At 41.3% G+C, this 130533-nt stretch overlaps 3 protein-coding genes, 1 long non-coding RNA gene and 1 pseudogene across 15 annotated transcripts; 2 read left to right on the top strand and 3 right to left on the bottom strand.

Moving 5' to 3' along the window:
• The first annotated feature begins 11254 nt into the window (after positions 1–11254).
• Positions 11255–12257, top strand: LOC124514277 (beta-1,3-galactosyltransferase 6-like; annotated as a pseudogene).
• An 18859-nt stretch (positions 12258–31116) lies between these two features.
• Positions 31117–56392, bottom strand: DRAM2 (DNA damage regulated autophagy modulator 2). Of its 3 annotated transcripts, none has more exons than XM_047085648.1 (10): positions 56288–56392; positions 55096–55223; positions 53885–53952; positions 49697–49838; positions 45582–45649; positions 43955–44094; positions 36686–36863; positions 36102–36184; positions 34308–34400; positions 31117–33774 (listed from the first exon to the last, which is right to left on the bottom strand). In XM_047085648.1, the coding sequence occupies exons 4-10, from the start codon at positions 49825–49827 to the stop codon at positions 33667–33669; spliced, it is 801 nt and encodes a 266-aa protein (XP_046941604.1). In that variant the 5' UTR covers positions 49828–49838; positions 53885–53952; positions 55096–55223; positions 56288–56392; the 3' UTR covers positions 31117–33666. The 3 variants fall into 3 exon arrangements, with proteins under 3 accessions (XP_046941604.1, XP_046941605.1, XP_046941607.1); XM_047085649.1 differs by having other exon boundaries at positions 36815–36863; XM_047085651.1 differs by lacking the exon at positions 49697–49838.
• Positions 56393–56480: 88 nt separating this feature from the next.
• On the top strand, positions 56481–93961 carry CEPT1 (choline/ethanolamine phosphotransferase 1). Of its 2 annotated transcripts, none has more exons than XM_047085647.1 (9): positions 56481–56564; positions 62877–63286; positions 68735–68882; positions 70909–71050; positions 77314–77398; positions 90803–90934; positions 91646–91804; positions 92358–92483; positions 93077–93961. In XM_047085647.1, exons 2-9 carry the CDS (start codon positions 62948–62950, stop codon positions 93194–93196), a joined length of 1251 nt encoding a protein of 416 aa, XP_046941603.1. In that variant the 5' UTR covers positions 56481–56564; positions 62877–62947; the 3' UTR covers positions 93197–93961. The 2 variants fall into 2 exon arrangements, with proteins under 2 accessions (XP_046941603.1, XP_046941602.1); XM_047085646.1 differs by lacking the exon at positions 77314–77398 and adding an exon at positions 84199–84283 and having other exon boundaries at positions 56483–56564.
• Positions 93962–96365: 2404 nt separating this feature from the next.
• DENND2D (DENN domain containing 2D) lies at positions 96366–115846 on the bottom strand. 9 transcript variants are annotated; one of them, XM_047082714.1, is made up of 12 exons: positions 115615–115846; positions 110817–110992; positions 109870–109982; positions 109093–109162; positions 108294–108371; positions 107110–107250; positions 105920–106068; positions 101610–101787; positions 98315–98356; positions 97841–97925; positions 97296–97535; positions 96366–96872 (listed from the first exon to the last, which is right to left on the bottom strand). In XM_047082714.1, exons 1-12 carry the CDS (start codon positions 115670–115672, stop codon positions 96796–96798), a joined length of 1407 nt encoding a protein of 468 aa, XP_046938670.1. In that variant the 5' UTR covers positions 115673–115846; the 3' UTR covers positions 96366–96795. The 9 variants fall into 9 exon arrangements, 8 of the variants coding, with proteins under 8 accessions (XP_046938670.1, XP_046938669.1, XP_046938666.1 ...); XM_047082713.1 differs by having other exon boundaries at positions 97296–97538; positions 115615–115845; XM_047082710.1 differs by lacking the exon at positions 115615–115846 and adding an exon at positions 111595–112414.
• Positions 115847–118326: 2480 nt separating this feature from the next.
• LOC124515648 (uncharacterized) lies at positions 118327–124796 on the bottom strand. Its single transcript, XR_006962855.1, has 3 exons — positions 124728–124796; positions 124239–124300; positions 118327–118499 (listed from the first exon to the last, which is right to left on the bottom strand). It is a non-coding gene; the product is annotated as an uncharacterized LOC124515648 (long non-coding RNA).
• Between the last annotated feature and the right edge of the window lie 5737 nt (positions 124797–130533).

Below are 130533 nucleotides of genomic sequence, written 5' to 3'. Positions count from 1 at the left end.
ACCCATAACAAGCAAAGAAATTGAATTAGTAATCAAAAATCTCCCAAAAAACCAGAGTCTTTGGCCAGATGGCTTTCCAGGGGAATTCTATCAAACATTTAAGGAAGAGTTAACATCTTTCTCTTGAAGCTGTTCCAAAAAGTAGAAATGGAAGGAAAACTTCCAAACTCTTTTTATGAAGCCAACATTACGTTGATTCCAAAACCAAAGACCCCATGAAAAAGGAGAACTATAGATCAATTTCCCTGATGAACATGGATGCAAGAATCCTCAACAATATATTAGCCAACCAGATCCAATAATACATTAAAAAAATTATTCACCATGACCAAGCGGGATTTATACTTGGGATGCAGGCCTGGCTCAATATCCACAAAACAATCAATATGATACATCACATCAATAAAAGAAAGGACAAGAACCACATGATCCTCCCAATAGATGCAAAGAAAGCATTGACAAAATACAGCATCCTCTCTTGACAAAATCCCTCAAGAAAGTAGGGATAGAAAGATCATACCTGAGATCACAAAAGCCATACATGAAAAGACCTAATGCTAATATCCTCCATGGGGAAAAAGTGAGAGCTTTCTCCGTAAGGTCAGGAACAAGACAGGGATGCCCAGTCTTGCCAGTGTTATTCAACATAGTACTGGAAGTCTTAGCCTCTGCAATCAGACAACACAAAGAAATAAAAGCCATCCAAATTGGCCAGTAGGAGGTCAAACTTTCACTCTTTGCAGATGACATAATAATCTACATGGAAAACCCAAAAGATCCCACCAAAAATTGCTAGAACTAATCCATGAATTAAGTAAAGTTGCAGGATATAAAATCAATGCACAGAAATCAGTTGCATTCTTATACATCCAACAATGAAGACCAGAAAGAGAAATCAAGGAATCAATCCCACTTACAATTGCACCAAAAACAATAAAATATCTAGGAATAAATCTAACTGAAGAGGTGAAAAATCTATAAACTGAAAACTATAGAAGGTTTATGAAAGAAATTGAAGAAGACAGACAAACAAAATGGAAAAATATTCCATGCTCCTGGATAGGAAGAACAAATATTGTTAAAATGTCAATACTACCAAAAGCAATCTACATATTCAATGAAATAGCTATCAAAATAACACCATCATTCTTCACAGAGCCACAACAAACAATTCTAAAATTTGTATGAAACCAGAAAAGACACAAAATAGCCACAGCAATTTTGAAAAAGAAAAACAAAGCTGGAAGCATCACCATCCTGGACTTCAAGCTGTATTACAAAGCTCTCATCTATCAAGATAGTATAGTACTGGCACAAAAACAGACACTCAGATCAATGGAACAGAATAGAGAACCCAGAAATCGACCCACAAATGTATGGCCAACTAATCTTTGACAAAGCAGGAAAGACTATCCAATGGAATAAAGACAGTATCTTCAGCAAGTGGTGCTGGGAAAACTGGACAGCGACATGCAGAAAAATGAACCTGAACCACTTTCTTACACCATACACAAAAATAAACTCAAAATGGATGAAAGACCTAAATGTAAGACAGGAAGCCATCAAAATGCTCGAGGAGAAAGCAGGCAAAAATCTCTTTGACCTTGGCCACAGCAACTTCTTACTCAACACGTGTCTGGAGGCAAGGGAAACAAAAATAAAAATGAACTAGTGGGACCTCATCGAAATAAAAAGCTTCTGCACAGTGAAGGAAACAATCAGCAAAACTGTAAGGCAACTGATGGAATGGGAGAAGATATTTGCAAATGACATTATCAGATAAAGGCTTAGTATCCAAAATCTATAAAGAACTTATCAAACTCAACACCCCAAAACAAATAATCCAGTGAAGAAATGGCCATGAATAGACACTTCTCCAAAGAAGTTTCTCCAAAGAAGACATCCAGATGGCCAACTGACACATGAAAAAATGCTCAACATCACTCATCAGGGAAATACAAATCAAAACCACAATGAGATACCACCTCACATCTGTCAGAATGGCTAAAGTTAACAACTTAGTCAACAACAGATGTTGGTGAGGATGTGGAGAAAGAGGATCTCTTTTGCACCGCTGGTGGGAATGAAAACTAATGCAGCCACTCTGGAAAACAGTATGGAGGTTTCTCAAAAACTTAAAAAGAGAACTACCCTACAACCCAGCAATTGCACTACTAGGTATTTATCCAAGGGATATAGGTATGCTGTTTCAAAGGGGCACATGCACTCCAATGTTTATAGCAGCACTATTGACAATAGCCAAAGTATTGAAGGAGTCCAAATGTCCATCTATGGATGAATGGATTAAGAAGATGTGGTGTGGATATATATATATACACACACACAATGGAGTATTACTTGGCAATCAACAAGAATGAAATCTTGCCATTTGCAACTACGTGGATGAAACTAGAGAGTATTATGCTAAGCAAAATTAGTCAGAGAAAGACAAATATGATATGACTTCACTCATATGAGGACTTAAAGATAAAAAACAGATGAACATAAGGGAAGGGAAGTAAAAATAATATAAAAACAGGGAGGGGGACAAAACATAAGAGACTCTTAAATATGGAGAGTAGAGGGTTACTGGAAGGGTTGTGGGAGGGGGGGATGGACTAAATGGGTCAGGGGAATTAAGAAATCTACTCCTGAGGGGCGCCTGGGTGGCTCAGTCGGTTGAACGTCCAACTTCGGCCCAGGTCATGATCTCGCGGTTCATCAGTTCGAGCCCCGCGTCAGGCTCTGTACTGACAGCTTGGAGCCTGAAGCCTGCTTTGGATTCTGTGTCTCCCTCTCTCTCTGCCCCCTCCCCAGCTCATGCTCACACTATGTCTCTGTCAAAAATAAATAAACTTAAAAAAAAAAAAAAGAAATCTACTCCTGAAATCATTGTTGCACTATATGCTAATGTGGATGTAAATTAAAAAATAAATTATTTTTTAAAAAAGAAATAAAAAGCATCCAAATTAGAATAGAAGAAGTAAAATTGTCATTATTTGTAGGTGATATGGTCTTATATGTAGAAAATAGTAAAGACTTAACCCAAAACCTGTAGAACCAATCAAGCTCAGGAAAGTTGCAGGATATAAAATCAACATAGAGAAATCAGTTGTGTTTGTATACTCTAACAATGAAATATATGAAAAAAGGAATAAAACTATCCTATTCACGGTAGCATGAAAAACAGTAAAATACTTAATAATTTAACCAAGGAAGTAGACATTCAGCACAATGAAAACTACAAGACTTTGATGAAATAAGTTCAAGAAGACACAATAAATGGAAAGATATCCCATGTTCATGGTCAGGAGAATTAATATTGTTAAAATATCATGCCACTAAGTATATTTATAAATTCAATGTAATCCCTATCAAAATCATAAAGGCAATTTTCACAGAAAGAGAAAAAAATAATTCTAAAATTTGTGTGAAACCAGAGAAGACCCCAAATATTCAAAACAATTCTGGGGGGAAAAAACAAAGCTGGAGACATCACACTTTATGATTTCACACTATAATACAAAGCTCTAGTAATTAAAATAGTATAGTACTGACATAAGAATAGACACTTAGACCAATGGAAGAGAGCCCAGAAATAAACCCTTGCAGATACGGTCAACTAATATTTGACAATGGTCCAAGAACACTCAATGGGGAAATGAAAGCCTCTTCAACAAATGGTGATGCAAAAAGTGGATCATCACATGCAAAAAAATGAAATCAGACTGCGATCTTACAGCATTCATTAAAAATAACTCAACATAAATTAAAACATAAACATAAGACCTGACATTGCAAATCTTCTACAAGAAAACACAGAGTAGAATTCACTTGGCATTGGTCTTAGCAATGATTTTTTTTTGTATATGACATCAGAAACATAATCAAGAAAAGCAAAAATAAACAAGTGAAGCTACATGAAACAAAAAAAATTCTGCACAGCATAAGAAAAAATCAGCAAAATGAAAAGTCAACCTACAGAAAAGGAGAAAAAATATTTTCAAGCCATATATTGCATATGGGATAATATCTAAAATATCCAAAAGCTCACGCAAGCCAATAACAAAAGAAAATCAAATTAAAAATGGGCAAAGTAGGGGCGCCTGGGTGGCTCAGTTGCCTAAGTGTCCGGCTTTGGCTCAGGTCCTGATCTCACAGTCCGTGAGTTCGAGCCCCACATCAGTCTCTGTGCTGACAGCTCAGAGCCTAGAGCCTGCTTCAGATTCTGTGTCTCCCTCTCTCTCTCTGCCCCTCCCGCACTTGCACTGTCTCTCTCTGAAAAATAAAAAAATGTAAAAAAAATTTTTAAATGGGCAAAGTAACTCAATAGGTATTTTTCCAAAGAAGACATACAAATAGATAACAAGTACATGAAAAGTGTTCACCATTACTAATCATCAGGAAAATCTAAGTCAAAACCACAATAAAATATTACCTCACACCTGTTAGAATACTATCATCTAGAAGATAAAAAATAACAACTGTTGGTGAAAATGTATGGGAAAGGAACCCTACCTAGTGCACTATTGGTGAGAATGTAAGTTTGTACAGATACTATGGAAACCAGTATGGAAGTTCAAAATACAAAAAATAGAGTGATCATATGATCCAGCAATCCCACTTCTGGGTATACATCCAAAGGAAATGAAATCAGGATTTCAAAAAGATACCTGCAATTCCATATTCATTGCAGCATTATTTACTACAGCATTTTTACATATGGAAACACCCTAAGTGTCCCTCAGTGGGTAAATGGATGAAGAAGATGTGGATGTGGATGTGTGGATGTGGATGTGTACACATACAATGGAATACTATTCAGCCAGGAGAAAGAAGGAAATCCTGCCATTTGCAACAACATGGATGGACTTTGAGGGCATTACGCTAAGCGAGGTAAGTTAGAGAGATAAAGAGAAACACAGCATTATATCACTTGTATATGGAATCTTAAAAAGCTAAACTTGTACAGAGCATAGAATTGAGGTTAGCAGGGATTGAGGAGCAGGAGAACTGGGATGTTTAAGGGTACAAACTTGAAACTAGTAGATAAACACATTCTGGAGATCTAATGTATAGTAGAGCGGATTATAATCAACAATATTGTATTATAAACTTCAAAAGCGCTAAGAGACTAGACCTTAATTGTTTTTACAATAAAGAAATAATAGTTACGTGATATGATGGAAGTATTAGCTAATGCTAAGGTGTTAAGCATATTGCCATATACAACTGTATCTAATCAATGCATTGTACACTTTAACTTCATATCATGTTATATTCAACTATATTTAAATAAATAAATAAATTTAAGAAGTTCTCTGCACATTTTTATCACATTATTTGCTATTCTGTTATTGAGCTGTAGCAGTGTTTGCCTTTTAGAGAATTTATAGTTAATATTTATTATAATTATTGATACATTTGACTTAAATCCATGAAATAGAGATACAGTCACATTTATCTCACTTGCACTATTACTTTTTCAATCCTCTTGCTTTGTTTTGGCTTAATTTTTATTATTCCATTTTTCCTTTTATTATCCCTTACACATTCTCATACTAATGTCTTAGGGGTTCCCTACAGATTCCAGCATGTACCCCTTACTAAAATCAAAATCTGGGGGTGCCTGGGTGGCTCAGTCACTTAAGCATCCGACTTTGGCTCAGGTCATGATCGCACAGTTCGTGAGTTCGAGCCCTGCGTTGGACTCTGTGCTGACAGCTCAGAGCCTGGAGCCTGCTTCGGGTTCTGTGTCTCCCTCTCTCTCTGCTCCTCCCCTACTCATGCTCTGTCTCTCTCTCTCTCAAAAATCAATAAACACTAAAAAAAATTTTAAACCAAAATCTGTACATTTCCTGAGCAATTAAGGGAAATTCAAAAATTTTTATTCCATTTATTTTGATTTGTGTATTTTTTCATATATTTTGCTTCTGCATATATTTTAGGCCTAGGCAGGTGTGATTGATAATGATGATGATGATTTTGTACAATCAACAGTAATTTAGACTTACTCATTTATATATCCATTCTGTTCCTGTTTATTCTTTAATTTCTAATACTGCCTCTGGAATCTTAACTTTGCACAAACAACCCCCTTTAATATTTTCTTTAGTGAAGACCAAATGGTGAAATTTCTTGGCCTTATAGGTCCAAAAATGTTGCTATTTTTACTTAATCTTCATAGATTGACTTGATAGACAGGTTTAAGTTGGCAATTATTTTCTTTTAGTTCTTTGAATACATTATTCCATTGCATTCTGATTTCCATCATCTCTGTTAGCAAGTCACTTGTAAATGTTATGTTCCCCCCCCTTTTTAATGTTTATTTATTTTGAGAGAGAGAGAGAAAGGAAGAGACACGTGTGCATGCGAGTCAGGGAGGGGCAGAGAGAGAGGGAGAAAGAGAATTCCCAGCAGGCTCCACATTCAGCACAGAGCCCTATATGGTGCTCGATTTCACAAACTGAAAGATCATGACCTGAGCTGAAATAGAGTCAGACACTTAACCGACTGAGTCACCCAGGTGTCCCATGTTCCCCCTTTAAACACAATGTTTCTTCTCTTTGGATGTTTTGAAGACTTTCTCCTTGTCATTAATTTTTACTAGCTTTGCTGTAATATACTTACATATGTTTTAATTTACCTTCATAAATTTATGTTTATAAAACTTTTTTTTTTTAATTTGCAGGTTGATCTTTATTCAATCTTCTAACATCCTTCAGCCAGCATCTCTTTAAGTACTGTTCAGCCCCATTCTCTCTCCACTCTGTTCTTCACTCCAATCAGTCTTTTTCACTATGTAGACCACGTATCTCTTATGGTCCTTCTTCTGACATCCATCTTTTTGCTTCTCTATGGCATCACTGTACTATTTTCTTTTGACAAATTTTTTACTCTCTTTTCCTTTACATCTTATCTATTAAGTGAATATTATTTTCAGCTATTATGTGTTTTAGCCTAACAAATCCATCTGTATGGTTTTAAAGTTCATGTCTGTGAACTCCATTATTTGGCTTTCTTGGTTATCTAAAATAAGTTCTTGGTATTTTGTCATCCCCCCTCACCTGCGCATATACTCATCTGGTTGTCAGATATATTAATGTGGTATTTCACTTTTTTTTAATGTTTTTGAGAGACAGAGAGTACAAGTGGGGGATGGGGACAGAGAGAGAGGGAGACCCAGAATCTGAAGCAGGCTCCAGGCTCTGAGCTGTCAGCACAAAGCCCATCACAGGGCTCGAACTCATGAGCCGTGAGATCATGACCTGAGCTGGAGTCGGACACTTAACTGACTGAGCACCCAGGCGCCCCGTACTGTGATATTTAATGTGAAAAACTGTAGATATAATTAGAGACTCTGGGTGATGGGACCTTTCTCCAGATCGGATTTGCTCATGCTTCTGTTAGGAAGATAGGCTAAAGGAGCTGGAGATCCCACAGTAGGCGGACTCATCTAAGGAATATATGATCTGAAGCTTGGCTTCAAACTGTACAATGGAAATTCTACATGTACCTCAGCCTCACGCCTTTCAGAGTCCCGACTGAAAGTGGGTTATTGCCCAAGGTCTCACCTCTTTCCTAGGGCCAATTACTGCAGTATTTGTCAGTGTACTACTATTGACTCCACAGAAAGTGATGCTTGGTTTTGTACCACGTCAGCACCTCCTTTCAGAATTGGCAATTCCTATAATTTGAGCAAAAAGCAGCATCGATGACAGGCTCGCTTCTTTGAGCATTCCTTCTTTTTAAAGTTTGGCTTCCAAATTTGCCAGTACCTATGCAAATCTTCGATGCCTTTTAACAGATTTATGATTTTTAGTATAAACCTTATTGAAATATAGTTCACGTAAATGTGTTCATTATAAGTGTAGAGTTACATGAGTTTCGAAAACTATGTACAGCAATGTAAACACTACCAGAATTAGGAAGTAAAGGTATTCCATCATTCCTCAAAATTCTTTTTGCAGTCAATCCCCTAACACCCAAGTCCCAAATGGATTTGTCTTCTATAATTACAAATTACAATTTGCTTTTTCCCTTTTCTGAAATTTCATGAGTGGAACTGTATTAACATACGTTCTCTTTTGTGTCTAAACACGTTTAGAACTTCATCTATATATTTACATATATCAGAAATTTGTTTCCTTTTACTGATTAGCATTCCATTGTGCAGATATATCACAATGTGTTCATTCATTTACCTGTTGACAGACATTCACATTATTACCAGTTTATAATTATTATTAATACAGCTGCTATGAAATACCAATATAAGTCTTTTGTGGACCAAAGTTTTCATTTACTGTGGGTAAATATCCAGTGGACTCATATCATAATTGTAAATTTGAGTTTATAAAAAACCATCAAAAATATTTGAGTGGTTATAAATTTTACATTAACCAGAAACATGTGAAAATTCTAAGTGCTCCATATTTAGCAATATTTATAATTATCAGCTATATAATTTTAGTAATTCTGGTTGGTGTGCAGTATAATTATATTGATATTTCAATATGCACTTCTCTAATGACAAATAATGTTCATTATAATTTGATATGCTCATTGACCATTTCTTGATCTCATGTTACAAAGTATTTGTTTAAATCTGTTCCCCTTCTTTATGGATCTTTATATTACTGGATTAAAAGAGTACGTTATATATTTTGGATATAAACCCTTTGCAAGATATATATTTAAAATGTTTTTCCCCACTCTCTAGTTTTCATTTTCATTTTCTTAGGGTGTGCATAGGGCTCCCCAGAGACACCTATGTGTGTGTGGGGTGGGAGGTGTTAAAGAGTTTTTAAAAAATTGTCTCACATGATTGTGTGGGCTGGCAAGTTGGAAATCTATATAGGGGAGGCCAGCAAATAGGAAATTAAGGTAGAATTTGATGTTGCAGTATTGAGTCCAAAATCTCCATTGCAGAGCAAAAGACTGAAAATTCACTCAGAATTGTTATGTTTTTGAAGTAGAATTCATTCTTCTTGAGAAACTTCAGTTTTTGTTCATAAGACCTTCAACTGATTGGATGTGGCTAACCCACATTATGGAGGATAATCTGCTTTACTGAGAGCCAACTGATTACAAAAGTTAATTACATCTAGGGGCGCCTGGGTGGCTCAGTCAGTTGAGCGTCCAACTTTGGCTCAGGTCATGATCTCATGGTTCATGAATTTGAGCCCTGCATCACTCTCTGCCCCTCCCCCGCTCTCTCTCTCTCTCTCTCTCTCTCTCTCTCAAAAATAAACAAAAACATTAAAAAAAATTTTTTTAAGTTAATCACATCTAAAACAGTACCTTCACAGCAACATCTGGATTAGTGTTTGACCAAACAACTGGGTACCATAGCTTAGCCAAGCTGGACACAGGAAATCAATCATCAGAGTGTCTGAAGCAGAAAATTTTAATTATGATAACTCTAACTTATCCATTGTAATAACTCAAGCCTTTTATGTTACATATATATAAAACTATGTCTACCCCCAATACTGCTAAAATTACTCATATTTTTATAAATTTTATAGTTTTAGCATTCTTAAATGGATGTCTATATAAAGTAAATATTTTGTGTGAAGTATTAGATTAAGTGCCAGTTTGTTTCTATTTTGTTATTCAGTTGTTTCAGCACTATTTGATTTAAAAAAACTCTTCTTTTTCATTGAATTTTTTAGAACCCATGTTAAAAATACATAGACCAGATGCATTATTTTCATAGGTTTTTGTAAGTAAGACTCATTTTCTCACCTCCTGTTTCCAAAACTAGATTCCTGAGAAAGAGATTTATTTTAAATAATTGGCTCACCTGGCAAGAATCTGTGTATTTTCAGCCCACTTTTTCAAACTCTAAACTTGTTCCTCAAAAGTGTCTTGGAGAACACTTTAGGAACAGTCAAGTAAGGACTTCTGAATATCCACTCTGAGAGGGGTGTGGTGGGGCGGGGGTGGGGGGGGGTGGGGGGAGAGAACAGTGGCAAAATGGTCAACGTCAACTTTTTCTAAACTTTGGAAATTACCCAAGGCTTCAAGAAGCTGGAGAGCATTTCTTCAAGAACAACAAGTGAATCTCAGTAAGAACTGTGAGCTCTGAGGATGCTCTTTCCTAGTCACCTCCACAGATCAGTGGAGTCTTAAAAATTAGAGGCCTAAGAGCAAGAGCAACTAAAGAGCAAGAGCAACTAAAGGGGGAGAGGGAGGGGGAGGGGGGAAGGTAGAAAAAGAAAGAAAGGAAAGGAAAGGAAAGGGAAAGAAACCCCAGTGTAGTTGGTACTGAAGGGACAATTGTTTGGGAAGTTTCCAAAAAAGCCCACTACCAGAGAACTGTCACTGTTTGACCTGTCTGGAAGCTTCCTGGAAATGCCCATTCACCAGCTTTGAACTGACTTAGAGTTCACACAGTGAGGAAACATCTGGCCGTTAGTCAAAAATAAATAACAGCGATTGTGTCAAATTGCAGCTGCCTCAGGCAGAAAAACTAGGAAGGGCTAGAAAGATGGCCAAGAAAATTATATCGGAAAATCCAGGGAATCGATGTGCACAAATGGTTACACGTAGAGGTCTAGAGGGCAGAATACACATGCAAGCAGGCATGGAAGCTCAGGAAGACAATGTAAAAGACCCTAATCTCTCACAAGCAGGAAATGAAAGCTAAGAAAGAACTATAAACCACCAGAGCACCGAGGGCATGCTGCAACATGTACACAGACCCTCTTTTCAAATGGGGACGATTCATTGCTTTAAGGCATTGTTTTGAAGTTTTGTTTTTTTAATTTTTTTTAATGTTTATTTTTATTTTTGAGAGAGAGCAAGAGCACAAGCAGGGCAGCGAGAGAGGGAGACACAGAATCCGAAGCAGGCTCCAGGCTCTGAGCTGTCAGCACAAAGCTCGATGCCGGGCTCCAACTCACAAACCACAAGATCATGACCTGAGCCAAAGTCAGACGCTTAACCAACTGAGCCACCCAGGTGCCCCGGCACTGCTTTGAAGTTTCTGCCAATCACTAGTTGACTATGAAGTTGACCAAAAATATGTCGGCTCCACACTAGACAGAATAGGGAATGCATTGTATTGATCCAGATAAGTAATCAAACAGCAAACTAACAAGCTTTTGGAAGGGGGGGGGGGGAGGAGAGGGGAGGGCTGATTTCTAGAGTCCCTACATTATATTATGTAAAATAACTAGTTTTTGCCCTGGCCCTCAGCCTCCACTGCCAGGGATTCTGCCTGTGCCGCCGGGTCAGGGCCTCTGGCATGTCCCGGGGGAATGTCCTGAAGCTACTATACCACACCTGGTGGCACTGGACAGTGTTGGGCCTGGGTGGCCTGGTGCTCTGCAGTGCCGGACTTCTCTACCTGGCCTACTGTGCGGCTCTTGGCCCTAGCCTGCCAGAGGCCGCAGCCCTCCTCCCGCTGGGCCAGCACGGGCCACCACCTTCCTGGCGGTACCGTTGGCCCGTGCGCCGTGGGCGGCCACACGGCACTGTGTGGTGCACCACACTAAGGAGGCGGCCGCACGGCCCAGCAGCCAGGGTGACATGCGGGCACATTCTGCCAGTGGGCACAGGCAGCCTGGGCGCCAAGGAGCGGCTAGCCCTGGCACGCGAGCAGGCACAGCACGGTGACCTGCTGCTCCCCGCGCTGCACCACGTGTGCGAGAACCTCACGGCCAAGGTACCGGCCACGCTGGTCTGGCTGGAGGGCACGTGGCCTTTGCGTTCATGCTAAAGGCGGATGCCGATGCGTTTGCGGGGCTGGGCGAGCTGCTGGCAGAGCTGCGCACACGTGACCCCAGGCATGGTCACCGTCTCAACTGGGGCTTCCTTTTAGGCCATGGCAGCGCCAAGCCTCGGGGCCACTGGCACAAAGCCATCTGACAGCTCTGTGACTACTACCTGCCGTGCACGCCGAGCAGTGGCTCTGCGCTCTCAGCGGACCTGGTGCACTACCTGTGCCGCAGCTTGAGCACTTGCACACGTGGCACAGCGAGGAGGTGTCCTTGGGCGCCTGGCCGGCATCAATGGGTGTCCGGCACGAGTACGACCCCTGCTTCCACACCGAGTCTAAGTCCAGCGGCTGTAGCGACCTGTACTCAGTGACACGCAAGCTGAGCCTGGAGGACATGCTGAAGAAGCGCAAGGCCCTGATGGGAGAGGACCACCTGTGCAAGCAGGACATGCAGCTGCGCCTTTCCTACGTCTTCGACTGGCGGGCGCCTCCCCCACAATACTGTCAGAGGAAGGAGGGCCTCCCCTGAGCTGCAGCCTAGCTGACCTGCCACAGTCACAACAGCACTGTTGGGAGCCAGGACAGATGCTTTGGGAGGTGGCCGGCACAGCCAGTCATTCAGGGGCCGGTGGGGCAGATGATGAGTGGCCTCCCACTGGCCTCGCATGGACAAAGCTGGCAGGTTCTGGCTAGTGGTTCAAAACGAGTCCAGCCCCCAGGAGACCTGGTTTATTCAGCGCCAAATGGGGTTTTCAGGCAGAAGCCAAGCAGCAGTGGGCAGCTCCTGGATCCCAACTCTGGTAGGCACCCTGGGCTGTACACCCCAGTGGCCACCATGGGGCCTCACTCAAAGAGCATCTTGTTCGGGGTCTGGGAGACCCATGGTACTTGCCAGGACAACACATGATGTCCAGGTACAAATGCTTGTCACTGGATTTCAGGCAGTGTTGGCCTAGACTGGGAAGATGTCCGGTTTGGGGTGTGATGGCAGACAGCAGGGGCTTGCAGCCCCACCTCAGCCTGTCCGCTTGCTGTTCTCTCCCAAGGTAGGGGCAAGCAGCCAGAGGCTGGAGCTGACAGGCGCTTGCAGACCCTGACCCCAAAGAAAGAATCTGGACTTGTTCAGGGGTGGGGACTGTGTCATTTCCTACATCCTGTGTTGACCATCCACCTAGGAAATCCCTGCACCAAGAGCTGTGGCTGCAGGGAAATGACCCTTGGACCCTTACATGTTGCAACTTAGCTCTGTGTTGCACTCCAATGGCGTTTATCAAAATTGCTATAGATTTCCTGCGTTAGGTTACCTTCTTTAATATGTCATGTTGGTATCTTTTGTCATGTGTAAGTTTAAAATTTAACTTTGTGTTATGTTACTTAGCTTCAATGGTATTTTGCTCTGTATTGCTCTAGAATGAATTTGTGACAAATGTAATTCAGGGCTAGCCTGTGACTTATTTATAAATAACGTAAATTTGTGTAGATGAGGGTTTAAGTTGGGAATGTGTGGGTCTCAGTATTTTTAAAATTATTTAAGGGCAAATTTTTCTTCAGAACGTGGAATTTGTGGATTAATCCATTTTTACAACTTGCATTGTAGAGCCATCGCTGCATGCGTATTTAAATGTGCAAGAATTCTAAAACTGTCAAAAAATGAAATAACTAGTTTTTAACAAAAATTATGAATCATGCAAAGAAGTAAGAAAGTACAGTCCACACAAAACAAAACAGTCACTAGATACTGTCCCCAAGGAGCTCAAATGTTGGAATTACATGATAAAAACTTTAAAATAACTGTTATAAATATGCTTAGCAAATGAAAAAACATGTTTAAAAATTTTTTTTAAAGCATGAGAATAACATCTCACCGTATAAAAAACTTTCAATGAAGAAACCAAATAAAACTTCTGGACAGAAAGTTCAATAACTGAAATTAAAAAGCCACTAAATAAGGTCAACAAATAATTGGAACTGGCAGGGAAAAATAGCAGTAAGCTTGAAGATCGGTCAATTGAGATGATCTAATCTGAGGGATGAAAGAGAAGAGGGAGGAGGGAAGAGAAGAGGGGAGAAGAGGGGAGAAGAAGGGAGGAGAAGAAGAAAAAGGGAGAAGAAGAAGAAGGGAGAAAAAGAAGGGAGAAGGGAGAAAAAGAAGGGAGAAGGGAGAAGACGGGAGAAGGGAGAAGAAGAAGAAGGGAGAAGAAGGGAGAAGGGAGGAGAAGGGAGGGGGAGGATGGAGGGGGACGACAGAGGGGGAGGAGGAAGAAGGAGGAGGAGGAGGGAGGACAAGGAGAAGGGAGAAGGGAGGAGAAGAGACGAAGAAAGAAGAAAGAAGAAGAAGAAGAAAGAAACCCAAAATGTCAGAGTCCACTGAAACACCATCAAGTGCACCAGATGTACAGTAAAGGAGTCCCAGAAGGAAAGGAGACAGGGGCACATTTCAAAACTATTTCAAGACCAATTAGTTCCCAAATTTAAAGAAAAATAGTAATCTACTTATCCAAGAAGCAATGAATTTCAATTACAATAAACAAAAAGAGATTCACACATAGTCACATCAAAGTCAAACTGTCAAAAGCCAGACTTATATATACATTGAAAGCAGTAAAAAAAAAATAATCCAATTAAAAATGTGAATAAGAAATGAAAAGACATTTCTCCAAAGAAGACATCCAGATGGCAAACAGACACATGAAAACATCACTCATCATCATGGAAATGCTAATCAAAACTAAAGTGAGACCTCACACCTGTCAGAATGGCTAAAATCAACAACACAAGAAACATGTGTTGATGAGGCTGTGGAGAAAAAGGAATCCCTTTACACTGTTGGTGTGAATGCAAACTTGCGTACCACTGTGGAAAACAGGTTGGAGTTTCCTCAAAAAGTTAAAAATAGCACTATCCTATGATCCAGTAATCACCTTACTGGGTATTTACCCCCAAAATACAAAAACCTTAATTCAAAGGGATACATGTGCTCTTGTGTATATAGCAGCATTATTCACAATAGCTCAATTACGGAAACAGTCCAAGTGTCCATCTACAGATGAATGAATAAAGAAGATGTAGTTTATATATATACACAATGGAATATCATTCAGCCATAAAAAACAACGAAATCTTGCCATTTCCAACAACGTGGAGGGACCTAAAGAGTATAATGCTAAGCAAAAGAAGTCAGTCAGAGACAGACAAATACTATATGATTTCACTCATATATGGGACTTAAGAAACAAACAAAAAGGAGCAAAGGGGGAAAGAGAGAGAGAGGCAAATCAAGAAACAGACTCCCAGCTATAGAGAACAAACTGATGGTTACCAGAGGGATGGGTAAAATAGGTGATGCGGATTAAGGAGTGCACTTGTCATCATGAGAATACTGTGTGATGCATGGAATTGTTGAATGACTGTATTGTATACCTGAAACTAATATAACACTGTATGTTAATTATACTGGAATTAAAATTAAATTAAATGAATGTAGTAGAAAAAAATTACTCCTAAGGGATCCACATTTAGATTAACCACTGACTTCTCAGCAGACATCATGAAGACCCATGAGCAATGGAATGACTTATTCAAAATCAAAGAAAAGACCATCAACCAATAATTCTAAGTCCATAAAAACTATCTTTCAAAAATGAAGGTGAAATTAAGATCATCCCAGAACAAAACAAACAAACAAAAAAAAACTGACAATCTGTCTCTAACAGGTCAGACATGTATGCAGTTGAATCTTCTATTCATAACTGCATAGAAGAGTAATTACAAAATTGTGTTGAAGGGCTTAAAATTGACGACCTTATAAAGACATAATATATATGAAAATGGTACCACAAATGCATGGGGAGATAACATAGCCATACTGGAGCAATGTGTTTGTATACAATTGAAATTAAGTTGGTACTAATGTGAACTAAAATGATTTAAGTTAAAATGTACTTATAATCCCAGAGTGATCACTAAGGAAGTAAGTAAAAAGTGACACAAAAATATATAGGAGTTAAACAGTAGAATAAACAATATCTATTCTTAAAATTTTTTTATGTTTATTTATTTTGAGGGAGAGAGAGACAGAGCACGAGTGGGGAGGGGCAGAGAGAGGGAGACACAGAATCTGAAGCAGGCTCCAGGCTCTGAGCTATCAGCACAGAGCCTGACATGGGGCTTGAACTCACGAACTGCGAGATCATGACCTGAGCCGAAGTCAGACACTTAACCGATTGAGCCACCCAGGTGCCCAACAATACCTATTTAATACAGAAGAAGCCAGTAACACAGAAATGGAGAAAAAAAATAAAGACACAGAAATGTAGAAAACAAAGAGTCACAAAATGGTAAATGGTGCAGTAAGAAGCTCCAAGAATCCATCCCTCCAGCAAAACCAATACTGAAATGATAAAAACTGTCAAAAATCACTATTTTGGAAACTTACTCTAGTTGAAAATTTGAAGTGATCAGTGGAGTCCCTGAAGAAGAAAGAGGGTGGTAAATTTAAATGCTTGGCATTTAAATATTGGTAAATTTAAATGCTTGGCATAGTAGTTATCAGCCCTAAGCCCCAGCCATGCAGAAGCTAGAAATTGAGATTCTGTTCCATATCCTGCTGTGGCTTGTTAGTTCCAGATGAGCTTTGTCCTCCAAAATCTAGGTTTACATTTTGATCTGATTGGTTTGGTTATTCATTTAAGAAACAGCACAGAGAGTGACCATTTTAAACTCAGACAGAAGTGATTTCTACTGTCTGAAGAAAGAATTTAAAGGGACAAAACACTTGTATTTTCCTTTTGGGTCCAAGTATTTAAGGAGAACTCTGTCAGGGCACTGGCTAAACATGTAGATAGTAGAACAGAGACATCATGGTCACACATGACAAGGAATACAACATTTGCAAAAATAGTTTGGAAAAGCCTTTTTTTTTTTTTTTTTTTAAGAGAGAGAGCATGCTCACCCAATGCAGGGCTGGATCCCACAACCCTAGGATCATGACCCAAGCCAAAATCAAGAGTTGGACATTCAACCGAGCCACCCAGGTGCCCTGGAAAACTCACCTTTTAAAGAAACAGTAATTTTGCAGGAAGGTAAGATGGCAGAGGAGCAGGGTGACCCTAAGCTCATCTCTTCACTTCAACAGCTAGATTAATATTGAATCATTCTGAACACCCAAGAAATCAACTGGAAATCTTAGAGAACAAAGGTGCATTTCTACAAACCAGAAAAACTACTTGTAGAAGGTAGGACCTGGGTAGAGTTCATGGGAGAAAAGGGCTGCAGTCAAACCCCAGGGGAGGGAGCCCTGACTGTGTTGGGAATAAGGAGAGAGAAGGAGGAGAGAGAAAGCACAGAAAAAAAAAAAAAAAAGAAAATATGCACAGAGGACTGTACAAGAAAACTACTCCCCAAAACCTTTGACAAGGAAAAATACAACACCGCCAGTCTTCTATAAACAACAGAGTGCAGATTCCAAAGTTTTGGATGTCTATGAAATTGTGGTTCATGCGTGGGGAGCTGAGCAGTATTCTGGTGGGAGAGCAGTGTTGAGCCCCAGTAGCAGAAAGCCTGAGGGTCCCCAGGGTCACACGGTGAGAAGTGATTCTCCTGTTTGGAGTGCATTTTGGAGAATGATATAGCCTCTCCACAGACAAAGGACCCTGTGGGCATCATCAAGCTATCCCGCTCACCATAATAGGAACAAAGATGGTGACTGAGAGCAGCAATCCCTGGCACCAGCTATGTGTTGCGATTTACCATAAACTCTGATACAATGCACGGTTGGGTGACGGTCTTCTACGGTCTTCTATGACAAGATGGCACTAGCCACAATGCAGTATTACCCTCCCCCCAGAAGACCAGTATGGGTCTTCTACAAGGGTCTCTGTACAAGTGTCTCTGTAGCGTGGGGTTTTGAAACACAGCCACACCTGAGTTAAAAAACAGGAGTGCTGTGGCATTTGGCAGGCTGACAGCTCAGAGACAAGATGAAGGTGGAGATCTGATGGAAACCAGGGACACAGGTGGGGTCACTGTTTGAGTGTCTCTGATGGCTCACTGAACAGGGATGGCTGCATTTCCTGCTCCCAAGAGAGAACAGGGTAAAGAATGTCTTCCCCTTATCCACCAGCTTGAACTACCTCAGTGAGCTAAACAGCGCCACCAAGCAGACAGAAGCCACTACACCAAGCACTACCTTCCTGCTCCCTGCAGGCACATCTCCACTACAGCAATTGCACCTGAGAATCAGAGTAGCAGGTTCCTCCCCCAGAAGACCAGCACAAACCCCTCATCCATAGTGATTTAGTCTGCTGATCATAAACTGCTGCAAGCTTCACCTCTAGGGGAAAAAGGATCTTGCTTCCTTTATTTGTTTTTTGTATTTGTTTCACTATTTTGTTTTGCTGATAGAGAAAGCAATTTTTAAGTTTTTAAAATTTTTTTACATATTTGTTACTTTTATATATGTATTTAAAAATTGTAATGTAATCCATTCCTTTTCTTTCTTTCTACCTTTTTTCTATCAAGCTTCTCATAACAAGCAGACTAAAACACACGTAGGATCTAGCGTCCTTTGTGTACTTTATTTTTAATTTTTAATTTAATTCAATTTTTAGGTTTTATTTTGTTTTATTTTGCTTTTGTTTCCCTCTGTCTCCAAAATGACAAGATGGAGGAATTCATCTAAAATATATTCACCTAAAAGGAACAGTAAGTAAGAGGTTTGAACTAGAATTTAAAACAATTATAAGATTATTAGTTGGGCCTGAAAAAAGCACAGAAGACACTAGAGAATCCCTTACTGCAAAGATAAAAGAACTAAAATCTAGTCCAGCTGAAATTAAAAATACTATAACTAAGATGAAATCACAAATGGAGGCCGTAAAATCAAGGACAGCAGAGGCAAAGCAGCATATCAGTGATACAGAAGATAAAATCATGGAAAATAGCACAGATGAAATGAAGAGAGAAAGAAAGGTCATGGACCATGAAGGCAGCCTTAAGGAACTCAGTGACTTATTAAAATGCAATAACATTAACATTTGTATCATAGGATGCCAGAAGATGAAGAGAGAGAAAGAAAGAGGGCAGAAGGTTTATTTGGCCAAATTAAAAAAAAAAAAATTAATGTTTATTTTTTTGAGACAGACAGAGACAGAGCACGAGTGGGGGAGGAGCAGAGAGAGAAATAGAGAGAGTGAGATAAAGAATCTGAAACAGACTCCAAGCTCTGAGCTGTCAACACAGGGCCTGACGCAGGGCTCAAACTCATGAATTGTGAGATCATGACCTGAGCCAAAGTTGGACACTTAACTGACTGAGCCAACCAGGTACCCTTGACCAAATTATACCTGAAAACTTCCCTAATCTTGAAAGAAAACAGACATCAAAATCCAAGAAGCACAGAGAATTCCCATTACATTCAACAAAGGCTGATCATTGCCAAGGCATATCATAGTCAAATTCACAAAATATACAGGCAAGGAAAGAACCCTGAAAGCAGCAAAAGGGTAAAAAAAGTCCTTAACCTACAAGGGAAGACAAATCAGTTTTGCAACAGATCTGTCCACAGAAACACAGCAGGCCAGAAACAAGTTGCAGGAAATACTCAACGTGCTGAATGGGAAAAATATGTGGCCAAGAATTCTTTATCCAGCATGGGTGCCATTCAATATAGAAAGAGAGATAAAGAATTTCCCAGACAAAAGCTAAAAGGTTCATGACCACCTAAACCAGCCCTGCACAAAATTTTAAGGAGGACTCTGAGTGGAGAAAAAAAAGACCAAAGCAACAAACACTAGAAAGGACCAGAGAACATCACCAGAAACACCAACTCTACAGGTAAAACAATGGCACTAAATTTGTATCTTTCCATAGTGACTCCGAATGTAAATGGACTAAATGATCCAATCAAAAGACACAGGGCATCAGAACGGATAAAAAACAAAAAACAAACAAAACAAGATCCATCTACATATTGCCTACAAGACAGTCATTTTAGACCCAAAGACCCCTGAATATTGAAAGTGAGGGGATAGAAAACCATCTATGATGCTAACGGATGTCAAAAAAACCAAAGTAGCCATACTTACAAGAAACAAATTAGATTTTAAAACAAAGATTGTAAAGAGATAAAAAAAAGGGGGGGCATTATATCATAATTAAGGGGTCTATCCATCAAGAAGCATTAATATTTGTAAATACTTTTGTCCCCAACGTGGAACCCCAAATATAGAAATCAATTAATAACAAATGTAAATAAACTATTGAAAATAATACAATGTTAGTAGGGGACTTTAACACCACCCTTACAACAATGGACAGATCATGTAAGCAAAAAATCAGTAAGGAAACAAGGGCTTTGAATGACACACTGGACCAGATGGACTTAACAGATAAGCAACCGAATACACACTCTTCTCGAATGCACACGGGACATTATCTAGAATAGACCACATACTGGGTCACATGTAAGTCCTCAGCAAGTATAAAAAGATTGAGAGAATATTATGCATATTTTTAGATCACAATGCTATGAAACCTGAAGTCAACTGCAAGAAAAAATTTAGAAAGTCCTCAAGTACATAAAGGTTAAAGAAATTCCTACTAAAGAAAGAATGGGTTGGCCAGAAATTAAAGAAATAAAAAATATATATATGGAAGCAAAAGGAAATGAAAACATGATAATCTAAAAACTTTGGGATATAGCAAAGGCAGTCGTAAGGGGAAATACATGGCAATTCAGGCCTATCTCAAGAAGCAAGAAAGGTCCCAAATACAAAACCTAACCTTACACCTAAAGGAGCTAAAAAAGAAACAGCAAAGAAGCCTACAGCCAGAAGAAGAAGGAAAATAATAAAGATAAGAGCAGAAATAAATGATATAGAAACAAACCAAAAACAAACAGTAGAACAGATCAATGGAAGTAAGAGCTGACTATTTGAAAGAATTAACAAATTCACAAACCCTTAGCCAGACTCCAAAAAGAAAAGAGAAAGGACCCAAATAGATAAAATCATCAGTGAAAGAGGAGAGATCACAACCAACACCAGAAAAATATAGACAATTATAATACTCTGAAAAATTATATGCCAACAAACTGGGCAATCTGGAAGAAATGGACAAATATCTAGAAACATACAAACAACCAAAACTGAAACAGGAAGAAATAGAAAATTTGATCAGACCTGTAACCAGCAAAGAAATTGAATCAGTAATCAAAAATCGCTCAACAAACAAAAGTCCAAGGCAGATGCCTTCCCAGGGGGAATTCTACCAGACATTTAAAATAGAGTTAATACCTACTCTTCTCAAACTCTTCCAAAAAAAAATAATAATAAAATTTAAAAAAATATATACATCTATATAGAAGGAAATCTTCCAAACTCATTATATCGAGCTAGCATTACCTTGGTTCCAAAACCAAAGACCCCACTAAAAAGGCAAATTACAGGCCAATATCTATGATGAGCATGGATGCAAAAATTGTCAACAAGATACTAGAAAATTGAATCCAACAATACATTAAAAGAATTATTTATCACTATAAAGTGGGATTTATTCCTGGGCTGCAGGGGTAGCTCAGTATTTGCAAATCAATCAAAGTGATTGATTAAGAAAAGGATAAGAACATGATCATCTCAATAGATGCAGAAAAGACATTTGACAAAGTGCAACATCCACGCATTATTAAAACCCTCAACAAAGCAGGGTAAGGGGAACATACCTCACCATCATAGGGCCATATATGAAAAATCCACAGCTAATATCATCCTAAATGGGGAAAAACTGAGAGCTTTCCTTCTAGACTAAGGAACAAGACAGGGGTCCACTCTCACCACTGTTATTTAACATAGTACTGGAAGTACTAGCCTCAACAGTCATACAACAAAAAGAAATAAAAGGCACCCAAATTGGCAAGGAAGAAGTAAAACTTGCACTATTTGCAGATGAGATGAGACTCTATGCAGAAAAGCCAAAAGATTCCAGAAGAAAACTGCTAGAACTGATATACAAATTCAATAAAGTCACAGGATATAAAATCAACATACAGAAATGTGTTGCATTTCTATACAACAATAATGAGGCAGCAGAAAGAGAAATTAAGAATTGATCCCACTTACGGCTGCACCAAAAAACATAAGATACCTAGAAATAAACCTAACCGCACAGGTAAAAAAATTTGGAGTCTGAAAACACTTATGAAAGAAACTGAAAAGGATACAAAGAAATGTGAAAACATCCCATGCTCATGGATTGGCAGAAAAATATTGTTAAAATGTCTCAATTACCCAAATTTAATGCAATTCCTATCAAAGTACCACCATCATTCTTTGCCGAGCTAGAACAAACAACTCTAAATTCGTATGGAACCACAAGAGACCCCAAATAGCCAAAGCCATCTTGAAAAAAAAGAAAACTGGAGGTATCACAATTCCAGACATAAAGTTATATTACAAAGCTGTAGTCATCAAGACAGCATGGTACTGGCATAAAAACAGACACCTAGACCAAAAGATGAATAGAAACCAGAATTGAACCCACAACTATATGGGACAATTAATCTCTGGCAAAGTAGGAAAGAATATGCAATGGGAAAATGTCTTTTCAACAAGTGGTGTTGGAAAAACTGGACAGCAACAGGCAAAACAATGAAATGGGGCCACTTTCTTACAGCATACACAAAAATAAACTCAAAATGGAGAAACACCTAAATGTAAGCCAGGAAACCATCAGAATTCTAGAGGAGAACACAGGTAGCAACCACCTTGACCTCAGCCACAGCAACTTCTTACTAGACATGTCTCCAGAGGCAAGGGAAACAAAATCAAACATGAACTATTGCAACTTCATCAAGATAAAAAAACTTCCTTACAGCACAGGAAACTATCAGCAAAACTAAAAGGCAGCCTATAGAATGGGAGATGATATTTGCAAAGGACATATCTGATAAAGGGCTAGTATCTAATATCTATAAAGAACTTGGCAAATTCAACACCCAAAGAGTAAATAATCCAGGAAAGAAATGGACAGGGGAGGAGCCAAGATAGTGGAACAGCATGGGATGTTTTTGGCATCTCGTGTCCATGAAATGCAGCCAGATAAACACTATACCATCCTGCGCACCTAGAAAACTGATTTGAGGAGTAACACAACAATCTGCACAACCTGAATCACAGAACCCAGCAGGTATGCAGCACAAAAAGGTGAACTGGGGGAGAGAAGCCATGGAGGGCAGGGAGTGTTTCTGCTTGCAGGGAGAGGATGCAGTCGGGGGGAGAGTATGGGAAAAGCACCCACACACACAAAAGAGGTGGAGAGAAAGTGGAAAAGTGGAAGCAGCCACAAGGAATGAACTAAAAAGGGAGAAAGGAGAAAGGAGAGGGTTTAAATTCCATTAAGACTCTATAAACAGGGGGAGTGCAGTCTGAACTCCACAGCTAGATACCTGGTGGTACTCTGGTGGGAAAGGCAAATCTCCAGGAGCAGAGTGAGGTCCAGGGGGTCCTCCTGACACAGAGAGAGGTGGTTCCCCTTCTGGGAGGACATCTGGTACAGGCTGTGTGGCCACGCCACAGGCAAAGGTCGTAATGGAGTCTGGAGAGCAATCACATTTGCTGGTGCTGGAACAAGGTCGTTAAGGGTGAAGCCTGGTGCCAGATGTGTGTTGTGTTTTCCATAATCCCTGAAATGCTGCTGCTACACGATTGCATGAACTTTTTCCGGGGTGGGCTGGACCCAGCTGCAGTCTCTGGACATCCGCAACAGCATGGTCCCATGAACATCCCTGGGGAGGCTGGCACCTGGCCATTGCTGGGTGAGACCATCCCATAGAGGGTCATAACAGGTCAAATCCGCAGTCCCTCAGAAGCGAGGGGTCGGGAAACACATTTGCATCTGAGATAAAACTCAGGAGGGAGGTGCCACCTGACAACCTGACAGCTTGGTCATAGTGTAAAAGAAGAGAGTGGATGGAAGCCAAAGACAAAGGACAGGTGTGCTATTGCTGATTGGGGAAACAGAGTTTGGATACTAGAGACTGGGTAGCTGGGTGATGCCATTTTCATCCCCCCCACGCATGTGCATACACACCTACAAGCACTACAACAATCCAACCCAGTAAGCTAAGCAGCACCATCTAGTGGAGAATGGAGCTGTTACACTAAGCCCCGCCCAACAGGGACAACCTGGCTCTTCAGGAACACCCCTCTGACTGCTTAGTTTAAGGACTTTTATAAAGTGCTTCATAGTTTGACTTCTAGAGGAAACATGTAATTTCACTTTTCACTGGTCCAGCTATTCAATTTGTTTTCTTTTTCTTTTCTTTTGCTTGAATACAGAAAAAGAAAAATTTATTTTTATTAAAAATATTTTTCTTTAATTTTATTCTACTATATTTTCCACTTGTTTGAAAATATTTCAAATTCTATTTTACCTCCATAATTTCATTTTGTTCTATTTCTTTGTATTTATTTTTTAAATTTGCAAACATTTTCCATTTTTTTCCTTTGTCTCTATTTTTTTCCTTTCTTCTCTAATCCATCAAGCTCTTTTCAACAACCAGACCAAAAGACATATGACCTAGCATCATTTATTTGATTTTTGTTTCTGTGTCTGTGTTGTTTTTAATTTTTTTAATTTTAAATTTTTTCCCTTATTAATTCCCTTTCTTCCTTCAAAATGATGAAATGAAGGAATTCATGCCAAAGAAAGAGCAGAAAGAAACAAGAGCCAAGGACTTATCAACACAGATACAAGCAAGATGTCTGAACCAGAATTTAGACTCATGATAATAAGAATAATAGCTGGGGTCAAAAATAGATTAGAATCTCTTTCTGAGGATATAAAAGAAGAAAACGCTAGTCAGGGAAGAAATAAAAAAATGCTATAACTGAGCTGCAATCATGAATGGAGGCCACGGAGGCAAAGATGGATGCGGCAGAGCAGTAAATCAGCAATATGGAGGACAAGCTTGTGCTCTAGGAGAATAATGAAGCAGAAAAAAAGAGGGAGACTAAGGCAAAAGAGCATGATTTAAGAATTAGAAAAATCAGCGACTCATTAAAAAGTAACATCAAAATCATATGGGTCCCAAAAAGATGAAGAGAGAGAAAAAGGGGTAGAAGGGTTATGTGAGTACATCATAGCAGAAAACTTTCCTAACCTGGGGAAAGACACAGACCTCAAAATCCAGAAAACACAGAGGACTCCCATTAGATTCAACAAAACTGACCATCAACAAGGCATATCATACTCAAATTCACAAAACAGTCAGGCAAGGAGAGAATCATGAAAGTAGCAAGGGAAAAAAAGTCCTTAACCTACAAGGGAACACAGATCAGGTTTGCAGAAACCTATCCACAGAAACTTGGCAGGCCAGAAAGGAGTGGCAGGATATATTCAGTGTGCTGAATCAGAAAAAATACGCAGTGAAGAATTCTTTCTCCAGCAAGGCTGTCATTCAAAATAGAAGGAGAGAGAAAAAGTTTCCCAGACAGACAAAACTTAAAGGAGTTTGTGACCACTAAACCAGCCCTGCAAGAAATTTTAAGGGGGACTCTCTGAAGGGAGAAAAGACAAAACAAAACAAAAAAGACCAAAAGCACAAAGACTAGAAAGGACTAGGGAACACTACCAGAAACTCCAACTCTACAGGCAACACAATGGAAAAAAGTTCATATCTTTCAGTATTCACGCTAAATGTCAATGGACTAAATGCTCCAATAAATAGACATAAGGTAACAGAACGGATAAGAAAACAAGATCCATCTATATGCTGTTTACAAGAGACCCACTTTAGACCTAAAGACACCTTCAGATTGAAAGTAAGGGGATGGAGAACCATCTATCATGCTAATGGTCAACAAAAGAAAGCTGGAGTAGCCATACTTATATCAGACAATCTAGACTTTAAAATAACGACTGTAACAAGAAATGAAGAAGGGCATTATATCATACTTAAGCGGTCTATCCACCAAGAAGACCTAACAATTGTAAACACTTACGCTCCAAATGTGGCAGCACCCAAATATATAAATCAATTAATCACAAACATAAAGAAACTCATTGATAATAATACCACAGTTGTAGGGACTTCAACACCCCACTTAGAGCAAAGGACAGGCCACCTAAACAGAAAATCAACAAGGAAACAATAGCTTTGAATGACACACTGGACCAGATGGACTTAACAGATATATTCAGAAAATTGCATCCTAAAGCAGTTGCATCCTAAAGCAGAAAAAATACACCTTCTTCTCTAGTGCACATGGAACATTCTCCAGAATAGATCACCTACTGGGACACAAATCAGCCCTAAACAAGTACAAAAAGACTGAGATCATACCGTGCATATTTTCAGACCACAACGCTATGAAACTCAAAATCAACCACAAGAAAAAATGTGGAAAGATAACAAATACTTTGAGACTAAACACCATCCTACTAAAGAATTAATGGGATAACCAAGAAGTTAAAGAGGAAATTCGAAAGCACCTGGAAACCAATGAAAACGATAAAACCACAGCCCCAAACCTCTGGGACTCAGCAGAGAGGGAAGTATATAGCAATCCAGGTCTTCCTAAAGAAGGAAGAAAGGTCTCAGATACACAACCTAACCTTACACCTTAAGGAGCTGGAAAAAAACAGCAAATAAACCAAAAACCAGCAAAAGACAGGAAATAATAAAGATTAGAGCAGAAATCAATGCTATCAAAACCAACCAACCAACCAAACAAAAACAGTAGAACAGATCAATGAAACCAGAAGCTGCTTCCCTGAAAGAATTAACAAAATCGATAAACCCTTGCCAGTTTGATCAAAAAGAAAAAGGAAAGGACCGAAATAAACAAAATCAAGAATTAAAGAGGTGAGAGCACAACCAACACAGCAGATACAAATAATAATAAGAGAATATTATGAGCATTACACACCAATAAAATGGGCAATCTGGAAGAAATGGACAAACTCCTAGAAACATAGCAACTACCAAACCTGAAACAGGAAGAAATAGAAATAATGAACAGACCCATAACAAGTAAAGAAATCAAATTAGTAATCAAAAATCTCCCAAAAAACCAGAGTCTTTGGCCAGATGGCTTTCCAGGGGAATTCTATCAAACATTTAAGGAAGAGTTAATACCTATTCTCTTGAAGTTGTTCCAAAAAATAGAAACGGAAGGAAAACTTCCAAACTCTTTCTATGAAGCCAGCATTACCTTGATTCCAAAACCAGACAAAGACCCCATGAAAAAGGAGAACTATAGACCAATTTCCCTGATGAACATGGATGCAAGAATCCTCAACAAGATATTAGCCAACCAAATCCAACAATACTTTAAAAAAATTATTCACCACGACCAAGTGGGATTTATACCTGGGATGCAGGGCTGGTTCAATACCCAGAAAACAATCAATGTGATACATCACATCAATAAAAGAAAGGATAAGAACCACATGATCCTCCCATTACATGCAGAGAAAGCATTTGACAAAATACAGCATCCTTTCTTGATAAAAAGCCCTTAAGAAAGTAGGGACAGAAAGATCATAAAAGCCATACATGAAAGACCCAACACTAAAATCATGTTCAATGGGGAAAAACTGAGAGCTTTCTACCTAAGGTCAGGAACAAGATAGGGATGTCCACTCTCACAACTGGTATTCAACATAGTATTGGAAGTCTTATCCTCAGCAATCAGACAACACAAAGAAATAAAATACATCAAATCAGCCAGGAGGAGTTCAAACTTTCACTCTTCACAGATGACATGATACTTTATATGGAAAACCCAAAAGATTCTACCAAAAAACTGCTACAACTGATCCATGAATTCAGCAAAGTTGTAGGATATAAAATCAATGCACAGAAATCGGTTGCATTCCTATACATCAATAATGACACAATAGAAAGAGAAATCAAGGAATCGATCCCATTTACAATTGCACCAAAAACCATAAAATACCTAGGAATAAATCTAACCAAAGAGGTGAAAAATCTATACACTGAAAACTACAGAAAGTTTATGAAAAAAAACTGAAGACACACAAAAAAGGAAAAATATTCCATGCTCCTGGATAGGAAGAACAAATATTATTAAAATGTCAGTACTACTCAAAGCAATCTACATATTCAATGCAATCCCTATCAAAATAACACCATCATTCTTCACAGAACTAGAACAAACAATCCTAAAATCTGTATGGAACCAGAAAAGAATAGCCAAAAGCAATCTTGAAAAACAAAACCAAAGCCGGAGGTATCACAATCCCAGACTTCAAGCTGTATTACAAAGCTGGAATCCTCAGGACAGTATGATACTGGCACAAAAACAGACACTCAGATCAATGGAACAGAATAGAGAACCCAGAAATGGACCCACAAGTATATGGCCAACTAATCTTTGACAAAGCAGGAAAGACTATCCAATGGAATAAAGACAGTGTCTTCAGCAAGTCATGCTGGGAAAACTGGACAGAGACATGCAGAAAAATGAACCTGAACCACTTTCTTACACCATACACAAAAATAAACTCAAAATGGATGAAAGACCTAAGAGACAGGAAACCACCAAAATCCTTGAGGAGAAAACAGGCAACAACCTCTTTGACTTAGGCCGTAGCAACTTCTTAATTGACACGTCTCCAGAGGCAAGGGAAATAGAAGCAACAACAAACTATTGGGACCTCATCATGATAAAAAGCTTCTGCATAGCAAAGGAAACAATCAACAAAACTAAAAGGCAACCGACAAAATGAGAGAAAATAGTCACAAATGATATATTGGATAAAGTGGTTAACATCCAAAATCTATAAAGAACTTACCAAACTTAACACCCCAATAACAAATAATCCAGGGAAGAAATTGGCAGAAGACATGAATAGACACTTTTCCAAAGACATTCAGATGGCAAACAGACACATGAAAAGACCCTTCCTCATCAGGAAAATACAAATCAAAACCACAATGAGATACCACTTCACACCTTTCAGAATGGCTCAAATTATCAACTCAGGAAACAACAGATGTTGGTGAGGATGCAGAGAAAGGGGAATCCTTTTGCACTGCTGGTGGGAATGCAAACTGGTACAGCCACTTTGGAAAACACTATGGAGGTTCCTCAAACAATTAAAAATAGAACTACTCTCTGACCTAGCAATGGCACCACTAGGAATTTATCCAAAGGATAAAAAAACAAAATTCTGATTCAAAGGGGCACACGCACCCCAATGTTTACAGCAATGCTATCAACAACAGCCAAATTATGGAAAGAGCCCAGATGTCCATCGGTTGATGAATGGATAAGGAGATGTGGTATATATACAGATACAATGGAATACTACTTGACAATGGAAAAGAATGAAATCTTGCCATTTGCAACAATGTGGATGGAACTAGAGGGTATTATGCTAAATAAGTCGGTCAGAGAAACACAGATATCATATGACTTCACTCATATGTGGAATTTGAGAAACTCTACAGATGAACAGGTAAAAGGAAAGAAAAATAATATAAAAACAGAGAGGAAGGCAAACCACAAGAGACTCTTAAATACAGAGAATAAACATAGTTGCTGGAGGGGGGTGGGTGGAGGGATGGGTTAAATGGGTGATGAACATTAAGAAGTCACTTTTTGGGATGAGCACTGGGTGTCATATGTAAGTCACTGGATTCTATTCCTGAAGCCAAGACTACACTGTATGTTAACTAACTTGAATTTAAATAAAAAATAAAAATCAACAACAAAAAAAGTAAAAGGCATATGTCCATTTCATCTTAGTTGTTGAATTTATTGGTATAAAGTTGTCCATTACATGCTCTTATTATCTTTAATGTCAGCATGTTCTGTATTGATGTCTCACTTTTCCTTCTTGATATTACTAATCTGTTTTCTCTTTTACTTGATCAGTTTTTTTTGTTTCCTAAGCTATTATAACAAATAACCATAAACGGAGTGGCTTGAAAATAATAGAAATGTACTCTGTCACATTTCCCTTTGAAAATCGAGGAGCCTTTTAAAGGCTGTAGGAGAGGATTGCTCCTCACCTCTTACTAGTTTCTGGTGGCTAGCAATCTTTGGCGTGAGGATGCATTAGTCCAATCCCTGCCTTATCTTCACTTGGCCTTCTGTTTCTGTGTCTCTTTATGGTCTTCTTATAAGGACACTAAATCATTGGATTGAATATGATATAGTATGATGTCATAACTAAGTATATCTACAATAACCCTACTTCCAAATAAGGTCACATTCTAAAGTTCTGGATGGACATGGCTTTTGAGAGAATACTATTCAGCTCGGCATATTAATCCTGCTAGGTGTTTATCAATTTTAATCATTTCCAAAGTCTCACTTTTTTGATTTTGTGTTAATTTCCATCAATTGTGGATATGTTCTCTGTCAATATCTCTTCAAACATTTCTTCCGTGCCATTCTCTTTTTCTTCACCTTGTGAAACTCCATTACAAGATGCAAGGCCATTTGATTTTGCCTTCAAAACTCAAATACTCTGTCCTTTTTATTTTCACTCCCTTTTCTCTTTGATTTTCAGTTTTTTATTTTCAATTGTCCTGTCTTCCAAGTTTATCAAATCATTTCCTATGTAGTCATATCATATTCAACTCTAGAATTTTCTTTTTGTTTCCCATAGTTTACATGTATTTGCTGAAATTCCCCATCTTTTCATGCATGTTTTCCACCCTTTTTACTACCTCCTTCAGCAATTTATCATAATCTACTTCTGATAACTACAATATCTGGGCAATCTCTGAGTTCACTTCTATTGACTTCTCTCTGAATCAAATCAAATGTCTCTGCTCCTTGAAGGTCTTATAATTTCTTGCTGCATGCTGGATATTTTCTATAAAAGAACAGTAGGTATGAAAATAAATAATAATTACCTCCACAAAAGGGTGTGCCTATTCCTTGTCAGGCTCTTAGACTGGGAAGCTGCATCAATCTAATCTGTGGTTGATGTGGAGATGAGCTGTGCTGATTTAGTTTAGTTTTACCACTTGCTTCAAATATTTTAAATGAAGATTTCCTTTCAGCAGGAATTGGGATCTGAGAATTGGTGAGAACTTAGTAGAACCTTTGTGTTTTTCAGCTAAATCGCCAGCTTTCCAAACATGTGGAGTTTCTCTTTGCACTACATTCCAAAGGCATAAGTTAGAATTTGAGGTTTTCTCTTTGTATTCTACTCAGGCTTCCTGAGAAGGTGAACTCTCTCTCAGATTACCATGCCTTTTGGAGGATACAGTTGCTTACACTCACAATGCCTCAGAAAGATTTTTCCTGTTTTAGTTCTGTTTTATGTTTTTATCTTCCTAGTAAGTGAGTACATTCTTTCTAAAACTAGCAATCTGGCTGATTGAAAAGAAGCAAGACATAAATCACGCATTTATAAAGATAAGCCAATGTTTACTGAACTTCATTTCACAGTGAGTCTATACAGGACAAGGCAGAAGAGATAAGAGAAGTTCTTTCTCTTTCATAAATCCACTGAGCACTTACAACATATGACACTATTCCAGCAAAATATAATCTCAGTAACTGGGATGGATAAAAATGGAGCTCCTAAATTACAGAAGATCTTGTTTGATTTTCTAAAATCTAAAATTAGAAGTGGACTAGTTCAGGTTCCTTTTACCATGTGATTCTGCCATTTCCTAAAATCTTATCATCAATAATATCCATTGAATGGAAAGAGGAAAAAAAAGGGGACAGGCATTCCCCCTTTTCAGAATCTTAATATGAAAACAACAAATACATCCATTTCACTTACATTTCAGTGGCTAATATTCAGTCTCATGCAATTCTTAATTGAAAGGGAGGCTGGGAAATGCAGTTTTGCTGTGTATCCAGAACAAAAAAGAAATACATTCAGTTCATAGAATCTGTTAATTTTGTCAGCTTAAAAACCTTCTATCCTTAAAGCTAAATATTCAATACAGGAACGTTGATTGAATTGAAGAGGAATGCCTTATCTGTTTATACAAGCTTCTGTACTGACATTGGAGGCAAGTCATATTTTAAGGGAGGGTGTGGTTCTCTTCCATTACTTCAGTGTAAGTGAGGGATAAACACACATTCAAAAATCTATTTATAATCCCTTTTTGAATTAACATTTTCACCCTCTGTTATGTTTAAGAGTAAAAGTTACATAATGGGATTAAAATACTATTGAAGTAACTTTTTGTTTTATAAGAATTTAATGTTAGTGCATATTTCTAAACCTAATATTCTAGTACAGACCTGTAAGTCCAAGTTCTTCCTGTGTCATCCTCCCCACATGTAATTTATAAACTTTGATTCTATCAATCCCCCTCTCACCATATGTGGTCCTTCACAACTTGAATTTCAGCTTCCTTGATGTACAGGAGTCAGGACCCACCAGTGTTTCTCAGGTGTGGTTGCACTATGATTTTCAGAGGCATGAAAGAAATTTTTCATGGTTTGTATCCAAATATTTTTCTAGTGATGTCAAATTTCAATGCATCGATATTTATTGAAGTATCTCCCATGGTCACTACTGTGTGACCTATGTAAATAGTATTTTATTCCACTTTCTGTCTTATTAGCCCAGAAGTCTTCAGCAGTATTATTTACACAGTCTTATATCTAGAAACTTATTCCTAATTGAGATTTCTAATTCCACCAGATAACCATTTTCTTTTAAAGTGCTCCCTCTTATACGTTAAACTTGTCACCATCTTTTATTTTGGCCATGGGATCATTTATTCTAAAATGATAAACCCTGTTAATCTTCTTCAAAGATTCTTTTGAGAACCAGTCACTGGGAACCTTCTGGATGATCATTTTCTTCTTTTGAATTTTCTCTGGGATCTGTAAACCATTCTTTATCTGCACAGATATGGATCCAAGTAGAAGCTATACAATCACTTGCATGACAGAGAGAGAGAGAGAAAGTTGTTTTTGTGGATACAAGTATCACAACTATTTTGTACCTAGTTTTCTCCCCCTCTCTCCCCTTTGGATTGATTTTGTCCTTCCTACAAAGATCACACCTTGTTTAAAAGGGTTAGTATTTGCTCATTCAAGACTACTTTTACAAATAATTATAATTTCTATATAAATGAAAATCTAAGAAGCTCTTGACAGCAGTTTGTGGTAACTTCTATTAACCATATCTGCTATTACTCACAACCTTTCAGCCTCATGTGTGAACACTAGCTCTTGTTTTGTGTAGATCACAACTGAAGTAAACTTACCTATAGCTACTTCTCTCATGCATGAAGTGATTAAAATCCCATTTCAGAGACTAAGCTTCATGAACCTCTTGCAAGGATGTGTGACAGACTAGTTGGCACAGTATTTGGCCTTATGGCAGGAATTAAATCAACACCTACAGAATCACTTGTGCAAAGCCTAAGCAATGAAAGTGCTTACATGAATTTGGGTCTGCTCCCCTTAATAAGTGGATTCCAGAAGAAAAAAATTTTATAGACTGTAAGAAATGTAGTGATATGGTAAAACTATTACTTCAAAACCCAATTCTAAAGGAGCTGCTGAGCAATGCTGAGTATCCGGGGTCCTGGAAAATGTCTCTTATAAAAGTGCTCCAAACAAAACACGCTTTATGATGATTTAAAAAATATGAAAGGCTGGATTTTGTAGACTGCTTGGTACACTTCTGGTTGTTTCTCATAAGTAGGAAAAAAATCTACAATATTGTAGTCCTTTGGTTTTATTTTCTGGGATTAAAAACAAGTATAGGCATAAATGTTTTCCCATGCTCTTCTTGATGATATCCTTTAAAATAACTTATCAAACGGCTTTATTTATGTCTCTTGTTTATCAGTGTTCATCAAAGTCACTGTCAGCCTTAATTAACTGGTTGAAAATTTCAGAGCAGAGTAAGTAACTTTCATGAACATTTTCCCCAATCCCTGAGAATCATAATCATCACAGAAATGTTTTATCCCTTCATCATAAATCTCTGGAAAGTAGCCGTGTTCGTTCATTGTTAACAGGGCAAGGAGCAGTGTCATAGAGGGTTAATCCATGTAAATTGGCTTCCACTTGTAAAGAAATTTTCTGTAACAGAAAAGAAAATTATATATAGACGTTTGTTCCTTAAAGACATCTTCAAAGTCTTCAACATCACATCTTCAATATGCTCTGAAGAACATTTATGGGATTGGGGATGTAAATCAATTCTAATGAGTAACAAGAGTGAGACAGATGCTATACTGACAACGGTATCAACTGTAGTACCAACAGAGTTGGGAAAACCAAGCTTCTCTACTCAGAAGTTCTTCATTTTTCTTTGGTTTCTAAAAGGAATCAGTAGGCGGAGGAATCAGGAAACGTAGGCGGAGTTGATGAAAATTCTGTGAAAAAGTTTCTGCAAATTTACTTGTTCTACAGCCCTATTTTCAAGGTTGAATACCTTACTAACAATACACTACTTCTCCAAACACAGAAACAATTTCCCTGAGTCGCTCCTCTTCTGGCATTGCTGCTTATGAAGTTAATTTTCAAAAAGGCTGGAGACTTGCCTATAGAAACTTCTCTTATTCCACCTGCAGGAAGTTTGACTGCATAAATCTAACGCTGTGTTTTCTTACCTGAAAATCACGGATGTAAGTCAAGAAAAAACCAAAGAAGGAGAATGACAAAGACCATTCTGCTGCAGTGGTGATCATGTGAAGCACATAACCCTTGAGTGACAATGGAAAAAAAAGAACAGTTCTGTGAAATTTCATTCAAATAATCTATAATTTCTCTCAAATAAAAAACCCATAAAATTTATAATCCAATCTGCCTTATGAAAATTAAAGGGCATCAGGTAAATACTAAGGACATTTTAATACACTATAGACTTTTGTTAAAAATGTGTCCATTTGAGTTTAACTATAACAAACATGCTATATTAATTAAAGATGTTAATAAAAGGGGAAGGTATAGAATACATTGACAACACAGAACCCTCTGTACTATTTTCACAATTCTTCTGTAAATATAAACTATCTAAATTCGGATTTGTTTAAAAACTTAATTCCATTTATCTTTTATAAATAATTCCATATCTGAACTTTCTGTGGAAAAAAACCCAATCCTTAATTTATTGAACCTAGCTCGAGAATTAAAGGCAGACATTAGAAAGTTCCTCCTAAATGATTTACCTACTGTAAATTTCATCCAGAGCAAATAAAATTTCCATCTGAGAACTAAGACAGGAGAACTTCTACTCTATGATCAGGAAGTTACTGCCTTTCCCACAACCATAAGATTCATTAAATGTCACTAAAAATGTTTAGGTAAAAAATGCTCATGGTAAACGTGGTGTCATTTTTAGAACATTAAATAATATATGGATTATAGCTAAGAGCATCCAGGGGCTCCTAGGTGGCTCAACTGGTTGAGGATCCAACTCTTGAGTTTGGCTTAAGTCATGATCCTAGGGTCATGAGATCAAGCCCTAGGTCAGGGTCTGCACTGAGCATTGAGACTGCTTGAGATTCTCTTTCTCCCTCCTTCTGTCCCTCTCCTCTGCTCATATATCTCTCTCTAAAATAAAAAAATATATACAATAAAAAAAATAACTGAGAATGGGGCACCTGGGTGGCTCAATCAGTTAAGCATCCAGCTTTAGCTCAGGTCATGATCTCACGGTCCGTGAGTTCGAGCCCCACGTTGAGCTCTGCGCTGGCAGCTCAGAGCCTGGAGCCTAGTTGGATTCTGTGTCTCCCTCTCTCTCTGCTCCTCTCCCACTTATGCTCTGTCTCTCTCTCTCTCTCAAAAGTAAATAAACATTAAAAAATATTTTTAAAAAATAACTGAAAGAATCTAATAAATTACTCCATTCTTTCATTCTTATAAACATGTCCTATCCAGGGCTAATTCTTTAAAAATAACTTAAAATGAAATGCCACTGAGAGGTTTGTGAAAACAGATAAACCTATTTTATCATCTATTTAGTATATGTCCCTCCACTTTTTTTCTCAGGATCAAAGATGCTATCTCCATTCAGATATCCAGTATACTGGAACCCAAATGTAGAGTCCAAAATAATAAACTTCCAGATAATAATTCAGAAAACACGAATTCTAATAATAAAAGATCTCAGTTGGGTATGTTGTACACTACATCCATATTTAGGAGAGACAATTTCTGAGAAAACTCTTTGCCATGATGATTCTCTTCATGTCTTGAAAATGTTCACTGGTCAGACGTGAGAGAATAACACAGGTAATTCTACACAAACTCAATCATACATAGTAAATAATCCTAATTTAACAGAATTGACTATTCTACTGAAAAAGTTTCATTTTTGGTGATGACACAAAAGAATACATCAAAACCAACCAAAATAGTCATCTTTAATATAAAACTAAGTTTTGTAGATTCCAAGCTCTTACTTTGTCCTCGGGGTTCCAATGGAGTTTCTGGTCTACATCTTTGCCATAATTGCCACTGTGCAACAATGATGAGGAAGTCAGCACTATAAAAAAAAGTAAGTCAAGGAGAATCTCGGACAAGACCTGTGCATTTAAATTAGATTCAAAATAAAAATAACTTTAAAGGTCCCAAAGGATTACTCATACATTTGTTTCCAAGGTCCAAACCCATTTTCTTAAAGACTAGATGTCACACAGCAGTAGTGAAAATTAAAATGTGCCTGGAGGATTACTATGAAATGGTCTGCAGAGTCAACTCCCCTTTGCTCAGTAAATCAGTACTATCCTCCATAATTGTTCTCAAGGACATAAACTCATCCTTCAGATGTCTGAAGTGAGTATGATCAGGCTAAACATCAGCTTTGTTCCTAGTTCAATTACTGAGGTCCTATGTAAAATTTGAATTTCACATTTCAAGTCTTTTAATTTACTAACCCAAGAATCTCACCCACAAAAGACCTGCTTACAATATGCCAACAGTGTTCACTTAAATATTGTTATTCAATTCCCTTCCAAGTGGAGCCACATTTTACAGCAAAGGATACTGCTAAATGCACTTACTCCACACCAGATAACCAGCAATAGTCTAATCCAGAAGACTTGTTTGCCATGAATTTTGGGCTGCATTTGGTAGGAAAGGATGGTCTGAACCAACATATATAACGAGCCCATACCAAAGGTGAGCACAGCTCCACATATGTGTACAGGAAAAAAGTCTGTTTTCTAAGAGGTAGAAAGAAGAAATAAGTAAATAAGGTAAACTCAAAACACATTACCAACACAATATTTAAAAGCACAAGCCAGCAATTTCAATAGAACATTCACTGAGTGCAAAAATACTGCGAATTCTACAAAATTACTTCTTGAAGTAATTCTCTCTTAGACTACTCAGCATAAGCCAGAGGACTACAGTAAACCAAATTATTCATATGCCACTACTGAAAATATGACAGTAGTTGTTCATTTACTCATTGAATACCATGTTTCTGTGAGTGCCTCTTGTGTGTCAAACACTGTTCTAAGTACTCAGATATATCAGTGAACAAAACAGGCAAGCACCTGGCCCTCAGAGTTTATATTCAAGTGAAGAAGCAAAAACAATAAATAATAAACTTTAGAAGCAAGTAAAATTCATAGTATGTTAGATGGTGATAAGGATTATAGAAAAAGAGTAATGCACAACAAAGGGAGATTAGCAGGTTGGAAAGCTGGAGGGAGGGAGTTTCAACTTAAACCCAATTTAAATCCAAAAGCAATTTAAAGTCTCAAAAAATTTAAACACCCCATCTTGGCTCTAGTTGATTGGTTTTGATAAAGTATACAAGGGATTATCATAAATTATAATTTTTCCCCCTTTACCTCACTCTTACCGGTATCCATTTACATTTTACTTTTTACTACATATACCCTCTGCTTAAAAGTGACAAGAGTGGCTCTCCAAAAATCCTACAAACATCTTCAGTTGAGCCCCTCTAATTCTCGAAGCTGGCACTGTCTGTATTTCATGTGGTTGGGAAGGCACTGCACAGCATCTGGCACGGAGGGCATCACGGGGTAGCGAGAGGGGAGAGGTAGGGCTTGGGCCCCTCCTTTCAGTCAACTGTGCTAATTCACAAATACAGAAGCCAACTTTCTTAGTTGAAGCTACAGGAAGTTTCCAGTATAAAGAAGTAAAAGATAACGTTTTTGGCAATGCCATTGGTTTTCTTTTGGAGAGAAAAGGCTACTTTGATCCAGTTTGCGGTGTTACAACTGGCAATGAGTTATGAGTACTGAGAAGGGAAAAAAATGCATTGTCATTTCCACTTTGGGTAACAGAAAAAAAACCCTTCAGCACCTGTAAAACAATACAAAAAAATAATAAAAAATAAAACAAAATAGTACTACCTTATCTTCATATGGGAATTTATCTGTACGTATGGATAAAGGCTGGAAAAATATAGACAAAAATGAAATTAACTATTTTAGGGCTATGAGAAGGAATATGGGTGAACTTTTCCCCTTAAAAATATTCTCATATCGTGATGACGCTAGAGATAGAACCTGATTGATGACCATCTGGGACGAGTACACAGTCCCATCAATAAAACCCTGTGACTTAAAAAGTAAAAATAAAAAATGGAGAACATTTATTACTATATTTTTATAGTTATAATAAAGGCATATAAAACTGATTTTAACTGGCAGTGCTTCAGCTTGTACATTAAATTTTGTCATATTTTTGAGACCAGAGAAACAGCAAAAGATCTTGAAATAGGTCAGACAGCATTCTTCCTATGGAATGTTAGAGCCTCTGGGACTGGTTCTACACAAATGTGAGTTTTACTTGGCTTGGATTAGGCAACTTTTCACAGAAAACTTCTATAATAATAAAGCTATGTGTAGCTTAGAATTCATAGGTAAATATTTTGCATACGACTTTTGAAAATGAAACAAACCATCCTTTGAGGTGTAGATAGTTCTATATTTGTTCACAGGGAAGAAGAGTAAAGGAAGAGAACAGAAGAGAATTCTACTCATATTTATTATAACCATTGGTCTTTGGGCATATTTTATGTAATGCTTTTGCACAAATGCATTGAAACTTGATTGAAAGTTACAGAAACTCACTTACACTTATGGAAAAGAGGGTATTTATACCTTTTATACTCATTTTACTAGAAAGGGCAATGACAGACCTATTTCTTGCATAAGCTAGATTAAAGTGTTCTGTACCTGGAAAAAAAAGGTATGTACAGAGACAGAAGTTAACTTATAGAACACTGATAGTAATGCAAATAATCCACATCTGCATAAATGCAAACTGTGTCCTTTTGAATGCTATTAATTATTACCCTGTGAATAATGGCCAGTTTTGCATCATAAATTTATTTTACATTCCTTATCTGCCAATAAATGTGTGGTACTTTGACTTCTCTTTTGAGCTGATTTGTAATTCCTAGTATTTCTCTCATGAATTAATAAGTTAAATAAAGTCTTTGACACATTTATCCTCTTTAAAAATATATCCTTTATCAAAGACAAAAACTTATCTTTTGACAAAGACAAGAAAAATTACAGAGATTATGTGTGGTCAGGAGCCAATGTCTGATAAAGAACTTATAAATTACATATTGATTGTATCTGTAAACTTTACCTAAAAGCAGTTAATGAAACTTAGGAACTAATATCCTGCTTACTTATCCTTATCCTCTCTCCCAGGTGTCCTTTAGGATAAATTTTACAGGAAGAGAGAATGCCATGTGACAACAGAGGCATATATTATAGAGTTATGCCATGAGCCACGCATACCAAGGGTTACTGGTTTCCACCAGAAACTAAGAAAGAGGCATGGAATAGCCTGTGTCCAAAAGGGGACCATCCCTACTAACATCTTGGTTTCAGACTTCTGGCTTCCTAAACTTTGAGAGAATAAATTTCTGTTATCTTAAGCCACTTGATGTATGGTATTTTGTTATGGCAGCCTTATGAAATTAACATAGATTTCTGCTTACTTGACCCTTCCAAGTTTCCTTGAGGGTAAATTTCCTAGGAGGGGAAAAATTCCTCTAAGTAGGCATTGAGGACATATGTGTTTGTTTTGCTGAATATTATCATACACAGTTGTTTTAAAAGGAATTGAATTTGTATCTTTTTAGTCAGAGTTTTCAAATCTCATTAATCTCTTTAAATATGGACGGCCACCCACACTCAGATATCAACTCACGCCAGTCAGAGTGGCCAAAATGAACAAATCAGGAGACTATAGATGCTGGAGAGGATGTGGAAAAACGGGAACCCTCTTGCACTGCTGGTGGGAATGCAAACTGGTACAGCCACTCTGGAAAACAGTGTGGAGGTTCCTCAAAAAATTAAAAATAGACCTACCCTATGACCCAGCAGTAGCACTGCTAGGAATTTACCCAAGGGATACAGGAGTACTGATGCATAGGGGCACTTGTACCCCAATGTTTATAGCAGCACTCTCAACAACAGCCAAATTATGGAAGGAGCCTAAATGTCCATCAACTGATGAATGGATAAAGAAATTGTGGTTTATATACACAATGGAGTACTACGTGGCAATGAGAAAGAATGAAATATGGCCCTTTGTAGCAACGTGGATGGAACTGGAGAGTGTGATGCTAAGTGAAATAAGCCATACAGAGAAAGACAGATACCATATGTTTTCACTCTTATGTGGATCCTGAGAAACTTAACAGAAACCCATGGGGGAGGGGAAGAAAAAAAGAAAAAAAAGAGGTTAGAGTGGGAGAGAGCCAAAGCATAAGAGACTCTTAAAAACTGAGAACAAACTGAGGGTTGATGGGGGGTTGGAGGGAGGGGAGGGTAGGTGATGGGTATTGAAGAGGGCATCTTTTGGGATGAGCACTGGGTGTTGTATGGAAACCAATTTGATAATAAATTTTATATATATATAGATAGATAGATAGATAGTATGTGGACGGCCACAAAAGGGGCGCCTGGGTGGCTCAGTTGGTTGGTCGTCTGACTTTGACTCAGGTCATGATCTCACGGTTTGTGGGTTCAAGCCCCACATCAGGCTCTGTGCTGACAGCTCAGAGCCTGGAGCCTCCTTCAGATTCTGTGTCTCCCTCTCTCTCTGTCCCTCCCGCTTGCACTCTGTCTCTCTCTCAAAAATAAATAAACATTAAAATAAAATAATAAAAATATATAGACGGCCACAATAATCACAAGAGAATTTTTAGCCATCCTGCTTAGTCCCTTAGCCTCTTCACGAAGTTACTAAACAATGAGAACATGTTGGTGGTAAGCACTATGTTAGGTGCTAAATATGCAATATACACAACGGTGAACAAACCCATGGTGCTCACAATTAATGGAGAACTAGATCAACTAAAAATTTTTAAAAACCATAGATATAAAATTAGACTATAAGAAGTACTGTGAGAAATTTGTTTCCAGAGCTTAGAGAACACAAAGAATACAAATAAAGAAAACTCAAACTACACAGAAGCAAGTCTATTCACAGATTTCCCTGAGGAACTACAGCGTGCACTGAGATCTTTAAGACACCTCGATCTGTTTAGGCTTGGGGTTGTGAAATGTCCAACAAAGGAAACATGAAATGGAGTGGAATAACTTATCTTATTTAAAGAACAAAAAAAGTCCAGTGTTATGTACAAGGGAAGACATCAAGAAGGCGGAATGATGCAGGGGCGCCTGGGTGGCTCAGTCGGTTGAGCGTCCGACTTCAGCTCAGGTCATGATCTCGCGGTTTGTGAATTCGAGCCCCGTGTCAGGTTCTGTGCTGACAGCTCAGAGCCTGGAACCTATTTCAGATTCTGTGTCTCCCTCTCTCTCTGCCCCTCCCCTGCTCATGCTCTGTCTCTCTCTGTCTCAAAACTAAATAAAACATTAAAAAATTAAAAAAAAAAAAAAAGAAGAAGGGGAATGATGCAGAACGAGGTTAAAGAGGTAGACAGCACCCAGATCATGTAAGACCTTTGACTTAATTAAGCAGCTTGGCAGGCAGTTTGCCAAACTCCTTTTTCTCTCTTGATTCTATGTCTTTGCATGAAACTTTGGAGCTGTACAGCTCTAAGCAGGGGTACAGAGAAACAGAGTAGGATGTATATATAACTCCAAAAGATTATACCGGAGCAATATTAAATGAAAGGCTTGCAAGAGTGAGTGCAGAGGAAGTATTCAGGCAACTATGGCAGTAGTCCAGATGAGAGAGAATGAAATCTGAACTGGCTGAGAAGGAGATGGTAGGGAGAGAAGTGGAGATGAAAATGGACAGAAGCAGATGCTTTCAAGACATGTTTGAGAGGTAAGACCAATAAGTCCCTACTTTAAAACACAGCGCTAGAGTCTCTTCCAAGTCCAGCTCTAGAACTGTAAACATCTGGTTTGTGGACCTTTTTTTCCTGTATCAATCAGCTAGAGTTTGTTTTTGCAAGAGAGAAGTGGGAAGAGGGGGCAATGCACTCGCCACTTAAAATAAGCAGTAACAGTTTATGTGAGAAAGGAAGGAAGGATATCTGGGTACTATTACAGAGTCTGCTTATAAACAGGGCCCAGCAATGAAGCCATCAAGGAAGGATGTAGAAGAAATTCAATAGGTCCAAAGCTGCATGAAAAGAGATGTGACCAAGAAAGAAAAAGGAATTTGATTCAAAATTATAAGGCTCAGGTGATGAAGTGAATTAGAATGAAAGCTGAAAACAACAAAAAAGTATATCAACTGTTTTTGTAGGTGAATGAGATAAAGGTAGAAAGGCCGTGTGTATGAGTGCAATCAGGAACTGTCAGTGGAATTTACTGGATTGCATAAACAAATTTTAGTTACTAATAGAAGTAACATATTAAGTGTGGAAGTCAGGTTGGGATTCATTTTCCCACATGGGGGTGACAAATATTGTTAAATTGATCAAGGGACAACCAGAGCAAAGAATCACTATCCATACACTAAAAATTTCCAAAACATATTTTTAAACACTGAGCTTTAGAAACTGATGGATGGGGGGCATGTTGCTGAACGGTTTGGGCGGTTAAACATCCAACTTCGGCTCAGGTCATGATCTTGCAGTTCGTGGGTTCAAGCCCTGCAGTGGGCTCTGTGCTGACAGTTCAGAGCCCAGAGCCTACTTTGGAATCTGTGTCTCCCTCTCTCTCTGCCCCTCCCTTGTTTGCACTCTGTCTCTCTTTCTTAAAAATAAATAAACATTTTAAAAAATAAAAATAAATAAAAAAATAAAGAAAGAAACTGATCAAGGAAGGCAGGACCCTATTTGTGGCAAAGACAACTAGGTAGCTGTCCACCAAAAATTGTATGCCCCTTCCATGGTTTAGAGTTGCCCCAGGAACTGATGCTCAGCAAGACTTCATTTCCTAGCACCCCTGTGTCTAGCAAATAAATGTTACTAGAATGATGTGACTCATTCTAGTTAAGGTTAAAGTTGTAAAGAAGCAGGTGTGGTTTTTGCATGTTCTCTTTGTTTCAGCCAGCTGGTTGCAGAAGACATTAAGGACTTAGGGAACAGCAGAGCTCAAAGAAGGATAGTGTCAAGGCCTTAAATCATTGTGGGAGGAAAGCCATCCATCAACCAAAAATAACTACACTAGATGCATGAATATGCCTCTATAAGTATATTTGTATGATGAGTGTGTATAAATAGGGCATCAAACGTCTAAACTGAAACTTTATAAAGACTGTAGAGAGATTAATCAAAAGACACAATGTGCCCAGGATGTGGCTGAAAGAATGTCAATAGAAAGGAATGTGAAGAGTTGGCAAATGTTTATGAAGGTTGACTGCCACTTTGAGAATTCCCTGAGAAAAAGCTGGAAGAGCTCCATATCCTCCCTTTACTTACTCATAGAAGGTGCTGAACACCTAGAAAGAGAGGTGATCAATGGGAACATCTTAACAAGAATATAAATACAAAATAGGTGTCAGGCATATTTTTTTTTAAGTTTAAGTCTATAATTTGGTCACTTATAATTTATATCAATTCTCTCTGGTCTTGGAGTAATCACCAACTAAATAGTAATAAAAAGTCTAATAAATAAAGAGTCCTGTGGACCCTTAAAGGGATAATTTATAAATAAAGAGTTCTGTGAATCCTTAAAAGGTCAGAATAATTTATAGGTGTTCAGCAGTTTACTGAGAATGAATTTTTCTAATTGTATATGTAGTGATCTCTAAGAAGGCCAAATAATTAATGGTTTCTTTGTCAAGGCAAAGAAACAATAACAGTGTGTAACTGAATGTTTCAGGTTTCCTTTTTAACATGTATTAATTTAGGTACTTCAGGAAAATACCTATGTTGGGCTAAAGCACAAACCTGGAAGTTTGCCACGATAGAAAGTCCAAAACAACTCAGTAATCCAAGTACAAGGCCAGCCTTGTTTATTCTGATGATACGATTCTCTTCAGGATTCAGAGCATGAACTTGCTTATAACGAACATAAATTGTAGCAATGCCTGGGAAGAGATAATCCGAATGACAACAAAGTAATAAATAACCAGGGAATAAAGTTGCCAACAGTTAACAAAGGTCATATATCATAGATTTGCCTTTTACATTTTATTTGAGAGAAGAGAAAAAACAAAAAGCAGAAACAGCTGTCGATTTCAAAGAACTTTTAAGGTTGCATTATGGAACTAGTAATATCTCTGTGTGACTCAAAGGCACTGGCCTCCTGTGGGCCTCACATTTACAAATATTTAGGATAAAACTTGAGAGAAGTTTGATGTTTTCTGAAAATGTCTAATGATAAGTATTATATAAAACACAAACTATTCTAGGGGTTCCTGGGTGGCTTGGTCGGTTATGCATCTGACTTCAGCCCAGGTCATGATCTCACGGTCCGTGAGTTCAAGCCCCGTGTCGGGCTCTGTGCTGACAGCTCAGAGCCTGGAGCCTGTTTCAGATTCTGTCTCTCCCTCTCTCTCTGACCCTCCCCTGTTCATGCTCTGTCTCTCTCTGTCTCAAAAATAAATAAATGTTAAAAAAAAAATTAAAAAAAAACAAAACACAAACTATTCTATATGATTAGCATTAAAGTCTAAAGTAATTAGTGCTAAAATATGGATAAAATGAGTCTAGGCAAACAAAACAAAACACTAAAAGATGATTTGCCTCACTCTCATCAAATTATTACAATTTGGCTCAATGAGATATAGCAGTCAATTACACAGGGGGAAAAATCACACAACAACCCATTTTACTATCCTTGTTAGTCAAGAAAGAGTCAAATCAAATCAAATTTTCCATGGCAAAAATATTATCAAAGATCTCAGAAGTATAGAAAAGGAAACAGAGATATGCTTTTGTAGACAAGTTTTTGAAAACTTTAGTCATAAGAAGAATTTCTATGCACTGAATCATTTCCTTGACTTCAATTTTTGAAGCAAGTAATAAATATCATATGGAAGAATGCAAATATTTAAAACAGTCAAAACTGAGAGAAAAAATATTTTAGTAAATCATTAATGAAGTTTGGTTCAAAAAAATAAACAGGAATGTAAAATCCAGTAGAACTCCATTCTTTTGGCATTAGAACATCATTCAAAAATCAAAACGTGGTTCCACTGCTGCTCTCAAACTTCTAAGCTGTTTATCCCAAATGAATTTAGTTGGTGTTAGTTGTGAGCAGTGTGTTTACAGCTTTCTGTCCTCTACTGGTTCCTTAAGAAATCCACTTAAGGCCTCAAGAAATATTTGGTTGTACTTTACAACTTCTATTTGAATGAGAAGTTAAATAGCCTCATAGATATGTCTATGATTTCTGTAATTTAGCATTTTTAGAAACTGCTTTTCTTTTAAAAGAAACATATCTGCGATCAATAATTTAGTGATAACAGTCCCTCCAGTAAACAGAAAGTAAAACAACGAACAGAGTAGTGTTTAAAGAAGGAAATTAATTTAGCTGTTAATTTCAATTTTTAAAATAATTCCCATCACTTACATAAAACTGCGGCGATATTTAACATTGCCCCAAACAAGCATTTTTCTGGAGGCAGTGTACCGGTGTCACTGAAAGAAAAAAAAGAAGGTATTTGGATTTCTCACACTAGGTATACACGTGCATTTTTTCTAAAGAATAAAAAATAGCAGGGATTACTTCAAACCCTTTGTCTTTTTATACATTTGTAAGTTCAGCTCTTATATAATTTTATGAGAACATGACAGTTTGAGCTCACAATATCCTACCTGGTTCACTTTTTCTCATATCGCTTTAGCTTATTTCTTTTTCACATAACAGAAATCAACAGAAAATGATTCGAAAAACACACAAACAAAAGCACATGCTGGGTATGTTAGGGCTGTGTTCCTGACTTCCATCCTGGGCAGGTGTGTTCATCTGTCTCACCGGAATATTCGTTCCCTAAACACCGCAGGTTCTTTCACAACTCTGTCTTTTGGCATCTGTTGTTGATGCTGCCTATAATTCAATTAATACTTAATCATTTCCTGTTAATTACAAAAACATTTATCAAGCACCTCCTAAGTACCAGACAGTATTTTAGGGACAGGAATACAGTGGTTAGTAAAAGAGACAAAGCCCTTGCCCTCCTGGAGCTTCCACGCGAGACCAGTTTTGAGTCCCCTCCCCTCCATAGCTTAGCCAACTCCTCTAGCAGAGTGCACACTCACAAAGCATTCTGTCCAGACTTCTATCGAAATCACTTAGTACAATGTATTGCAATGCATCGGTTTACATGCCTGTGTTTCAGGGCAGTGTGGAATACACAGATCCAGGTCAACAGTCCACCCACCATTTACTGCAACACCTTGGGTATGCTCTTTTCAGTCCTTCTGACTGCTCCTTATCTGCAAAATGGGGCTATTAATTCCCTCCCAGCCTCGTCAGACCAACAAGAGGAAATGAAACTGTGGTCATACATGTGAAGATCTAGCAGAGTAGCAGACACAGGGGAGATGCGTGTTAAATGTTACTTCCTTTCCCTTCCTTCAAACTACAGTAAAGATGAAAAAGACAAAGACTTTTTCAAAGTCTGTTTTGAAAATAAGAAGGATCTCAACTAACACAATGTAATGGGATTAAAAACGAAATGGAAACTCATGCCTGGTAAGGAATCAATAAGGTTTGGCGAGTTAAATTGGGTTAAGTTCAGGAAAAGTAAAGTATCAAATATCAATTCTAAGTATCGTTCCTTCTGACTCTAAAATGTATCTTCAGAAACAAAAGATTTTGTTACTCTGATCACCTTCAGGAGGTGGAGATTGTGGTTTTGTTTGTTTCTTCTACCTTTCAAAATTTCAAAAATAATGTATATATATTCTTATAATCAGAAAAAAAAAATCCATAATAATCCATAATAGTTGTATTTCAAGTGATGCCACAGTTTTGAACTATCCCATAAGTAAACAAAAGCATGCATTTCCAAGACGACTGGCTAAGTGTGCTCCTTCCTTGGCTCTGCATCAGAATGACATAAACTGGCCGACAAGTGAAAAGAGCCAAGTCCATCACCTCATCAGCATGATGCCCCAACCCGGTGGTCATCAAATTATTTTGATCATACACTATCAAAAAAAAAAAAATCTGGGGCGCCTGGGTGGCGCAGTCGGTTAAGCGTCCGACTTCAGCCAGGTCACGATCTCGCGGTCCGTGAGTTCGAGCCCCGCGTCAGGCTCTGGGCTGATGGCTCAGAGCCTGGAGCCTGTTTCCCATTCTGTGTCTCCCTCTCTCTCTGCCCCTCCCCCGTTCATGCTCTGTCTCTCTCTGTCCCAAAAATAAATAAATGTTAAAAAAAAAAAAAATCTGATCATGTAACTTCAAAATGTATGTATTATATAAATTTAAACATTGAGATTTAAACAAAATACACACAGAAGTTCTAATAATTTCTCCTCGTGCCCCAGTACTAGTCTTGTGCATTCTACCTGAGCGTCCACTACTTGAACCGCTAAGAGAACATGTGCAGTGGAACCGCTGAAGCACATGTGCAGTGGAATTGTCTTTGGAGTGAAATTTACACTTGGTTATGTCTTTTGGGACTATTAACAACTAAACCTTTCAGATAGGGTGTGTGAGCTGAAAGGAAGTTTGCAGAGCATCTAGTCTAACTCAATCATTTCTCAGATGAAGGAAACAAGCCTGAGAAGTAAAATTAAGTACTACTGAGTTTAGATATATTAGAATGTTGGAGAAAGATCCCAGGGTAATATTACTAAGGTCATTAGCAGGAAAATAAAAAGGCAGAACGACAGGGATGGAAAAGGAAGTGTCTAGGGTACTATCTATCAGAAAGTCACATGCAGTACCATCACAGAACTGAAACTCTGAAGAACCCAATGGCCTCTTAAATGATTAAAAGCTCTTTAAAGTGAAAGCAGACAAGTTCTCGAAGGGGAAGTAAAAATGCTGACGGATGCTCAGGAATCACAGATATATGCTCGCTAAAGAGTTACTAAAGAATGAATGGGCTCCTTAAGCTACATATTTTGCTAGCAGAGTGGTGAACGGTGGTGATTCTTCATCAGAATATTCCTAGACTTGGAACCTTAAATTCTAAAGTATCTTTGATTTTTGTACATCTTCCCAAAGTGTACCCAATTTGTTGATATCCTTTATTTGACAGCATGCTACTGTGAGAACAGATGTAGATGGTAACATTCTGATCTCTTCTTGATATTTTTAAAAGGTAAATTTAGGCTTTTGGTTTATCATCCTTTAAAAGTTCACTATTTTCGGGGCGCCTGGGTGGCGCAGTCGGTTAAGCGTCCGACTTCAGCCAGGTCACGATCTCGCGATCCGTGAGTTCGAGCCCCGCGTCAGGCTCTGGGGTGATGGCTCGGAGCCTGGAGCCTGTTTCCGATGCTGTGTCTCCCTCTCTCTCTGCCCCTCCCCCGTTCATGCTCTGTCTCTCTCTGTCCCAAAAATAAATAAACGTTGAAAAAAAAAAATTAAAAAAAAAAAAAAAGTTCACTATTTTCTATGTTGGAAAGATTACTTTTCAGGAGATAAACAAACAAGTGAAACAACTACAGCAACAAAACAAACAATGGAAGGAAATCAATGAAACCATTATATTACCTCTGGACAGGCAGGAACTGGAGAGGGCTGAAACAGACTTTCATTTTTTACTTTTATAATCAGTCTAGTATTGTTTAAAATTTGTTAGAATAAGTATATATTGCCTTTATAATTGGGAAAAAAAGAGAGTTACTGACATAGCACATGCAACTGAGTACCCATACTAACGTCGTTATTAGTTTTGAAATTTCAAAAATACTACTGATAAATTTTGATACTTAATATGTTAGAAAGATCTAGACGACATGTCATAAAGATTATGAGCAGAGCCTGTAGAATCAAATTATCCAGTCAAACTGAACCTTGGTTCCATCACTTACTGAATCATGTGCCCTTGAACAAATAACTTAACCTCGGACCTCATTTCCTCTTCTCTCAAATGGGGGTAACAATTCTTACTTCAAAGGGTAATTATAACTATTCAATTATTTAAGACCTGAAGAATGCTTGAAACATTACCTTGTACACAGTGGGTCAAGAAATAATTGCCATTACCATTACATTTTAATACTATTACTGTTGTTTGCAGCATTTTTGAATTTTAAGGGGAGAATAATTTCACATCTCTCTTCTGAGACAACCTCAAGTACTTATTTGGAAAACAAGACACTTGAACGTCGTAATTCACTAACTAGTTCACTAAGTGAATCTAATTCCATCTCCACATTTTTCTATCACATGGAAAGAACCAAACATAACTTCCTTTTTATATCCCTTTGGTTGTTGTAATGTCAAACATGAAATCTGAATTTTAAATGTTAGCATTAAATGTGGCTTTGGCTACTATAGACATTTTATCAATATTTGTTCTTCCAATCCATGAGCATAAAATGTTTTTCCATTTCTTTGTGTCCTATTCAATTTCTTTCATCAGTGTTCTATGAAGCAGAGTACAGATCTTTGACTTCTGTGGTCAGGTTTATTCCTAAGTATCTTATGGTTTTTGGTGCAATTGCAAATGGCTTCAATGTTAAAATGTGAATGAAACAGTCTCCTATAAAAGGATATATTTCACTGACCTGATATAAGGCAAAGCAGGGTCAACATGGTGGAGTGTTATAGCAATAATGTACGAAAATATGAAAGCAGCAGCTGTCCAAATTACTAGGGCAGAAGGAAGGAAACTGAGACCTTGCTGAAACCACCACATCTCAAACACGTCTTCCGAAGTAGAAAAAAAAAACAAAAACAAATTAGAAAAGATTATTCACAAGTATTTCATCTCTTCTACTTTAGCTATCCACTCCCACAATCTTGTACTTATCACCATGAGCTGTCCCACTTCTGAAATCATCCCCCATACCATCTCCTAACACCTGTTTGCTTTCAATTTCTCGGTAAATGGAACCGAGTTTCACCCACTTGCCATATTCAGAAACATCCTTTCTCCCCCATCTTTCCACACATAATCAAGTACTAAGTAATGTTTATTCAATCTCTCCAATATCCTTCAAATCTACCCTTTCTCTCCATCTTCCCTGCCACTACTCTACCCAAAATACCATCATTTCTTGACCAGATTATTGTTATAATCTCCTAAATCGTCCTTCTCTAGTGTGGACCGTGATCAGTCTAGACTCTACCTTATAACCAGAGTGATCCTTCTAATTCTGAAATACCAATCTGACCACCTAATTCTCCTACAAGAATCTTTCGGTGCCTCCCTGTGCCCTTATAAATTGTCTTTCCTCCTTAACACGATCTACAAGGTCTTTGTATTGTCTGATCTCTACTTACCTTTCCATAATTCATCTCTGACTACTTATTTGTTCCCAGTTCCTTGTTCTAGTTATCATCATCTTCATCATCATTACAAAAGTAAACACAGTGTCTACTCTGTGTCACCAAGTTACTAAGCATCTTAATTACATGATCTCATTTACTTCTCAGAACAGAATTACAGAGACAAAGAAAACTGTGCAAGGTCACAGAGCTGGAACTCAGTAGAGACAGAATTCAAACACAGGCCTTCCATTCTAACACCAATCACTATGCTCTACTGCTATAGCGAACTTCTTTCAGATGTTCAAATGGGTCATGCTCTCTTGCACACTCATAGACCTTCACGTACACTGTTCTGTCTGGATGGCAGGCCGCAGTGCTATCATCCCCCCAGCCCTACGACCACCTGTTAACTCCTATACATATTCAAGTCCCAGATCTTCCAGCTTCAGCTGAGTGGCCCTAGTTTGTTTCCAATAGTACCCTTTACTTCTCCAACCAGGGCATTTATCTCACTTAACTGTTCCTAGTTTGCTTGGTTTTATCTTCACTAAACCTTAGATTCTGAGACAGAAGAAACCAACTGTTTTGTTCACCATTACATGCATAAGGGCAGGGGAAGAAAAAGAGCACCTAAATACACACCTAACACACATCACCACTTTCTTTCTTCAACTCCAGACGGAGAATGTTAAGTAATCATAATGAATTTTAAGACATTAATGTATCCGAATGCATTTACTTTTCAAAAATAAATACAGAAATACTTTCAAATTCTAAGAAATTACTCCTCTGTATGTGAAAATAATTTCATGTTTGGAGGGGTATCTTCTCATAGTTTGAGGGACAGAAATTGAGTATTTCCCATGAACAATGTAAGAACAACTCCTATCTACACAACCCTCCAGTACACTCAGCGTCCGCATCTCAGACTGAGGTTCCAAACAATGAAATCTCAGCCATTTTTCACTTGTCATTTACTCTGATCATCTGACTTGTTGCTAAATATGTACATTTAAATCTTGCTAAATAAGTTTCTTTTCCTTTATCCCCAAAGTCACCATTATAGACATGGTTTGAGTAATTTCCTGCCTGAATTATCATAATCTCCTTCTTTCTGTTCTTTTTTTCCCTTCTGAGTCTTTAACATTCTATCAAATGCTTTTCATCAATTTAAACATGACAATTCCTTGCCACATTCCTATAGTGCTTTCCCCAGCATAAGTTTCTGGGATAATGATTCTCAATTTCTAGAAAGTTTGAACTGCTTCTAAAGTCTTTAATTTTTCTCCTTTCTTCTCTTTGAACATTATTTTAATTTGTTTTGGGTAATTCTAATGCAACATCCTTAGAGGAATCTAATTTCATATTTGTTGGTTCCACTACCCCTTGTACCTGTTTTATAGTTTTTGACCATGAACTTGTATTTGGATGATTTTAATTGGGAGAATTCTAAAAGGCTTAGGTTAAGGGTAAATCATTCCAGAAGCGCCTGGGTGGCTCAGCTCAGTCGGCTGAGTGTCCGACTTCAGCTCAGCTCATGATCTTGCCATTCCCAAGTTCAAGCCCTGTGTCAGGCTCTGTGCTGACAGCTCAGGGCCTAGAGCCTGTTTCAGATTCTGTGTTTCCCTCTCTGTGTCTGACCCTCCTCCGCTCATGCTGTGTGTGTCTCTTTCTCTCTCAAAAATAAACAAACATTAAAAAAAGAAAAGAAAAAAAGGGTGAATCATTCCAGGGAGGGTCTATAACTATTTTTGCCAGACACTCTGGCACATTACCAACCTAGGCCAACTTTAATTTCTTGACTTCCAGGTTTTTCAGACCATGTAGATATGTAAATTGAGCCCTGAATCTGAGTGATGGCAGACCCTGTAGCTTCAGGTTCTCAAGGGGGAGCTTTACTCCCTCACCTGGACCTGGGTGAAAATTTCTTTGTGATCTTCCTTTGCCAGAAAGGAGATACATTTCCTAGCCCACCTTTCATTAAGTGTGGATTTTTGAGGATCCTGGCTGAATGAGGAGGAAGGTGATTCTCCAAGGCCGTGAGTTGTACAGTTGCAAGTAGAAATCTTTACATTTTATTTTTTATGAGAAAGGTCATCCCCTGAAACACATTTACACAAACTACCCTGTGAATGGTGCCTCTTGGATTTGTATACCTGAGAAGTTAAAGGGGTATGAATTATACCTCTCTACCTTGGGGGGAGTGTGGGGGGGGTGGAGAGAAGAGGAGCCTATGAGCTGACTCTAATTGTGCTTCATTTCTGCTATCAGCCAAATGCCCTCTCCCCGCAAAAGACACATTGCTAGTTTACTACTCTGGTTTCTGCTCTCTTTGACTTTTAGCCCTGGGCATTTTCCTTTCTGTTCTACACACCTGCTATGCATTTAAAGGCTAATATAATTTATCCAACATTTAGGTGTTTTAGCAAAAGTAATTTTCACAACATCATGTCCATCTCATTTCTAGAAGCATAACCTCCTCTCTCCCTTTAATCATTTTTGAACGCCCACATCCTTCCTATTCTTTACAATGGAGCTCAAATACCATCTTCCACACACAACCTTCCCTTATCTCTTTGCATCTGGAAATAAGCACTCCTTCTTCAGAGAACACTAGATTTGCACATCTCTCATGGCTATTATCTTCTGCAGTAGGACAGATAAGGAGAGTGTCTTTAAGTGGATAAAATCCTTGATAAGAGACTCTACTACCTAAGCATAGCAGAGGGCCTTGCCCATAGTAATCACTCACTATTTTCTTTTTTTAAGTTTATTTATTTATTTGAAAGAGACAGGCAGAGAATCCCAAGCAGACTCTGAGCTGTCAGCGCAGAGCCCAATCTAGGGCTCGATCTCACAGACCATGAGATCATGACCTGAGCCAAAATCAAGAGTTTCATGACTGAGCCACCCAGGCACCCCTCACTCAATATTTTCTGAATGAACAAACAGCCAAATCCAAATTATCTTAAACCCCAAAAAGATTCACGACTTTTCTCCTTCAGCAAACAGTATTATCATTTTTCTAGGTTATCCAGATTCTAAAACCTCAGAGTAACCCTATGTTCCAATACAGAATCCTCCAGCCAAATGTGGCTATTTAAATTAAAATTACAAATGACTAAAATAAAACTTAAAATTCAGTCTTTCAGTCACACTAGCCACATTTCAAGTGCTCAAAAGCCACATGTGTCTAGTGGCTACCATGGAAGATGGTGAACACATAGAACATTTTCCATTATCAATAGCAGAGTTCTATTGTACCATGCTACATAGCTATCACAGGGATTGCACTGACCTAGCACAAGAAACTAACACATTACTGGTACATAATAAGGGCTAGCTTTTACAATTAACTGTTTAAAATAATGTCCACTTCACAGAGCTTTAGTCAAGAACTAAATGAATTAATATAAGTGAAATACTGTCATAGATGGTCCATAAATGGTTGTTCCTCTTGTAGAATGCAAAAGATGAATTACCTGTTTTACAAGTTCATAAGATACGTCTTCAAATCTGCACAAACCTGCACCTTTGTAAATCTTGAAATCTACATACAAAGAGAGTAAAGGGGTATTTCAAACTGCATTCTTTTAAACATGTACAATTTCAAGTCAAGGCATCAATATTTGTTCATGGGTAGAACACTATGTTATAGAATTATTAATAACTTATTTTTCTTTAAAGAGTTGATAATTGTGTGTTTAATTTTTTAATTTTAAATCTAGTATAGTTAACATACGGTGTTATATTAGTTTCAGGCATACGATACAGTGATTCAACCATTCTATACATTACTCAGTGCTCAAGATAAGTGTACTAGTGTGTTTTATAATGATGTTGTACCATCAGAAATTAAGTAATATTTTAAATCCAGGATGTCACTTTTCCTATCCTTTCTCCCATTAGACAACTTTCACTGACCTCAAAAAAGATAAAATGAAAGGAAAAACACTGAGTTTCCTCCTACAAAAGGAAAGACAAAAATGAGGAAAGAACAATAGTTTATTATTAAGCAAAATAAAACATTAGTCTGTGTGATGCAATGGAAAGAACACACACAGTTGTGAGAGGAGGAAAAAAAAATCACTAATCTGTGTGATGCAATGGAAAGAACACAGTTGTGAAATCAGTTGTGACATTTAGCCAAGTGCAAATCCTAGCTTTATCAAGTCCCAGCTGTGTGATTTAGGAAAGTTACTAAGCTTCTCTGAGTTACAGTATTCTGATTTGGAAAGCAGCTATATCAAAGGGTTGTTCCTTAGAGTAGAACAGAGTAAGCACACAATTTAACAATGAGAGTTGATTTATCAATTCTGTACAACTAGCCACAGGGATGGGGAACAACACTCAATTCTTTGCATGTGTGAATCATCTTGGAGTTGTATCTCCTTAGGCTTTGAGGGTTCTCATTGTTTAAACTGACAGTTTAGATGAGAAGCAGGGCTTGAAATGATTTACCAATTTGCTAATGACAACTGAAAACTTTAAGTGCACTGACTTGGTAAGGAAGACTACTTTTGCTCATGTATTTTTACAGTGGAAAGCTGGAAGTATGGCTGGCTAAGTGCCAAGCAAATAAAGTTAAAATTTCAATGGTTAATGATTTAAGGAAACCTTTGAAAATAAGCAGGAATAATCTTCATAGAGTAGTAAGAATGATTAACAAAATGTTGTTGCGTCTCTCACCTACCTTCTCTACTTTCTTTGAAGATCCACGAATCAGAACTGCAGTTACAATTCTTAAATTTCACAAATGTTTGAATGCCACTGGTAATAAGATGAATTCCTTATTCATCTGCTGAGTCCTCTAAGTGGTGACTGATAAGAAACAACAAGAAAGTAAATTCTAGATATTCCAACTGAAGAGAGAAAGCCTAAAAAAGAGAGAAAGCTTAAAAAAAAAAAATTCTATGGAACCATCAGGCCCAAAGCAAAACAGAAAACGGTTATTTGTCTAAACTCTAACTTGGCCTTCTAGCAAATGTGATATTCTTATAATTGCTAAATCCTATAGAGTCTAAAAGATTAAGTAACTTTGTTATACGTTGGGTCAAATGTTATAGGGAGAGAAATGGGGAAGAATCTGATGATGCCACAAGAATTACAGAAGGGCATTTGGGTACTGATTTATAAATTAAAATTTGGGAGAACTGGAAAAATTTCCCTGGTGTGTTTCCTGTTTTTCAAATGTATCCTAATGCAAAGAAAGCAGTGTGAGGATACAAAGGACCAGCCATTTACCTTTCCGTATTGGGCTCACACACCCTTCACTCCGCCCCGCGACAGAACTGCGCGTGGTGGACAAGCTTCGGGTAAACACAAGGTCAACACAGATCTCAATTTCAAACCTTCCCCCAAGCACCCTACCAAGAACTCTGAGCCTGGGAGTGAAAACTGCAGTTTTTGTGGGACTGGGGCGAAGGTTCTCAGTAGCCGCTTAAAACAAAACCAAGGCACTATTTACACCTTTGCCTCCTTCAGAGGTGCAAAGCCCTCGGACTAGCACCTGGGGCCAGGAAAAATGCGGGAGGCGGAGCCTGACCCGGCTCGCGGATAGGGGGCAAGGGAGAGGGAAGTGGGAGGGGGACCGCCCAAGGATGGGGGCGCAAAGGTGAAGCGCGGAGACCTAAACCCAGTGCACACACCCGCCCCGGTCCCCCGGAGCCCGCCCGCGCCCCGACCACCACCAGGTCCCTCTCCCGCGCTTCGCACAGCGTAGGGCCAGCTGGCACGCGACTCGTGCGCGGGCCACCTTGGTGGGGGGGAGGGGGGTGGCGGGCGGGCTCCGGGCGGCTTCCACTTCTCCGACCCGCCCTATCCCATCCTTTGACACACCCTCCGACAGCGGTCTGGGGCCGGCCCTCATCCCCTTTTCGGCTTACCTTGCTTGCATGGGCCGGCTAGTGCTGGCCGCCGCGTCGGGAGCGGTCCCGCCGGACGAAGACAGGGCGGGCCTCCGGGGCGCGCTCCCGAGCAGCCAGGCCAAGCCTGGGGCGCGCTTACCGCCCCGAGGAGCGCGCCCGCGCCGCCGCTCGTTCCGACCCTGTCTCTCTTTACGGCAATCGCGAAAGTGTCGCGAACGGGCCGCCGCGGATCAGAGTCACTCAGTCGCCTGGAGTAGGAGGTCTTATTTCTAGCCGTGTGCTTTCGGGGGTCGGGGTAAGGCTGCCGGGCTCGGCCTGGGGAAGGTGGCCGGGTGTGACGGACGTGTTGGGGGCACGACTCTCGAGCGGGGTGGAGAGACAGCTGCATGCTCTGGGGTGGGGCGTTGGAATATTGGTGTGTAGGGACCCGAGCGAGGCGAACGCAGTGCTTCCTCGCGCCGGCTGCCCTCGCGCGCGGGGTTGTGGGGAAGGCGAGGGGCGCCTGCTCCTCTGGCCGCAGGTGGAGAGATTGAGGTGGCCAAGTGCCAGCGCGGGAGCCCGGGGGCTGCTGAGGGGGAGTCGGGATGCGGAGAACCTCGGCGGGCCGGGGCTGGGCGGGCCGAGGGGTGGAGGCGCTGCCCGAGTGGAACCGACCTTGCCTAGTCAGGTCCACACCCTCCTGCCCAGGTGCTGCCAAGTCCACCAGCGTGTTGCATCCGGTGCCGGGGTGGCCTTCTTTTTGGAATGCGGGCTGAGCCACGCTTCTTCATCAGCAACTTTTCTAGAAATTTCAGCGTATATTGACAAGCTCCGAGATCGCCAGCTAGGGTTTATTTCAGCAGCGTTCTTGGAAGGAGGAAGGACGGGAGGGTTGGTAGTGTTTGCCGGTGTTCCCAGGATCACTGGGATGAATGGGATTACAGTTAGCCGCGTTTAACCTGTTTTCTCCAATTCGGTGCTTGGCGTTTCTGTGTCGTTTTGCTATTTTGCATCCTTGGTATCGGCTATGTAATTTTTCTTGAAGTCTCTTAGTTCATTAATGAATCCATATTATGATAGTCAAATTTAGTGTCTTGTATGTAGCCAGAGAGTAAAGATTCCGTTTCGACTCTCGAGCTAGTAGGAATGTGTTCAATGCTTGTGTTTAATTGACTCACAACACAAGTTAGACTGTCGTAAGGACATTTAACATTACTACTTTAGAACCATTGGCGTTCACATAAAGTTCCACCTATCCAAGTTCTAAAAGCATTTATTTTGCCGCTTATTCTGTGCTGGGAAAAACCAGTCAAAGCCCCTTGTACAACTTGTCCCTACGATGCTTCCAATTGAGAAATAAGTTCGATGAATCTGCCTTTTGTATTAACCTGTTCCGACAGAGGCACCTTTATTTCTTGTCCAGTTGATAGATTATTACTGAATATTTACCACTGTGGTTTCATAAATTTATTCTCTTTCCCACACCCAGTCTCTCCTGAAATTTACATTATCAACATTTATTCGTTTGAGATGTGTAGCTCTAAACTTTGTTATAACCCAAATTACATTTTATTGCATAGTCTGTTTTCTAGGAGGCAGTAGACAGACCTGTTCTTTAAGCTGGCTAAAAGTGCTTGGTGATGTTCTTTTGAGGGTCATGCTGTGCTTTTTTGATGGAATATGAAAATAATCTATAAAATGCCACGCTTTTGCTTTGCTTTTTTTTCTGGAGGAAGTCATTTCCTTTTTTTAAGGAATGCAAGATTTCGCTTCAGCAAAACAGTAGATCTAAATTGTGTTACACAGTACTGTTTTTGCTTCCAAGTCTGCTGAAAAGGCTTTTGTTTTTGCTAACTTGTTCTATGTTATCACTTGTTAAATAATGCTGAATGTAATCCTGTGATCCTATTAGTTTTCCTTTTATTTTTTTTTAACCTTTTATGATTTGCTCTGCCGCCCAAATAGTGTTGGCCATTACAGTTTTCCTTTAGTAGTGCCATAAAGGTCGGAAAGAGCTGTGTTGTCACCAATTTCTGTGAAAAGACTATAAACATACTGCTGAATCAGTGCACCTCAAAACTTGGCACCCTGAGATGTGGGGGGTGGGAAATCTGGAATTTCACACTTCAGGTTGGATATTGTGTAAGCTTACCTTATGCTCTGCAGAGCAGTTGGAGATTCCTTTTTTAGTGGGATGCTTGTCAGATGTTCCCCAAAGCTGAACCCAGGAATAATGTAGGCAGCATGCCATTATCCTCAGCTGCTATAAGCACAGATGTTCTATGCCGTAGATGTATGTCCACAAAATGTGTGTAATTTTAGTAAAGGTATTCGTTAAACATCTCTGACTATATTTTTGTACCTTCATTGGGCTTTTCATATAAATATTCATGTCTGCACAGAGAAAATCTTTTGTTAGACCATATGTGCCCCCTCCTCTGGACTCCCACAACAGTTTGTTCAGAGCACATTGTAACCTAGCTGTTTATAAGACACACACACACACACACACACACGCACACACACGCACACACGCCCTGAGCTTCTTGGGGGAATGGATGGCACACTTCAGTTTTTCTGTTTCCTCAGGGTCAAGAATAACTAGGTGCTCATTAAATACTACATAAATCATTTTTGTTCCTTGTTCCATAAATAAGTCCTAATTACCCACTTAGTATTAGGTATGGTATGAGATTCTTGGAAAAGAATGTTGCGACAGGTGTGGTCTCTGCATTCGTGGAGCTTATAGACCAGTGTGGGGAAAAGACCAAAAACAGTACAACAAACAAAAAAATTCAAAATGTGGTAAGTGCTATGAAAGGAATATTGCACTGGGGCCAGGAAGGGGAATTTGCTGATTACAAGTAGAAAGGTTACAATAGCTGTAGGCCTGTGATCAATATTTATAGTAAACTAGATTCCAGATAATGGGAAGTTTTTCAGTTTAAAATATTCACTTTAAAAAAAATTTTTAAATATTCACTTTTACTATTATGATTTATGAAACATATCCTCAGTTAATAAACTGTGCTACAAAATTACAAATTTATAAGCTCATTGATGGCCTTTCAAAACATCAGAATAAATTCTCAGTTCCTTACCTATAAACCTTCCTCAGTTCCTTCCTACAAACCTCTGCATTGTCTGGCTTTTCAGACTTTATTGTATGTCACTCTTCCATCTGATTTACTGCTGTCACAGTGATCCCAAAGATACCTGAACAAGACTTGACTCAGGGCTTATTCCCTTGGACAGTTCTTTCTCCTGCTTTTGGAATGGCTACCTCCTTTTCTTCCTCTGAATTTGATACAAATGCTACCTCTTCATAGATTTCAATTACCTTATCTAAAATGTGCACCCCTAACTATTTTCTGGCTGCACACTCTTTTCCTCATAGCCCTCATCATAGTATGTAATGCTGTTTGCTCATTTACCTGTTTTTAGTTATTTTCCATTTGGACATGGGAACCGGGACTCCCGTTGTCTGTCCTGTTTACTGCACCAATATAGGCTGAATGCATTTGGAACTTGGAGTTCATTTTCTCATAAAAACTTATGACTGGTGGTTGGTAGGCTAGCCAGCAGTGATTTTAACTCCTTACATTAATTGTTTTAGTTCCTTTAGTGTGGCATAGGCCTGACTCTATGTAAAAATTTCAAGTGGCTAGAATAATTTAGTAGTATTTGTTTCTCCTTTCCATATTCCCATCCCACATCCTATTTCCCTTTCTCTCCATATAAAGTTCGATCTTCCTATTACAGTCACCTACCTGTTGCACTCCCTTGAGATATGCTTGCTTTTCATGAGCTGAAATGCAAAAGCTCCTGTTTTTTTCTTGAGATGGTTTGAATTGCAGTAGTGTCTAGGTCCCAGATGTTATGGGATGAAGGGAGAGTAGAGATGGGCTTGTGTCAGCTACGACAACCTCTGTGTCTATCTGAATGTAGTGAAAGTAGGTGTCTGTATGTCAGGGGCTACATGTATCGGAATTTATATTTGCAATCTTGTTGCCAATAGCTTCACAGAGAGACAATGTTGCCAAATCACAGTGTTTAAAAACTCTTCTTGTATGAATTATGCAAAGGCTAGATCTGTGTAAAAATCTAGAAAGGTTTGTCAAAATGTAGATTTTTTTAAAGAGAGAAATAAAAGGTAAAAAAAAAAAAATGTAGGGCACAGAGGGAAAACACTCAGAAGGGAGGTATCAGTGTATCATATAATCCTGCCAAATGCTCAAACTTAAAACCATTAGGATCAGTTACTTGTAGTTGTTTAGTGCCTTCAGCATGTCACCTGTTTTTTGTTTGTTTGGTTTTGGTTTGTGTGTGTGTGTTTTTTTACAATAGGAAAATGGAACACCACAATAATAAAATGTAAATTGAGTTGACTAGACTTTTTCTTCCCATTTTAAGTTGAATTCTATAAGAACTGATTTATTATAGCTTCCAAATGTGAAGATGAATCATTTGACCACAGAAAATATGACTACTATAAGGCTAAGTATTTGGTGGCCTGTCACTTTCTCTAAAATGATTACAAACCAGTTGTTTGGCATTAATCAATTGCTTTGTGACACAGTTGGGTGTATGGAAGAATTCTTTGAAATAATAAGATATTATCTTTGGTTTGCCTTAGTTTAAAAAATTATTTCAGTATTTTTACTTCAGGGCACTTTAGTTAGCACTGGCAATTCTTTTTAAGATTTTTGAAAATTTATTTAAAGTAGTTGATGATTACAGTAACTTTTCTGAACCAGTTATTGAGATACACGATTGAGATTTTGGATGTCACTATAGATCATTAGTGACATTGAAACTTTAGAATTCGATATGTATGGGAATAGGAGGAAGAAGTCTTGCACATGTTTAATACCGGGTCCATTGCTGAGATGTCCCAGTCCCTGTATCACATTCTTTATTCCCATAGTGCAACATTTCTGGGAATTTCATATTGCATTTTGGATAGCTTTCTACCAGAAGATTGAAGTATACCTCTCTTGGTTCATTGCCACTACCCTTTTAGTTCTATTGAAATCGTTCCTTTCTTTTTCCCCCCTTAATCCTCTTATGGCTTCCTTCTCTTCTGCTTTGTAACCATGAATTTCCTGCAAAGTTCCTTACTCTTTTCCTTTTTTCTTCACACTTAATCCATTCGAGAAATTTTCTACTTTCTAAAAGAACTAGACTTTAACTTTTAAGTTGATGACTTGAAATTTTCATCTCTTGCTCAAACTCCAGGTATTTGATCTTGTCTGAAACATGTCTGCTTAAAAGTTACTTCTGTGTATTTCTTACCTCCATCCCTAAATCCCCTTCCATCACCCTTCAAGCCACAATAACTGGTTTACTTTCCTCACTTCCCTTTTTGACAGCAGTACCACTAGTCTGTGACTGTTGATTCATGTTTTCTGTTCCTCCAGCCTTCATATCTAATTCCTAAGTGCCCTCCCAGGATTCTTCCTTTTAAATAGAAGTTACATACAGACTCGACTTTCACACTTCCATTTTTACTACCCTCGTCAAATGTTTGAGGTCACCATACTAACTTTTGAGTGTTCTCACTTTCTGTGTTCTGATAAATATACATATATATATATATATATATATATATGCATATATGTATGTATATACACATGCATACACATATACACACATATATACATGACTCCCCTTTAGTCTTGAATATATTCTTGTCATTTTCTTATGTTGCTTAGTGATTTACAATAATTATGTTATCTTTAATCTTTTCTAAGTCAAGTGCAAGTATTTTTGGGATTAAACTTAAGGTCCTTTATGAACAGTCATCACTTAATACACTTATACTTTTTTTCTTACTACCTCAGTTCATCAGGTCACTCTGCTAATACATGTATTCTGTCCTCTTAAAGTTAGGTTTGTTACTGTTCTTCACCCCTGCCTAAAATACTCTCAATATCCCATTCCACTAATAAATTTTTTTATCTTTCAGTTTAGCTTAGACAGAAGCCCTGTGTTTGTGTGAACCCCACTTACCAGCTCTATGAGCTTGGACAAGTTAATTAGCCCTTGTGCCTTAGTTTCATTTTCTGTAAAAATGGGGATAATTAATAATCCTGACCTAGAGTTATTGTGAGGATTAAATGAGTTAATATGTGAAACGTGCTTGAAGCATTAGTACACAGTAAGTGCTCAATGTTAGCTATTAGCATTAAATAAATAATCTGATTTAAAACCCATTTTATTCAAGTCATTCCTCTGATATTAATACTAATTTGCTAGCTATCTTTGGGTATGCCTTTGGACCTCAGTGTCCATACATGTGAAATGACTAGATCATATCTAAGGTTTATTCCATTATATTACTGAAATCAGAGTGAGATAGAAAAAAAAAAAGTGAGAGCTTTGAATTCAGTCAGACAAACTATAATGTTTCGGGAGCTATATTACTATTAATTCCCTTAATATTTTTCACCTGAGAGTGAAGTTATATGACTTCTTTTGGCTCACACATTTAGTAAGAATTAGAACTAAAAACAGGTCCCTGGTGTTCTGATCCCTGTTTGATATGCATTAGTCTGTTACCAGTTTAAACTTTACTGACATTGACATAAATAGTGGCTGATAGATACATCTTTTTCTCTTTTTTCAGGTAAAGACCAGCCACAAAAAGCTGTGAAACAAAAGAAATTATTCTCTTCAAATAAAAGACAGCCAAGATCCATGAGTGGGCATCGGTCAACAAGGAAACGATGTGGAGATTCTCACCCGGAGTCCCCTATGGGCTTCGGGCATATGAGTACTCCAGGGTGTGTATTAAATAAATTGTTTCAGTTACCTACGCCACCATTGTCAAGACATCAACTAAAGCGGCTAGAGGAACACAGATATCAGAGTGCTGGACGGTCCCTGCTTGAGCCCTTGATGCAGGGCTATTGGGAATGGCTAGTTGGAAGAGTTCCCTCCTGGATTGCCCCAAATCTCATCACCATCATCGGATTGTCAATAAACATCTGTACAACTGTTTTATTAGTCTTCTACTGTCCCACAGCCACAGAGCAGGTAAGGTGAATTTCTTAACAGATTTGAGCATTTGTTATATACCCAAAACAATGTAATTGGGATTTTAGGTCATTTTTGCTAAAGATAAGATGATTTGACAATTATTTATCAACTGTTCTAAAAGATTGTATCACACATACTATTAATAAAGCTTATAACTACAGTCTATTTTGTATACTCCGCTTATGAAAACCAGAAGCAAAGGGTGGAGTCTGATTCTGGTAGGTATATTAATGTCATCAGAGATTAACATGTAAGGTAATCCTTTTAAAATCAGTAAATCTCAATACAAAAAAGTTTTTTTAATGGCTGGATTTTTTTTCTTTTTAATTTTTTAATTGCTGAGTGAAATCCTAGCAAAGTTGAAAATGATCAGAGAAAAAAGGCTCTGGTAGTGAGATGGCACAGCTGTAAATCAGTCTTATCAAAAGTGGTTTCCTCTCGGGGCGCCCGGGGGGCTCAGTCTGTTAAGCGTCCGACTTCAGCTCGGGTCATGATCTCATGGTTCATGAGTTTGAGCCCTGCATCGGGCTCTATGCTGACAGCTCAAAGCCTGGAACCTGCTTTGGATTCTGTGTCTGTCTGTCTCTCTCTCTCTCTCTCTCTCTCTCTCTCTCTCTCTCTCTGCCCCTCCTCCACTCACAACTCTGTTTTTCTTTTTTATTTTATTTTATTTTTAAAAAATTTTTTTTTCAACGTTTTTTATTTATTTTTGGGACAGAGAGAGACAGAGCATGAACGGGGGAGGGGCAGAGAGAGAGGGAGACACAGCATCGGAAACAGGCTCCAGGCTCCGAGCCATCACCCCAGAGCCTGACGCGGGGCTCGAACTCCCGGACCTCGAGATCGTGACCTGGCTGAAGTCGGACGCTTAACCGACTGCGCCACCCAGGCGCCCCGACAACTGTTTTTCTCTCTCTTTCTCTCTCTCTCAAAAATAAATAAACATTAAAAAAAATTAAAAAGTGGTTTCGTCTCCATTCCAGTGAGAATTGTTTGAATATCCCTTTTCTCTTCCTGTAAATACATGTGACCGATAGACCTCAGATATATCTCTATTATTCTAACAAGGCGAAAGAAGTTCTGTTCTGTTCTGTACCCTGCAATGGCTGCCTTGAAGAAGAGAAGCAGTTATTGCTGACAAGGACTCTCTGCTTGGGCCCTTCAGTACATGTCTCTCTACTGCTGGTCCCGCTTTTTACCCTCTGTACCCGTTACTTAAAACCAAAACTGAAACTAGAGCTCTTCATCAGAATAGGTAAATTGATGTTTATCTCTTTGGTTTTGAAACTTCCTTGATAAAAAGGGAACTAAAGTAGTTAAGTAGATGGCACAACATTTGTTGTGCCCCTCCGAATGATCAGTCACACCAAGAAGATACAAGGTGATTCTCAACGAAAGGTGTCAAACGTGACTCTGAACCATATGAAATCATAGTGGTCACAAGGATTCCTTCTCTTCTTTTAAGCTTGAAGTAATCATTTTTAAGTAGTCTTTTCAGATTATTCATTCTTTGTGATAAAATTATCACCATCCAACCCCTTATCCCTTTCTGTTTTTATCAATTCATTTGTTTCTCTCTCTCTCTCTTTTTTTTAATATTTACCTATTTTTCAGAGAGAGAGACAGAGTGTGAGCAGGGGAGGGGCAGAGAGAGAGGGAGAACCAGAATCCAAAGCAAGCTCCAAGCTCTGAGCTGTCAGCACAGAGCCCAACACAGGGCTCAAACTCATGAACTGTGAGATCATGACCTGAGCCGAAGTTAGATGCTTAACCGACTGAGCCACCCAGGCGCTCCTACATACCTCTCTTAAAGTAAATGGCTACTGAATGTCACAGTTACTTACAAAACACATTTTTTTCCTTCTTCCAGTTCATTTCTTAATCACCCTTGAATACTTTTAATTCCTCTTCTCCTGTACAAATACAGTTCCAAACAGATTGTATGAATATATTTCTGATTTTCTATCATTTCCTTAACTATCTTGCTTCATATCAATCAGGAAACTTAAAAACCAGTATGATTGTTTAAATGTGTCCTGGGATTCTTTATCACATGTCCTTTGAACTATTTTACCTGTGACTTATTCGAGGACCTGATAGCCACTTCCAGAGGAACTTGGTTCAGGTCTCACACATCCTTAGAGTTACAGCAGAACAACAGGGGTGTGTGTTAATTCTAATGGAAGCCCTCCAACAACCCTAAGCTAGTTCCACAATAGGGGTCAGGGACTGAGAGCAAGTTTAAAGGTAGAGCTCAGCTACTAATATTTATTGAACACCCCAGAGTGTACCAGGTACCATGTTCCCTATAATACTTTTCCTCAGCCTCTGTGCTTAAGTGATTTGGAATTATTGGAATAATCTTAGAATTAGTTTAAATCTTTGAGGAAACTTCCAGAATGAGAACTAGTTGAATCAAATAGAACTTTTCAGAATGGCTACTAGGAGGAATGAAGGTAGAACATGACTGAGCTGCTGTTTGTTTGGTGCTCTGCAAGGGAAGGTAGTGTCCCACAAAGGCTAGGCATGGATACATTTATAGCTGCACAGTAGAAATCCTTGTTAAGCTTTAGATCACAGTGCATTAAAATAGGTCATGGCTGTCTTCCACGATATGCTCTTATTATCTCTGTGATCTTCAGTAAATTACATAAATTCTCTAAGTCACAGTTTATTCTTTGAAATTTTATTTTGTGGTACTGAAAGAAGTAAGATTATCCATTTATAGTACATAACATATAATGTTCCATAAGTAATTATTATTTCATTGGTCAAAAAGATTAAGTATGTAATATGTTCTTCCCCACAATTTCCCTCCCATTCCTGATTTCTTCTAATAAAATACTTATATATGAAAGCATGGATATTTTTTTCTTTATCACTGTTTTGGAGTCAGAGAGTTCCATAAACTTATTACCCAGGAACATTCTCATTCATTATGATTCTAATTCCTTTGGGCCTTATTCCAGTGGGTGAGCATTAAATTTCATGTCTCCAGATATTGTGAACTTTCCATATATTTATGTTACTGATTTCTTTTAATACATTAGAGTTTCAGATACTAGTCTTTCTAATAGAAAAGAATGTCACTATTGTAATGGTTTCAGCAGAGTTTGCCTTTTTTGATTTTTTTTTTTTTCAACGTTTATTTATTTTTGGGACAGAGAGAGACAGAGCATGAACGGGGGAGGGGCAGAGAGAGAGGGAGACACAGAATCGGAAACAGGCTCCAGGCTCCGAGCCATCAGCCCAGAGCCCGACGCGGGGCTCGAACTCACGGACCTCGAGATCGTGACCTGGCTGAAGTCGGACGCTTAACCGACTGCGCCACCCAGGCGCCCCAAGTTTGCCTTTTTTGTTAGAAAAAAAAACTTTCCAGTAGATGGGAAAGGAAAATCAGTCCTTATTTTTCAAATTACTAAGGTAGAACTATAGGCTTAACCCTTTAAAAAAAAGAAAAGAAAAAAGCTCATCTATTTATTTAGAGAGCTTGCAAATGCGTGCACACAAGAAGCAGAGAGAGAGAAAGAGAGAGAATCCCAAGCAGGCTCCAAGCTGTCAGTGTGGAGTCCGACACCGCACTCAAACCCAGCAACCCCAAGACCATGACCTGAGCCGAAATCAAGAGCCAGATGTTTAACCGACTGAGACCCCCAGGTGCCCCATCCCTTTTTATATGTATACCAAAATATACTTGTGATTTATTTCTGATACTATGTACTTAAATCTCCTTAGCTAGTAGCTTTGATTTTACTATCATAAGTTAATTTGGAATTTATCTTGCAGCTTGATATATGTTACATATGCTTGAGTTACCCTTGCAGCCTAAGACAGATCAAGGAAATTGGTATTAGCTATTTCATACACAGGAAAACTAGAACGAACTGAGCTGTATATTGTTACCAATAAGAGCTCTATCAGGTTTAATTAAAACTTTTTGAAATATGACCATAAGAGTTTTTAGTTTTAATATTCATTTGTTTTTGTTTTATATTGCTAAATGAAATTCTTTTGATCTGACTTACTAAATGCGTGGTCCAGGATGGTAACCATAGCCACGTCTGGCTGTTGAGCACTTGAAATGTGCCTAGTGTAGCTGGGGAACTGAGTTTTTAGTTTTATTTAATTGTAATGAATCTAAACTAAACTAAAATAGCCACACATGGCTAATGGCTACTATGTAGGACAGTGCAGCTCTAGAGTTACTGGATTCCTGTAGGGGCAAAAAGCAGTAGCTTCAAAATCTAGAAGGTGGGGCTTCTTAGTCACACGAGGTTAACCAATCTCAGTGAACTTGCGCATCAAGTATGGTTATGTAACCACAGTGATTGCTTTCAGGGTTTGTAACTCTGTCCTAGGGGAGGCTTACACTCTAGTCCTTTTGATAGCTTCAGTGTTCTAAAATATGAGACTCTAAGAAAATGTTTAAGAAAAGATCCTTACCTTTAATATTGGTAACTAAATAGATGTCTGAGAGCAGCCTCTTTGCAGTGAAGAATATGAATATTATTTGCAGCTCTGCATAGTTTTAATTTGCTGCTCTGAGCACTTAATACTCAGTTTAACTTGATAACCAATATCTGAGAAAGTACCTTGTGATCATAGAAATTTTTTTCATGGCATGGGAAAATAGTGAAAAGTGATATAAAACACTCTTCTACTTTCTTAAAGAGAACACACCGAATAGAAGCTCTCCTTTTTTAACACATAGCATTTAAATTCAGTATTAGTGGTTCAGTTTCTGCCTGGGAAAAGAGAAATTATTCCTTGAAAATGTGACCATAAATATTTGAAAAATAATGTTCTAAGCACTCCGTGTGCTAGATCATCATTTCCCTACTGTTGTTCATTGAACACTGATGAGGTGTGTTGAAAAATAGGTTACGTGCTCAAAAGAGTTTAGAAAATGGCAGTATGTTGTGTCTCCCTTCTCGAATATTCACAGTGTGCATTAGCAACATTAAGGGCTGGAAGGAGTCCTGCAGTAAAGAAATGTTTAACAGTGTTTAACTCAGTGTTTCCCACATGTGTTAAGCACGGAATTCATTTTCTTCATGCAATACCTATAAACATCCTCGAAATCCAATTTGGGAGAAAGTGTACTAGATTATTCATTAATTGACTCAGCATCTAAATGTTAGTTATTCTAACTAAATGTTTGGAGGAATCTTATGGATGTTACCTACTGTAATCTCTTAGATAACCTTACAAAGCAGTTATCCAGCATCTGCGGTGAGCAGCCCTCCAAAGCAAAGAATGTGATTCTTTTACAATTCTGATTGTTTCAGAAAGTTTTTCATTATGTAACCCTTGCATTCTCTCCCTTAGCTTCCAACTAGTTGCACTTCTCTGGAGAATGAAGACAAACTATCTGCAAGTAAACCGTTATCAGTGAAACATAGTAATGAATATGTCTTAGTAATTCTTGTGTCTTTTGTTTCACAGGCACCTCTGTGGGCATATATTGCGTGTGCATGTGGCCTTTTCATTTACCAGTCTTTGGACGCTATAGATGGGAAACAGGCAAGAAGAACCAATAGTAGTTCTCCTTTGGGAGAACTTTTTGATCATGGTTGTGATTCACTATCAACAGGTATTGTGGATTTTTTAGTGTTAATGATTAATAGTGATAAAATTAATATGATAAACAATGTTAGAATAAAAGGTTTATGATGTTATGGTATCAGAATAAGTGATTTATATCAAATTTAAATGTTTTCAAAAGACTATAAATATGATTAATATTTGTTCATTATTGGCTGTATTGGGAGATTTAGAAATTAAGTTAATTTCTACTTAAATTACTTTTAGCCTAAATATTATTCTTTTGGCACCTGTGATATTTAAAATTTTAGGGCATAATTATAATCAAAAATCTCATAAATTGTAGACAAGAGTACAATAGTGGGAGACCAGGAAATCTGTGGTCTTTATATTTATGTGGATATTCTGTAGACATTTAAAATTATGTTGTAGACTTGCAGTATAACTGGCAATGAGTGGGCTTGGATAAAAAGATTGGAAAGAGTGGTGCCTGGGTGGCTCAGTCGGTTAAGCATCTGACTCTTGATTTCGGCTCAGATCATGACCGTGTGGTTCATGGGATCGAGCCCGGTATCAGGCTCCACTCTGTCAGCACTTGGGATTCATTCTCTCTCTCTCTCTCTCTCTCTCTCTCTCTCTCTCTCTCTCTCTGTCCCTCCCCCTCCCCCTCTCCGTCTGTTCCTCCCTCACTCATAATAGACTTGCTCTCTCTCAAATATTTAAAAAAAAATTTTTTTTAAAGACTGGAAAGAAAAATATTTACTAAAGTGCTGGCAATAGATGAGTTATATATTAGGTTATAGGCAATACATCTTGTACTGTTTTAAGAATACTATTTTAGTATTTGGAGGGAAAAAAGAGATTTAGAAACTAAATGACAGTTTCTAACTAGTCTTCCTGGTAGGAACACCCCATGCCCTCACAACACATATTTTTACTTAGTTTTTTCTGTTGGTTTCTTGTCATTTGGCATAGCATTTAAAATATTTTTTAAAGAAACAAAAACCCATGGTAGCTTTACCTCCTGAACTCAGATATGCAGATATAGGTTCCTGTGAAAGTCATTGTTTCAGCGTGTCCTGACAACAGCTTCCTAAGTAGAGGAGAATGAATAGCTAAGCACTCATAATTCAAAGGACTCAAGAAACACTCAAGACTTCTACTGAATAAAAGGCTTAACGGGCACCTAATTTAATCAAGTGTATCCTATTTTTTTTTTACCTGTTTATTTATTTATTTTGAGGGAGAGCTTGCGTGAGTGTGTGTGTGTGTGTGTACCACAGGGGAAGGGGCAGAGAGGGAGGGAAAGAGAATCACAAGCAGGCTCTACACTCAGCATGAAGCCCCATGTGGGGCTCAATCTCATAACTGAGAGATCGTGACCTGAGCCGAAAATGAGAGTAGGACACTCAACCAATTGAGCCACCCAGGCACCCCCCTATTTTTTCTTTTAAGTGGTAATCTTTTTTGTGGTGTACTTTGAGTTCCAAACTTTTATAGGACATGTTTTTCTGTATAAGTCACCCATAATTATATCTGCTACATATGAAAAGATAGCTATGGATGTAAAAAACAATCAGTCCTTTTGTGAATTATGTAGGTCTTTAGTGTTTCTTCCTCCGCCAATAATCTCTTAATGCAATGTCTAATATATTTCAGGCACTGTTTGAAATCCTTTACAATATTGATTTATTTTGTCTGGTTTTTATTATCATGTTACAAATGAGGTAACTGAGGCACAGGGGAAGTCTTTCTTTTTACTCTGTCCTGTAATTTTTTACTGTTCATCACTATCACTAAACTGGGAGGATACTCCAAAAAATGCTCAAGTATTTTAGTTGCTTTCAAGACCTTTGGTTCCACTGAGTGGTATAGTGAAAAATGGAAGTGAAATTATGGGGTGAAAGATTATATCCTGCTTTCCTGGAACCATAGGTACCTGAGACAAGATTGTACATTCATAGCACGTCTTTTTTTTTTTTCTTCTTTTTTTTGCTTCATCTAAAAGCATTTCCAGCTCAGTTAATGTTGGTTATTGAGATTGTTCAGTTATTATCGTGATCTTTCTTTTGCAGTTTTTGTGGTTCTTGGAACTTGTATTGCAGTGCAGCTGGGGACAAACCCTGATTGGATGTTTTTTTGTTGTTTTGCGGGAACATTCATGTTCTATTGTGCACACTGGCAAACATATGTTTCTGGAACATTGCGATTTGGAATGTAAGTAACACTTAACAGTGATTTTTTGTTTTCTCTTTCAGATATGGAGAATGTTGCTTTTACATATCTCAGTATTAGGAATTGATCAAAGCACTAAATTAGTTTAGCAAATAAAAGTTTAAAACTCTCATTATTGTAGCTGCCTAATGGTCTCTGTCTGTCCATCACACTGTTCAGAAGGAAATATTAGGACCTCCCAACCAATATTTTTAAAATAATATGAAAAGCAGTGGCCTCTCCTCACTCATACCCACTTGTCTTTCCCTCAGATAAATTCACTGTATTTTTCCTGTATTTACCTTAACTCCATGTTTTATTTTGACATACGAAAATGCATTTTCAGGAAAGATTACATAGTTTATGAGAGCAGAGAGCAACTCTCATCTCTCAATATCATAGCTTAATTAGATTTTATTCTTTTCATATTATTTGTGGGTCTATAAAAATCTAAGCTCTTAATAATTCAGTTGACATAAACACACCATATAGGTTACTACCACCAACAAGTGCCCAAGAATTTAAAAAGTGAAATACAAACTCCTTTCAGACTCCAAAACGTATAGTTCCTACCTGTTGATCAGTACTTTTTCATAAATATTAATGAGTAAACTCATCTTGGAACAAGGTAAAGGGTGAAATTCACCAACTGGTGTTTAATTGCCACAGATCCGATTTACACGGCTCGAGTTAGTCTTATTTTTTTCATGGTGTCGAAGTAAAAGAGAAAGAACTTGAGAAAAGACTCTGAATACTTCATGAAATATCCAAATAAAATCTCTGATTGCAAACGATAGGAGAACATCTTAACCTAGTCTCTTTAAGATGAATCATTAATGGATATTTAAATTTTAGATCCCTAATAAACTTAGTTTTCTAGCTCTTGTAAGAGCCAAATGCACAGAAATCCACCTGTTCCTTACAAATTCAGTTCAAATTGTTTTTGCTAAACTTATTTAAACAGAACGTAAGATGTTCTTAACTTATGACAGTAACAATAATTATTTTGGATGTTAACTAAAAGACATGTCCTGGAAGAATTTTATAATAAAGGGGTTGGAAGACATGTTTAAGGCCCATCTTAAGGTGACAATAGTAGACATGCATGTCCAATTGAAACTCGTATGCTTGTGCGTTCATCAGTTTAAAAATGATCAGTGCTCAGGAAATATTGTAGATTTCCGATACAAAAAAAAAAAAAAGCAGTAATTGAAAATACTGTGTGCAGATGTTTTTTTCAAATTGTTTTTATAGCCTATATCTCAAGTTTTCACAGTATTACTCTGCATTGGTAAAACCACAAAATATAATGGACTTCCAAGATCACTTGGTTTGCCCTAATTCAGTTTTAATTTTTAGTGATGTGATTGTTTTCAAAATGAGCAGAACTTGTAATATCTGGATTTGACATAGTTTGTTTCAGTGGTTATTATCTCATAGTTAACTTGCAAGCCCTTATTTTGAAAGTTTATTTATCATCAGCCCCAATAAATTCTCTTTCCCTTTCAAGTAAAGCAGCACCAACCATGTAGTATGGGAACTGAAGGAAGGAGAGGGAGTGAACCATGGAAGTAGGGGAAGAGTAAACAGTGTTTTTAGGAGCGATTTGTTAGCACAGCTCTCAATTTGCCAGTCTTAGAATGTCCCTTGTGGTGTATTCCTTTGATAAAATATGCACTTAGAGAACTGTGAGCAGTTCCATATTGTTAGACCAAAGATGCCTGTAGGGGAGTGGCAGGAGATAAGGCTGGAGAAGATCCAGAAAATCAGGGGATTTCTATGTCCTGCCAAGAAATATGAGCTTTTTTCCTGAATCCGTGGGGAGCCTTTGCAAAACCGAAACCAGGAAAATGACAAAAGGACAATTGGAAAGAGCAGTCTGGCAGCATTTGGAGGGTGAATTGGCATGGGCTAGTACAGAGGTAAGGAGGTCCTGTCGGAGTCATCAACATAATTAACATGAGGAATGCTCACACCTGAACTAGTGTGATGACAGTGCTATCAGAGAGAAAGTCATAGCCTGGAGAGAGGCTGAAGAGGTAGAAACTGTAGGACCTAATCTCTATCTGCACATGGAGAATGAATGAGCGAGCAGAGACGGGAGTAACTCCCAGTTCCCCTCCTTAGGTGGCTGGATGGGGGGTAGAGAAAGGCCCTACACGCAGAAGAACCTATGTGAAAGGGCGAGTTCTATCAGCACATGTATGTGAGGGATTTTAGGCATCCAGATAGAATGAAAATAGCCTAGAAAACTTAGAAAGCAAGCTTAGAAGCCTCTGAAAATTATTGAACAGCCAGAGAAGGAGGCATACCAGAATGAAAAGCCAGAGATTTCTAAAGAGAACAACGCTGAATGCTGCCAAGACTCAAAATGAGGACAGAAAATTGTACACTAAATTTGGCGATCTGAGGCCATCCGGAGTAGTTTTCTGTAGTGGAAGGGTAGAAGCCAGATTGTAGGGGATGGGAAGTGAAGGGACTAAATAAGCATGTGGTACAGGTGATGTACAGAATGTGTGGCTGCGATGGGAAGAAGCAAGGCATCTGTTAGAAGAAAGAACATAGGTGCAAAGGAAGGAGGGTTTTGAATTTACACAGAAGAAATTGGCTAGAGAAGAGATTGAAGATATTTGGGGGAGAAAAGAGAGATGGATCTACGGAGCTAGACTGATGAAAATGCAGGAACAATGTTTAGGGTAACAGGCAGAGGGACTAGGTGGGAAGACACTGTCCCACTGAGACTATAGTGCTGCTTTGTAATGGTGTGAAACTAGATACACAAATATTGGAGCCAGTTTAAATTTAATATCTCAATTTTTTTTTTAATTTTTTTTTTTAACATTTATTTATTTTTGAGACAGAGAGAGACAGAGCATGAACAGGGGAGGGTCAGAGAGAGAGGGAGACACAGAATCTGAAACAGGCTCCAGGCTCTGAGCTGTCAGCACAGAGCCCGACGCGGGGCTCGAACTCACATACCGCGAGATCGTGACCTGAGCCGAAGTCGGACGCTTAACCGACTGAGCCACCCAGGCGCCCCTTAATATCTCAATTTAAATTACATATTAGTATTACAAGGGATTGGTTTTGATTTGGAAAATTAAATACAATTTTCTGAAATCCTGCATTCATATTAAGGCAGCGCTATTTTTTTTTTTTAAAGTAAAAGCAGATCTCAACATTCAAAGAAATGTGCTGCGAGTACTCATTTAAGGAGATATTTTTCCAATGTAATGGGGGCATATGGAATAATAGAGATATTCCTAAAGAAGTTTTAAAAATGCCATTTAAGATTTCACATTCTTTTCAAGAGCAGGTAGAATAGGCTGATGTATAATAGGTTGAATATTGAAGTAAAGTTTATATGTGTGGAGGAGAAAATCTAAATTTTGTTTAATTAGAAAAGAATAAGATAACCTTTCAAGTGTAATTTGACTAAAAAGACTTTTTTTTACCATTTATTTTTTTGAGAGAGAGACCGACAGAGCTTGAGGGGAGAGAGAGGGGCAGATAGAGAGGGAGACACAGATTCTAAAGTAGGCTCCAGGCTCTGAGCTGTCAGCACAGAGCCTGATGCAGGGGTTGAACTTAGGAACCATGAGATCATGACCTGAGCCAAAGTCGACGCTTAGCCTACTGAGTCACCCAGGCATCCCTGACTAAAGAAATTTTTTTAAATCCCTTACTTTTCTTACTCCTTTTTGGAGAAACATGAAAGTGGCCCTTAGGCACCTTAGGAATTTTGTTTTAAAATATTTTTATTTTAATTGTTTTATTTTGGTGGTTACGCACAAATGAAAAAAAATCATGAGGATTTCTTTTTTGTATATAATCAATTTAGGTTGTTGTGTGTTTAATAACCATATAGCATATTTGTCAAATAAGAGATATTGATTTGTTTTTCTTAATCGCCTAGTGTCACTAATTTTAGTTGTTATTAAATTTGCTCATATCTTGACCAAAAATAGGCACCATAGTTAATTCATTTTTAACTAAGTAATTTCCATTCAAAGTCAGATATTATGAGAAAGTCAATGTGTTTTAGATACATCATCTCTGATATTATGACTAAATCTTCCAGCATTTTGCTCTGATCACAACTGAAAGCTGCCTTGTACAGAGAATATTAGTACCTGTCACATCTAGACAGACCCCTGTTCTGACAGTGTTTCTGGACCAAGCAAGTAGAGGTCTGATAGAGATGAGTACTGCTCACTGGGACCCTTCTAGACCCAACTTAGCCTGTTAGGATTTTTACTAACTTGGATTTGAAAGACTGGGGTGGGAAGTGGGCTCAGAGGCTAGAACTTCACAGAAGAATTGGGTCGGCCGAAGAAGATAAGAATTATGAATCGAAGTTCATTTGTAAACATTTGTAAAATATACTTTAAAATGTTTATGGGTTATACTAAATGGAAGAGTTCACATTTCCTCTCTTAAGGCTTAAACCGTGTATATCTAGATATTTTAAAATATATAATTTGTAGACGTATATGTAGAATCATTTTTTATAAATCAAATGCTTAGAAATTCTAGACAATCTCTAATAAAACTATTTATGCAAAATACTGGCCTTAAAGAAATCCTCCACACTGTGAAAGGTAGAACTCTTAAATTATCATTTCAGGAAAAAAAAAACAAAACTTTTCACAAGTCAAAAAAGAAAGAAATTATAATAAATTGAACTAGATCAGTATATCTTGCCTCAAGTGTTACCTCCAGACTATTGTCTGTGTATCAGCTTGAGCAAGGCCCAGAACTTTCATTTCCTAATTTGTAAGTCAGAGTTTTGGATTTGATGGTATCTAAGGTTCCTTCTATGAGCCTATTAATTTTACAGATGCTATTTTCAGTGTACTTACTATTTGTAATTATAGCACGTAAAGTATTTAGTACATTTTTCAATTCATTTTTTCACATTAGCTAAACTTTCAATTCATTTTTTCACATTTTTACATTAGCTAAAACTATGTAAATACATAACTTCTGACTTTTTCTTTTCTAGTTAAATGAAAAAAGTTAATAGGCTATGTATTCTGGTAGTCTGGCAAATCCAGTTCAATTCTTACCCAAGAAATCTGTAAAGTATAAGTATTTGCAGATATCATAGTAACTAAAAACTGTTAATGTTATAAACTGCTAATGTATAATCCACTTTTTGTGGATTAAGAATTAGGAAGCTCCCTGTTAATGCCCATATAGGATATTCATACCTTTAGAAGTTTAAGACTTACCATGTGAACTAATAACTATCAAAGATTTTCCTTTCAGTTTCTAGTTTCCCTGTGTATTTTTTGTTAGTAAGTCATTCATTTGGACTGTGCCTATTTTAATTTTATCAAATTGTTAGAGATAAGATCTTAAAACAACTGTTTATATTAATGTAAAGCCTAGATTGCAGTTTGGACTTTAAGATCATCGGGTAAAATCGTAGACCTGTTTCCATCACATTTAGCATTCCTAGGTTCTTAATTTTGATTACATGGCTTTGATTTGAAGTCTGTTCTATACTGCCACTCCTTTTGCCAACATCCTTTAGTGATCACATTAGACATGTTACTTATTTTTACCACTAATAAACTAATCCAATATAGTAGAGAGTTATAATGCTGGTATGGAATTAAGGAAAGAGAAAGAGGAAGAAGGATAAGATTTTAGACTAGAAATTATCAGGAAACGGGACAAGGAGCTGACCAGTTTTATTTTGTTCTGACCATATCCAAAGAAGTCATAGTTTCCCCCTTGCCCTTTTCACATACGTGTGCATTTTTTTACTGAATAGCAGAAGCAGGAGCATGATGAGATGTGGGGCAGTGAAGGGGTATGAGATGATTAGTGGTTTTTCAAACACCTGGATAACTACACTGGGGCTTCTGGAAGCACTCCTCGACAGAGAAGTCTGGATAGGTTCTCGCAGAGAAGGGACCTATGTCACAGCTAATGTGATTCTTTGGCAAGTAGTGTTCACTACTTGGGTAACTGAGAATTAACTGCATTTTTAGTTCTAGTGTTTCCAGCTGCCTATTTACAAGTCATGTATTCAGTGTGTTATAGTTTGAATCTTTACACTTTTCTACTATTTTGGTTTGGGTAAGAAATATACATGTTTGCATAAGGTTAGTAATAGTACTGTATAAATTGTTATTGAATCTTTAGATGTCTTTATAAGGGTAATGCTACTTTTTAAATGTTTTTGCTACCTGTAGGGCTCTTTGGCAAAAGCTCTGAGTAAAGTTATTTTGAAATGTTTGTTTCCTTATGCATAGATTCGATGTTACAGAGTCCCAGATCATAATTATAATATGCCAGCTTCTCACAGGAACCCTGGGACCTTGGTTCTGGAACTTCACGGTAACTGCTAGAATATTCATGCTGTCCAATGAACAGTGGCGTGAACTCAATAAAGACAGCACCTTTGTCATGCACAGAGTAATTAAAATACAAAAAAATAAAAAGTCTTCTGGTGGTATTTCACAGACAAACAGGTTATTAGAAAACAAATAATTTTAATATATATAGGGCAATAAAAATCCACCCTATTAAAAATTTTTGAAAATAATATTCCTGGTGATTTGATGCTAGAAACAATTATCTCTCACTTACCCTACTGTACCTAATATCATTTTTGCTGTTTGTAATATTTTTAAAACAAATACCTTTCCACCATTAACTAGATTTTTTTTTTAATTTATATTTTGAAAACAATAAAGCAAGCAGAGTTTCCCTTTAGATAAGCAAGTTGAGAAGATGCTTAATAGTAATATAGGAAAGATTCTGTTTATTCCCTTAACTCCTTTAGAATATTCTTTAAGCAATCTAGTACCGATTCTTCTGTTTCTGTTTTCAACGATCTTAGTTTTTAAAAAAATTAATGCTAGAAGCTATTCCTATTTGTATTGTTTACTGCTTTCTTCTCTTATTGTGCTTTTAAAACTAAGTATCCTTTGCTTTTCATGTTACTATAGCCATCTGTTGAATAACATCCTTTTTCAGGTTTGGTTTGTTTTTAGTAAATACATATTTCCTTAATTAATGCTGAGTAAATAATACATCTTTTTTTTCTCTCATGTTAAAATTATAATTTAGACTTTATGACTTTTAAAAGTTCAAAAATATTTATTAGGAAAGAGTTTCCCAGTAGAATAGTCCAGAATCTTTCACACTTTAGTATGAAAGTTTTATTCACAAGCAAAGTAGAGCTTAAATTCCATTTATTTTGCAGTTCATGGAGTGTTTGGGGACTGTTCATATGGACACCTAACATATTGTTCTAGCAATACGGGGCTGCATTAGGTTTCCTATATTGAATCCTCATGCTCCAAAATGTTTCAATAATGTGATAGAGTAAGTCTGGTAGCAGAGTTCTTTCTGAAAGGTATCTTGCAGCATTGTAAATCCATTTATTCAGTGGCAGTAGAGACATCTTTGGGGACAGATTAATAGTGAGGGATAGTTTACATCTTTTTTTTCAAAAGAAGCTTAGATTTTGGAGAATACTGAAAAGTACTATAGACATGATTTAGAATCAAAACAAAAGCCATTTTTTCATTTGAATTTACAATGTACTTGCAGAATTATTTGTGGGGTCTATTTTCCTGGGGTAGAATAATGTGCATAGTTCAAAATGTGTCATTTTTAGTCCCCCTCTACCCATGACCTGTCTTCTGGTTCTTTCTCCAAAGACCTAAAACTTTATGCTCACTGCAGTTGTCTAGGTAGACAATTTTTGATAGCTCATTTACTATTTTTAATTGTACTCACCAAAGGTCTTTTCTCCCAGTGTTCTTAGTGAAATTAATAGTCAGGATATTGACTATATTACTTACTTTCACCTTGTTTGTGTATGATAAAAAAGTACCTGTATTTATAGAACCTTTCCTATTAAAATGTTTCTAGAAACTAATGCAAATCTGTTCTTTTACCAGTTGCTAACTTGCAGAGACTTTTTTTGCTTTTAATATTTGTTGCTTTAACTGGTTTGATCATTGCAATGAGACTGTCAGATGTTTGTGGGTTTTTCTTTTTCCATTTTTTCAGAGTTCAGGGGGAAAATAAGCTTAAGAAAGAGTTCATTATAATTTGTTTCCAATTAATTTAATTTATTAGCATCTAAACTTGGAATGCTATTACCATTTTACAGAAAGTTGTGTTAGAATACAAGAAACATCATACATGGACACCTTAGTGATAACAAGGTAAAAACTTAGCACAGATGTTTACTCCAGTTGATTAGTAAACTAAAAATCAGAGTTTTAGCACCATGTAGGTACAACACCTCCATTTTCTTTCAAGGCTCTGCCACCTATTATCTCGGTAACCTTGGAAAAGTCCATTAACCTATCTGACTTTCCACATCTATAAAATTGTGGCAATAGTTCCTACCTCCTAGATAGTTGTGAAGATTAAGAGTATCAAAATGTAATGTGCCAGCTTTAGTGACTGGCATATAAGTGTTTGTTACCACTGTTATTTTTATTGATTTTAAGACCTGTGTTAGTAACTCCCAGAAGTTGCTAGATTTCTTCCAGAATTGATTGTGCTAGTTTGAGAGGAAGAATAGGTCCATGATCCCTTCATTTAACTTCATCATGATTATTACTAAATGAGGTGAGAGGACTCTCCTAATTCTTCTGTTTCCAAGGGTGATAAGGGTAGGCTGTCCCCTGAATTGTGAGACCTAAGCTTTAGCTCCTTTTAGAGGACTTACATTCTAGCCTTTGGCTATTTTTCTTCTTACTCGAAAATCACTGGATGGGTTGTTGTTGCAGGTGGTGTTTTTTAGTCTTCTCAGATAATCTAAAGATCCATTTAGTCCTTCATGTGGTAGATAATAAATATGGTTTTAAATAATTCAGCTTATCTCAAAAATAGATGCTTAGACTTTCTCTGTATGTAACACTTTTTGAGAGTGTGTGTGTGTGTGCGAACAGGAAGGGGCAAAGGAAGAGGGGAGAGAGAATCCCAAGCAGGCTCCATGCTGTCCGCACAGAGCCCAAATCAGGGATCAATCCCACGACTGTGAGATTATGACCTGAGCTGAAATTAAGAGTCAGATGCTTAACTGACTGAAACACCCAGGTGCCCTGTACCACTTGGTTTTAAAATATCATAGTTACCATTCAGCTGTCTGGTTAATATTACCTAACATTAAGCTTGCCATGCCCAGATTGTCCATTATCAAGGGTAGAAAGTAAAATATTGGAAGGCAGTATGGTCAGTTTCTAGGCCAGTCTTGGTTGCAGTCTACCAAGACTTCACCCCACCCATGATTTTTCTGGTGTAATAAATGTTCTGGTCATGCAGAAGTTCCCTACAACTTCAGATCCATTGACAAGTGAGTGCAAATCTGTAATTAATAACAATCTAATCTTTGAATAGGATTCCAGACACCCTCAGTGGATGTCTTTTTAAACAAAATTCTTCTTTTTAAATAATAAATAGCTCACAAGTCAAATTGTACAAATCTGGGTTTCTTTGACACTTGAATTTAGCCCTAGTGCATATTCTCTTAACCAAGCCAACAGCCAACCCAAATTATAATACAATCACGTTTGCTGTGTAGAGTTTAACAACAACATTGCTTTTATACATTAACTGCAAATATTTCTTTGAATGCATATGTGACACATATAAGAAAAATAGATTAACTCGCATTAGAGTGAGTGGAAAGACATAAAAATTTTAGGGAAAAGATGATTAACATGCTTACCAGCTTTCACAGAATGTCATTTAAATCCCTTCACATTCCCATTACTCCTGAGTCTTGTTGGAATTCAAATCAGATGCATTTGTTAAGTATCTCTCTCAAAACTGAACAATGAAAATGAAACTTAAAATAGAAATTTTATTCATAGTTAACTTAGGAAGTTTGAGTTGTTACACCCCTTAATCACTTTTTAAACCTCTAATTCTGATGTAATAACTGACCTAGGCTGCCTTTCTGTTGTGATAGAGACCCTCGGAGTTCCTCACTCCCAGCTAGAGAGATTTTCTGTTCCCTGTTTAGAAGTTAAAATTACTCCTATTCATTTAAGATACCATGATCTCTTTACCTCTTAGTCAGTGGACCATTAAGATGTTGCTAGGAGTGATGGGCCCAGGGGATTTATTTCAAATATTCAGTTATTTTGACTGCCACACTTGCAGCCTCCCCATCAAAAGAATGGGGGAGCTTAGTCTCCACAGCTGGTTTGCTTCTTTGCATTTTTCTTCCGTGACAGCCATTAGAATGTTGTTTATGGCTGGCTTGTTGTTGTCATTTGAAGAGATTATACATAGCAATTGGGCAAGTTCTTTCTGTACTTTGACAACCTATACTAAAATAGAAACAGGAAATTATTTAAAGCTAAACAAGTCAGAATATTTAAATACCTTCATGGTTACAGAAAATTAAGTGCATTCTCATCTAATTTCCCCCCTCTGAAACTTTTAGGCTGTGGAAATCTAATGCTGTAGATAAGAGATTTGTTTTCCCATATGTCTTTAAAAAAAAAAAATCACTCTGGTGTTTTGGATGCTCCTTTACCACATATTCTTTGTATCTTGAAGGGCTTATTTTTAGTGTAGTTCTGGAGGATGCTTTTTTGGTTTTTGAGTAGTAGTCCCAACATTTGGGAATTTGCCACCCATATTATTATTTTGAAATGAATAATAAGAAAGTGACTACAGAAATGCCACATTCCTGCCTTTCCATAACATTCTCCTTTCTGGATAACTGTCTTTCCTCCTCAGCCAAAAGTAGTAAATGATGAATTTATATTACCATAAATTCATCCACTAGGAGACTTCTTAGTGGAAAGGTAGGAAAATGGACTGCCATATAAGCAACTCTTGTCTAAGTAGATTCATTGACTCTTTTGTTCATTGTTAATCACTTCTGCCACCTGTCCCTCTTAGTTCCCTTAGTTCCTATCTCTAGGGATGGCCTCTTACTGCACCCTTCTTCATTGACAGTCAAGCTTAGAGCCACACCTCCAGGAGTGGGGATAGGCCATGATTCAGTGCAGGAGGGTCTCATCCGGGAGTACTGAGTATTCCTCTAAATCAAATAAGCAAACAGGAAAAAAAACCTCTTAACTACCTATAACTGGTAAGTTTTCCCTGGCTTTCCCTCCTAACATTAAGGCATCGTGGATCTAAATACAATGACAGTATCTGCATGGTTTAGGAAATTCTGTCTTCTAAAATTTTTAAACAGGCAAATCCATAAAACTTTCCCTAGGAATCCCAGTCTGAGCTTTATAAAGATCTTTCATGTTCCCCATTCTCTTTTACATTCATCCAGGGTACAAAGATTAATTGCATGAGGTTCCCTCCATTTTTATTTTGTAATTCTATACTTCTGGCCCTTCCCCTCCCAAAAGGCTACTTCATATATCCAGCAAAATGTTGTAAGATGTCTACCCTCCTCCACCCAAGACAGACTCGATCATCTTTGACACCTGCTTAGTCTCCTGAATCTGCTACTGAGTGTAATTCCCCTTATTGGCAACACCATTCATCAGGTCAGCTCTACAGATTCTTTTTAGCCTAATTCAGTCCATTTTTTCCCCAATAAATGTGTATGTAAAGATGACTACATCACTATATGTTTACAACTTAATAAGCTTCTGTTCAAAAAAAAATCTGGAGCAAACAAAACTCATTTTTTTTTAGTTGTGAGAGACTGGTATCAACTTAGTTATTTATGTTGGGCATGGAAACTTGCATATCTAGCTCACATTATATGTTTTAAGTGTCAGTTTCAGAAATGGGGGCTCCATTCTGCTCTGGGAATTGAATCCCCTTGCTGTTGTTGGTATCTGTTTTTCTTAGACTAATTTTTTTAAAAATTTACCTTAATATAAGTTATTCACTTTGTTTAAAACTAACATTATAAAAAAACGTATGCAGTGTATGGTCTCCTTCCCATCCTCCTCTCCCAGCGGTCCATCCCCACACTGTCCTCTCCAGTAGGTACCACTGTTCTTAGTTTACAATGTATCCTTCCAGAAATTTGTTATGTAATTACTGACAAAAATAGAGAATATTATTTTTCTTCTTTTTTACACACACACACACACACACACAATAGCACTGATACATTCTGCAACATTTCTTTTCACCTAATATATCTTTGATATTTTTCCATATCACTTTGTAGGGAGCAACCCACTCTTTTTTCAAAGCTACCAGATACTCCATTGTGTGGAAGTACTCTAATTTCTATAACTGTTCCCTCATTGAGGGCTTTGCTATTATAAGGAATGCTGTAATAAATAACCTTGTACAAACACTTTGTGCAAGTATATCTGTAGGATAAATTGTGAGAATTTTAATTTTGGATCCAATAATCTGGAATGATAATCTCAAGATTATGTAAAGTGCTGGTCTGTAGAAGGAAAAGAATGTCAGTTTGTGCTTTGCTCCTCAATCTTTTTGTCCATATTCTTTTTTTCAGACTTTCAGACTTCTAATTTCTACTGCCCTGTTTTTGTACCAGGTTTGTCTTTTCTTGACTGTAAGATCATTTTCAGCAACCTCAAACTAATTCTTGGCTGCTTTTCAGTTCTTCTTTCCAGAAATCTTAGGGTAGTTCACCTAATAAGTGTAAGAATTTGAGAGCTGGGTGAAATTTTTTTTTCACACCCCTACTATGGAAGGCATTAAGTGAATATAACTAAAGGGCAGTAAGTTTTATAAGATCTGAGTGATTTACGTTACTTTAGTAAAAACTCACCATTTCCTCTATTTGGTACTACAAAGCCCTGGTTTCAAGATTTCATATTCTATAGCAGTGTAATGCAGTCCCCTCTGCTTGACACTCGAAATTTAATACACACATGCCCTGCCCCTGCTCCTTTTTTCTTTTTTTCCTTTTTTTGGTGGGAAAGGTTAAGCTATAGTTTCAGCCCAATTTCAGTGAGTCAGAAATTTCCTATGGAAAGGAGGGGTTTTTATTGCTCTGTGAAATTCATCAAATTAAATTAAAAGCCTCTGGATTTTATTTGATTTTGCTCATAACAAATTTTTGACACCTCCTTCTCCCCTTTCCTCAATATTTGAGATTTTTTTCTATTGTGCATGATAGAGGAATGCTGCTAAGCTCGCAAGTAATTAACTTGAAATTGTTTTGAGTAATTCTGCTTTTTTGGCTTTTTGTACCTAATCAGAATTGATGTGACTGAAGTGCAAATCTTCATAATAATCATGCATTTGCTGGCAGTGATTGGAGGACCACCTTTTTGGCAATCTATGGTAACTTTGTTCACATTGTGTATCCCATGTAATGCATGTTGTCTTTTGCTTGTGTTTTCTAATATAGGATAATCCAGTTAAAGAGTGATATGTAAAACTATTTTACTCTTTCTGAAAATGAAAAGCCACAGCAATGGTAGGACACAAACTTCTCTTTGGGTCGTGGTGAATTTTACTACTTGGAGTCAGGTGGAACTTGAGGTCCATTCCAGGACTATTGTTTTGGAAGGCCATCTGATATTATTCGTCATCCCATTTTACATCTGAGGAGACAGCGGATACTATAGCCGGTTAACCAATGACTAGATCAAATCAGACTTTTTTTCTCTCTGAGCTATAGGAGTCTACTAGTTTTCTGTCATATGCTTAAAGCTGAATAACAAATTTGGGGTAGCAAATAAGCTAGCCCTAAAACAGAATAAATGCTTATTGAAATCGGTGCCATAGAATGGTTTTAACAAGCCAGGACCTTGATTTTCAACCTGACCTATAAACACACATTCTTTTTTTTCACAAAACGTCAAAACAGGGTACATGAAAGGTATAATATGCAAGCCAAGAGCACAGGCTTAGGAACCAGACTGCCTGAGTTCAGTCGGGCTCCTCTGCGTATTGTGTGAACGTCATCTGTTACTCAGCTCTCTGTGGCTTAATTGCCTCCTCTGTAAAATGAGAACAGTAATAATACCTATTTCCTAGGGTTATTCTTTTTTGTTAAATGAGTAGTACGTATAAAGCACTTAGAACCGTGTGTATCAAGTAATAAGCCCTCAGTGAAAGCTGCTCTTATAATTGCCAGATCTTCTTCCAGATCTGAGTCACAGTTGTTTGTGCTGCCTGGTCCAGTTTACTGCTGATCACTACCAGAATTTGCCATTCATTTGGTGTGATCTCACCGAAAGATTTACTACTCCTAAACAAACATAATTCTTAAAAATCAGATTAATTTTAAGGTATATGGGAAATTTATGGAACGAGATCTTTCGCATACCTAATTCACTTTATGAGGGTCAATCAGATATTTGAGGAGGTGTAATTGACATACTTCCCTGAGTATTCATTACCAGAAACTGTTCAATACCTTTTGTCAGGAGGATAGGGTTGTGAGGAGGGAGGAGATAAAGGAATAAAAATAATCCATAGTCTGCCAGGAAAATTCTGAAGCTATCTAGTCATGTATGTAATATCATTCAAATTCACATCTTTCCTACACACGAGTCTCAAAAGCTGATAGGGTCTTTAGTGAAATCTAAGATATATTTTAGTGAAATCTGAGCTCCATAGATTCAGATATAGGTATACAGGGAGATACATAGATATAGGGAGAGAATTTTATTATTTTTGTTTTCCAGCAAGTTAAGCATATATAAATATATATAAAATATATAAATAAATATAATAAAATATATAAATAAATATAATAAATAAAATAAATATATGTTATATATACAGTTGACCCCTAGACTACACAGGTTTGTTAAAGCAAGGGTCCCTTAACTATACACTTTTTTTTATAAATACAGTGCAGTGCCATAAATGTGTTTTCTGTTCCTTATGATTTTCTTAATATCATTTTCTTTTGTCTAGCATCCTTTCCTGTAAGTGTATGGTATATAATACATATACAAAATATGTGATAATCAACTGTCTTATCAGTAAGCCTTCTGGTCAACAATAGCTCAGTTTTGGGGGAATCAGAAATTATAGGCAGAGTTTCAACTGCACGGGGCTGGGTGGGTAGGCACTCCTAACCCTCGTGGTGTTCAAGGGTCAATTGTATGTTGACTTAAATTTTTTGTATCTCTTGACTATATTATGTTCATAGACTTTGTGTTTTATACCAAAGTCTCCCCTTCTCCAAAATTATTTTGAATATCTTAAATGTATATAAATTACCTATACAGTTTCATCATACCAGTTACCAAAAATTGTGATTTCTGGCTTGATCGTTGCAAAACAAGTCAGCGTCAGGTATATAAACCATATTATCCTTATCAGTATGGAAATACATAAGGCATTATTGCAAATGAAGTTATAGGCTGTATGCGTATATTTTTTAAGTGGTGCCTGGTGGTGAATTTGCTTCAGGTATCCTTGTTACCTTTTTCACTAGGATTTATATACATGAACTTAACAGAAGTGATGGTTGTTGTTTTTTTTTTTTTTTCTTTTAAAAGGATCGAATAGTTTGCCCTATCTTTATAGATAATTAAGATAATATAATCATCCTCTTTTATTATATGTTTTAAAAAGTAACTGTAGGAACTCTCAGATCCGAGACTAAAGTAAAATCCCCAGGCCCAACAATCTAACTCCAGTAGGAGTGAGGCCAGGTTGCGGGAGAGATGCAGATCCCAGGCCTTTGTTAGTGGCCCTGCTGTTACCATCATTAAAGTAAAAGGGAAGGACCTGACCTCTCTGGTGATATTTGGAGGCTAAAAGAAATATTCTGTGTTCTTTGAGCAATTCCCAGTAGAGAGTCCCATAATTGACCTCAGACTACTATATTTCTTTTTTTCTTTTTATTTGGCCCTATGGGTTCAATGCTGAATATACTGTTTCAAATTGCATTATGTTAGTTTAGGAAAGATTACATTTAATAATTTGTGTGCCAAAATGGAGAAAATGTACCCGTTTGGAGCATCAAATTTTCATCTCTCTTGAAGTTGAAGGCACGAAATGGACACTGCTTTCCAAATCCTCATTAAAAGGCTTTCATTGATAGTTAAGAAGCAAATCTATGGCTTTAAAAAATATATACAATTGTTTTTATAAAGCTGATTTCAGAATATCAGCTGTTTTGCAAAGATAAGTGATTTATATCTGCAGCTTATGGATTACCCATTTCTTGCTGCTTTTTTGCTTTTTTTTTTTTTTTTCCTTCAGAGAGGTGGGTTTTTACCAAAGTTTGTAATTAGTTCTGTTGGTTTGGGTTGTTTGTGGTTTTTTTCTTTTCTTTTTTTTAAGGAAAAATTGTTTCATGCACAAAAGTCTGTGCATGGGTTTACACATTGCAAGGAACAAAACAAAAATCCATATTGTTAATTTTTCTGTATTGCTTTTCCCAGAAGAATATATTCTTTTGGAATGTCTTGAAACTATCTTTTATCCTATCACTGTTTTTTTCTTTGTTTGTTTTTGTTTTAAGGAGAATTATCCTCACTTGAAAGGGACCCACATGCAATCCCCTCATGGTTACTTTCACTGCTGTTTCATTCTTTTTTTTTTTTCTTTTTTAAGTTTGTTTTTATTTATTTTGAGAGAGAAAAGAGAGAGAGCACGAGTGGGGTATGGGCAGAGAGAGAGGGAGAGAGAATTCCAAGCAGGCTCCACGCTGTCAGTGCAGAGCCCCATGCAGGCTCGAACTCAGGAACAGTGAGATCATGACCTGAGCCAAGATCAAGAGTTTAACAGACTGAGCCACCCAGGCACCCCCTGATATTTGATTCTTTTAAATGTAATAGTTGATTAAATGTGTAGGAAACCATGAGATAGATACCTTCTGGAATCCATTTAAGTCAAGTGGTGAGACCACAGGTGAAGTTTCAGAATTCCTTAGGCGGAACTAAATAAAGACTTACTATGCAGTGTAATTTATTTGTGTCTCATTCCTTAGACTGAAGAAGTGTACTTAGACTTAAATAATTTAGACATGGTGATTTTCTTTAAATACTTGGTAGATGCTGTAATTATTGTTATATTAAAGTTTGATGGAAATCACTTCTTTTCAAAGTACTTCTAAATAGGCATTGCCACATTGTTTGGAAGAAGGTTAGTAGTATCTAACCTCAAAATGACACTTTGTGTTTCAGCTGAAATTTACAAAGCCCATAAGAACATTTTATTATGCCCCTAAGAAAACTAGTCTTAACGGTTTAGTAACTGATATTCTATATTAATCCAAACTGTTGAATCAGAACGTGTCCATTGTAATCTGGTAAATCTGAGATTTAATATCTGCTTTTCCATCTCTAACCTAATTTAAAATGAATTATATTAGATTGATATTATTTAGATGCATAATTTGATAGCATAAATCCAGAGGGTTTGCCCCTGGCTATAGAGCAGACACCATGACCCAGAGCTCTGATAAAGGTATGTTTTCAGTATAGCTTTCTTGTATTTCTGTAGAGTGAATGCATGTTAGCTACCTTGGGCGAGTTCCAAGATGAGAAGGCCAGAAAGGGAAAGATTGGGAAAAGACAGAATGTGTCCACCTTCCTTGATCTTGGGTGGGAGGTGAAAATGGCAACGCTTTTGGTGCTTTTTATAAGTGGTTCATTTGGTGCTGATTTTTAAGGGATTGCCTGATAAGGCTTGTGATTCCTTTCCTTCCAGCTCCCTTCACTTTGCCTCAGATTTTCTTGTAGCTAACATTCTTTTTCCTTCTTAATGTGGGAGCAAGATATGTCTTCTTATTCTCCCATAACAGTAATTCTACATAGAGGGTAAGAGAAAGGGAGAAGATCTTAATCTTCAACAAGTGTATATAGAGCACTCACAATATGCATGGCTCCAGAGAGAATATAAAAAATCAATGCAAACAAAATCCTATACTCAGAAACTTAGGGTTTGGTGTATATAGCTGTCCTATATGATGGAAGCCGAGAGGGTCTTAGGAATGTTTGATACTTTGCTCCTAAGTCTGTAGCTTGTTTACTTATTTTGTGGTTCAAGGCGTTTACTAAATTGCCTGGCTTCTTTAATATTTCAGTTTATTCTTTCTTCTTTCAATAGCCAACAGTTTCCATGAACCTACTGCATTTTCACCAAATTTTAATTATAGTTGTGGTTATACTCAGTTCAGTTGTGGCACAGATGACTGCTATGCCAGAGTTGGCACTTACTCGATACCCTGGCCCTAATACAGGCATGCCGCTGTAATGGATGAATGCTTTGTCTCCTTTGAAATCTGAGGGAGTATAGTATTTCCCCCATTGCCATACAGGGCCTTTGTCTCTGGAGGAAAAAAGAAAACTAGCCAGGGTATTAAATTTAATTCAGGTGCATCAGATTAAGATTGTAATATCCCTAGTTTTCTGAACCAGAGCAGGAAAATCTTAGAGCTCAAAGCAACCATGGTGTTGATTTTCTCCTTCACTGTAAACAAGTGTTGAATTTGGGCTGTAGGGTTTAGAAATGAATTAGGGAAGGAAGAAGACCATTTAGGATGCTCTGTAAAGTTCTGGGCTTAACTTTTAAGTTGACCTATTTCATTTTAGAAAACTAAACACTGCCACAGTACAACTTGAAATTTGAACAGTTGATTACAATTTTTTTTCAGAGCTGCAGTTTTGCAAGAGGTCATAGAGTTGTATAAACAAACTGAGTTCTTCAGAGTTTTGAAGAAATACAGTATCTAAACATTAGGATTGTTGTCTCTACCAATTTTACTTGGGTTTTATGTATAAAAAAAAAAAAAATTAGGAAATGTGACATGTCCTATTTGGTTTTTAAATGGTAGCCCTAAAAAGTATAAATCGCCCTAGTTAAAATGTTTTCATTAAGAACTCATTGCCTATTAAACCCTGTGGGCTTCTGGAATTTTGTACTTATACTCATTTGTTTCTGTTAATAGAATATATCATTTTATGTTGCTTTATTTTCAACCCATATTGGACAAAATATGAGCCTTCAGAAAAGCTAAATGAGAGGTGCAAACAGAAAGAAAATCTTAAATGATTTTAAAAAGTTAGCACAAGTGTATTTAATTTTAAATGATGGATATTGTACTTGCAAGATTGAATACTTGATCCCAGTGCACTCAGCCGCTCTCCCCCGCCCCACTTTAGGTAAATTAATCTGCATTTTCAGTATGCTTTTGTATTTTCAGTATGCTATAAAAATATATTATTTGCTTCTTCTGAAAATTTAACATGTTAAAATTTTGGATACACAATTGTACCTGCTTGGATGGTGCTTGACGTCTTTTTGCCCTGCATATGAATGTCTTCTTGGCTGCCCTCTGCTTTTTCTAGTTGCTTGTATCCTAACAGTTTGGAGTTGAGAACTCCTCTGAGTACAGCTTTTGTCTTCCATTCTCTAGTTTGCATGCTTTTTTAATCTAGCTGCAGATATTTCTAGTCTTTTATGCTCCACACTTTGTCTCTCATAACAATTAGTAACAAAGTACAGATTTAAAGGCAGAGGTCCAAAAATGTACAAAGAAACAAGCAAAGTACACTTCATTTATAAAAGTCCAGAAGACAGCCTGTTCCACTGTTGCCAGACTTCTGGGATACATTAGGTGAACTTTACTTAGCTTGTGACACAATTTAATAAAGTTGAATCAGTAATTTTTTTAAAGGTTGGCGTGAGAAATGAGATTAATTTCTACATAGCCTCGTCTCTTTGTTATATTGCTTCTAATAGAAAGAGGGAAATGTTCATGAATTTAAGTATTTGCTAAACTGGAGGGAATATGGAGGATATATGGGAATATGAACCAAACATGTGTTGTATTTTCTTATTTCAATTTGTATATATTTTAATTGTTCTCTTTCTCTCCACCCATTAAAGATTCCAGTGCTGAATATCCAAATGAAAATTTTTCCTGCACTTTGTACTGTAGCAGGGACCATATTTTCCTGTACAAATTACTTCCGTGTAATCTTCACAGGTGGTGTTGGAAAAAATGGATCAACGATAGCAGTGAGTACATCTTAAGATTCCCCACAATTGTTTATACTAGGACTTGGTTTTGTAGTTGCCTTTCCATTTGAATTGTATAAAACATTTGCTAATTTAGACTTTCTGCTCAGTCTTAAACAAAAGTAATATCCCAAACTCACTTTTTTTTTTTTAATTTTTTTTTTTCCAACGTTTTTATTTATTTTTTGGGACAGAGAGAGACAGAGCATGAACGGGGGAGGGGCAGAGAGAGAGGGAGACACAGAATCGGAAACAGGCTCCAAGCTCCGAGCCATCAGCCCAGAGCCTGACGCGGGGCTCGAACTCCCGGACCGCGAGATCGTGACCTGGCTGAAGTCGGACGCTTAACCGACTGCGCCATCCAGGCGCCCCCCAAACTCACTTTTATCTATACATGCATACTTCTGTATGCTTACATGCATTTTTTTTTGTGCATGTACACACAGACACACATGCATGCCTTTATACACAAATGTATTTTTAAAAGTATGATCTGCTTTGTAAAATAAGCCTGACAGCGTAAGTAAAATCCTCAGATTGTGCCTGACCAACCCATACTGCTGCTTTCTTCACTAGCTGTTCAGTATTTGGTTACAGAAACTGCTGGCTGTCAGGCACCGTGAGGTTCTTAAAAGTGTGAGTTGATCTGCCTTACAACAGATCCATGTTGTATCTGACAGTTCGTACCTCTCTTCTCTTTATTCTGCACAGGGAACAAGTGTCCTTTCTCCTTTTCTCCATATTGGATCAGTGATTACATTAGCTGCAATGATCTATAAGAAATCGGCAGTTCAGCTTTTTGAAAAGCATCCCTGTCTTTATATACTGACGTTTGGTTTTGTATCTGCTAAAATCACTAATAAGCTTGTGGTAAGCACTAAAGTTTTTCTTTGTTTTGTGTTTAAAATTCCTCTTATTTTGGGTTTATGGCCATAGCTTTCATCCCACAGCTTCCTGAGTAGCTCTAGAGTTTGCTCTCCTCCAGTCAAGATCCCTGGACATCAACATGGGAACTGTTCTCACTCTTCTGTGAAGCTACAACTGGAGGTTACCAGAAGCTTCTTGGACCTCCACAGCCCTTCTTTCTGCTACAGTTTCATTTGGTGCTTTAGTTTATCTGCCTTTTTCAGTCTCCATCTGTATACTCGAATTAAGGGTGTTTATGAAAAGCATCTTCTGGGGCGGGGGGGGGGCGGGGCTTGGTTGACATGGTCTGTCCCTGTGGTGTATAGCTCTCACACATAATTCTTGTCAGTTTTCTGGGTTTTTTTTTTTTTTTTGGAAGTTTAGCTTTTTATTCAGTATCGCCAAATCTCGAAACTTGTGAACACAACTTGAAACTTGAGCACAAAACTGATTTACTGTGACTCACGGTTGCTCTAGTATGAGAGTGCCTGCATGACGGGTTCTCTTTTGTTTTCAGGTGGCACACATGACTAAGAGTGAAATGCATTTGCATGACACAGCATTCATAGGCCCAGCACTTTTGTTTCTGGACCAATATTTTAACAGCTTTATCGATGAATATATTGTACTTTGGATTGCCCTGGTAAGTATCGTTCTGTGTCCTGTTTCATGATTTGGAAGCCACTTGTTTTCTTGTTCCTGTGGGTCAGTCCTGGAAGATAGATACTATAATTGTAATGGTTTGGAATGTCAGAAAACCATATTTATGGGACTTTGTAGAGTTCTTTGTGGCTTCATCTTTGAGCCATTTTTTGCATTATTCTTATTAGTCCTACATCTGAGCTCAAAAATTCCAGATTTCTGACTGTAAAGCAGGAACTGATAAATTACATCCTGTGGGCCAAAGGCCTGTTTTTATAAAGTTCTATTGGAACACAGCCGTGGCCGTTCATGAAGGTATTGTCTGTGTCTGCTTTCATGCTATAATGGCAAAAGTTGAGCAGCTAAGATAAAGACGGTATGGTCCACAAAGCCTAAAATATTTACTGTGTCTCTGAGAAAGAGTTTGTTGATCCTTCGCGTAAAGGAAAAATCCATGAGGAAATTGAAGTATTAGATTGTATGGAATTGAAGACATGTCTGGAAAGAAGGGAAGAAGGAAGCCACTCCTTATGTAGGAAGCTTAGGAATCACCTAAGCAGGTCCTGAGAATCTGACACTCTCTTTTCTTTCCAGGTCTTCTCCTTCTTTGATTTGATCCGCTACTGTGTCAGTGTTTGCAATCAGATTGCGTCTCACCTGCACATACATGTCTTCAGAATCAAGGTCTCGACAGCTCATTCTAATCATCACTAATGACATACTTGGTGTCATATAGGAAACTCACGTTTTCTGCAGGAAAGAATCAGAACATATTAAGGAGAATGGGGTGGATAAGAACAAATATAATTTATAATAATCAATGTTGTATAACTTTTCTTTGTTATTGGTAACACTCCTTAACTATCCTGTGTGAGAATGGGAATTTCAATCCCATCCTGTAATTGTACATGTTGTCATACAGGGTTTGGCCCAAGGAAGCATGCAGGAAAAATTGCCATGTGTTTGTAATTATCTTGGATTCAGAATAAAATTGTCCTGGGGAGCAGATTCCCAGTGGTGGAGATTTCTCATGTAGAATATTTGCAGGCCAAAAGATGGTTGCTTTATAATTTTAACAAATCATCATCTTTTAGTGACATCCTTGTTTAGTCTCTTCTCAAGCTTTCTTTACTAAGGAGCTCAGCTTGTGGCACAGATATATCCTACTAGCTTGTGCAATGGAATTAGTGATAAAGACCTTGAATTTGAATTGAAAGGTTTCCTATCTTTACATTGTTGAGGAGGTAATTTTTTTTATTGCTCAAGAAATGGTATCTCTCATGGGCTTGGGATTTCCTGTTAGCATGCAGAATAATGTGGTAACTTTGTTGATCCATTTTATTTTTTTAAATAAATATATGACCTGAAAGCCAGCCTTTTTCTCAATTTTATTCAGTGGAAAGATAGACTAAGTTTTAATGTCATTTTTTTTTAAGCAAAATTTATTTCTGTTCTTTAATAAATGAGGAAATTCGGTCATGTGCTTTGTCATTATGTGTCCTGCGATCTATTCTGTTTAACTTAAAATATGGAACTGTGTTCGTTTTCCTTCTTGATAGGTTTTTTTCGTTGCATTTGTCACCCTTCAGATTATAAATCTTTTAGGAATCTCAAACCCTTCCCCAGAATTTTCAATGAGAGAGGCTTCGGCCTCCCTAGGCAGTTACCGAAAAGTTGTGCTCCTGTTCTGCCTCCTCGGTATGCTACAGTTTGAAATGAGAACCAGCTGTCTTCAGTGACTATAAACCGGATCTGTTTCCGCAGTATGTATAGTCCAGATGCTTGAATGGAGGGGGACAGCAGAAAAGAAACTAGTGGTATCTTTATTGATTTGTATGGATTCCTGTTGATTTGTATTTATACCCTGTTTTTGTAATCATGGGTAAACAATAGCCGTTCTGCCTCAGCTGGGAGTCGGAACTCTGCTCTCTTGCACTTCTAATGCTTCCGTTAATCCCATGTAATCTTGAGTAGGAGCGACAGTGAAACCTTCAAGTTCCTTGCTAGACTGTAGCAGTAGAGAGAAATCTCTCATTGTTTTTGCTGGCTAGCAACTCCTCCAGCATCTGGGGTAGTTTTGAAGGTTAGGACGAAGAAGGATAATTCTACTTATTTGGAACAGTTGCACCTACTGCCCTCCTTGAATAGTACAATAGACACAGCAGATGGTAATTGCCTGCAGTGGAAATTGAGGTCTGCCGAGAGGCTAAGTGGTGTATCAGTGTCACACAGTCGTTCCTTTTCCAAATAGGGACTAGACTCCGTATCTTCTGAATCCTGGTCCAGTGTTCTCTCCTCACACCATAGTAGGTTTTTGTGGGCTAAAGCTATAAACCCAGATGCTCAAATCTTTTTCAGCCTTAAAGGGAATCTGAAAAATGCTCAGATACTCCGTGTGTGCTTTCTTAGCTCCAGGTACATCGTCATCAGATCAAGGGTACATTTATAGTCAACCTCAGCTGGCCCGCCTCCTCTTTGATCCTATACCTAGTTGGGTGTCGCAATCACCTGAAGGAGCTTTAGAAATTACAGGTTCCCAGGTCCTATCTCTAGAGATGCTTTAGTCAGTTTGGGATGAGGCCTCAGAAAGTATTTTCAAAAGCTTCCCAGGACTCCAATCCATGTTCTAAAACCTTCTGAGGTACAGCGAGGTTTAGGAACGGTGCTGACTCTTAGAACCCGTGAAGAGTAGCAGCATCGCTACAGGCAGTGGGTGAACAGTGGAACATCTGCCGCCCGCAGCGTGTGTCTGCTGCACCCCCTGAAAACATTTGTGTTCTTCGTATAGAATTCAGGGGCCTCCGAGGGCCACGCTCACACATACACATTCAAAAGATGAGAGTTTTGAAAGGTAAGAGGTTTCTAAAAGTTTCCCATCCCTATCAGTGTTGAAACAGAAGCTGTCATTGGAAGTACAGAGGGAAGGTGGACCAGGTGACCACTCGACTCCTTTGGACCCTTAAGATTATAATACTCTTTTCTGAAAGGGGGAAACGGGAATGCAGCAATCCCTCCACCGTTAGCTAGAGTTGAAATTGGTGTCTAAGGGGGCACCTGGGGGGCTCAGTCAGTGACGCGTCCAACTCTTGATTTCATCTCAGCTCATGATCTCATGGTTCATGGTTTTGAGCCCTGCATCATGCTCTGCACTGACAGTATGGAGCCTGCTGGGGATTCTCTCTGTCCCTCCCCTGCTGTCTCTCTCAAAAAATAAACAAACTCAGAAAAAAGTTTAGGGATGCCCGGGTGGCTCAGTTGTTTAAGCATCCGACTTCAGCTCAGCTCACGATTTCACAGTTCATGGGTTCGAGCCCCACGTCAGGCTCTGTGCTCAGAGCCTGGAAGCTGCTTCAGATTTTGTGTCTCCTCTCTCTTCCCCTCCCCAGCTCACACTCTGTCTCTGTCTCAAAGATAAATGTTTAAAAAAAAATTTTTTTTTAATTTTTAAAAGAGTTGAACTTGGTTTCCCAAAATAACCAAGTAGGAAGTTGGATGTCTACAAACCTTCAGTTGTGATGGGCAGACAGACCTGCCTATGGAAGCAATGTAGAGCTCTTCACCGGCTTCTGGGAACTGAAATTTCCTACCTCGAGTTTCCCTGGAATGCACATACTTCCGTGGCTAGCAGCCTTTCCTCCCGGATTCTGGAAGGCACACCTGACCAGACCCAAGAACTGCCGCCCTGTCCCAGTGCCGTTGCCGCTTCTCCCGGTATCCCCACCCTTCCTGTTAGAAACAGAGCAGCTGACCCCCAGTCCAAACACAGCCCCAAAGTTCTGGGCCACAGTGGCCAGGTCTCCCACTCCCCATGCAGTTTATTCTCCTATCTTTTTGCCTTGTGCTCCTGGTTTCTCCCCCCAGCGTGGAGGCCAAAGATAACACGTAAACAAGACTTTCATCTTTATTCTTCCTATGTCCACAGACCTCTTTTTTACGTGGAGAGACTGAGCCTTTGGGCCACAAGTACTTTCCCTGTTGAGGACTTCATCATAGTGGTTCCTGGAAGAGGGCATTCACAGCAACTTCTAAGGCTCCACAGCACCTGTGCTACTGTGCTGTGTCACCTGCGCAGAAAATGTAGCTTTGAGCCCAGCTCCGTGAGCACGGAGGTCCGAGCCTTCCACGGTCCTGGGAAAGCTGATTCCAGGGATCCCAAACCCAAGACACCAGCTTGACGCCAGACCTGGTTACCAGGACTCGGAAGAAGGCCGTGGGTTCTGGGGGCCGCGAGCTTTGCCAATCCCACCGTGCTGGTAGGGGCCAAAGTCCAAAACTGACCCGTGAGTCCAGTCCCCCGCTTTTGACCACAGCTCTTATTTCACAGTCTTTTCCCTTGATTTCTTCTGTTTCTTCTGTTCCTCATATTCAAGTATCTTCTGTTGGAAGTAGCCTGTGGGTTCAGAAGCCGGTGTTAGAGGCATATAATCCGGCCAGGTGGACGACGATGAGGTCAGGAACGGGGATCAGATATACCCTCTCTGTCTCCTCTGCCACCACATCCACATTCCCACCAGGACTCCCATGTTCTCACAGGCCTCTGGAGATCCAGGTATTCAATTTGGCCCCAATCTGGGGCTACAAATAGAATAGTTAGTAGAAATTAACTCCAGATTAAAACAAAGAGCAAGTTCTACCAAATGGCAGCCCAGAGGCATTTTCTGAGGCTTCAAGTTACTTTGTTCCAACCCCACTGACAAGACTACATCTTATTTTGTGGGCCTCTAGACACCATGCTGTTCATCCTCGGGCCACACCTGACTTGGAGGCAGTGACCCTCTCTGGGCTTGGAATGATAGGGGCCGTCACCGCATACCTGCAGGAGGGTGCTTGCTCTTCTCAGCTTCCTGGATGAAAAGGGAGAAGAGCTGTGTCTTCACAAACTTCTTCACAAATCGGCGGTTGGTCTTGGAGGTCAGAGCCTTATAGAAGGCCCGTTCTTGGAAGCGGCCTTGCCCGTTTGCCTCCCGCTTGATGTAGGAAGCATAGTGGCCCACAGTCTTGACAAAGAACTGCACAAATGGGCCCGAAACATGCTCGTTGAGCTGTTCGGAAGCTGCTGGAGATATACAAGAGGCCGTCTCAGAAGAACCACCCACTCTTGCCTCCAGGTGGCTTTCACCGCAGGGAAGCGGCCAGGGTAGGCCTCATAATTACCAATCAAAATAGGAGATTGGGTACGGGTTCTCCACCCCTGCTTAGGAAGAATGACATCTTGCACTCACACTGGCCCTAGAATCTAGGCACCTGGGACTGGCCCAGGACTGCTGAGTGAGTCCATTTTAGTCTGGGCAGGGGTGGTCGGGAATCCTGCCCTCAGGCTCTGTGGAGAAACCCAAATACGGAGGACCAAGGACTTACTCTCGAACTCATTGATCCCCTGGCCAAGAGACTCTAAGATGTCATCCTGAAGCTTGGGTGGTAGGATATCTTTTTCATCACCAACCTAGGACAGAACAGAGCTCAGACGTCAAGCTGTCAGGGAGGCGGTGTCTTCACAGGAGGTGTATCGGCAGATAGCGTGAGGAGGGTGTGAATTCTACACCCCAACTCTACCCCCAAATAATTGGCCATGTAAGAGAGAAACAACAGACACTGCCTCTTGGTCTTGAGTCTGAGTGTAAACATTAGCAAGTCTTCTCTATATCCCTGGGGTACTGGGTTTACATCCCTGCTTTAGAAGCATCAACACCGATCGCCTCATAGAATGGTCTTAGCATGGGTTCTCCCCCAGCAAATGCACTTCAACTACGTGGAAGGAGGTGGAGCACGGGAGAGACAAGTGTGATAGACCAGGTGGTGGGCCTACAGGGGCATCGGAGCCCAGATACTTACTGACATTAAGAAGGTTCCTTCACAAAGATTCACCAATAGGACCTGAAATAGAGCGAATGGTTTTCCCTCTTCCCATCAGAGACCACAGGGGCACTTACCACCTGCATTTCTGCCTGTGGCCGTACCTGTCAGCCCAAATGGCAACAAGATCGGCAACTGCAATTCTCCTTTCCTGCGTCACACCCTCCTTTCTCACCCTTCCCCTCCTTGGAAACCCCAGTTCCCTTCCTGGAGAAAAGGAATGAGGGTGTAGGAAGGGGGTGGGGAGGAGCGCTAAGGTAGGAAGGAATACAACATGGGAGAAATCACAGCCAGTCACTCTTAATGAAACACGGATCACAGTAATGGCTTCTAGATCTGGAACATTTAGCACACAGCACACACGATCAGGCTTTGCACATTTTCTCTCAGTTAATTCTCCCCACGTTCCTGGAGAGGCAGGCACTATCCCCATTTTGCAGGTGAGGGAACAAACAAGAAAGTTGTCCAAGGTCTTAGAACTAGTAGAGCCCATTTCCAAGCCTAAATGGGTCCTACGTTCTGCATCCCTTTCTCCACCACCCTCCTTCAACTCCCTGCCCTCTGGTCAGATTTAGGACAGCAGTGGATGGCTTTTGATCTTTTGATGCTTGCAACAACTTTCTGTATGATCTCCTGGCGTCCTAGTTTAAAAACTCTCTGGGAGCTCTGGACCTTCCCACGGGAAATGGGAAGAGAAGGAAATGAGCCCAGGGCAACAGGAATAGGGAAGGAGAAGTGGTGAGGAAACCGTGTGTGTGTCTGCAGGCTGCAGAGAAGGCACGCACAGGGCTGGCAGTTGAGTTCTGCTACCGGCTCCCTCACTGTCCAAGGGGCCCTCAGTCCAGACTAGAGATTACAAATTGGCATCCTGCTGGTGGGATTCCAACCTGCTGATCTGTTTCTTTGATCCTCAGAGTACGTTTAAACAATTGAGTTGTTTTCCAATATTCAAAATGGGAAAATTCACTTAAACTTGGTTTTAGGACTCCTGAAAAGTCAGGAACTCTAACACTGGTTGGTCCACATTTCCTTATTTTTTTAAAACTTATTTTACGTTTATTTACTTTTGAGAGAGAGAGACAGAGGCATGAGCAGGGAAGGGGCAGAGAGAAGGAGACACAGAATCCAAAGCAGCGTCCAGGCTTGAGCTGTCAGCACAGAGCCTGACACGGGGCTTGAACTCACAGATCACGAGATCATGACCTGAGCTGGAGTCAGACGCTTAACCGACAGAGCCACCCAGGCACCCCTGGTTGGTCCGTGTTTCTAAAGGACCATGTTCAGATGGAACTGAGTGCAGCTGCCCCCTTTAGGTAGGGCACGTGCTCAACAGTTTGCCATGATCCACAAGCCTGGCTTGGTCATTTAAAAGCCTGCTGGGCCCCCCTTTGCAGTTTGGACTCTTCATCTTGCCAATATGGTGAATGATCCCTTCTATGCTCCGTTCTTCCAAATAAAAGGAAAGAGGGACCGGAAAGTGTGCCAAAAGACAGAGTAGGCACTGTAAATATCCATTATCAGGGGAGAAAACGTTGAACTAGTCCAGGCCTGAAATCACTTGACTACATAGGCTCACATGCCTTCATTCAGGGAAGGCGGTTCATTTCAGGGAGCTAAGAGTACGCATGAAGAATTTTTTTTGTGAAGTTGTTCCCCAGAATCTTTCTAGTAATCGCTATATTACGGTCTGTTGAATAATCCCTTCCAGAGAGCTTATGTGGGCTGCCAGAGAATCCCCCCACAGCCCCAGTGGCCCCTGGCCTTCCCCCTTCCTCGGCCCCTGCCCATTTCGCAGAGCAGCTGCTGAGGACGAAAACAGGCCAAGGCTCTTGCACAGCAGGCCTTGGGGTGTCATCCTGCCTGGCTGTCGAGGAGGAGTCGGAACTGCGGTGTCAGCAAGTTTCATAACTCCTAGGGTTGGGATATTTTAAGTCCTTGCTAAACGTGGGGCTAATACTCTGACCCAGTTAGTCACATGGCAAAGGCTCCTTCAAAAGTCCTGTCTACTCAGCACTTACGAGGAGGGCTGGGAAGGCCAAGGAAGTTAGGAAGGGAAGTAGCTGACTTCTTTACTTCCCAGCAACACGTTGTATAAGAGGGGCTTTGGTTCTATCTGTGCTAGGTTCCATCATTGCCTGTGTGGCCTCGAATAAGTCAACTCAGTTCTTAGGACCTCCATTGTTTCTTACACAAATGGGGGAAATCTTCCCCCTCAGGCTGGTTTCTGCCTCTTCAGTAGGTTCCTACTAGACCTCACCTCTTCCCTTAGCCCTTTGCACAGAAATCAATGGTTAGCCAGTGTAGACATCCCTAAGTAACTCTCATAACTGAGATTATAGTAACGGGCGATCTTGGGAACAGGCAGAGTGCATGTTTTGAGTTGTTCTTCCAACACTGGAGATAGCTTTATGCTACCAGTGCCCGTTTTCACCACGCAGCCCTCTGGGCGTGTCTGGGCCACCGCCAAGAAACCAGAAGCTGACAAAACCAAGGGGGATCTGGACCTATATCCTCATTAGCCAAGTGAGCTCTGAGGTAATCAGAGAGAGAACTCTTGTGGGGCATCTGGGTGGCTCAGTGGGTCAAGTGTCGGCCTCTTGATTTCGGTTCTGGTCATGATCTTGCAGTTTGAGTTCAAGCCCCGCATCAGGCTCTGCACTGACAGTGTGGAGTGTGCTTGGGATCCGCTCTCCCTGCCCCACCCCTGCTCATGTACACATGCGCTCACTCTCTCTAAATAAATAAATAAATAAATAAACAAACCTTAAAAAAAAAGAAGAAGGTAACTCTCGCCGCAAAAATCTGCATTTATCAAGGCTCATCGTTTGCAGGAGGGCTACATTAGCTCCCTTGCAAGGAACGCAAATGAATTCTAGTGGGGTGTGGTGGGGTATAGACCAGCTGCGCTTGTCCATTCAGATGAGTGATGGGACACCCCAGGGCCTGCCCTTTGGAGCCAACCGACCTAGGACGGCTGGACGACCCCTGAATAAGCCGCCCCTTAAGCCCAGAAGGAAATCTTCCAGGAGGAGGAAGTAGCCACGTGCTGAGCATCAACCATGCGTTAGGCACCAGGCTATGAGCTTTCCTGCGGGCTCTTTCCCCCAGAACCCCTAGCACTTGAACACTGCCGTCCCCGTTTTGCAGAGAAGAAGCTCAGGCTGAAAGAGGGTAAGCAACTTGCTCCGAGTCACACGGCTGTTAGTGGTGGAGCCCAGGTGCGAAGCCAGGTGTGCCCGGCTCCAAGCGATGCCCTCTTTCTGCTGCACCATACCTCTTCCATGGGGCTATCCATAACCTGCTGCTGAAAGCGCATTTGTACTCCGACCATGAAGGGGGTGGGGCAGCAGACAGTGTCCAAAAGGCTCTCGGGGACAACGGGGATGTAGGTGTGCGCCCAGCTGAAGGGGTAGAGCAGCGCGGCGGCAGCGTGGATGCACTGAGACAGGGTGCTGGGGACAGGGCACAGAGAACACGAGTCAGAGGGGCCTCCCTGCGCCTCCGCCACGACGCACCCCCCCATGGCCCCTGCCCACGGCAGGAGCAAGTCTAGAGCCGTGCCGGTCGGTCGCAGAGCTTGGGACTACCGATGGCTGCTGCGGGGAGGGAGCGCAGGGGACAGAAGCCAGGAGCGGCCGAGGCTCCTCTCATCCAGGATGGTGCCTCTGTCTGACCCTTCTTTTCCCACCCAGTTGGTGCCCCCTCTCCCCACTGCACAAAAACACTAGTGGCTCCAGAGAGGGGGGAAGAGGAAATGCCTTCACTCCAGCAGCTTACTGAGTGAGCCCTTCTACACGCTCACCACTGCGCTAAAGGATGTGGACACCAGGAAGTACAAGGCGCTGACCCCGCTGAACAAACTCACAGTGTAGTTAAGGAGACAAACGTAAACAGTGAGGCACAGCAGAGAGGCGAAGCCGTGTTTCCTCCTTGTGGCTATCCACCCTCACCCATACGTAGTCTTTACCTCTCACGGCTCCCTCTGGCCACCGGAGGTTATTTAAAGTTAACAGGTTGGTGCCAGAGCGAGCTTGGGAAATTCCTAGATTCCAGGAACCTTTGCCCGGCAATTCCTACCCGGAAAGTCCCACAGAGGTGGCCCCTCCACCCTTCCAATGAAGCATTCCCCCGGATGATTCCTGCCTCGGTCACAGCTCAGGCAGACGCCTCACCACACCCCCCAACACACACACACACACACACACACACACACACACACGGCCCGTTCTCTGTCCTCTCCACTCCTCTCCACAGCTTCTCCGTGGCTCCCCATTTCTCCAAACAACACCCAACCCGAGGCCAATCAAAACACAGATACAGAAACCCTGTTTCAGTTCTTGGAATGGAGCTTGCACTTCCTGAGTCACAAAGATTGAGTCCCTGAGGGTCTAGCCAGGCTTAGGCTGACTGGAAGTCTCCTCCCTGCCTGTGCTTCAGGGGTCTGACAAGCTCAATGTGGGAAGGAAGTGGGGGGGGGGTGGAGGGGGGCAACCTCCCTGGAGAAAGTGAGCACCTGAGAGGCGAGTCCTGCCTGCCCTGGCCCGTGCCCAGGCCAGGGCACCTGGAATCACCTTCACTTCCCAAACACTGATCTCAGGGGAAAAGGAGGAAGCCCAGCTCCAGCCACAAGAGAAACTTCGTATTTTTCTACAGGGTTGAAAGTGGGAACACTATTTCCAGAGCAGAAGATGCCACCACTTCCCTCAAGGATTTAGCCTACAACGAGTGCCTTTTTGGCGGTCACTGATTTTTATAGAATGTTCAGCCCAGAGACCTCAAACCCTACACGCTTCCTTTCCCCTATTACCCATGACATTCCCCTGACCCTCTGGCCTAACATTTGAGCCCCTAACCTAACCTCCTTTTCTTCTTCCCTAAGAGATAGAACCAGGGTTGTCAGTCCAATATCCTTGGCTTTCTCCCTCCCCAGACATGAATAAAAGGTCAGCCTCCTACTGTTTTATGATATTTTCCTCCTCTTCTATCATATGTCTCCCCATGTCTTTCTCAGACTTGAGGCCCGTAAGAGGCACAGACCAAGACATGACAGTCCCCTTCTTTGACTATGTACAGGGATATATGCAACTGTGAACTTATCATGAAGGATAACAGCTAGCTTTTGCACAGCAAAGGAAACCGTCAACGAAATGAAAAGGCAACCTACTGAATGGGAGAAGATTTGAGGATGACATAACCAATAAAAGGTTAATATCTAAAATATATAACGAACTCACACAGGTCAACACCAAAAATCATCACAGTCATGTGATTAAAAAATGGGCAGATGACCTGAATAGCCATTTTCCTAAAGAAGACACACAGAGAAGATCCTCAGCACCACTAATCGTCAGGGAAAAGCAAATGGAAACCACAATGAGATATAACCTCACACTAATCAGAACGGCTTGTATCAAGAACACAAGAGATAGCAAGTGGTGGAGAGGATGTGGAGAAAAGGGAACCTTCATTCACTGTTGGTGGGAATGGAAAGTGATGCAGCTACTGTGGAAAACAGTATGGAGGTCCCTCCAAAAGTTAAAAACCAAAATACCATAGAACCCAATAATTCTGCTGTGTGTATATCCAAAGAAAACAAAAACACTAATTTGAAAAGCTGTATGCACCCTTAGGTTTACTGCAGCACTCTTTTACAAGAGCCAAGATACGAAAACAACCTAAGGGTCCACCGATCGGTGAATGGATAAAAAAGAGTTGATATATACACATACACAAAGGAATATTAGCCATACGAAAACAATGAAATCTTGCAATTTCTTTTTTTTTTAATTTTTTTTAAACGTTTATTTATTTTTGAGACAGAGAGAGACAGAGCATGAACGGGGGAGGGTCAGAGAGAGAGAGGGAGACACAGAACCGGAAGCAGGCTCCAGGTTCTGAGCTGTCAGCACAGAGCCCGACACGGGGCTCGAACTCATGGACGGCAAGATTGTGACCTGAGCTGAAGTCGGACGCTTAACCGACTGAGCCACCCAGGCGCCCCTTCAATTTCATACCAACATGGATGGACCTAGACCTTGTACTATGCTAAATGAAAGAAGTCAGACAGGGGCGCCTGGATGGCTCTGTCGGTTGAGCGACCGACTTCGGCTCAGGTCATGATCTCACGGTTTGTGAGTTCGAGCCCCGCGTCAGTCTCTGTGCTGACAGCTCAGAGCCTGGAGCCTGCTTCGGATTCTGTGTCTCCCTCTCTCTCTGCCCCTCCCCCACTCATGCCCTGTCTCTCTCTGTCTCAGAAATAAATAAACATTAAAAAAAAATTCAGAAGTCAGACAGAGAAAGACGAATACCGCATGAGTTCACTTCTACGTGAATCTAAAAAACAATACAACAGACAGAAGCAGACACAGACCCATAAATACAGGGAACAAACTGGTGGTTGCCAGAGAGGAGGTGGGAGGGAGGATAGGCAAAATAAGTGAAGGGGGTCAAGAGGTACAAACTTCTGGTTATAAAAATAAGCAAGTCACGGAGATGAAAAGTACAGTGTAGGGAAGAGAGTCCACAACATTGTAATAATGTTGCAGGGTGACTGGCCGTGACTACACCTATCTTGGGGAGCACCGAGGAACGTATAGAACTGTCGAATCAATATGTTGTACACCTGAAATTAATATAACACTCTGGGCTACATGTATGCCTGGCAGGGAGGTGGTGCACTGTGTCATTTGATCCTCAGCAGAAGCTTATGAGGTAGGCACGATCCTTATTGTGATTTTACAGATAAGGAGACTATGACTTCAGGAAGTCAAGAAACTACCCTAAGGGAAAGCACACAGTTAAAGGTAGAAGAATGGTTTGGACTTGAACCTTGCCCTGCTGATTTCAACACCTGTGCATTCAACCACTACAGATTCCTACATCCCCTAGGGTCAAAGACCATGTCTTGTTTGTCTGTATCTTCCTGACGTTTGGTATCTGGCAGACAGCTGACACACAATAAATGTTTGTTGAATGAGTGAAAAAATGGATAGATGAGATGTGTCTGCCATTAAGGATGATGGGCTTGGGGCGCCTGGGTGGCTCAGTCGGTTGAGTGTCCGACTCTTGATTTTGGCTCACGTCATGATCTCAGTTTGTGGGATTGAGCGTCGCGTTGGGCTAAGCACTGACAGCATGGAGCCTGCTTGGGATTCTCTCTCTCCGTCTCTCTGCCCCTCCCCTGCTTGCACGCTCTCTCTCTCTCTCTCTCTCTCTCTCAAATAAATAAACTTAAAAAAAAAAGGGGGGGGGATGATGGGCTCTTGACCTCCAAACCTGTATATGCCTTCTTCCCCTCCCTAAGCCATCAGGAGCAGAATCACATCTGCACCCACCCTGACTGGTCTCTGCCTGGAGCCAAATCTGGATCTTTCTTCACCCTTAGGCAGCAATCAAGTTTGGAGGCAGAAGCAGGGGAATTGCAACAGCTGTTTCTCTAGGAGGCTTAGTGCAAAATCAGACCTGGAGGCAGGAGGGTGGGCGTCAAGGTCCTACAGCCTGATTCCCTTAGAGAACCCTCCGGTCCGTCCCCTCAACCCAGGGGAGCCAGACAGCCCGGGGAAGTGGCCCAGCGGCTGGACCCACCTGAGATCTTCTGCCAGGAAGATGATTCTTCTCTCCAGCACTGCAGAGGCAAATATCTGAAGGATCTGCTCAAAACGGAGACAGCGCAACAGAGATCTAAAATCCACGTGTTCTAGGTGGGAGTCCAGGGGCCGTGTCAGGGAGATGAACTGCAGGGGAACCAAGGAGAGAGAAGGTGTCACCACATTGAAAACTCGCAGACCCTGGAACGCTGGGTCTCCACCTGCCTCCCCTCCACTCTCCTGGCTACATCTGATCCCGCCTCTCCCCTGCTGGAAGCACTTCGGTGGTTTCCCTTAGCTCTGAGGGTCATGCGGACCCCGTCCCCCTTTCCAGTCTGCTCTTCCTGCCTGAGGGTCCTCACAGGTCAGGTCACCCTTCTGCTTGTCTCCTCCTCCCCCCGGCTCAGAGGCCCACCTAATTGGACGTGTGTTTCCATCATTTTCTCATGAAGCATCTGGTTTCTCCCCTTTCGTCACTTTAAATTACATACTTATTTGTGTCTTTCCTTACTTAGCGTCTGTCTCCTCCACTAGATATTAAGCTCCAGGAGGTCAGGAATCCTATTCATTGTATTCACCGAGTTGTATCCAGAAAATTGCATGGCCTGGTGTAGGGTAAGCATTCTATGGAGGCTGTGAAAAGGCCTAGCTCCTCCCCTCATTTTTACATAGGGAAGCCAAGGTTCAGAGAGGCAGGCCGACCTTCCACAGTTCCAGGGGGCAGAACTGGAAGAGACAGCCTTGTGCCTGCAGTGACAGCATCCCCGTGTGGCATGGGTGGGGACACAGGGGTGGGGAGGGATGATAACAAGTAGACAGATGGGAGGCCATGAGGGAGTGATACTGGACACACACATGGGAAGATAAGGGTGGTAATGGGGAGAAATGGCTGTTTGGGGCTGGGGGCACAGTCCATTCTAGCACCAGGAACCTTAGCTTACATGTTTTATTTATTATAGATACAAGTCTTGGTGGCTCAAACAGTAAGTAGGTCCCTGGGAGCATCAGGTTGGAAGGGTCAGAAAACGTGGGTTTGATTTTCAGCTCTGTCAATCCTTCTAGTCAGGCCCCGATCCCGGCCTGGCTCAGTCTGGGTGTGTTAACCGGGGCGGGGGGGGGGGGGGGAGGGATGGCATGACTGTGACAGCGGTACCACCGAAGCTGGGGCTCACGCACTCCGTAACCCACCTCAGTGCCCGAGTCGGGGATGAAGCTCTTGAGGGTGACAGTCTTCCCGGGGGCAGGGAAGGCCGCCTCTCGGAGGCCCTGCATGAACGGGTAAATGACGGCCACGGAGATCTGGTGCCTCTTCTCCACCTCATCCAGGATCTGCAAGGAAACGGCTCAGAGGGATGCCACCGGGAAGTGGCAGAGACCCCCATGCGTGCGTCTTCCCGCCCTGCACTGATCCAGCCAATCCCCGTGGACCTTCTAGGCTTCCCTCCCTTCCCCGGCAGAGCCCAGTCTTCTGTTTTTCTCCTGCAGGAGGCCCATAGACTTCTTCCTTTCACTCTCTCCCTACCAGTCCATTCCTCCCTTTTCCTGGCACCACGTGACCGCCTTCCCCCCGGCAGTCATCCCAGAGCCAACCACCGCACACAGTGGTACCATGTCTAGTCACGCTGGGATGCTGGGTGCAGTGGGAGCCTAGAACCCTGGGCCTCTTGGGTGTTACTCTGCCCTCCGACTTCCACTGGAGACTCGCCAGGGCCAGGGCCAGACTGCATCCCCGAGAACCCAGCCCAGATGAACACTCCACCAAGCAAAGGCTCACAGCGTCCTGCCCTCACCCTCTGAAGATCCTGCTGGGGGCAGAGCACATTGAAGCTCTTTCGTGGCCACCAAGACATGCCTGTCCATTCTGAGGCCTGACTCGGGTGCACAGGCCCTGCAGTTAGCTCCAGAAGTCCTAGGGACCTCCCCCCTCAGAGGGCTCACGGGGAGTCTCGGGGCCCCCCTGTAGAGCAGCCGTCTTCACACTTGTTCAGTGTTCTGCATTTCTCATGTCGCTTCATTCGAGCCTCGTGCCAGGCCCTAAGCCAGGGAGGTGAGCCATCACTGCACGCCCTTGACAGATGAGGAAACGGGAAACTCCCGCCCCCTAACCTGGGGCTTTCCCTGCTGTCCTGCTCCAGCTGCTTTCTTACCTGACCAGAGGGGGAGCGTGGGCTCTCTGCGGGGGAGAAAGTCCCAGTTTTCTCGAGCCCAAGCTCCTCTCTGCCTCAATTTCCCCAAGTGTGCCTAGGATCGACCCCGGCTGTGAGAAAAGAAGTCCACTGAGGGCCCAGGGAGCACAGACAGGTCAGGCGGCCAGGCCGACCTGGAGGCTGAACAGGCCAAACAGGCCCCAAGGAATCCCGCTCCACCTCTACCTTGGAGAACAGGCCGAAGCAGCCGATGCAGCTGATGATGCAGTAAACCTTGGGAAGGCGAGGGCCACGGCCGGCGGGCTGGGGAGGGACAGACAGGCTCCTTCAGTGCCGCAGCCTCCCCAGGGCTTCTCCCAACTGGGGCTGACGGGGCACACGGCTGGTGGCTGGGACTAGGGGACTCATGGGGAAAGGCGGGCCAGACGGAGAAGCCCCTGGCTGTGCAGAGCTTCTGTTCGTGGCGCAGGCAGCAGGGAGGCCAGAACAGCCACCACGGTCAAAAGAAGATGGCCTTGAGGGGGCCAAGCCCTGCCACCGTCAGCACCAGCACCATGTGGGGCCCGCAGAGAAAGGGAGCAAGTGTGCTGTAGAGATGAGGGAATGGCGAGGGAGGACAGCACTGTAAAAGTGACTTGGAGAATCCTCTTGAGACCCAAGAATCATCGTCCAGCCCCAGCCTATGCTCTGGGAGGCTCTGGGGGCCAAGGCGGCCAGGCCTGGGTACAGAAGGTGGAGAGGGGATTAGGCAGGAGCCTCCCACACAGGGAGATGTCAGAAGCTTGGGGAGAGAAGAGACCAAAGCATGGCCAGCAAAGGTCCCCTGGGTGGGCAAGGAGGGGCAAGTGTCCCCGTTCCTGCAGGGTTGCAGAGGGCACTAACATGGCAGCAGGTGCTGGGCCGTGCGCTCCCCGCAACCACCACTGCCAAGGAGCCTTGGCTTTTGCAGCTGAAGCTTGAGCAAGCCCAGCTGTGGAGCCGAGCGGGCTGCAGAGAGGAGGGGGCAGTTCTGAGCAGCACAGACCAAGAGGCGCCTGCAGTATCCAATCTTCCTGCTCCCATCCACGTTGGTCAGAACGAAGGAAAAGGTCTCCCTGAAGAAGAGCACACACATGGTTTGCATTTGCCCACTAGACCCTAAAACAGGAAGGCGGCAGCCTCAGAGAGATGCTGAGCAGGGTCAGGGGGGCAGAGGGGAGCTGCTGATTAATCCTGAGAGTAATAATAACACCAGTAATTTATTACGTGCTTATTGGCTCCCAGCTCTAAACGCACCACCTCGTTTAATTGTCAAAACAACCCTTTGAGGTAGGTTCAATTACGATCCCCACTTGAAAGACAAAGGAACTGAGGCCGCAAAGGTGGTTCTTATCCAAGGTCATTCGACTCAAAAGTGGTAAAGCCAAAATGCGAACTCGGGCAGCCAAAAACCAGGGCTGATGCTGAAAGGGACTTTGCCACATTGCCTTCATTGAAGCCAAAGGCCTTCTGCTGAGTCCAGCTTCTTCCAGAAGCAGCCAAAACATGGCGACTGTCATTCCCAGGACAGGTGAGAGAACCTCGCCCTTCTCTGGACAGAGGTGACAGGCCTCTGGTTGACCGAGTTGGCTAAGATCCCTGGCCTTGGGGGACTCCAGGAGAGATGTTTATAAATGGATTGACTACAGCCCCTCCCCATCAGGAGAGAAGCTGGTGAGAACTGGCATCCACACCAAGTGAGGGAGCCACAGGACCCACCTGGCTCACACGTGTCCCTTCTCCCCCAGTCCCAGGTTCCTCTGTCCCAGGCCCGGGCAATTACCTGGGGTACTCAGTGAGCGGTGCCCACTCATTCCCATCTGGGAAGCAGAACAAGGGGATGGCACTGAGCAGCCGTTCCTCCTCCTCCTGCTGGCCCCGGAGCAGGTTCTCTCGCTATAGGAAACAGGGGAAAAGCCCAGTGAATTGTGGGGGCAGGGGCAGGAGGAGAGGGCTTGAGGGCTGGCGGGCTGCTCTTGAGGCTCTAAAGCAGTTTGAGAATAAGCTTCCCTGCTGGCATGGGGGCTCAACGTGCCTCTGCCTGTCACTCTGCACAGGGACTTCATTCAGGGTCCGACCAGCCCCACGGCTGAGTCTACACGAGCCTGAGTTAGACATCAGTATCCTAAGGACCCACATAGGCAGGAAGGGGGCCAGGGCCTCACTTAGTATAGAAAGGCCCAGAGGCTGCCTGGCCTCCTGGAGGGGCCACGTGAGAGAGCCACCACATTAGAGAGGACAGGTGGCCAGCTCAGCTGCCGGGCCGGCAGGGTCAATGAGGATGCCCTACGCCCGCCCCTGACCGCAGTGCGGGAGCAGACATGAAGGAGCCTGGTGTTTGGGCTGTGGCCACAGGCTGAGCCTGCCCACCAGCTGTGTGCCCGCCCCACCCTCTCCTTCCCACCCACCCCAGGGAGGGGATGCCCGCAAGGAGGTCTGGCAGAAGGTAAGCTTCTCTACAGAGAAGGATGACTAAGGATGGAATTTGGAAGAACTAGGAGGCCTCAAAAGGGGCAGAAGAACCAGCCTGGTCTCCCGGCCAGGGAGCCCAGGTCAGGTCCTCACAAAGAAGCCAGACCTAGATTCTGTGGGTGATAACAGGAAACAGGGCTGGGCCTGAAGGAAACAGGAGCGGAGGAGCACAAGGCGGCTCTAGACCTGAGCCCTGGCACCGCCCCCCTCTCAAACACCCAAACCCGGGCTCCCACTGCCCCCTCCTTCAGTCCTTACCTTGGGAAACTGGTAGGTGATGGTGGGCTCATAGTCATGCCCTGAACTCTTTTTTTTGAGGGAAACCACGAAGAGGTATTCAAAGAAGTGCTGCCCTCCAGCAAAGGTAGACAGACAGTGCTCCGGGGCCCTTTCTGGTTCCTTCGCAGCTTCCCTCAGGTTGTCCTGGCGACTTCCTGAAACCAAAACACCAGACCCCACTTGGTATCTCCGCAGCCCATGCCCCAGGTGGAGCCTGTGTGGCTCCCGGCAAGTTGTGCATCTCGGGGCCGCCAGGCCAACGCTAAGGTCCCCGGAGCCTTCCCCGCTCCTCAGGGCCTGCAACAGGGTCAGAACCAACTGGGCAGTTTCCGTGCCTGCCCTGGGAGATTTGAAAACCCAGGGAGCCAAGAGGGGGACAGAAGCCACTGATTTGGACGCCAAGGAAAGGGACTGGGGAGCCGCTTGGGAGGCCCTTTGCCCCAGAGGCAGAGACTGTGCCCACCCACAGGTGCCCAGGGCAGTACCTGAAAGAGTAAGCCCTGAGCGGACATGTATCCAAAGCAGAACAGGTCCCAGAGCCACGTGCCTGTGACCACACAAACCCTCCCATGGTGGGGCATGACCAGCTCTAAAATCCAGTAGGGGAAGTATTCTGGTCTAGTCACACGGGGGACCAGATGGAGGTCAAACTATAAAGATTCTACACGTAAGAAAAGGAAGAAGCATTTCAAGGAAGAAACAGCCCCATCCAAGAGGGTCACCCTAGAAAACAGGAAGTGGGTAATCCAGTCCAGACCTGCTCGGAGTCGGGGCAGCCGGTTGCGGAACAGCCTGAGCATCGTGCCTACCACTTGTCCTTCCATCTTCTCGAACCTGCAGGGCATTGGAGTGCTTCCCTTTCCTCCTACAGACCGGCTACAGAGAGTCTGAGAGAGGGGCCGCTTCAGTCTCCAACCACAACTCCGTGAAGCCAAGCCATGTGCTGCCTTCCAAACAGGGGACGGCAGTTTCCATGCTGAGCACCCAATGGCTGAGCAAGAAGGATGTGACGGGACCCAGGAAGGCAGCAGAAGGCCCGCACCAACAGAGGCAGCATCCTGGCACTGCAGCTCAGACCTCAGCTCCTCCCAAGAGCCCCAGGGTGTGGCGAAAGAAAAGGTCGTGAGCAAACACCTCCAAGGCCCAGCTGCTTTCTGGGCTAAGGGCTGTGAATTCTGGGCTGCGGATTGTGCAACGGGTTTATTTACAATTTCAGGACGGTGAAGAATGCCTAAGAGCATCAGACTGTGGGCACTGGAACTTCACCAGCCCCAGGACAGGGATCTTATATCCCCGTAACTTTGACTCCTGACCTTTCACATCTCAACTTGGTCCGCTACCGCCCCAAACCCCTGCAAGGCCCCATGCTGCATTCAGGAGTTTCCAGGACTTCAGGACTGCAAGCAAGAGGATAGGACCAAATATTCCCCACAGCCAGCATACCACTGCCTCCCTTGATTAAGATAAATAGACTCAGTCCATTAATTCTCTAAATGGAAAAAAACCGTTCTAGCATGAGAGAGTTCTGGAAATTGATACGAACGTAAAAGCCTCCTCTCCTGGAGGTAAAATAGAGAACAAATCCATCTCTGAGCTGGAGAGTTCCTGATACTTCAGGATGATCTACAGCGATGCATCTCTCACCGCACCCCCCCCCCCCCGCCCCCCGCTCCACCCCTGCAACATATCCGAAGTCTGACTTCTCTTACGGGAACCGTTCCAGGGCTCCAGCAAAGGATCCCACTTCCCAAATAGGAAGCACTGACTCAGGACAGTCTCCCTGGCCTACAGTAGGGGACGGACCAGTAGCCTCAGCAGCTTGAGGGACATTCGGTGACAATAGAAAGCAACTGGGTGATCTCTGCCCTACCCCCACTCCTGCTCAGGCTTTTTTCCCCGTTGAGCCAGGTCAATAGTTCTACCCAAGCTAAAAGCAGAGCAGGTGGCCCCTTGGGCTCTAGTGGTATCTAGAGCTAGGAGGCTGGGGAAGAGAGAAAAATAACAATAAGTCACCTACGAATGAGTAAATGCCCAGGGTCAGAGAGGACTTTGTCAGAAAGCTGACTCTAAAAGGGACCAGGAAGCAAAAGGGTTTGGTATCAGTGTTTGCCACTCCAGCAAAGAATTACCAGCCCGCTGGAGGAAAGTGGGTTGCTTGAAAGGGGGAGATGGCTGCCTTCTTCTTAAGAGCTCCAGATTGGCTTTTGTGGGACTAGTAAAAGCCAGGACTCAGGGGCCCCAGACACGACTCGTGGGGAGAACCCACAAGGAAGGATGTGACAGATTCTGTCATGGTGAGGACAATGACCCAGAATACTCAGAACTGTCACCACGCCTTACAACCTGCACAGACTTGTTACACAACCCTCACCACCTGAGGAACAAGCATCTTCCTCACACAGATGGGGAAACTGAGTCACAGAACAAGTCAGGGGCTATTCAGGGACTATTAACAGAATGGGGGGGTGGGTAGGAATTATGAGAGTCCCATGTCTATGCTCCTGCCTTTTAGATATAGTACACACCAAACATTCCACAAATGTGGGCTGCCTCCCGTTTACAAAGGTCTTTGAGAACCCAAATCTTTTCACTGACCATTCCAGAACCTCAGGAAATTATGCCTTTCCCTGAACTCTTTGGGTTGCATTTTCAGCCCATTTCCTCCTGCTTTATCAGCAGAGCCAGGAGAACAGCAAAACTCACAAAATCAAACAAAAGAGATTACCAGACTTTTGGGCTGAAGCCCAAGAAATCCAGAAAAGGATTGCTTTCTTCTCCCTTTCAAAGAGGTTTATCAACAGAAGAGAAAAGCTGAACAGAAAACATTCATCCTAGGGGTGCCTGGGTGGCTCAGTCGGTTGAGTGTCCGACTTTGGTTCGGGTCATGATCTCGAGGTCTGTGAGTTTGAGCCCCGTGTCGGGCTCTGTGCTGACAGCTCAGAGCCTGGAGCCTGCTTTGGATTCTGTGTCTCCCTCTCTCTCTGCCCCTCCCCCACTTGCACCCTGTCTCTCTCTGTCTCTCAAAAATAAATAAATAAATGTAAAAAAAAAAAAAAAGAAAGAAAACATTCATCCCATTAATATAGGTCATCTCATTTAATCCCTGGTGCCCTGGAGTGCAATCACAGTCCTGAGTTTTTTAGTTGAGGAGGGAGCCACCCCTTCTAGGGAAGTCGAGAGTCTGGTTACACTTGTTCCTCCACCAGGAAGCCCCTCCCACAGCCACCTGACTAAAGTCACAAAACCAGCTAGACTATAGGTAAGGGGACTTTTTAGAACTTTGATGTAGAAGGCTGGCTCTTCCTTTTCTAGCTCAGCTGCTCTCCACTCAGGACCACCACCACTGCCACTTCTTCCCACCAGGATGATTTACACATGCGTGTACGTGCACACACATAAACACACACACACACACACACACACACACACACACACACACACTTCTTACCACACAACTGCCCTGAGGCCAAAAGGGAAAAGAAGATGCGGGAACTCCCCAGAAAGGTGAAGGATGGTATGGAAGACGAAGAGAGCACACTCTCCTGGCCTGACAGGTGGCCAAGCTCAGGACGGCGAACACCGGCTGCTCACCTCACAGCTCCTCCTTGATGCCCAGACACCATGATCAGCCCACTTTGGGGGCTGGGGTGGGAACAGTTGGAATGTCTCCTCTGGGCTGCCAAAAGCAGAACTCTGCCATTCACACAGCCTTCTGAGGGTTGAGGGAGTCCAGGAAAGCCCAGGCCAGTACTCTCCAGAGAAAGGAGGACACCAGCGAGGTCAGAACGACCGAACTCTGTGCCAACCCTTGCCGTCCAGAGCCCTGCCCCCATTCCTGTCTCTGAAATAGTCTGGGAGTGAGGGGGGTGGGGGGGGTTGGCAGGAGGGAGGGCAGAAGGAGCACCTGTGTCTCACCCCAGATCTGCCCAATTCGGGGGCCTGGCGTAGGAAGGGGACTTTTCAACTGCCAATGTTAGAAGGCTGTCTGGGAGTGACCCGATTTACCTTCCAACCGACTCCTTTCTGCTCAGAAGGTGCGACCTCTGGGCAAAGTATCTAAAGGACACTTCAGGACTGGCTACCGGCAAGCCGAAATAAATGTTTGTTGAATGAATGAAAACATGAATGAATTCCCAATTGTGTTCTTGCAAAGCCCAGCGCCCCTGCTAGGAAGAAAGGAAGTGACTTTCTACTGGAGTCCCCACAACCCTGGACAGGAGGAATTCTTTCCCCCTCACCTGGGGGTGGGGGTGTCAGCGGCCAGGGCAGGCGTGCCCTGTCTGGTTCGCAGGCTCTAAGGCCCCGCAGAGCAGGCGCTCTCCCAGGTCTGCCGGGGGCCACACTCTCCGGGGCCCCGCCGCCCGCAGGTGGGGGCGGTCACGTCGGGTGAGCGGAGTTTCCGAGGAGCGCAGCGGGCGGGGCGGGGCTGGGGTTCCAGGAGGGCGCCTCAAGCACACTGCGGTTGCACCACAAGCTTCCTGGCTGGGAGGACACGTGGCCCCGGGGCCCCACAACGGCTTCCTTCGGCCCGCCGCCTCCCCCTCGCCCCCGCGGGCCTGGGCGCCCCTCCGATCTGCGACCCCGGCGCCACCTCGCCACGTCCCCTCCACCTGCGCTCCCTCTCCGGCTCACCTGGCGCCGGGCCTGCGCTCCTAGTGGCCCTCAGTCGCCCCCCCCTCGAGCCTCCCCCCCGCACCCTCTCCCCCGGCCCCCGCCCCGCCAGCCTCGAGGCCCGGCCCCCGGCTTCCCCGCCCCCGCGCCCCGGCCCCGCACTAACCCCCGCGGCTGCGCTTCAGTCTCAGGCTGGCTCGGAGGCGGTGGCCGAGCCCATCCATGGCCCGGCGAGTGCCCGGCGCCCGTCCCGGGTCCGCGCCGGCCCCGCCCCCGGAGCTCGCCCTTCGCGGACCCGGCACTTTCGCTTTCACGCGGGGGGGTGGGGGGGGGAGGCCGAGGGCACAGGCCCGGGACCGGGCGGCGCACCTTCCGGACGGCGGGCCAAACCCCGGCGCACCTGGGCGGGCCGCCTCTGCCCTGGCCCCCCCCCCGCCCCCGGCGGAGCGGCGTGGGGTGACAGAGGGCGCTCGACGCGCGTCCGGGAGGGGGCGGTGCCACCGCGCTCCCACCCTCCGTGGGGCGCCCCGGGAAGCTCGACTTGCCTGAGCCCGCAGTCCCCAAACGCGCGGGTGCGACGCGGTCACGCCCTACCTTCTCGGCACCGGCTGGGAGTGCCCTGTGGGCACCGGGGCCCTTTCCAGGTGGCTCCACTTATCTCAGAGTCGGCACACCTTCCACCCTTCCATCTCTCCCCACCCCGCAACTGCTGTAGCCTCTGGCCATTTCCTTCTGTGTCCTATGCTTTCTGTGTCCTTGCACCCATAGGGCACGTGTCCCTCGCTCTTTTCCCTATTTCACTTCCCTAAGAACCAACGAGCCAACGACAGCCCTTCGGGCTCCCGAGGAGGGACTGGAGGAACCCTTGGGGATCTGACCCTGACTTGCGTCCAGAGTGTGCTTGGGCAGCTCAGCAAAGTGGGAGTAAACCCTGCCCCGCCAGCCCACAGACATGTGAACGCTAAGGAACAGAAAGCTCTTTGTAGACTATCATGTGATACAAATGTAAGGGATGGTGATGGTGATGGTGATGGTGATGGTGATGATGAGGGTGGTGATGGTGATGTCAGCTGCAGCTATCCACACTCCTGGTCTAATCCGAAATCCCCATAGAGCCTTTCAGCTCCTCCTCCGCCCTTCTGGTACTCATTGAATTCCAAACGAACACTCAGAGACTTCAAGCTTTAGTTGTCAGACATGAAAATTTGCATCTGATAAGCCCCACTTGCTTCTGGGCCGCCTGCCTGGCTCTCCTCTTCCTCCCAGACCTGCACCTGTAGGGTGGGAAGGGTGCGGCGTGTGCAGAGTCTATCTGAAGTTTCTGCATTCACAGAGGTTTTAGCCTCAGTTTCACGTGTGAGAGGCACAAGGCAGAAGACACTGGCAGAAATATGTCTGGGCTCTATAGAAAGGACCCTCAGACCTACACCTCCTTTCTGTCACCCACGCATGGCCTCCAGGTACCTCTCCTGTCACAGACAGGGTGGGTGAGCAGGAGTGGAGAATCCAGCCCTGGTATTAAACTGTCTAGTCTTTGCCAGGAGGTTCTAAAAGTTGGCCTCTACTCTGGGCATATGCAATTTTGTACTTAATTACACAGTCTGTTTCTGTTCCCTATTCTCTGTGTGTTCCCACACGCAAGGACACCTCCTCCCCAAGTATCTCCTCTTGGCTGGTGTCTTATGCATCTCTGTGTAAGTACAACAGTTGTTCATGATCAACGTGTCCAGTCGGTTGAATATTGTCGTGCCTTAATTTTCTCAACCTATTTTATGGCGGTCCAGACCAAATCACTTCCTCCCTTTAAAAACAGGCAAAGAAATATGTGCACGTGTACAACTAAAAAGGCATACACAAATATTCATGGAAAGCCTACCTGAAATAGCCTCACACTGGAAATAATCTCAAGTGTCCGTAAACAGTGAAATGGATGGACTGTGGCATATTCTTACAATGGAGTACTATGTGGCAGTGAAAAACATCAATAAACCACTGTGGCACACAACATGGCTAGTCACACAAATGTGACGTTGGGCCAAAGAACCAGACATGAAAGAGCACATAATGTAAGGTTCCATCAATATATAAAGTTAAAAACAAGCAAAACTAATATATATAGTATGAAAAGCCAGGATGATGGCAGATTTATGGAGGAAGGAGGAAATAGTGACCAGAAGGATACCATAGGGCTTCTGGGTGCTGGAATGTCCTCGTTCTTAACATAGTGGCAGATACATAAATGTATTCACTGTGTGATCATTCTTTGTATTGTCCAGTTCTATGCATTTTTCTATATGTTTCTATATGTTTCATTTTTCTTAGAGAGAGAGAGAGAGAGAAGGCACAAGGGAGTGAAGGGCAGAAAGAGATAGATAGAATTTGGGGCTCACCCGAAGTGGGACTCGTGTTTTTACCTGAAAGGGGGCTCGTGTTCACCTGATTCGGGGCTCAAGCTCACCCGACATGGGGCTTGAACTCACGAACTCTGAGATCATGACCTGAGCTGAAGTCAGATGCTCAATGACTGAGCCACCCATGTGCCCGGAGTTTAATTTTAAGAGACTTTAAAAAATACTCATCAGGACCGTAGGGTGACATAAATGGAGGTATAAGCCAGTTGAGAATGAGAAGGTACAGATAACTGTAGGAAAGTTAATTGTGGCATAGTTAGAGGGACATATGGGTTTGAAGCAGTGGGTTAAACTGGGAAAGATGAGAAGATATTTATATGCATAGGGATGGGAAGCAGGGACAAGATATAATGTACGAGAGAGAGAGAGAGAGAGAGAGAGAGAGAGTGACAGGTGGATCAAGGTCTGAGAGGAAGGGAGAAGGCTTAGGTATGAGACTGGCTTCAAAAGGGAAAAGAGAACTTTATTTGAAGGAGAAAAAAAGAGATGCTGATTTGTATGAGGAAGTGGGAAGTTACACGATACAACAAGAGACCTCAGTTTCTAAGTGAAAGGTGTTTGTTTGTTTTCTTTTTCTTCTTTTCTTCCTGTAGTTGCCATTCCCCACCTATTCCTCAGGTTATTCTCCCAAAGTCTGGCCCTGGAGTGGAAGAAAATGACATGAGCTTTTCTTTCTCGGAGGTCTCGGAAGGAAACTCCCAAGTGAGTTTTATCCAGGGAGGTAGCATGGCGGAATAGACTGACGTTGGACCCAACCCCACCTGCTTACTTGCCCTGTAGCCTAAGGGTGGCATTCCCCTGAGCCTTGCTCTCCTCTAAGATGATACAATCATCTTGCAGGTGGTTGTGAGCGCTGGAAAGAATAGATTGGTAATCCGAATGTCCAAACTTCACACATCCCTGTAATGCCCAAATCACTGTGGCCTCAACTCCGTCTCTTTTCATGGCACAAATACTGTCTTTTCCCAGGCTCCTGTTTCCAGGTATTTCTGAGAAATGCTTAAAGAGTGTTTACAAGGTCTGCAGACCAATTCTGGGTAGTTGCTTGTCATTAGAGTTTGTCATTGGGATCCAACTACTACTTTCTCCTTCCCCAGTTATGCCCATTTGCCTCAAGACAGACTGCTCCTGCTCTCCCCTGTGCCGTTCTGTCCAACCTGATATTGACCCTATCTCTGGTTCCATAAGGTGATTGCTAAGATCAGGAAATAAGGTTTGTTAAGACTATGCTGAAGGCTTAGTGACACGAGAAGGATATTACCAAAGAGGGAATTTAAAAGCGAAGTATCACTGCTCTTGGGTCTGCAGACGGGTCCTCTCCTGGACACTTCCTTGCCTGCCTTCCCTGTTGCAGGGGCCAGTTGACCTAGCTGCAATAGAAATACCCTGGGGTCCATCCCTGCCTCCATACTCACATATCTAGAATGATTGACGATGACAATGTCTATTACACACAGGGGAGAATGCTGACCCCCACACAAGATGTGATCTTGTCCTTTGGTGCCAAGACACCAGAACAACAACAAAATCAAAATCATCTCCAAAGGATGGGCTCTCCAGTACAGAATAACATTATCAGTAGTCCCGTACAATTCCTCTTCAAGGCTTGAGGTGAACAGAAGCTCAACTATCTAGCCTTCAAACCATCTTGGAGTCTTGGCTTCTGATCTCCTGTGACAAATGATTAGGACAGTAACCCATAGATCCGCCAGGAAAAAGCAATAATGGCCAGGATTAGTAAAGAACATCTGAATAATGGAAACAAAGATGACCTTTTATATTACAACAAAGAGCTCCTGGAGCCGAAGGTCTCAAATCTCTCCCTTTAAGACAGGAGTCTGTGCTCTATATTTGGATAACCTTGAGATTACTCAACTACACTTTCCTTTTCTAGAGTTTTCCCCAAGAGGCATCAGCTGTGTCTCTTTTGCCTAACTCTGTGTCCCCAGGGCCTGGTAACAGTGTAGGCACACACGAGGTAATCAGTAAATACTTGAGTGAATAAATGAATGAATGAGTCGAAGGGTAGTCTGCCCTAAACTTCCATCTCTACGGAGACAGAAAATCACTTGAAACATTTTGTTTCCCTGGGTTCTACTGAGGTTGCTTAACATCCATTCTGCCTTTTACTTTGCTGGCAGCCTTTGGCCAGAGTTGTATCACATGGGTGGAATCTGAGCATCGTAGCCCCAGTCTCCTTTCTTGAGCCTCATTTATAGTGGGCATGTGACCCAGTTCTGGCTGGTAAGGACATTATCTGTTCTAGTCGAGGAGTGATCTGCTGGGGATGTCTGGTATGGGTTTCCCTAGAAGGGATGGTGTTTTTCTGCCTCTGGCCATCACTGGGTTTGAGGAGGGCAAGAGCTGCGGAGGCAAAGCCAACACATGCACAGAACAAAGCCAACGTGCTCTCAGAGTAAGGAGGCAGGAGCCCGGTGTGGCTGGCAGGAGCCGGGAGCACCTCTTGCTACCTGAGGTAATGGCTCTCTTGACAGGTTAAGGCAGTGAGCTTTCTAAATACATTTTACATGGCTTCCAACACAAATACACATGCATGTAATATACAAAAACTACAGAAGTTTCACAGGACAATACCACTCCTACTCTTTGCAAGATAGTTCTCCTTTTTTCTTCCATTCTATTGCTGCATTTTTAAAAAGACATAACTGAGGGGCGCCTGGGTGACTCAGTTAAGCGTCCGACTTCAGCTCAGATCATGATATCATGGTGTGTGGGTTCGAGCCCCGCATCGGGCTCTCTTCTGTCAGGGCAAAGCCCACCTCGGATCCTCTGTCCCCCTCTCTCTCTGCCCCTCCCCTCCTTGTGCTCTCTCTCTCTCTCTCTCAAAAAAAAGTAAACATTTTTAAAAAGACATAATTGAGGCACCCTAAAATCATTACACAAACCCAAAAATGTGTGTGACCTACAGCATAAAAAAATTGGGAGTTTTCTGGTACTTTTTCTGCAAACTCTGAAGTCCGACTACCTTCGGTTGGTATCCCAGATCTGCCAGTTACCAGCTTTGTTCAATTGCCCAAGCTTCTTAACCTCTCTGATTCTGTTTTCTTATTATCTGGTGGGAGTAAGAAGGGCACCTACTTCCTAAGGATTGTTGTTCTAAGGATTAAATGAGTTAATATATGTAAAGCAGTTGGAATGGGGAGCCATTGGGAGGTCTGAGCAGAAAACTGACAGGATCTCCCAAAGCTGACTTAGGCATGGTCCCTGCCCTCACAGAGTTTGCATTCCTCTGGGGAAAATATAATGTAGAGGTACTGGGATGAAGAGAAACACATAGCGGTCTAGAAACATGAAGGAGAAACTTGCATTTTGGCTGGTAAAATAAAGTCTCATAATCTCCAGGAACTAGGACTGGGAGATAAAATGAATTCGGAAAATTCTATTTGCTTAAAAAATATAATACACTAAGTTTTAGAGCAATGTCAGGTACACTAAAATCGAAAGGAAAGTACAGTGCAGAGAATATTCCCTCACTTTCACCCTCACAGTTTTCCCTATTATTAACATCTTGTATTTGTGTGGTACATTTGTTAGAATTGATAAGGCAATATTGATACACTATTATTAAGTGAGGTCTATAGTTTACATCAGTGTTCACTCTTTGTCCCATACTTTCTGTGGGTTTGGGCAAATGTACAGTAACATGTATTCATCATTACAGTATCATATGCAATGGTTTCACTGCCCTAAACCCCGCTCCCAAGCCTATGCTCCACCTACTTACTCATCCCTCCTTCCCTCCCGTGAAACCCCTGGAAACCCCTGATCCTTTTATTGTGTTCATAGTTTTGCCTTTTCCAGAATTCCATAGAATGGAAATCATGCAGTAGGTAGACTTTTAAGATTGACTTCTTTCACTTAACAATGTCTACTCACTTTTTACAAAACCTTTCTAGGGGCGCCTGGGTGGCTCAATCGGTTGAGCATCCCACTCTGGTTCAGGTCATGATCTCACAGTTTGTGAGTTCAAGCCCTGCGTTGGGCTCTGTGCTGACAGCTCAGAGTCTGGAGCCTGCTTCAGATTCTGTATCTCCTCCTCTCTCTGGCCCTCCCATGCTCATGCTCTGTCTCTCTGTCTCCCAATAATAGTAAATAAATGTTAAAAAAATTTAAAAAATCAAATATGAATAAATTCCCAGCAGTATGACTACAACATTAACATGTGGTCAACACGTATTTGTTGAACTGAACTACAGTCCTAACCCCTTGATTACACTTAGGAATTTCCTAGATCTCCTTGGCCTTTCATATAATAGGAACAGACAAGGCTCACGGATTGAACTCTTCATATGTGCAGGCACTGTGCTAAGAATTTTATAAACATTACTTTAAATCAGCTTTACCAATAATCCTTTGAGCTAGGTATTACTATCCCTGCTTTATAGATGAAGAAACAGGCTCAGAGATGTTCAGAAACTTGCCCAAACTCACAAAGCAGGTAGAGTTCACCTTTCATTCACACTCAAATGAGAGCCTTATCTCCAGGTTCCTACTTCCATAGTGCTCTCAGACAGATAGCCTGTGTGATTAGAGTAGGCCAGTCTTCTCATCGTGTCCCAAATTCCCTACCTTCCTTGCTGAGGAATTCCAACTATGTATGAGGGTTTTTGTCGTTTGTTGTTTCCTATATGGGACAGAGCCTCATCATAATAAGTGTCACAGGTCTTGGAAGTATGGAGATGTAAGTGATACCTCCAGAGATAAGGCAGGCATATAGTTCTGTCACGCTAGGGAAATGAACCCACCATTCACCATTGTAGGAGGAAAGAAGGGGACTCAAAGATCTGGGAGGGCTTTGTAAATCATCAAAGATTATTAGACATCTCTACCTACAATTAGAAATGTTAAATACCTGATTTTCTCCAATGCTTCCAACTTCTGGCAGGGAAGACTTACAAATCTAATAAGCAAAATATTTCAAACAGGTAGACAAGTCTTGTAAATCAAACATTCCAGCCTGCTAAATGTGGTAAGGTGACACAGTACAACCAAAGCAGCATCACAAAGACAAATTACTCTACTTGAATGAACACAGTTTATCAAGGTATTGATCTTGTACTCATGCCTTTATTGTCACCCTGTGTCTTTGTACAATTTCTTTGTACAATTTGAACTACATGTGTTTCTCATCCGACCAAGGGAAACTTATAAACCATCTCAGTCCCATGACTGCAGTAACTGACATTTCAGAATCAGGGCTTGGTCTGAGACTCTGGATGGGGAAACAAGGCTTGCACAGTAATTCCAAGAACATTCTAGATGAACCCTTCATTAATAAGTTGAATCCTTCTTACGGTAATAAAGTCTTAGTCCTATACCTTTCTCAGAATATTGTGCATCTTCTATCACTGTTTTGATTTTTTGAATGGTAACCTCTATCATTTACCAAGGTACCGTCCACATGAATTTTATTTTTTTTAAGATTTTTTTATTTGTAAGTAATCTCTACACCCAGCGTGGGGCTTGAACTCACAACCCCAAGATCAAGAATCAGATGCTCCACCAACTGAGCCAGCCAAGCCTCTCCCACATGAATTTTAATTGACTAATTTGAATCAAAACTCTCTTCTCCTTGCCTGAATTGCAGTGAAATATTTGTATTGCCTGCTTGAATTCCATTTGTCTTATTAACCACCATATTCTGGCCACTTATTGACAGAAATAACTTAGAATTATAGAAGGTCAAGTTGGAAAAGACTGTATCCGAGGCATTCCTATGCCCCAGGCTGTCCCTGTGAGGCTCTGGCACCTTTGCTGGCACCGTGGAAAATCCCCACCTTGAGAATGAGAGCCTTCCAGTCCCTGGCCTCCCTGGCAGGGGCAGGGGTGGGGTGTAGGGGTATGTCAGGGTGGTGGTGAAGTCTTGTCACAACTAGTTAGTGGCTGTCAGGATCAGAGCCCTAGATGGCTCTGTCCAAACCCCTGTCTTCAGCCCGATGAAGGGATCTGATGAAGAACCATCTTCTATTGTTTCCCCTTTATTCACTTAATGAGCAGAGACAACAGAGAACAGTGAGTACTTAGCACAGCCCTAGAACATGGAAATGATAAATATTTGTTCACTGACTGATTAATGACACCAACACCCAGCTGTCCTGACCACATTCACCCAAATAACAAAGCCCAGCAAGGTATGGTTTCCATGACCCCGTGTTTCAACCCCCTCTGTCCCTGCCCAGCCCAGGAAGGAGTTGAACAACTGTGGTCGTGGCCATCGTGAGGAAATGATGAAAGGCTTTGAAAGACAAGCATGTGAAGAAAGGGAGGAAGAGTGGGGGAAGGTCACAGTGGGCAGGGACCTGGAAGGAAGAGAGAAAGGTGGTTGGGTAGAGATCCTGGGGGGCAGGACTAGCATTACCCTCACAACCACGGGCTCCCATCTGGGTCTCAGAGATTGCTCTCTTCTCTTCCCTTTGGCTCCTGCAGAGAAAATCATTCCATCTTAAGTCTTGATCATACTTAAAGAGATGATGTACATAGATGTGTGTATGGACGCACACAAACACTCATACAGGTGCTCATGGGTCTGTTTAACTATATGTAACAAACTGACACCTGTTCCAAAACCAGACGCTACAGAACAGAGCCATTCAAAGTGGGTGCCCTGAGGGAGCCTGCACCCTTGAAATCAGATACCGTCTCAAGGGTAAGGGTTAGCCTCAGCCTCAGCGGGTGCCCTCTCTGGACCTGATGAAGAGCTGAGAAGGGCCACAGCCTACTTCATTACTTCTTCTCTTCTCAGCTTGCTTTACCTGTCACTCTAACCCCTCTTCTGCAGCTGTCCTTTGCTGAGCATCTCCTGAGTCCCAGACATGCTGCTGGGTGCTGCAGGTTAAGCCATGCAAACCTGAACTCCGATCGAAGGAGGCACCATCTCAGCTCTCAGAGGAATTTCCACACCCAACGTAACCTGGAGGCTTCTTGCAAAGACCAGGGGAGACCAGTTGTGAAAATACTCTGAGTAAGTGGAGTGTGTGAACTAATATTACATCACATATACAGTGGTGCACGCAACAGAACTCCCTAGTGTGCTTGCTGCTGAGAGGAAGCCGAAGGTATAATACTCAGCACCCGATGGACCACATGAGAGGTGGGAGGTCTGAGCAGCAACCAAGGTGTGAATACGTGGGAAATCATGAGCATCAGGTTCCCAGGGGGAATGGGGCCGTGAAATTAAAAACCGCTTTGTTTTGCTTTTGCCTTCCTCATTATTTTTTCTTTTGGTAATATTCAAGGAAGAACAAAACCCAAAGGAAACCATATTCAGATTGGTACTTATTCTATAGGGGCCCAGACACCAGCCCCCTGCTTATCAGTTGCCCGAGTAACAGAAGCCGGGCTGCTGGAGACCTGGGGGTGGAAGGTGGGGCTAAGGCTGTTTACCAGCTTGCTTGGGGAAGGAGGTGGAACCATCACCCACAGCACTAACCAGAGGAAACTGCCTGTTCCCCAAGGTCATAGTTAGTAGAGCTTCCTGCCAGAGCACCCGGCATCTGAGTTCACGACTGAGGTGGCCTTCACCGCAAAGTCTTTCCATAGATGGAGATCAGAGGGTTTGTGAATGACCAACTAACTGCCTCCATGCTGCCTGGGGTGGGGCTGCAGGTGGAGAGAGGGAACACCAGGCTTTTGTTTGGTTCTGGGGTTTTTTTTTTTTTTGTTGTTGTTGTTGTTTTTTCAGGCTTTTGAATTTCTGTGTTTAAATCCTGCCTCTTTCATTTGAAAGCTATGGGACTCCTTCCCTGTAAAACAAGGACAGGGTATAATGTCCACTGGCTGACGGTTATGGAACTTTCTCTCCCATCCATCTTAATTTTCCCCTTTCCTTTCAGGTCCCCGGGATCCCTTTACCCCCCCTCTTGTGCAACCAGCCCAAACTCAAAAAGGAATTTTGCTTTCTTTGTGTCATGGTTTGCTCTCTGAACCAGATCCTGGGACCCAGCTTTTCAGAATTGAGTGCCAGGCGAGTGCTTTTGCTGACAATAACAACAAAAGTCCTCTAAAAGGAATTCTGCCCCCAGCTTTAATATAACATGCATTTCTTTCCCTTCATGGTTCCACCGGTTCTTCCCTCTGCACTTCCCTTTTATCTCAACACAACCTACAATGAATGAGATGGCCAAACCCACAGCCGGACTGGCCTACCTGCTTCGCAGACTTCATGAATCTCCAGTGCACTGCTCCCCTCACAGGCCATTTTTTAAACAATCTAAGACCGATCATGCCCACCCTTTCCCCCTCCACGTCTCTCCAGTCTTTCTTTCAGGAGCTTATTTATGAAGTCTTTCAAAACCACTATGCCATCATGCCAACATAGTAGCAGGGAATGTTTATTACATATACCTGCCAAACACGGGGTGGGGGAGGGTTGTTTTTTTAAACAAAATTACAAAAACCAATCAATCGATGGTAGAAATCGGCCATCACTCTTCTAACATTCTTCCTGAAGTATGCCCCATCCACTCTGCTAATAGAACCTCGTTTGTTCAGCTAATAGCAGAAATCTTTTGACTGTAGGGAGAGAAGGCCTCCTACTCTGGCCATAAAGAATGAACTGCAATTTGCCTAGACCACACATAGTAATCTCATTCTCCTAAGGTTGGCGACATGACCCAATGAAATATTAGGGGAAGTTTGCTGGATGTGACTTCCAGGAAAGCTTTTGCTTTCTTGGGTTAAAAAAGGACAAACTCAGCTGGCAGGGTCCTTTTTGTACCTTTGTTATTTTTTCTTTCCTGGAATACTGATAATATGCCTGGAAGTACATCAGCCACCTTGGGACCATGAGGCAGAAGAAGAGGGCAAAGATAAAATCTGTTAAAGCATGGCTTAACAGAAAGATAGCAAGAGCCTGGGATACTGATGGTAACCTCAAGTAGCTGACCGACCTTGGTCCCACCAGTCATGTGAAACAAATAAGCCTCCATTTGTTTAGGTCGTTGGGCCTTTGGTTACACATACCTAAATGCAATCCTAACTGATACATAGTTCTTGCTCTCAAGAAATGGGTAATGGCTCAGTGTATACAACTTGATATCACTCTTCATTCTAAATCTAGTGCATGAAAAAACCCTGTCTGCTCTACGATCAAAATATATCTCAGGGGTACCTGACTGGCTCAGTTGGGAAAGCAGGCTACACTCAATCTTGGGGTCATGAGCTCAAGCTCCATATGGGGCTTAAAGCTTACATTAAAAAAAAAATCTATATATCTATATCTATGTATCTATATACCTATATATATCTATATATAGATATAGATATCTCAGATTTCAACCATTTCTCATTGTCCTGATATTAACCTGGATTAAGCACCATCATCTCTCACTCAGAATATAGCAGCATTCACTGAACAGACCACCTGTGTCTAGCCTTTCCCCTCTGTGGCTTATTCTCAATACAGCGACCAGAGAGCTTCCACTGACAGGTACACCAGATGGTATCCCTCTGCCATCAAAACTCTCCAGTGGTGTCTAAGGTACCCAGAGTAGAAGCCAAAATCCTTAGAGTGACCTACAGGGCGCCTGCGTGACTCAGCTCCTGCTTTGTTGTTATTTTGTATGGTTTCCATCACTCTGCTTTGAAGTTTACTGGTATTTTCCTCCTCAAAATCGAATCTACTTTTATGCCCACCCAGTGCATTTTTCATTTTGAACATTTCACTTTGTGGCTCTTGAGTTTCCTTTTGTTCTTGGTTTCTCTCTTCATTGTATTCATGTTTCCCTTTACATCCTTGAGCACAGTTACAATAGCTGCCCCAAGGCCCTTGTTTGTTAATCTCTGTCATTTTCTGGTCTGTTTCCATTGACAGATTCCTCCCCCCCCCTTCGCCCCCCCCCCCCCGCCCCTCCTGTGTCACGTTTTCTGCTTGTTTTGGGGCATATCTAATAATTATCACTGGACATGGAACATTGTAACTGTTACGTTGTCGAATGTCTAGATTTTGTGGGCAGCGCATTTACTTACACATTGACTTGAGCATTTTGCAGTTTGTGTTTAAGCTTTGTCCGAGAAGGTCTCGAGATGTCTTTGAGGCCCAATGTGCCCTTTACTGAGCATTGAACCTTCTGAGATCCCAATTTAATTTCCTAGCTGCTCAACAAACACTTTCCACCCTGGCCAGTCTTATATCAAGTACCTCCCAGCCCTTTGCGAGCTCTGGTGTTTGTTCAGTATCCAGCTCTCTGGCGGTGGTCTTATTTGTCCATCTGCCTGTTTTTGTAACTGCTCTTTGTCTATTCTTCTGGAGTTTCACGCTGCGTAGGGACAGCTTTGCATTCAGCAGAAGATCCAAGGGAACCCCATACAGGTTTCCGAAGCTCTGTTCCTGCATCGCTCCCTTAGCTCTGGTATTCTCCGGCACAATTTCAAACAGCCTCTTCCAACTCCTGTCTTCGCCTTCTCAGCTCAGTGAGATGATCCACCCTCTTTACAGGTTCCCCTGCTTCGCGTTGTGGTCTGGAGTTGCCCCAAGGCAGAAGTCTGGGGTAGCGAAGGGGGCCTCCCTTCACTTGTTTTCCTTCCCTCAGGGTTCACCGTCCTGCACTCTGTGTTGCCCACTGCCTGAAAACGTGGTTCCATATATTTAAGCTAGATTTCTAGTTTATGGCATGAGGGTTACTCAGTCGTACCTGGAAGTGGCCGTAAACACTTCTTCAATGTGTAGTGCATTTCAGCCTCCGTGTCAGTTCCTAGGACACCAAGTTGAGTGTGAGTCCATTGACACGTGGCCGAGGAATTGAACCTCAGAGTGGGGAAATAACTTGCCTAAAACAAAGCTGTGGTTGGAGCTAAGATAATGCCCAGGAGTTTGGGGCTCTTAGGCTGATCTTCACGCTCAAGCTGTATCACCTTTCCCCAGCTTAGCGCCTCTGAACACTCCCTCCCCCTCAGTTCCTTAGAATACAGACTTCTTCAGCCAGCACCCTCTCCCCTAGACTAGCTGGGAAATGTCTTTCACGCCCCAGTGGTTCAGACCATTTAGAAGGACTGAGACCCACTCCATCACAAGCCAGAGGGATGAGCTCTCTGGTTCTCCCCACCACCCACTTTGATTTCTGCTTCAGATTTCCCCCAAAGGCCCCTCTCGCCAGCCTGCAACAGGATGAGACCATGTCTGGCGAAACTGTGTTGTGAACAGCAACACTTAGGCAAATGGGATTCATCCAAGAATAACTGAGGTAGAAAACATCTGCTTCTGAGTGTGTCAGGCGACAAGGGGCCAAGGGTCACAAAAGGCCTCTTTGCTCCACAAGTACTCATTCCAGGGACTTGCAAGGGGGCCTCGGCAGACAGGCTCCTGCTGCTGGGGTTCCCAGGGTCTGTTCCCATGCAGATAGTGCTTTTTCCCAAGGTCATGCCCTTACGAGGTGACTGAATGAGGTGGAAGTATAAAGGCCCAGGCATTTTAGTCTGAATGAGGCAGGCCAGCTCTGGCAGACAGCACTTGTTCTGGAGCTCCCGGCCAGGCTGGCCAAAGCTTTGTCAGGGTTGCCTCAGGACTCTGCTTCCCCCCTGCCCGGTCCTGCCTCCTCCCCGGCCTTTTGCAGGTGACGATTCCTGGTGAATGATCTGCACCCACGTTCTGGCTCCACCTCTGTTCCGAAGCCAACCTGTGACTCAGGGAACCACCACTGGGGCCATCCAGCCCAGGTTCCCTGCAGCCAGGGCCTCAAAGTTAGGCAGTGGCTGCTCATTCCATAGGATGGTCACCCCGATATGACAGGTTTGGGCTCCTCACAACTTTCCACCTCCTTTCTTTATCGGTGTGATAGAAAATTGAAGTGAGCATCCAGAATGTATTGGGAAATAATATTGGAAATTTATCAAGTGTACATTCTGAGCCAGACACTATGCTTCACACACACAGTCACATTTAATCTCCACAAACGATCCCATAGGAAAGGTAACCCTATTATTCCCACTCTTTAAAGACCTTTTCTAGCCTCTGTCTGCAAAGAGTTGGGGCAGGTCCATGGGTAGGTGATGAATGACTATCTCAGGCTCCCTCCAGGGTCCTGGCCCCATTTTCTACGGCATGAGCCCCTGACCGTGGCTTCCTTCTCATCTCTGGCTGGTGCTTACATCCTCCCTTTCCTCCTTCCTCCCCCAGCTCTCACTTCTGCAGCTCTGGCAGCCCCCGCACTGGCCCCACTAGCAAAGCAGAGGCACTTTCAGTGCCCAAAACCCACCCTTGAAAATAGGAACATAAGAACTCTCAGCCCACATCCTGTATCTGAGCAAATTTCTCACAGGTGGTTCAGCCCCGGCAAGCCTTTATGCAACATCTTGCAGCCTACCACCAGTCTAGTAACCACCAAATCTGGGCTCCCAAGAGGTCACTCATTCATTCATCCATTTATCGACAATGAACTACCAGCGATGGACCTACTGGGTACAGGGGCTGGCTGGAAGAACACAGATGGACTACCTATTCATTTATTCATGCACTTGCTTACTTGACAATCACTTACTGAGATCCTATTTTGTCTGAAGCACACGTCCTGATGACATGGTGGGAGCCAGAAGTAGTCTAGACCTTGCATTCCAAAGGAAGGGGGGAGGGTTAGAGTCCATTTTGCAACTACTTTACTAAAGAGTCCAGTCTCACACACAAACTCCAGAAGGATGTACAAGAGACTTTTAGTTCAGGT

The sequence above is a fragment of the Lynx rufus genome, unplaced genomic scaffold (genome assembly GCF_022079265.1).
Source record: "Lynx rufus isolate CCGP_SWC_20201006 ecotype Redwood Valley unplaced genomic scaffold, mLynRuf1.p SCAF_2, whole genome shotgun sequence".
Classification (NCBI taxonomy): domain Eukaryota; kingdom Metazoa; phylum Chordata; class Mammalia; order Carnivora; family Felidae; genus Lynx; species Lynx rufus.
This window is presented reverse-complemented; position numbering and strand designations above follow the sequence as displayed.

Excerpts from the sequence above, each read along its gene's own strand:
- CEPT1 (XM_047085647.1), top strand. The coding sequence starts at position 62,948 with ATGAGTGGGCATCGGTCAACAAGGAAACGATGTGGAGATTCTCACCCG. Across the intron at positions 71,051-77,313 it reads GGAACATTGCGATTTGGAAT|ATTCGATGTTACAGAGTCCC; the intron begins GTAAGTAACACT and ends CCTTATGCATAG. Across the intron at positions 90,935-91,645 it reads AAAATGGATCAACGATAGCA|GGAACAAGTGTCCTTTCTCC; the intron begins GTGAGTACATCT and ends TATTCTGCACAG.
- DRAM2 (XM_047085648.1), bottom strand. The coding sequence starts at position 49,827 with ATGTGGTGGTTTCAGCAAGGTCTCAGTTTCCTTCCTTCTGCCCTAGTA. Across the intron at positions 45,650-49,696 it reads CCTGCTTTGCCTTATATCAG|TGACACCGGTACACTGCCTC; the intron begins GTCAGTGAAATA and ends TTTTTCTTTCAG. Across the intron at positions 36,864-43,954 it reads CTATCGTGGCAAACTTCCAG|AAAACAGACTTTTTTCCTGT; the intron begins GTTTGTGCTTTA and ends TCTACCTCTTAG.
- DENND2D (XM_047082709.1), bottom strand. The coding sequence starts at position 112,078 with ATGCTCTTAGGCATTCTTCACCGTCCTGAAATTGTAAATAAACCCGTT. Across the intron at positions 109,163-109,869 it reads CCGCTCACTGAGTACCCCAG|GGAGACCTTTTCCTTCGTTC; the intron begins GTAATTGCCCGG and ends GCTCTTCTTCAG. Across the intron at positions 101,788-105,919 it reads TTCCTGGCAGAAGATCTCAG|CACCCTGTCTCAGTGCATCC; the intron begins GTGGGTCCAGCC and ends CCCTGTCCCCAG.